Raw genomic sequence first — 144179 nt, 5'->3', positions numbered from 1 at the left:
GTAACAATCACTGGTGTCAGTATTGTAACTCGTTGGGGTCGTCGGAGGTACACTACATACAGATGAAGGGCTCCATCTGCTACTTTCTCCAAACTGTTCAAAGTAGTTTGAAAAACTTGCGAAATTTGACTTCGTACGTGCATTTCTGCATGTAGGGGCATGTTGTCAAGTACGGGGACGAATTATGAAAGAAAAGCCGTGTGTCCATTTTTATCCGAATGTCTTTCCTCTTTTTGTAACTCCAAACTTGCAGCCAATATACTTGTTTGGTCCTTGGTCGAAGAGACAATACATCTTTCCAGAACAGTTCGCTTGCCAGTAACTACATTAGGATTGTTACATGTTCGTTTGTTTCCACACCTTTCAGCTGGATCAGAATTACTAATTATTGCTGAGGAGTTGGGGGAGTTTGCAGCAAATTCGTTTTCATTGGGGCTTGTATTGTTGCTCATTGTAGTCTGTGCTGGTTCTTCAACATGATTTCCTTCGGTTCTAGGTGGAGCAATGTTAGACTATGTTGTCTGGTTACCTTTCACATGAGGTAAAAAGAATTGTAGTTGATCATAGTACACGTACTGTGACCGTATCGGCACAATTAATATTTATTTCAAATGATATGCTTGGTAAGGAAGCAGGCAGCAAGCTTTCTTTGTGTGGATGTTGGGAGAAACATCAGATTGTGCAATAGGACGCCCGCCAGAGCGGCGCCTTACACACCCAGTGGGTGGCTTAAAGAACCTCCGAACTAGGCATACGTCATAGAAGAAGCAGCAGAAGAACACTATTTTAGCGACTCCATATTGAAAACAAATGCCAGCGTACAGCGATGCCAAAGCGATCGGGCCAATTTCAATGTATTTTCGGCTTAAATAAGGCTTGGTTAGCAAAAATGCATCCGTCAGAGCAGTAGAAAGAATATTGGCAAAATTTAAACTCAGGAGTTATAGTAGAAGAGATTCTCCCAGGTAAAGACGCTTAAAAACAGCTTACGTAACCAACTTGGCGTATTGACGCGGCGGGTGAAGCCAGATGCCTTTGGGAATTCCCCATTTCCCCTCCGATCTTATTAATTAATTACTGCAGATCCGCCGAACATAATCAACTCCGCATGGCATAGCGTACTTGTGAATAACTGAGTCACACAATCTAGTGTATTGCTGACTTCAACAGGCCGGTTTATCCAGGAGAGGTCAAAATAAGGGTGGGGGCAAGGCCCGCCAGCCACCCCTATCCCCAGCTTTGCTATAAGTTGTTGCACTTCCTTGGGGAAGTCAGTAGTCGAGGACGAGCTTCCGAGGTGGAATCACGGTCGGTTCGCGGGCGGTAACTACCTCTTCTTTGTCTCAATAAATGACACAAAAAGCGGGAGCGAAGTTCTAAAAAAAAGTTTTTTTTGGGTGCAGTGATGGTAGGAAATGTAACTGTATGATAAAGATATTTGTGCGACATCCGATCGCGAAGTAAACTCTAATTACTTGTAATTATGTCGTAGGTTGTGACGGTGTAAAGTTGAGTACGCCGTGGGGATCAAACTCCGGACGGAGAATGCTCATCTTGAGGTTGATGTCTGTAGCAGTGAGGGAGCTCATTTTTCGAGGAGTATAATTCTGGGATTTGGGAAACTCAGTTTCAAAAGAAAGCAGAAGTCGTGTGACGAAATACTATAAAAATAAAACCATGTAAAATTGAGAACAGGATTTTCAGGATCAAATTATCACACCAAGTAACGGGGAGTGATAAGTGCAGGATCTGAGCGATCTATACAGAAAATTAGGAGAAGGACGGTTGATTTATATCACGGAAGTAGGAGGCGATAGACTTGGGAATGAGGAGATCGTGAATGTTTAACTCGCCTAATTTAAATGAAATAGACTAGCTGAGGTATTCATAATAATTAGCATCACGTAACTTGCATCGGTCATAGAACGATAGAGGGGAAGTTTGATGGTGTCGAGTGATCAACAAGTGTGCAAGATTGTGAAGATATAATTTCAGTGATCTGTTTACCAGGAAGATGGATTACTCCAGCAATGTCATCGAACTCCTAGAACTCAGGACTGCACGAGCTAGCGACATGGAGTGAGCACCGATGGCAGGCCCCCGGAGTTCCGGACAGGCCAAGATGCACCAAAACTGTTGAGTACCGAGCTATTTTCCTTCCAATGTTAGTATTTCCCCTTGTAGATAGAGTTAATATAAAGATAGGGTTAATGATGATGTAAATTGATAGGTTAAGTAACCCGGAGTGGTCGGAAGACCCCTTGTTCAATTTGATTAATTTAAGTAGATATGGGAAGGGAGTGAACCTGGAAAGATGTATAGAGTTTGGGACCCCTTTTAGCGCCTGCTTGTGCATGCTATATTAGACATTTTTGTTATGAGTGCTGAGACAGATTTGAGGGGGGAAATAAGTAGAAAATTGTGCAGGTTAATGCCGTAGATCTCATCTGCGTGACTACATAAGACGAGCAGGGATTAGCAGGTGACAGGATCATCTACATGTGCCTGTACAGAAATTAATGTGGAATAGTGACAGCACCAAATTCGTAAAAGTAGAGGCAGTAGTTTGTTTTGCATGCTAGTGTATAAGTTTGGCTGTAACTGAAGATGTACGAAAGTATGTGCAGAGGTTCAAATACCCCCACACACACATTGGTTAGGCTAATAAAGTAGATATTTATTAGTTGAGTGTGATCATTTCTGATTTTATTATTATTACTAGCTGATGTACCCGTGCTTCGCTACGGGATTCTCAGAAAGACTGACTTGGTGGTTTTCCTTAATCCAACATAGGTCATTACAAAAACGTCAGTAGGAATGTAGCGATTGAAAGCAATGTTATCATATAAAATACTCGATCAAATGAAACACCGCAAACTTTCTCACTTTCAACGAACAGTACTACGGTGCCGATCTACGAGTTCGAAGTTCCAGAACTGGAATAACCAGGTCGCAGACTGCCGTGAACACTCCTCTGTCATTATTCCGTTAAACATGCACACTACTCATTCCAATCAGTGCCTCCGAGTAGGGATTGAATAGCTCGAATACTATGATGAACCAATGTGTTACGAACCAGATATATCAGAAAATGTATGAACCAGAGGAATGGCATGCTACTTCCCGCCAATATACAGGCAGGCTGTTTCAGTCGGTACGACCAGGCGAGTTGGCCGTGTGGTTAGGGGCGCGCAGCTGTGAGATTGATATATATAGATTTATCTATACGACCACTAATGACATAAATAACTTATTTGAGAATTACATTTCAGGCCTTCCCCTAAACTACCATTTCACTCAGCGTGAATAAAATAATTTATAGCCTAGATTGTAGTGGATCATCACCCGACATTACATGACGATTTTCATTAAATTCTCTTCAGCCGTTTCCTCTTGATGCGTGCACATACATACATATAGACGGACAGACAGAAATTACGGGAGAGTAAAAAAATGCATTTCCTTGTTACTGTAGACATGACAGATACAGAAATACCATTCATTTCAAATTCTAAGCAATGTACATGCAAAACACTTATTTTATATATAGATTACATTTCAGGCCTTCCCCTAAACTACCATTTCACTCAATGTGAATAACATTATTGATAGCCTAGATTATAGCGACCTATTCCCCGACTTCGCACACCAATTTTTGTGAAGATACGACCACTAATACAATAAATATTTGACAATTAAATTTTAGGCCTACCCCTAAACTACCATTCTTCTCAGCGTGTATAGCCTGTATTGTAGCGACTTATTTCCAATGTTTGTCTACTGATTTTCATTAAGGCACGACCACTAATAACATAAATATTAGAGAATTAAATTTCAGGCTTCCCCTAAACTACCATTTCACTCAGCGTGATTAAAATAATTTATAGCCTAGATTGTAGCGGTTCATCACCCGACTTTACATTCCGATTTTCATTAAATTCTCTTCAACCGTTTTCTCGTGATGCGTGTACATACATACATACATACAGACAGACAGACAGACAGACAGACAGACAGACAGACAGACAGACAGACAGACAGACAGACAGACAGACAGACAGACAGATAGACAGACAGACAGACAGACAGAAATTACGGAAATGTAAAAAATGCATTTTCTTGTTATTGTGAACATGCCCGATACAAAAATACCATTCTTTTCAAATTCTGAGCAATGTACAGACAAAACTCTTATTTTATATATATAGATTATTATTATCATTATTTTCTTAATGTAATTTGATCGGTGATTTTATACATATATATTTCGAGCAACAGGTTAGAGTATTATTATTATTTATTATTATTATTATTATTATTATTATTATTATTATTATTATTATTATTATTATTATTATTATTATTATTATTTTTATTATTATTATTATTATCTTAATGGGAATTGATCGGTGATTTTATACCGATATATTTCGAGCAACAGGCTAGAGTACGACAGGTACACATTCTCGCCTCAGAAGGCAGAGAACAGGGAACATTGCCGTGGTCGGTGGTTGGCGGTATTGTGGTAAATGCACGACGAAGAGAATGTGCGATTGAACCCCAGACCTCCGGAGATATGAGAGAATTTGATGTGAGTTAACGGTTGAATTTGAGAAATGAGCAATGAATGGATTGCGCCAGTTTCAAATGAATTAAATTTTATAGACACAATGTCCTAGCGTACGCAGGTTGGTTGGTGTCTTTAGCTTCCAGACAGTGGAAAGAATGACCGCTGTAATTTACGAGCGAGGAGGAGGGGAGAGACTTGTGAGGGTAGGTCCCTGCACAAGCGAAGAAGTTGGTCGTGCTAACAGTTTGCCTTTCCTTTGAGAAATAATGACAGTAGAGTTCTGTAATTACCACATATGCCGTAAGCCATGAACCACGAAGCAATGTAGATGTTTCCGTTGTATGACAGTGTTCATATGATTAGGGTAAATTAGGGTTTGATTGCAGGATCTTTGATGGAGACGAACATAGTCTCCAGTTCGAACCTCGATTGCACATAGACAGGACGGCTGCTCGCACAAGTAACGGATTCTACGAGATGAAATACAGCCATTTATATTTTGTGTTGGTGTATAATATATGTTTCTTTTCAGGGTGTAATCTTGTTTTGTGTTAAGTACTGTTCTGCGCGAATTTAGATTTCGTGAAATTTCACTGATAGCTGTTGAAAGTGACGAGTTCGTTGTCAAGCCTGTGTTCGTTTAATTTTTATTTCATTTTCTTCTAATTTGTGGAGACGCGTAACCTTATTTTTCTTTTCCATGGTTTAAGTAAAGCATATGATTATTTCTCCAGGATACTTTTATTCATGTATAGATATTTGGTGGCGGTAGATGTAAGATAGACGACCACTCTGAGAGGTAACTGGGTTAGTGTAAGTAAAATTTAACTGAGTGATGTGGGATTCGGTCCCAGGGGATACTGGCATTTGGAGGAAAATGGTTCGTAATTGTAACTGTAAATAGGTAATATGTGTTATTTTTTGTTTTGTGTAACACTCAACAGTTTTAATGTTCAACGGGTGATAGACAACAAAAACCAGAGGTAGAAATGTAGTATGTCTACGAGTATGGTCATCCCTTGGGGATGTGTATTTTTTTGTATTATGTCAAATTAGGTATCCATCAGATTGTTGGTTCGGATGGAAGTTTTTCTTTCAGCTGAAATATCATTAGGGACTGTGGTCATCCACATAGATATTCTTGTGGAATGTGGATGAAGTTAGCTGATGGATGGTAGCACGGATTTTACCGTTGCTAAGTAATTGTATTCAGTTTGTCAAATTATATTAGTTTACCAAGGATGTCATATTGTTTGTATAGATTTCAACGAGCGCCTTAGTAAAATGATAAAAACTTATTTGTGCCTATTTCTACCGAAAAACAAGCATCCAAAAACCTCTTCCGTTCATTGTAGGCCTTTAAGATAGTTTAAGTTTGATAGTCTCTACATGCCGCGAACGGTCTTCGACCCTGAGGAGTCCGTGTTCAGACCTCAGTAACGGGAGAGTAGCATTGACCTTGCTGCGCTGTATGGCCGTTAACTTCTCATGTGAGTGGATTAACGATACAATCCCAATGAGGGGAAATCGGCACAGGTCGAAAAGGTCCCTTGACTATCGACTTCCGTGGAGCATGGTCCCATGTGTTCGTGACCCGAAAGGGTTGGTTTGTTGTCACATGGTCCCATGAGTCATGGGGGACGGTGGGAAAGGTCCCAGTACCGTTTTTTCTTTGATGCAGGTTGACCAGTGCCTGTGGCCATAACGGACCTGTGGTCTTTTACGAAGCAGTCCCTTATAGCCTTCCATTTTTTCATGAGGTCTTTAACTGAAAAAATAGGCCACGTATTTAAAATACAGCTTTGAACTTAGAAATATGGGGTGTATTAAAATGTTTTTCCCGCAGCAATGGAAATGAATACTAAAAGGAAAATTAGCATTACAAACACATTGTTTCTTAATAATATTCCTACATATTTAGAAATCATATAAACCTATGCTATTATATATAATTATTCAAAATGGCGGAGCATCACGGCCACTATTTTGCCGTTTTCCCGATAATTTCCAAACACACTAATATTTGTCTAAGATTCTTTGTTTGTTATGATTAGTAATGTCATAGCTAAAATATTTACTAGAATCAGTGAAGTCCATAAAGTATAAATATTTTTTCATTAAGTTATTTTCAAGTAGTTTTGTTCATTAATTTTCATTTGAAAATATTGATAAAGGGCTTGCTTAGGTGACAGGGCTTCACGTTTTTGGTCATAACTCCGAAAGTATTGAAGATATTAACAAAACATTTTCAGTGTCGCATGTTTGGTCGTTCAAATGTGATATGTGTAAAGAAGTGGAATCGAAGATAAGGCTTTTTTGCAGATGATGTTATTCTGTATAGAGCAATAAATAAGTTACAAGATTGTGAGCAACTGCAGGGTAACCTCGATAGTGTTGTGAGATGGACAGTAGGCAATGCTATGTTGATAAACGGGGATAAAAGTCAGGTTGTGAGTTTTACAAATAGGAAAAGTCCTCTCAGTTTTAATTACTGCGTTGATGGGGACGAAAGTTCCCTGTCGGGATCATTGTAAGTATCTAGGTGTTAACATAAGAAAAGATCTTCATTGGGGTAATCACATAAATATGATTGTAAATAAAGGGTACAGATATCTGATTTTGAGGGTATTTAGGGGTTGTAGTAAGGATGTAAAGGAGAGGGCATATAAGTCTCTGGTAAGACCCCAACTAGAGTATGATTCCAGTGTATAAGACCCTCACCAGGGTTACTTGATTCAAGAACTGGAAAAAATCCAAAGAGAAGCAGCTCGATTTGTTCTGGGTGATTTCCGACAAAAGAGTAGCGTTACAAAAATGTTGCAAAGTTTGGGCTGGGAAGACTTGGGAGAAAGGAGACAAGCTGCTCGACTAAGTGGTATGTTCCGAGCTTTCAGTGGAGAGATGGCTTGGGAGGACATCAGTAGACGATTAAGTTTGAGCCGTGTCTTTAAAAGTATTAAAGATCACAATATGAAGATAAAGTTGGAATTCAAGAGGACAAGTTGGGGCAAATATTCGTATATAGGAAGGGAAGTTAGGGATTGGAATAACTTACCAAATAAATTTCCAGTTTCTTTGCAATCATTTAAGAAAAGGCTAGGAAAACAGATAGGGAATCTGCTACCTGGGCGACTGCCCTAAATGCAGTTCAGTAGTGATTGTTGTTGTTCGTTGTTGTTGTTGTTGTTGTTGTTGTTGTTGTTGTCGTTGTGGTGCTCCCCCCCCTTAAGACACTTTCAAAGTGTTCTTTTTTTACAGGTATTTGGCTTCTGGAATGACTTTTGGAGATTTGGAGTATGAGTTTCAAATATCAAGCAAAACTATTCCAAAAATTATCAAAGAAACATGCATTGCTATGTGGACCGTTCTTCAACCACAAGAGATGCCATCCCCTACTAAGGAAATTTGGTTGCAGATAGCTGAAGATTTTCAGAAAATCACACAGTATCCTAACTGTATTGGAAGTGTTGATGGCTAACACATTAGAATTATTTGTCCGCCCAACTCAGGTTCAGAGTATGTCAACTTCAAGAAGTTTTTCTATTGTCTTAATGGCCGTATCAGATGCGAACTATTACTTTACCGCCATAGATGTTGGATCTTATGGACGTGAGGGTGATTCAAGTATATTCAAGGAGTCAAATTTGGGAGCAAGACTGAAGAACAATGATTTAGATTTTCAATCTAGTAAACCACTACCGGTACCAGACAACTGTACGAAAGGACCTAATATGCCCTATGTAATGCTCGGGGATGAGGCTTTTGGATTGTCTAAGCATATGATGCGGCCTTATCCAACAAAGGGTCTTACGCATGAAAAACTGGTCTATAATTACAGGCATTGCAGAGGACGGCGTGTGGTAGGATGTGCCTTTGGGATTCTCAGTAACAAATGGCGAGTACTGCATTCATCCATCTTAATACACCCGGAGTTCGTCAGTATTGTGGTGCAGGCCTGTTGTATTCTGCACAACTTCGTTCGACGAAGAGATGGGTACCTTTTCGAGGATACTCTAACATGTACTTTAGCAGACATTGATGAAGTATCTGTTGTAGGATGTTTATCGAAGGGGATTGATGTAAGAGAATCATTTTTCCAATATTTCAACGGTCCTAGAGCACTTCCGTAGCAGAATAAACGTTTATAAATATGAAAGATGCACGAATTTGTTGTGACTACAGTACAATCAATCAACAAGATGTAAAAGTGTAAATGTAAGAAATGTCAACTATGTAAACCTACCGTACGTAGACAATATATATTTGCTTAAGTATATGTCCTTATTTACTTCTTAATCATCGTAACAAAATATATTAACCCCTAATGTATTAATACATTATTTGTTAAAAGTATGGGTGATTTACATTTCGTTCGTGTTGCATCACATGAGCATATGTTGACCTAGACGCGTGAAGCCACATTTTTAAACCAGTTTACATTTAAACAAACACACATAACATAACAACATATAATAACAAAACTATAGTGTAGATTAAATATTACTCACCTCGTTCATCCTTAGCAGTAACATGAATATCATCCCAATCTTCAAACATATTCCTTCCTACGTCGGACCAGCATTTAGATTTAATTTCTCTATTTGAGTATTCTTTAGATTGAAAATCGTACAATGCAGGTCTAACCTCAATGTAGAACATGTTTACGAATACGGAACTGACATAAAGAATATACTACACTTCAGGCTGTTCCTATCGTGCGACAGAGGCGGGTGAACTGCTCACTTCCGCCACGTGGAGTATGCCTCGCTGTTCTACCGCTAGCGGGAATGACGCCTCTGCTGGCGTTAGACCCGCCTGCCCGCCCATGGACGCGTCCACCCGTGGCGTGCAAACCGCCCGTGTAGACAACTCCACAAATACCCCATAGTTCTGTGCCGCAAGCGGGTTTGTAGCGGGTGAACAGCGGCGTTTTACCTGCTCGTGGAGAATCAGCCTAAAGCAGGGTCAGCCAACTGGCTGGCGTGTGATGTAAGACAGCCCGTGTGACGTCGGAGAGCCCATGTGACGTAAGAGCGCAGAAGGTGGGGAGTCGCTGTCGTAGAGTGAGACGAAGAGACAGCCTCGTTTTGTAGTAAACACGTGCAGTGCCGTACGTAGTGGTGGTGTTAGTGGCACAGTACATAAGTATGGACGGACCGGACACATCACGGTGCGACAAGCTACCTACGCCTCCGATCTTTTTATCTTTATGGGAAGATCTAAATGTATTTGTTGAAAATGATAGGAATGCTACAGCTAAATATTTAGTTTGTAGAAAAGAGCTACAGTATGTAAATAATTTACAACGCCACTACAGTTTGTGTCACGCTACAGATTATGATCAGTATCAAGGCGAGGAAAGGGTACGTGTAATTACGGAAATAAGAGGTAAATTGAATAACCCTGTCGAGCATTCCATCAGTGAGTCAGCAGTTCGACTGAGTTATAAAATTTCACATTTAACTGCAAAGAAACTTAAACCGTTCACTGATGGTGAATTCGTAAAGGAATGTTTAATTCTAGCAGGTGAGGAGTTTTGCTCAAATACCATTGAAGAGTTCGAAGCCACCAGCTTGTCCGCGCACACAGTGTCGATTATTCAAGACCTATTTGATGATATCAACCTACAATTATTAGAACTGACAAGAAGCGTCCAGACATACTCCTTAGCAATAACTGCCGACAGCACAGATATTTCTGACACGGCCCAACTAGCCGTTTTCATACGAGGGGTTGACGAAAAATTTTGGAGGAACTACTGGATTTAGTGCCTATGAAGAATACCACGAAAGGCATCGACATTTTCAACTGCATTGTAAGTGGTGTTGAAAATGCTTCCGTGCCATGGAACAAACTAGTTTCAGTAGCAACAGATGGTGCACCTTCTATGGCAGGACGCAATTCTGGAGTAATTGGGCTCATAATACAAAAAATGAAGACTATCAATATAGCTCACACACTTGTTCCAATTCATTGTATCATAGATTTAGAAAATCTATGTGCGAAAAGCATTGAACTGAAAAATGTAATGACCGCAGTGGTTAGAATTACTAACCTCATAAGATCGAGGGCCTTACGTCATCGGCAATTCAAAGAATTCCTAGCAGAAAGTGACAGTGAACTTGTGATATGCCTTATCATTGGCTTAGTCGAGGCAAAGTACTCGATGCGGTTTTTTCAACTACGACAAGATGGAGCGACAAAATACGACAGTCCCCAACTACAAGATTGCAGGTGGATCTGTTACCTCGCATTTCTTGCAGATTTAACAGGTCATTTGAACATTCTGAATGTTTCTCTCTAGGGAAAGGGTTTAATAATTACAGAAAGGTTTGATACCGTGAAATCGTTCAAATTAAAATTGTGTCTGTAGGAGCGTCAGTTCATGAACAGAACTATTTCATATTTTCAAAAACTGCTTACAGTGTTTGAATGTGTTACGGCTGAGGTTATTGATAGGTATATCAAAATAATAAAAAACCTTTATTCGGAATTTGATTCTAGATTTAAGAATTGGGAGTGTCTGGAAACTGGTTTTCAACTTTTAACCACGCCATATTCAGTTTCAGTTAACGTTGATCCAGACTACAATTAGAGTTAATATATTTATAGTGTGACAGAGAACTAAGAGATTAATTTGTAAATAAGAAGGATTTGTGTGACTTTTAAAGACATTTTCCACAAAAAAGGTTTCCCCGATTGCATATGTTTGCAGCAAGAATGTTGAGTATTTTCGGTTCCACGTACGCCTGTGAACGACTCTTTACTATTTTCAAAACAACCAAACCAAAACAGAGAAGCCAGTTGTCAGATCACAATTTTTTTGCTAGGGGCTTTACGTCGCACCGACACAGATAGGTCTTATGGCGACGATGGGATAGGAAAGGCCTAGGAGTTGGAAGGAAGCGGCCGTGGCCTTAATTAAGGTACAGCCCCAGCATTTGCCTGGTGTGAAAATGGGAAACCACGGAAAGTCATTTTCAGGGCTGCCGATAGTGAGATCACAATTTGAAGTGTGCTTTTAAACTTACTGTTTCTCAAACATTAACTCCAAATATTGAAATCTAGTCAACGAAAACAGACAACAAAAGTCAAGGAAACCCACGAGTGGCAACTGAGTATCGATATCATGAAGTAAAACGTATGTTTTGAGTTTACAGATTACTCTTTGTACTATTTTTGTTGTAAAACCGTACTGTTTGTTACTATTAGAATTCTTTTTACAGTGGATGATATTGTAAAACAGCAATTTCTTGTTCAATATCAGTTCCGAAGATGCATCGAAAAAAAAAGTTTAGTTTGTTTATGTAGAAATAGTTGCTTTATAACTCTTATGCTACTTCATAACAAACAAAGTTACGTTACAATAACATATGTGGAGGTAAATGTCTATTACACATACCGCATTGTACTGCCTGAAGCCCTGGGGCCTCCCCCTACGAATGACGTTGTGTTTCCCCTCGCCCCTCTAGCCGTCACTTCTCACTTACAGTACTAAGTACTTCGTTTCGCTGCCCGAGCAGAGTGTGTGACGTGTTACCTGACATCACACGTACTCGCACTTGGCTGACACTGGCCTAAAGCACACCAGCGCGCTTGTGTCTCGGTAGCGTGTGGAACCACTTGGAACGTTTCAGCTCTCTTTCGTTCCACGCAGTATACACTGCGTACGTCAGTGGTTGCGGTTGGTGTGGCACTTGCAGGCTGCTTAGCGCGCCACATTTAAGTATGAATTTCCTTCATTCTAAAGCATTATTGTTAATAAAATCTCCTCCCCCCCTCTCCAGCTGCCGTACATGTTTGTCACTTGAGTTCCAGTCGTCACTTCGATGAACCCCACTAAAGAAAGATAATTACAGATGACGTAATTTAACGTTGTACTGTATATATGAATGTTAAGAGTTGGGAAATTCACAAATCATACACTTCACTAACTTAATTACCGGTCTGTTAGTAGCTAATTTAGAATTATTTTTGAAGTACACTCCTGCCAACAATTATAATATAAATATTGCTATTTACCGCCGACTATCCTGTTTAGAAAACCCATGCTTGATCACTGCAGTTCAGATTAAGGTAACAGTAATTTCATTGCAATGTCTTGCTCTTCTGTGGCTGTGGGCTTTGCGACGGATAATGACGTCTTTTATGAGGTTTCTTGGTAGGATTAAATCTTCTCTGATGTCCAAATTTAAATTTTTGTTGGTGAAACTGGAGGTAATGATGTTGCAGATTTGCGGGTCTGAATGTTTGACAATAAATTTAGCAGACGTGTGTCAATAATGTCGAAGTCTTCGTCAGATTCAGCCTCATTTAGGATGTGCATGAATTTATCCAGCCACATTTCCCGCCTCTTCGCTTTACTCTCACAGGACTTTGCTGCTCCAGGGCATCGTAGTTCTCGGATTATTGCAAGTTGTAGGATGTGCATGAATTTATCCAGCCACATTTCCCGCCTCTTCGCTTTACTCTCACAGGACTTTGCTGCTCCAGGGCATCGTAGTTCTCGGATTATTGCAAGTTGTTGATCTGTAGTGGATGCCTCGCGGATTATTAAATTATTGTCTGTAGATTCAGCTGCACTGGAAGACTCTCTACTTGATATTCTGCATATCGAATGTGTTTACCCATGTTGAACTCGATTGCTGAATCTGGACAGCTGCAAGTGAATGTGTGGAGGCGTGTCCCGCACTCTCTACAAAGCAATTCGCATTTGCACCGGCTTTCACTCATTCGCCTCATTTCGTAAAGTTCGTTGGAATGTATTAACTGCACTATCCGCACATTATTGTCATATATTGCATTTACAGGGTCGAGGTTGAAATAACGATTTGTAGCGTTGCCTAATGGCCGAAAGCTTTGAGATCACTTTACCTTTATTCAGATGAATAAGTCTATCGTACATTTTGTTCCTGAGGTTCAAATTTATATTTTTTGTTTGTGAAACTGGAGGTTTCATAACTTTCAACCAGGCATTGTATGTGTTGTCCTCATCATCATTTCATCCTCATCGCGACGCGCAGATCGCCTACGGTCGTCAAACAGAAAGACCTGCACCTGGCGAGCCGAACCCGTCTTGGGATATCCCGGCACTAAAAGCCATACGAAATTTTATTTACTGTTATAATGATTTTGTAAATTTAGGCTTTTTTCATGCTCTTTAATCTTTGAAAGATTTTTCCTTCAAGCTCGATCTACATGCCATGAGCAGAACAGTCGATGTTGACGTGGTTTCATAACTTTCAACCAGGCATTATGAAATACTTCTGCTATATCAGACACAATTACATTTGCTTGAAGTGGAGCATGGAGAGTACCCAAAACGACTGCTAGGAAGATCTCCTCCATTGGCAAATATGCACGAGCAAGGAGAGCCTTGAGGAAACTCATCTAACACAAGAAGAGTTGTCAGTTCAAATCCGTAAGAAGCCCATGTGTGCTGCCCATGTGAATACAGTTATTTCCATAATTGCGTAACATTTCAATCTGAGACAAAGTCTACCTCCCGCAGCTATGGATGGGCTTCCAAACTAATTCCCTGAGGTTTGTAGAACCGGACTATAGAATCTACTTCTTACATTTCCTTCACTAAAGAGTCCACACTCGTGCTGTCATTCGCTTATCTAACTGCCTCAGCTTTTAAGTTATAATCTCTCACTATGTGAAGATCTTTCTGCATCATGTTGAGATGAGTAATTCCGAAGCATCTCGCTTCGTGAAACACAGTCATATTTACATAATGGACAAAGTATTTTTGACTCAACTTTTGCGGAGACCTTTTCATGTGTGCTGAATTTTTTGTCGATTAAGAGAATCACGTCTTCCAGTGGACAAATCACACAAGTTGCACTTAAAACTGATTTTGGTTGCCACGATGTTTGGTACTGATGTGCCTCAGTAAGTTTTAATATACACTAAATGACTCACTGGTGAAATGACAATATCATTTCGTGTGGCTATTTCTAGCCGAGTGCAGCCATTGTAAGGCAGACCCTCCGATGAGGGTGGGCGGCATCTGCAATGTGTAGGTAACTGCTTGTTATTGTGGTGGAGGGTAGTGTTATGTGTGGTGTGTGAGTTGCAGAGATGTTGGGGACAGCACAAACACCCAGCCCCCGAGTCATTGGAATTAACCAATGAAGGTTAAAATTCCCGACCCGGCCGGGAATCGAACTCGGGACCCTCTGAACCGAAGGCCAGTACGCTGACCATTTAGCCAACGAGTCGGACAGAAATTACAATTATACCTATCCATAAATGAAAGATAAGTTACGTCTATCCACCCGTTCAGTAATAATATCTTCAACTCACTACGACACTCTTATAAATCATAGGAAAATTTTACAATGCCTAGAAAACGTGAACACTAACACATCAAAACAGAACAGATACATAACCGTGACCCTTCTCCCGCGCCTTACTTCCCAATGGCGCCTTACGATACCCAAGTATAGTCTAGTTCGTGAGGCGAAACAATGCGAGTGGCTCCACGTGCACCGTGACGTACCCAGTGTATAATTCGTGGAGCCGAAGATAGCCGAAACGTTCCGAACGGCTCCACACCCTGCGCTCCCGAGACACAAGTCACTAGTCCGAACCGACATCAGCAGACCTACGGTCTCACCACACGGAACGCTCAGCCACGAGCTCCTAATGCACCAGCACCACACAATCCGTCGGACAGCAGCAAAATGCAATACTTGCTCATCCCTGCCAGCCAATCACAAGGCAGGACCAAGCCATCCAATCAATACCAATTTGCCAGGTTCTCAGTACGGTTACTGGTTCCGTTCTTGTCACTGCGTGATCAGTATAACTATACCAGTCCTGACCATAACTTGCCGCTCCTCTTACTGAGTTTGACAATTCCAGTGTTTCAGTACCACCCAAGTACAACCTACTCAACACCGCCCACCCAGTCGGGACCACCCTGGTGAACTCAGTAGCCAGGACACCGACATCCAAGACTATCATACAATTTGCAAATCCTTACCACCACATCCATGGCTAACAACTACGAAAACCCCAATTCACCCTTCAATAAACCACTGCAAAGTCGTCCTCCTGCTTTCATTAGAATCAACCCAATAATCATCCCCACATCTTCACCCCAGAATAAGACGAACAACAACTACTACTACACGCACCACACGACCACCTCAAACTAAATATTTTGCTTCTTGTAAAGTGTGCAACCACATCAAATACGTACAAGAACTAACCTACCACTACACAGTAATATTCGCAATAGAACACGAAGACTCCGAGTACATTGCTCAAGCCTTAAATATGCATAACACTGAATACCGAATTTGTTCAGTTGACGCCAGTGTAGCAGAAGAAAGCACTTAAACCAAACCAAACATCGAACAGTCAGACACACGTACAAATTTTCCCCCCTCAGAAATCCGCAGATTCCCAAAATCCCTAATCGCAAAACTGTACAAACAACACCACTCTACGCCATGGTACACAGACAGATATCACACTACCACCCCGCCCATACAGCAATCTCCAATCACCACCCTCCCCACCCCAAGCCCCAACAACACAAACCGAACACAGGACCGAGACCTTACTAGTCTCGAAACCGGAAACACAAGCCAAGCATACAATGACTAGGAACAGGCGTAGAAAACCTGCTCCCAAGTCACAGGAACCACCAACACATTACAACCCCTCCCAAACAACTCGAACCCGCACACCTACCAGTCCCTCACTCATCACACAGTGCTACAACTGCCTAAAATTAAATCATTCTGCAGCAGGTTGCTCAGACCCCACCCGCTGCAACAGATGTGGTGGTCCTCACTGCCGCATTGACTGTAAGGTAACAAGGGATCAGGCGAGGTGTGCAAACTGCCAATGCAGCCATGCCGTCCCTAGGTGCCCGTTCCTTAAAAAGGCAATAAAAGCACACTACAGACGTGCACAGCACTTCAACAAGTACACGAAACCTCCCCCTTTACTAAGCCTCTATATCCCACCACTATCGAACCCAAGACCTCTCACCATCTCCCACACCCATCAGCCCAGCCAAGACACAACTACTCTTCTCCATATATTATTTTTTTAAATACTTTCTGCCCCAAACCTATCCCCTATCAACCCCCCCCCCCCAACCACCACCAACAAGCCAATAATACAGCCTGCCCTCCCCCCCCCCACACACACACCAAGTAAAACCATGTATGCCACGAACCAAGAACATAAGGTTCTCACTGCCTAACCATAACAGAAGCACTGGAACCTCAGGTACAGCCGAGGCAGAGCACCATGAAGCTGCTTAAATAGATGCTTATAAAAAATTACACCAGCTTTTAACTTATTAAAGATCACGTCCTGCACATTAAGTAACGCATATTTTTACAATGAAGCCAGTTGCCCATAACTTAAGCAACATTCGGCGTGGGCAGTATGCGGATTGGTCACCATCCAATACTACCACACTGTAACACTAGATAATTGTGTCAGCCATATCACTGGAGAATAACCGAAACCCTGGCAACAAGCACATATATAGAAGCACCAAATTTATTTTTTCACAAATACATTTATACATCACAAAATGAATAACTAAATCCGCCTCTGTGGTGTAATGGTTAGTATGATTAGCTGCCTCCCCCGGAGGTCCGGATTCGATTCCCAGTTCTGACACGAAATTTTAAAAGTCGTCCGAGGGCTGGAACGGGCTCCACTCAGCCTCGAGAGGTCATCTGAGTAGAGGGGGATTCGATTACCTCCTCAGCCATCCTCGAACATGTTTTCCGTGGTTTCTCATTTCCCCTCCAGGCAAATGCCGGGATGGTACCTAACTCAAGGCCACGACCGCTTCCTTCCCCCTACGTTGTCTATCCCTTCCGATCTTCCCATCCCTCAACAAGGTCCCTGTTCAGCATAGCAGGTGTGGCCGTCTGAGCGAGGTACTGGTCCTCCTCCCCAGTGGTATCTCCCGACCCAAAGACTCGTGCTCCAGGATACTGCCCTTCAGGGGGTAGATGTGGGATCCCTCGCTGAGTCCGAGGGAAAAGCCGACTCTACACGGTAAGCAGTTTAAGAAGGGAAGAAGAAAGAAAGATGAATAACTAAATTAATTTTCCAAATCATTTCACTGAAATATTTTATATCAAGGCCGACAGAGGGGTGCCAATGGGCGCACCGGTATCGGTACATCACATACCACCTATCTTTCCGGAGATATATGGTACAAACGGATAACCAGGGGGTGAGCCTCGCTGCTATCGAAGTCAGTCGGAACCCTTCATAATGCCGAGCGCAGTCATCGGTGAAACGTTGGGACCATCATATGCTCCTGCACCACGGCCTACAAGCCTGGAAAACACTGACATGATTCATAACAAATTCATTTCTATTATCCTATTTTCGGATATGCATGGGACATTTTCTGCTGACACCATAACAAGGAGCTTGGTTAGGTATCTCGATATTTCAACTGTAATAATTAATTTGAAAGCAGAGCTTCAATGTACAATTTTAGCTTCTTATCGTGAGACATTCTAAAAATTTTGAAGAAACGAAAAGTTCCAGTCTAGTAAGTCAATAATCCAAACGAAACCAAACCCCATGGTGCAATAACCTCGAAGGGCCATGGCCTACCAAGTGACCGCTGCTCATCCTGAAGGCTTGCCGATTATGAGGTGCCGTGTGGTCAGCACGACGAATCCTCTCGTCCGTTATTCTTGGATTTCTAGACTGGGTAGTAAGTCAACAACTGCCAAAATTGCCGTGTTCAAACCTTGCTCATTCTATGTGGTATCTTTAAGTACAGCAGGTAATATTTAGTTTCTTCGATAAAAATATAAGCTAATAATTGATACGAAACGATTACCAAAATGTAGTTACAATTTAACGGTGCCGTTATATTTATATTCAAAAATGTCACACTTTAAGAATTATCGGCTGTGATCGATTGTTTATGCTTAGTACTGTACTGCATTATTTATTTATTTATTTATTTATTTATTTATTTATTTATTTATTTACAACGATGAGAAAGGAAAGGTCTAGGAGAGGGAAGGAAGCGGGCGTGGCCTTAACTGAGGTACAGCCTGGTGTGAAAATGGGAAACAACGGAAAAACTATCTTCAGTGCTGCCGACAGTGGGTTTCGAACACACCATCTCCCAGATGCAAGCTCAGGGATGCCCGCCCCTTAAAAAAATGTAACTTCTCCAAACTTTGTGTGCAATATTTCAATTTGAAGCAAAGATTACCACATTTTGACGTTGAAAGATATACTTTAGTCCTCATAATTGTAAGAATCATCCAATTGTATACATGCAGAAATAATGAACTTACATTTTGTTGCGACGCAGATTGGTCCGCAGCTGTTTCGGTACCCAGTGAGTAGACTCCTCTGACACGTTGACTGCCGCCTCACCAACAAAGCGGACGATGATTCCTGGAACAGAGCATCTGTACGGGTAATGGAATTATCTATACGTTTCTTTGGCACACAATGTTATACAAACCATTTTGTAATATAGGATGCCAGTTGGCGAGAAGTTCCTGCCTAAAGTAATATTCCTGTTGTTACCTCATAGTTGGGTGGTTTAAACTTCCTGATCAGTGGCTCCACGTACAACTTCTATGTGTTAACATGCATTACTTTTTTATCTACCTTTCTCTGTATGTCAGTAATTAAATGGCATTGGATCTTATAGCAAGTGCACAGAACTTGCTACCACAGCATTTTCCAGCAGTGAAAAATAGAACCATTTAAAACGAATTCAATAATGGTAATCATGTGATTTTAAAACACCTGCCGCGGCTTACAGTCACCTTTTTCGATATCTTAACTTTCGGTAGCCTTCAGCAATTCTTAATAACAACATGAAAGAAAATGTATTCTTAGCTTAAAAATGAGGTTTCATCCGGCTAAGCAAAACAATTTCCCGTCAATTATTTTCACCTCCAGATCGACATCCTCTGGCGCTCTCTCTGCCTGTCTGTCTTCTTCATCTACCGCTTTTTCCCTAACTAGTCAGATCTTGGGTGCGAGCTGTGTCACAGATGTGGATCTGTCTTGGTTTTACAGCAGGATACCCTCCCTGACTCAAACCACTCTAAACGGATCTATTCACCATTGCTTGTTTCTGAAGTGGTTGTTAGCGAGGTGTGTTTACTGAATATGAAGGGGGATGTGTTAGGGCAAGCACAAACACCCAGTCCCCAAGCCGTAGGAAATAGTCATACACAGTTAAAATCTCCGGCTTGGGCGGGAAACGAACTACGGATCCTCTAAACCAAAGGCAAGTACACTGACCATTTATCTAAGTCTCTTTCTCCCTCACTCACCCTCTCCCCCCACTCTCTCTCTCCCTCTCCCTCTCTGTTTGATAAATATATTCCTGCACCAACACTTCACTGTCCTTTGAAATAGCATCCCACTCCAGAAAATCAAATTAAATCTATAATAATAAAAATAAGCGTTTGTGTGTCTGTGTGTGCGCGATGACCAACCAAATCTCCGGCACGCAGAGATCTGAATGTTTTAACGTCAGCGTATAATTAGATGAATCTTTGTACAGGTAATGATTGTCCTGCTTAAAATAATTATTTATATTTATTTTAATAGCTTTATTTATTTATTTATTTATTTATTTATTTATTTATTTATTTATTTATTTATTTATTTATTTATTTATTTATTTATTTATTTATTTATTTATTTATTTATTTATTTATTTATTTATTTATTTATTTATTAGGGAAACCGAGGATTTAGCTAAACAAGCAATAAAACTGGAATCGTATTTTCTTTCAACTAACTCAATCTGATATTTTATTGTTCTTTAGAGGAAACATACTACATACGATAGATATTAATAAATAGTAATACATATATTTCACTGTGCCATTTTAAGTTCATGGCAAAGGAAGCCCTTTTCGTTCAGTCTGTGATATCCAGAAGTGTTTGGCTGTGTGTATGTGTGTGATACATAGCCAAATCTACGGGACTGAGAGATATACAATTTTTTACATACGTGAGCATATCGTTTCGCCGATCATGCACGGCTATGTCAAAGAGCAATTCCTGCTCCAAGAAATGAAGCTGTCAACGTTATAAACAAGCAACGTTTACGAGAATTGATCTATAAATTTAAAAGTCTATCGACACGGCATGTAATACAGATGAGGCTGTCAACGACACGACAAGACTTTTGAACAAAGTGACGTCACCCGCAATACCCTCGAACACATTGGAGCGTATGTGGCAGCGAATATACTTCTCAGGAATATGAATCCTCTGCAATGAAACACGACTCTCAGTCAAGAAACTGATGCCAAATATTATTGAAGCCACCATCATGACTGGGCATGCCGCGGGCGAATTAGTATTAATTCCTCGGATTCAAATCATCCCTTCGGATATACCGTTTCAATTTAGAAGTCTGTAGTTCCCGTTCGTTTGAGTTTAGCTATGTGCAAGAGCAAGGCATACGGAGAATCGCTTAAAGTTTTATGTGTTCTCCCATGGTCAACTGTACTTAAGTTGCTCATGCCTTGGATACCGTTTCAATTTAGAGGTCTGTAGTTCCCGTTCGTTTGAGTTTAGCTATGTGCAAGAGCAAGGCATAAGGAGAATCGCTTAAGGTTTTATGTGTTCTCTCATGGTCAACTGGACGTAAGTTGCTCATGCGTTGCAAAGCAAACACACTATGCATCTTAGCTCCAAATGGAAGTACATTTAATATACTCGTAGTTCATCCGGAAGCTCTATAATTAAAAATGATTTTGTTTAGGCCTATATAATATGCTATTTTATATTGTTTTATAAGGCGTTATGAAAATTTTCCGTTTGAGAACGTTGTTGCAGCTGACATGCAACGTAGCGCGATTCCGATGCGGGTATATTAGCACGGACATGTTAGCAATGGTATTAGTGGGCCAGTCGTTTCGTGCCGATGTGCGTGCGTTAAATGCGGCCACGTGAGCTATGGCGGCGTTATTACCAAGTACGTCCTAACAGGACCAACGTGCTGTTATTCTGTTCTTAGCTGTCAAAAGACAAACACCGGTGCACATTCATCGGAGAATGAACACTGGGTATGTGGCAGCATGTCTGTTGAAAACCACCGTTGTGGAACGGTGTCTCAAGTTCCGTGCGGGTCGCGTTTCGGACGAGGATGTGCAGCACGCGGTTACGGATTTCTTCACGAAGGAGGAAGCGGTGTTTTACCACACGGGAATCTTCAATCTGGTGCGTCAATGGGATGAGTGCCTCAATGCTTTTTTCTGATTGGCTTCTAGATTCAGGACTGTACGGCCATCGAACGGAAATTTTTTGATTGCCCTTTATAACATAACTTTAAATATTCACCAACCCGGTACTTTATGCATTGGAAATAATATAATTAAAAATAAAATAACGTAATTCATGCAATTTACGTAAAAAAGGTGTGTGTTAATAGGTATAAGAGTTTATTGCTTATAAATGTGTGGATTAAATCATCTAATGGTGTGTACATGATAGTAATAAATAAATCGATAAATGTTAGTCTTGTTCCTAGGAACTGATTTCTTACGTCGAGTGTCGTAATTTAAAATCCTGTCCATGTAAGGTTAATTTAAAACAATGGAACCCGTTTCTTGGTATTAGCATACATGTCAGGGCGTGAAGAAATTCTTTTCAATTAGTCAAATTTACTATTTATTTTGTGTTTGGTTCTGTAATATCCAGAGTGTAAGCATTAGGTTTGTTCTTGTGATTTTTTAGAAGGAGATGATACATCTCTTGATACTGCTGAGGATAAACATGTTTCAGAAGTAGAGCAGTGTTGAAACAGTGTACAGAATTTAGGTTTCGTATATCTTCATATATCTTACTGTAAAGCCTGCGTACTTTCCAAACATTCATCAGGACCGCGTATCGGACGAAGATGCCACACGTAATTCTTATTCTTCACGACGTCGTTAATTCCCATTCATAAACGTATCCGTCACGATCCTTCCATAGGAGATAGAATATCCCTCTAACGGTATGCAGCCGATATCGAAAGTTTTAAAGACTGTTGGTACCGTGGACTCAGTGCCGGGCGTACACCACTACACCCACCAATAAAGGTAATGTAGAAGCCTTAATTTGCTCAGTTACAATTAAATTACTACTTCGCCTTTCCATTCAGTTAACATGTGATACAGGACCATATTAATTTCGACAGTTATGCAGGCATCCATTCGAAATAGTATTTTTTTTCAAAACGTAACAAGGAACTAAAGTGACCTATACAAAATAATTTAAGAACAATATAAATGTCAACAAATGATAATAAAACCTAGTTCGTGGTGTGTGTGTTGTCACGTCCTAGCTCGTGAAATATGAACAACGGCTTAGTTGCCTAATAAGTGGTCTCGGTAGACGGGATACGGGTTATTATTAAAAAGTAGTGGCTCGTCGAAAATATTCTGAGCCGTGCAGCTAGAATTAATCAATCCACCGAAGATCCCTAAACAGTTACAAGAGAAATTCTCACTGGAACTATGTGCAAGCAGGGTACGGTAACATCCTACTTCCCAGAAATGTGCCGAATTCAGCATGTATTAAGCAAATCTCAGACCTATGGGAGATGTGCACTCCTACTTCACTTTAACAGGCCAGGGACTCCTAAATAAATTAGCGAACGATGGAATTCAATTGGTCATATCAATGTTAATTGAGCTCATGGAAGAAGGAAAGTAGAACTATCCGTCAGCAAAGACTGTGTATCTGGATGTGTTAGGTGTTAATGATATTCGGTAAAATGGAGATAACGAGAGAGATTGGAGACTTTAAGTTTCTCTTAACAGATTTAAAAAGTAGAAGGGAAGAATGTAGGGTGGTAGTCTCAGTCAAGAAAACCGTATCGTGCAACATAATTTCTAATACGCAAGTAAATGTACGACTGATGTGGATAGATTTAGCGACTGGAGGAATAAGGACAAACGCTACAGTGGCAGTTAGCAACATCCAAACAAACCTCTTGTCCTATTTTTATTTACTTTATTATTTCTAATAAAAGAAAAATGGTTGCTCACCAAAGGTAGAATCTCCTTCATTTGAAATGTATTGATTATTCACTCATAACTATGGATTTTCAGAAACATATTTTTAACAAGCCAGTTTTCAGAGAGTGAAAATCAAATGCATAGCATCAATGTATCCAGCGTAGACTATTAGGTTTATTAGGATTATCAAATTATCATATTACTTTTAAGAAATACAATTTTCAGAAACTGGTAATTAAGCAGAAGGCACATATTTCAAAATAAGTTTTCAGTCGTGACAATTGTTAGATTTATCATAGCTTAGTAGTCATCAATGAACTTTTGTTTTCTTCTTGGATCAACTGATAGTTGAACACGTATGGTAAATAAGACGTGATCATATTGTATTCGAGAAGGCCTTTGACCAAGGACTAGACGATATATGGGAGAGTTTATTTTATGTTTTTAAATGCAATTCGCTGGGGTTTGAAGCGAGGGGTGCTAGCAAGCGTCACCCTAGCCGTTTCTGAGAGCAGGAAAAAGAAACAACGGAAAGAACCAGGCAATCCCCTAGGAAGGAGTAGCTAAATCCAGACAGCGAAGATACGGTATTACGTCTAATGAACGAACTCTCCAACCCCATCGCAAAACAATAGGACCAACAGTGATTTTGTTGATTGCATTTCAATTATTTAACTACTTCGACGTGCGACATGGGGTCAGAAGATCAGGATATTAATACCTGGATTTATAATTACTATTTACGTAATCTGTCTTATTACAAATGATGAGAATAGGTATTTATATGTTATGTAACTACAGAACTTTCTACGAAGACATCTGGTTAGCGTCCGACAGACACTTCAGACCGGGGATTCTTCTAAAGAAGAGAATGATTCTCTGCTCATAATTCAGTAATATACAATCGGATTCATTACGGACCAATCTCAAGTTACATCTAACCATGTTGGCCACCTGACCACTGTACTAGTTCATTCATAACACCCCGCGGATAGGGTTATCCAGATTTGTGGTGGAAGAATCGTTCAGAGTTACGCCAGTTTTTGAATCAGCCATCACTTACACACACACACACACACACTCAACTATTTTTATCTCGTGCTGGACAAGCGTGTGACGGATTTCGTGGAAAATTTTCATTTGTAAGATTAATTTATGTAGACATTGTGGGGGAAAAATCATTTATTTGAGTAGTCTAGAATCATATATAAGTACCGGTAAAGAAACTGTATTAGCGGTATTTGATTAACTTTATACACGAACTCAGAATATTATTATTATTATTATTATTATTATTATTATTATTATTATTATTATTATTATTATTATTATTATTATTCGAGACAAAGGGAAAGACATAATTTTGAGCAGTGGTCATTACAGTAAGAATATACGCAGGGGTAGACACTAAGATACGTATTTAGGGCTACATGAACTAGACATGAGTTCTTAAGTAGAATACCTATTTTTGATAACCTGATCTCGGGACATTGGATCGGGGTCACCCATGGCCGTAAATTGTGCGTTGGAAGGAGACGTTCCGGTTGAATATAACCATACGCGTTCTTTGTCGCAGCAATAAGACTGGATATTAGGTACCACAGAACTGTGGATGTACGTTCCAGAAGCGAGCGACGGGACCTGATCATCATGAATGTCTACCAGGAAACGATGACTAACTAAAGACCACCATCATGGACTTCCGGACATGAACGAAGGCATTCCGAGGGCAGAGGCTAAATACAACTATATTTTATAGAATGGCATGTAGGGTGATGAGTTTTCCTTTTAACATTTTTTCCAATATCGATGGCCTAGAATGAATACCTCGTATCTCACAAAGTTCTTCCTATCTATTATTTCACTTAAGACTGGTCACGCCTTCCAGCCACATCTGGGTATGCAGTCCATCAGAACAATGTTCATTGGGTTTATTTTCCTATGCTTACTAGTAAAGGAAAAAGAACATTATAAAACTTATACTCTAGGAGTTAGTAAATATGTCACACAAACATGCTTTCCTATAGTACGGTAAGGTAAGGTTCATTTTCCTTCACACACCAGCATACAATTCTATTATTATTATTATTATTATTATACTAAATGTGTCTATAACATAGAACACGGATGTAATTTAGTAGCGATCTGAATGGGTTGCATTTGTGTAAATATGAGTTGATTTTTAAGAACCTTTATCCTTTATTTCGGGTTTTCACCTTATACATTTTAGTTAAAATTTTAATTCATGATTTTGAGTGCCCGTAGTTTATCGGAGTTATTTAGCTGTTGTATAAAGGTATCCGCCAGGGTATTCACGCCGAGGGAACGGCTACTTCAATGAGTACTTCGTGACATTTCATTAGTACGTGTTATAATGTGTATTACATTTTTTTGAGAACATAGGAATACGACTTGCATTCGAAGTATTAGTATGCCATTCATGCGGATATGTTGAAAGTAGAGTAATCGTTTTGTGTCAGATTTTGTGACAGAGATTTGCAGTGAGATTCGAGCTACGACCTCCCATTAATAGCTAGGGCTCCATATTGCCGACGAACAATATTTTGTGCTATCCCATTTCTTCCCTTTAAATAATCATTGGCAGAGAAAGAATTAGACCGTCAGTGATGTTTGTGAAGCAAGAGGACTTCTGGTGTGCAATGAGAAAGCAATGCGACGTGTTGGGGCGTTTATTATTTAATTCAGTTGAATGACTTGATTGATTAATTTTGTGTTGAAATGAAGGCGAAAGGAAGGCAAATACGAGATTTAAAGGTATATTTGTAAGAATAGGAACGGGGGATCCCGAGTGACTCATTTAAGTCATGTGGTTGAGGAACGCCTCCCAGACAGCGACAGAGAGAGGTCGACGTTTGCCCATCTAGAAGGCATGAATGGTTGTGTGTGTGTGTGTGTGTGTGTGTGTGTGTGTGTGCGTGTGCGTGTGCGTGCGTGCGAACCGACGCATTATGGAGATGGTGTCCCATAATTGTTAAGCCGAAGAAGAGCTTTGGTAAGAAATGATTCGTTATAGAATTTAGATCATTTATTTCCTAGGCCTAATTTAATTGAAGCCAGGGTAACAAATGAGGTGATCGGGAGTCCTTCTTAAATACTCTTCATGGGATAGTCCATTGCCTCATCTTCAATCACTGGAGACTATAAGACGAATGCATAAAATCTACCAAATGGTTTTGCTACCTCCTTTGTAAGCATACGCTGTAATAAATATAATATAGCAATTGCTTTACTTACTGGTATTTACTTAGTAGCAAACATTTGCTTAATTTTACAGCAATGCTGAATTATATATGAATAAAACCTAGTATGTGCTAGTACTGTGCAAACATTAGCTTAAGATTTACCAAGATAATCTCAGTCAAATTAAAGCATGTTCTGTGAGGACTTAGTATTGCCTTTTGGTTGGTTTAATGAAGCAAATTGTGACTATCCGATGCAGGAAACTGTTAACTCCCAGACGTCATAGTGATTAACATGCATATGAACAATTGTACAGATTTAACAAAGAAAATATTGAATTAATTTCAAGTTCTTTCTTGGGAGAAAGTGACGAGACGCGTAGTGATGTGTTAACGAAAAATGAACGAATGCAGATATTATTTGTTTTGTTGGCGATACCGAATTCTAAGATGGGATAGGAGAATACACGGGAGTGCATCAAAGTACCATTAGTAGAACCATTGATTTCGTCAGCGAGAAAATTTTCCGAAAAGCACACCACTTGATAAAATTTTCGTCACGGCACAGAAAATCAATATAGCTAGAGACGAATGCCAGCAACATTTTAACTTTCCTTGTGTGATCGGTGCTCTTGACAGTACAGATGTACCAATTTTAAAGCCACAACTACACGGCAGTGAATACATAAACTGCAAAAAATATGCTTCTCTCAGTGAACAAGCAACCTGCAATTCAAACGAACCTTTTACAAGTGCTGATGTTAGCTGGCGTTGTTCTGTTCACAACAGTCGCATATTTAAGAATTCATGTGTGTATGGAGGATTATAAGAGCACGCAGGAGCTGAAATACTGTTGGATTATTCTTGTACCTTGGCTGCTAACTCCTTATCAAACCCTCAACATTGACAAGAAGAAAATTACAATTGCGTTCATGCTCAAAACAGAGTATTATTGAAATATATTTTGGTCAGGTGAAGAGATGTTTCCGTCTACTAGCAAAGAAAGTCAGAATCTCTTTACAGAAAATTTCACGCATTATCATCTGTTTCTTTGTGCTACATAACGTCTCTACTCATTTAAGGGATGAGGGCAGTTTTCATAATGTTTATACTGAAGAAAACGATGATGATGAAGCTGGTGATGAGGTTGAACAATAATATGGATATGATGACGAGGGAAAACGTGGTGCACAGAGGAGAAATGAAATCGCTAATATTTCGCTTCAACAAATTAACCATGAAAGTGAAGCATTGCTCTCTGGAAATGACAACAAAATTTTATAATTGTGTGGCTTGTATTTTTCATTTCACTTAGGACCTTACATTGTTATAAATTCATTTGTTATTCACTTCATCTTGTATGTTTCTGTATCTTTCGCTTCAGTTGAATACAAATACAAACACGTATCTCTCTGATATTATGTTCCACACTTTATTCAAACTGTATAGATGTGTGTTCACTTAAGCTCAAACAAATGCTATTTGTCTAGGGCGTCGACCCATGTCGATCTTTTGCCTCTCACTTAAGCTTAAGTTTGAAGCTATTTTCTCTTCTTCCATTTCCTGCTGTTGCATCCGAGCTAACTTAAACTGTCCCAATAACACCAATTTCTGAATTTCCGTGATCGAAAGTCTTCCTCATTCTCAGTCTCTGAAGCCATCTTTATTTTCTTCTTTTGTCTTAACAAGTTAAAAGATTTTAATAATTGGGTAATTCCACCTTTACAATAGTATGCAATTTTAATCCGTTTATTTTATTTAAAAGGGGTTGACATTACGTACTAACTATGAAATTCGTTTCTTGTTTTTGGTGTTGGTGGTGGTCTTTACTCTGTAACGGTATGCTGTCATCATTGATATGAGCTGCATGTCCCTCACTTAATCCTACAGCACATCCTCGTGAAATGATGACGAAATAAATTACTGACCTTGATCTACAGATTGATAAAATGAACACAACATGAATGATTCATAAAAGAAAGAAATAAGTTAGACCTATTGATTCTTGTTCTAATTACAACAGAGCTTGCGGAGTGATACGGAATTTCATCGATGAGTCTAGTAAAGTTTAATAACCAGGCCTGGTACACAAGTGAATGTTGGATTTTGTTGTCCTTCCATTAAATTTAGAACCTCCTCCTATTTCTTCAGCTGTATGTTCTTATTTCCTGTAGTGTTACGATCACTTCTTTTTCACTTCCGTCCTCATGTTATGGATCTTTTATTTTCAACTCTTCTGCTGTAAATTGCCGCCCAAGAGTCTTCTCACAGCTCTCACTTAACTGTTCAACAGCTTGTAATTTGGCTGTTTTCATCGAAGGAGTTTGCGATTAACTTAATAAGACTGGTAATTATTTGAAATAAAGTGATAATTCACATCAATTTCTACAACATTGTGTTTCTGATATTTCCGACATAGTAGAACACTGAATATGCATTGCAGGAAATTGAAACGAACGCTAGTAACACCGAATGAAAAATTTGTATGGTTACGGTGATCAACTCGTGGTTTCAGATGAACTTAACATGTTATCGGCAACCAGCACGCTTTCCGCGACTGGCAAATGCTAGAATACTCTAAGAGGTCAGCGAATGCTGGAAAAACTTGTAGCACTTTCTATTCAGCACAAAGAAAAGGTTATTCATATCAATTTAAGCAATTGCTTTAACTTGCCAGTATTTGCTGAAAGCATATGCTTTTACTTATTGCTTGCACTTGCAGTATGTTCTACATCTTTATGCATATGTCCCTATGTGTTCGAACCCCAGGGAGTGCCTTACAACCAGCTGTTTTAATTGTGTTTATATTCTGTAGTGTGTTTTATTCTATATGTTATCAGTGTGCATATCCGAGGACACTAGTTAGGCCTCGTGGTCATTTATTTTCTTTATTTCAGTATCTTGGGTTAATTCGTGACCTAAAGGATTTTGGTAAATGTATGCTGGTTATTTAGATATATCGTGGTGTATTCCAGACCGAAACAGGTGTAATTGTATAGGCCCACTCATATTTTCTTATTGTTTTGCCCACTGTTAAAAGGGATCACTTAATTAACTTGTCTCCGCACGCTAATGACAATGATAAGAACATTTCTTACAGTTGAATTCAACCGTATAATAAGCTGGATATATGTTGTATTCCGTCTTACCCTCGACAGCACAATTCACAAAAAGGAAACTTTTCTTTCGTAACTACCAGATCAAATATCGTTTTGCGTCATTATTTTATTCCTTATTACGTATGCATTTGCATTGATTTTATTTCGTTTTCCATCGTCACAAGAGAAAATAAACCTTTATTTGTAACAGATATTTGCTTTCCCAATCGTAGTAGTAAGCTGCTGCCCTTCTTCTGCACTTATAGGCCCATAAGTTTAGAATACAATCTATAACACGGACTGAGTGCGACCCTGAATAATGCCGGAGTATTTAAGGGGACAAGATGACGGGCACAATATGCATTGCTAGCAATAATACAGAAGCTATTCAAAGAGAGAAACTTTTGTTCATAAACTGTATTCATATAATGTTCTCAGTCTCAAAACAGCAACAAAGAGACACACACACACAGTATCAGATGAAGCAATTGAAAGCTGTGCGACTATTAATGAGAGTCCCGATTGAATTATCTATGTTTATGGTAGCCTGGCGTAAAAGTAAATATCGCTGATAGTCTAAATTAAGAACAATTAAAAAATTTGGTCCAAATTGAGAAATTAGTTTCAGAATAATGGCTCTATTTGTTCAATATGTGGTATTTTTTCAAAATTCCTCAGGTAAAACCATTTCACCACTGTTATCTGGTCTGAAACTTAACAACTAAGTCTAGAAAAGTCAAGGGAATATTTCGTTGCTTAATATTGTATGTAGGTTGACGTCTGTGCAAATGTTACTTTTAATCGTAATGCAAAGCCGGGGGCGAAAACGTTAAAAGGACAATGAAACGTGATTAATATTTATATAGAGGGCCATTAAGAATAGCGGCACATGGGAAGAAAATCTACCACCATAAGCCCCAAAGCTTGAAGTGTCTATTGGTACCGAAATCTCATTTTTGGAATTTTTGGGCAATTTTTTAGGATCTCCTGTGCACAAACTAGTAACGTGTATTCCGGCAATCATGTAACTCTCCTGCTATGAGTGTAAGCAGCAGAATTTAACCACAGTATCCCTTACCTCTCACTAGAGGCGCCTAAAGGGGGGACAAGAGGCTCTCAACTTTGAAGCGTAAGTTGGCCAGTACTGGCCCCCTAGCTGTGTCAGGGATTGCTTCCTCGCTTTCATTTTCGCATAAGGCCTTTCTTGGTCAATTCTTGTTTTCTTCCAACCCAGACGGTATTAGGAACAACCGGGCAGTTGTAAAGAATATTTTGAAAATCTCCCCAACTTAATTAGAAATCTTTCTTTTTATGTCGAGAACAACAGAGTTCATGGGGAAGAGGATAATTACGTTAGTGAAATTATGTTTAAGGAAGTGGAAAATATGGAAAATAAAATCCGTAATCATAAAGCACAAGGAATTGATGAAATTAGACTTACAACGGTGAAATATAGTGGAAAGGTTGAGATGAAATGGCTTCACAGAGTAAAAGAATAACATAAAATATTAGTAAGGTACCTTCAGACTGGACGTAAGCGGTAATTGCATTATCTATAAGCAAGAAAGCTAGAAGGATTGTAACAAATGCCAAGGTATTTAATCGATCATTATACCAGGCAAGGTATTCACTGGCCTTCTGGAATGGAGGGAGCGATCAATGATAGAGTAGGTCGGATGAAATTCAATGTAGTTTCAGACCACAGAACGGCTGTGAGGATCAGATTTTCACTATAAGCCAGGTAACTGAAGAATGCTACGGGAGGAAAAGATAATTATGTTAATGAATCGTAGATATAAGGTGTACAACGCATATGACAAAGTACTGAGGGAAAAGGTGTTGGTCGTACTGAAACTGAGGGATTGTAGGATTAAGGGCGGATTATTAAAATCAGTCGGAAGCATTTATGTTGACTAACGGACTACAATAAGAATTGATGCTACAATGACTTCTTGGTTCAAGGTACTTGCAGGGGCTTGACAGGGTTTCCATCTTTCACTTTTGTTGTTTGTGGATCGTCTACTGAAAGATATAAAGCGGCAGGGAAGGGATTCAATTTGGTGGAACTGTATTAATTACTTAATTAGTTAATTAATTAGTCGGGCCTATATCGACGACTTAGTCTTGATAGCAGACTGTATTGAAAGCCGGAAATCTAATAACTTGGAAATGAAATTGGGTGCAGCGGGTACAATACGAAAATTAGCCTTTCAAAGAGTAAAGTGATATAAGTAGAGAAGAAATTTAAGGAAACTGAATGTTAGGTTCGGAATACAAAACTGGAACACATAGATCATTTCAAGTATTTAGGATGTGTGTTTATCCAGGATGGTAAGGATTGGATAAAGGTGCAGCAAAGACATCAAGAGTGTTTGCAAGGAAGAAGTCAGCTCCCGGACGAAGCAATCTTTAAACGGCCTGTTTTCAGGCTCGGTGGACACAAGATATCATAATAATAATGTACATAATTTCGCTTACTCTTCAAATGTCGAGCTAATTACTATTTTTTGCGGGCTTCATGCTCTGCATTCGGTGACCGACAACGAACCTACTGGTTACCATGGCAACGTCTAAGGCTGCTTGCCAGAAAGGAAGTAACGTAAAGCAGTTTTCGACATTATTTCTGTAAACTGGTCGTTCTTCGTTGGGAAGAAGGCGATAGAAACGTCGAGCTACTATTCTGCTGGATATTTGTGGAATAACGTTGGGGGTTGCAATCGTCTTGGAATAGCACTAATGGAGGCTGTTTATATATCAACAGTACTGCGGACTGTAGGCCATTATTTCGCACCGTATGATGTTTAATGGCATTTGTTATAAATTTGACTGTATTTCACTTCTACTTCACTTCTCTCCGTTTATTTTTTTGCCTCTGCCTTGCCTATTTAGAATTAAGTAGTAACACCATTATTCATCTACTTATCTAAAAATCCCCACACCTAAAGATTTCCTCTTTCTTAAATCCTTAAAGCAAATCATTACAGTTTAGTGAGGGATATTATCTTTTTCAATACATCCACCTGGGATTTACACATTTCTCCTATCCGGCCGCCCTCAGTTAAGAATCCAATCTTCAATTAATGTCAACTTTTTTAATTGTATTACTTTCATCCTTAATTTCTCCGCATTCATGCGAGTGCTAATCACGCAAACTGGACTCCATTTCCTTTCAGTAAAAATTACAAGATGTTCATTTGTTTAAGATTTTGGCCCCTAAAAATATCGAAATTTTGAGGCAATATTTATGGCGGTGCAGACCTCCGTTTCCGGCTAATTGGTGGCTGAATGGTAAGTCGTATCACAAAACAAACAGCACAATCGTTTTCACATTTTGGAGAGATCTACAACTTTTTCCTATGACTTTTTGTCATATTTCTATCCCTTATACGTCAGATAGAGCTGAATTTCGAGATTTTAGACTACTTTTGTACGTTTTACAAACAAACAAACAAACAAACAAACAATCAAACACGGCACGCATACTAACATCACCAGTGGCCATACACAAATTTTCTGATTCCATCTGGTGCGTAAGTATCGGAAACACAAAGTAATTTGTGAAAACTGTACCCAACTTACACACTATTCAATGTTTCTAATACAGTCTAACTCATAAATATACGAGATACGAGAAAATATCATAGGAACTACCACGTTGAACACTAAACGTGGTGTCTCATGGCGCAATCTGTTTGCCGGTATTGCATACCCTTGGAAAGCAGTACATCTGTATATAAATGTCTGCATTTATAAAGGTGCCCATTCTCATGTGTATAAATACCCAAATTTGTACGGGGTCCTCTGTATGTAATTACCTTTGATTTTCCTATTTCTCAGATTTCTGTCAGTTTTAGGTCAACTAGAGACCGTATCAGTGTTTTTTTAGATTTCATGTCTGTTTGTCCGTCTGTTTGTCTGTCCGTCTTTCCACCATCACACCGAGCTCGATAGCTGCAGTCGCTTAAGTGCGGTCAGTATCCAGTATTCGGGAGATAGTAGGTTCGAACCCCACTGTCGGCAGCCCTGAAAATGGCTTTCCGTGGTTTCCCATTTTCACACCAGGCAAATGCTGGGGCTGTACCTTAATTAAGGCCACGGCCGCTTCCTTCCCACTCCTAGCCCTTTCCTATCCCATCGTCGCCATAAAACCTATCTGTGTCGGTGCGACTTAAAGCAACTAGTAAAAAAAGAATTCCACCATCACGGCGAAAAGGATGGATAAATATCGACCAGATTTCATATTTAGAGTATATTCATCCAGGAGCAGGTTTAGATATGCATGTCATTTTAAAATGACGGACCAGATTGGAGGGTTTGTAAGAAAATCAGACCTGTTTCTTTTTATGTCATCTTCTACTATTGATTTTCTTTAAAATCCGCAGACAGTATGTGAAACTTTTCTTTATTTTAAACAACTCTTTTAAGTACATAATTTCACTCATTCTCCAAATGACTGATATAATTAATATTTTCTGCGGGTTTGATAACCTTCAGCTAATGAGCGACAACGAATCTACCGGTTACCATGGGAACGCATCTGGTTGCTTGAAGGCAGGGAAGTAACATAAAGCCATTTTCGACATTATTCCTGTAAGCTCGTCGTTGTCCATTGGGAACAAGACGAAAGAAACATCAAGCGCTATTCTGCGGAATAATTGCGGAATATAGTTGGGGTTACAATAGTCTTCGAATAGCACTAAGGGAGGCTGTTCATATTTCAACAATACTGCGGACTGTAGGACATTATTTCGCGACGTAAGGTGTTTTATGGCATTTGATATAAATGTTACTGTATTTCTCTTCTAATTCCCTTCTCTCCTTTTATTTCTTGCCTCTGCCTTGCTTCTCTAGGCTTAAGTAATAAAATCACAAGTCATCTTCTAATCTAAGAATTCCTGCGCTTAAAATTTCCTCTGTCACCGCTTTCTTAAATCAGTTACTCATACCATTACAACTTGGTGAGGGACATATCATTTTTCCAAAACATCCACTTGGTATTTACAAATTTCTCCTATCCGTCTGTCACCAGTTATAACACTATCTTCAATTAATGTCAAATTTCTTGACTGTATTAATTTATCCGAATGTATGCGAGTGCTAATCCTGAAAACTAGACTCTCTTTCTTTGGAGAAAAATTGCAAGATGTTCAAGTGTGAATTTTTGGCCCCGAAGAATATCGAAATATGGGGGCAATTTTAAACTCATGTCGAGGAGGATTGAAACCTGGCACTTTCTTTGTACAGTCTTTAATCAGAAAGGACTTGGTTGGTGGACATTGTTCCCATCGCTGTCTCCATTCTGCTGTTAAACTGAATATTTCATGGGAGTGTAGATCAGTCCAGAGTGGATTCCGGGATTTTAACCTCATCACAGGTGGATCTCGAAAGGCACTGAACAAGAGTGAGTGACTGTGTGCTAAGGTCGTCTTGAGCAACTGTACTTTCGCTGCTTTTCTCCTCAGATCTGGAGGAGCAATGTTTGCTAAAACAGGCAGCCACTGAGTATCAGTGGACCTCACTGTACCAGTAACAACTAACATGGTTTCATTGATCTGTACGTCAATCTGACTCGAATGTACGATGTTTTCCCACATAGGAGCGTAGTACTCTCCAGCCGAGTATGGTAGAGAAAGTTAAGCACTGCGAAAAGTATTTGCATCTGCACCCGAGTTGCTGCCCGCTAGTTTATGCAGCATATTTACTGTTGAACTCAGCTTCTTTGACAGATTCAGGCAATAATGCTGTTTGAACGACAAGGATCGCTCCAGTGTGGTATCCAGATATTTTGGGAAGAATATGTGGGAGACTTCTGTTCCATTAAACACCACATGCAGCTTCCTATTAACTTCCATGTTATGCAAGTGATATGCTTTTACTTATTTTTACTAGGATTTGGATGGAGCCTCCATTTGTGGAAATAGTCACACATGGTAGCTAGGTCCTCTGTAAGTACATCCTCACAATGTGCCAAATCCATACTCTGAGTAATTAAAGCTAGATCGTCTGGAAACTGTATTTTATTTGAAATCGTTATTAGCAAGTCATGGATGTAAAAATTCAATAGAATGGGCGATTATACTGGCCACTGAGGTAAACCATTATTTAAAGATCTCCACCTGATTCTTTCACCGTTCAGAAATACAGAAACCTGGCGGTTGGATAACATGTTGTTGAGTAAGCATGCTAGCTTCGGACAAGGGATGACTAGAACAAATTTGAGCAACTGTCCCTCTCTCCAGATCGTGTCATAGGCTGATGTAAGGTCGACAAAAGCTGCAGCAGTCTTCAGTATTTTCTGGAATACAGATTCAATCTGTGTTGTCAGTGTTAACACCTGATAACAACTGTGATTCTTTCTGAAAACCCCTTGTTCAACTGGGATGACTCATTATATTGCTTCCTGAATACCGTTAAGTATCATTCTTTCGAGCATCTTGTAGATTACGCTAAGGAGTAAAATTGGTCGATAATGTGAAGCATCAATTCCTTCCTTTTCTGGTTTCAAGACTGCAATTACTTTGGCTTGTTTTAATAACTTAGGTACCGGCAATTTACCAGTTCGTAGAATTTCATTGAAGAAGTTGACTAGCCAATGTTTTGTTCAAGGTTCTATGGCCTTCAGAAAGTCAGGATAGATTTCATCCAGACCAGAAGCTTTATTTATCTTTATCTTGGATATAACCTTGTCCTGTTCTTTAGTACTGAAGTCACAGGAATACTCCGGATGGGATGCCAAATGTGATCTCGCGTTCTTAGTTGCTTCTTAACACTCGTTGCGTGTACCTTATCCATCTTCGCTCCAGAGATTTGTGTCAGTCTGGGGACAATGGTGTTTGGGTTCATTGGCAAACTTCTCAGCTTCGTGGTAGGGATATTACCAAGTTTTCTTATGAGGTTCCATACTTTATGACAGAGTGTATTAAGTCCATCTCTGCTGTAGTTCTGTGCCACTTCTCTCTCCTAGATTTATTTAGATCCCTTAGCAACTCGTCAGGTGTCGTTTTATTAGGAGACTTGTGATATTCGGTGTAGAGCTGATTACATTCTTCTGACCAACTTAATAGCATTAGATTTTATGGCGTTGACAAATCTACTGTAATTTTCAGGAACTGGTGGTATCCACTCTACAGTGTTATCGAGCCCTTTTGAAAATTTATCTCACTTTGCTAGACGAAAATTCCAACGAGGTTGTGGTACTGAAGACATGAAAGGGATCTCAGTGCCATAGTGAATAATAACTGGTTTGTGTTGACTGTGAGGAAAGTAAATGATGGCCTTTCGTTGTACCACGTGTTGATTCTCAGGAGTTGACTGAGACACTATGCGCAGGTCAGGAGAATAATCCTTTTGCCATCTACCAGAACGAAATGTGCCAAGATGTTTAGCAGTTGTAGGCAGTTTGCTTCAATCTAGCTATTTAGGTTGGACCCATTGCCATCTTCGAATTCGTATCCCCATGCTGGGCGGTGACTATTGAAATCGCCGATTTACAAGACAGGGTGGTCAAAAACTTTTAATGAAGGGCTGGAACAACTGACTCGCGGTGCATTACAGACAATCACAACAGTAATGTCAGAGATTTCCACTGTCAGGACAAAGACATCTATTGAGCTTTCTTCATAAACAAATTTAAATTCGGTTAACTTGGATCTTATGTAAGTTTCTGTCCCATAACATTCATCATTGATTGCCTCAGCAAAATTGTAACCACATATTGTTCCTCTTCTGAAGAGATCTTAACTGTCACTGGTGTGTGTTTCCTGTAGTGCTATCAAATCCACGTTGTTCTCCAGCATAAGGTGAGCCAGATACTGACTCTTTCGGGCCGGCATTAAGTTCCACGCCCCCAATAACTAACAGCGTCGTAACCACCACAGCCACCAGCACCATCTGCCCTATCTTCCATAAGTCACTATTATGCACTCTCTTCTCAGTTTTTTCCATTTCATTCTCCGTAACCTCCTTCCTATCGCTGCTCGGTATTGCTCCACACCAACCATTGTTCTGCACACTCCACTCAGCATAACCGCTTCGTTGGGTAGTTTGAGTTAGACTGAGGTCGTCACCATAGTCCAGACTGCTTACTACATTTCCACCTAACTGAATCCACCCCTGCCACTTTATATCTTTCATCAGATGGTCCATGTAAACTACGAACAACAGAGGTGAAAGATTACAGCCTTGTCTAACCACTGTAAGTACCCTGAACCAAGAACTCATTCTACCATCAATTCTCACTGCAGCCCAATTGTCAATGTAAATGCCTTTGATTGATTTTAATAATCTACCCTTAATTGCATAGCCCCCCGTACCCTGTCATACATTTTTCTAGATCTACGAAACATAAACACAACTGTCTATACCTATCGTAGCATTTTTCAATTACCTGGCGCATACTGGTCTGAAACCACACTGGTTTTCATCCAACTTCCTCTCAACTACTGATCGTACCCTTCCTTCCAAGATGCCAGTGAATACTTTGCCTGGTATATTAATCCATGAGGTACCTCGATAATTGTTGCAATACTTCCTATTCCCTAGCTTATAGATAGGTAGAATTACTGTTTTTGTCCAATCTGAAGGTACCTGACCAATTAATCAATCACTACTGATCTGCATTTAGGGCAGTCGCCCAGGTGGCAGATTCCCTATGTGTTGTTTTCCTAGCCTTGTCTTAAATGATTGCAAAGAAATTGGAAATTTATTGAACATCTCCCTTGGTAAGTTATTCCAATCCCTAACTCCCCTTCCTATAAACGAATATTTTCCCCAATTTGTCCTCTTGAATTCCAACTTTATCTTCATATTGTGATCTCTCCTACTTTTAAGGACACCATCCAAACTTATTCGTCTACTGATGTCCTCCCACGCCATCTCTCCACTGACAGCTCGGAATATACCACTTAGTCGAGCAGTTCGTCTTCTTTCTACCAAGTCTTCCCAGCCAAAACTTTGCAACATTTTTGTAACGCTACTCTTTTGTCGGAAATCGCCCAGAACAAATCGAGCTGCTTTTCTTTGGATTTTTTCCAGTTCCTGAATCAAGTAATCCTGGTAAGGGTCCCATACACTGGAACCATACTCAAGTTGAGGTCTCACCAGAGACAAATATGCTCTCTCCTTTACATCCTTACTACAATCCCTAAATACTCTCATAGCCATGTGCAGAGATCTGTACGCTTCATTTACAATCATATTTATGTGATTACCCCAATGAAGATATTTCCTTATATTTATACCTAGGTATTTACAATGATCCCCAAAGGGAACCTTCACCCCATCAACGCAGTAATTAAAAGTGAGAGGACTTTTCCTATTTGTGAAACTCACAACCTGACTTTTATCCCCATTAATCATCATACCATTGCCTACTGTCCATCTCACAACATTATCGAGGCCATTTTGCAGTTGCTCACAATCTTGTAACTTATTTATTTCTCTGTACAGAATAACATCATCTGCGAAAAGCCTTATCTCTGATTCCACATCTCTCCACATATCATTGATATATATATAAGAAAACATAAAGGTCCAATAATACTGCCTTGACACACTCCCTGTTAATCTTAATACTCTATGAAGCCGTTTCATCCCTGCCTTCCCAGTATACTTCACCATTTCAGGTCTAATTACGTCTATTCCTACTGCTTTATGACAATGGATTTTATTTACCATTCTTTCCACTTTATCAAGCGTAATTTCACCAACATCATTTTCTTCCTTCCCATGAGTTTGGTTGTTCGCGACAACAACAGGGAGATTTTGTTTTACATTGAGAAGATTTTCAAAGTAATCCCTCCACTTGTCCAGTGATTCCCATGGATCCTATACGAGTTCACCTGAATTACTCGAAACACTGTTCATTTCCTTTTTCCCTCCCTTCCTAAGGTTTTTTTACTGTCCAGAAAGGTTTCCCTACTGCTTGACCTAGCCTTTCCGTGACTTATTTTTGGATTCAACAAATATTTGTTTCGCTCTGTTTGTTTCCTCTACGCCCATGTTTGGAGCAATTTCTGATAAGTCTAGTTTTTACGTTTACAAGCTGCTCTCACTTCATCATTCCACCAAGATGTTCGTCTTTTCCCTTCTTTACACACAGTCGTTCCTAGGCATTCCCTTGCTGTTTCTACTGCAGCATCCTTGTATGCCACCCATTCTCTCTCTAAATCCTAAACCTGCTTACTGTCCACTGTTCGAAACTACTCACTAATCATATTCATGCACTTCTCTCTAATGTCCTCGTCCTGGAGATTCTCTACACTTATTCGCTTTTAGACACATTTCACTTTCTCTGCACGAGGCCTAGAGATACTTAGTTTACTACAGATCAGATAGTGGTCTGTTTCATCCAAAAATCTCCGATAAACCCGCACATCCGTAACAGATTTCCTGAATCGGAAGTCATTTAAGATTTAGTCTATTACAGATCTGGAACCCCTAGCCTCCCATGTGTAGCGGTGAATAGCCTTATGCTTGAAGAATGTATTCGTAAGTGCTAAACCCATACTAGCACAGAAGTCCAGTATACGCTTACCATATTCCCATTAGCTTCCAGGTCTTCCCCACATTTACCAATCACCCTGTCGTATTCTTCAGTTCTATTTCCAACTCTCGCATTGAAATCGCCCATTAGCACTATCCCATCCTTGCTGTTCACCCTGACTACGATGTCACGCAAAGCATTATAAAACTTGTCAAATTCATCCTCGTGTGCACCCTCACAATGTGATTACACTGAAACAATTCTCGTCCTAATTCCTCCAACTGCCAAATCTAGCCACAGCATTCGCTCATTTATGTGTCTAACAGAAACTATTTTGCGTGCAATAGTATTCCTGATAAATATTCCTACCCCATACTCTGCCATTCCCTTTTTAACACCCGTCAAGTACACTTTATAATCTCCTACCTCTTCTTTGTTATCTCCCCTTATCCGAATATCACTTGCTCCTAGTACATCCAGATGCATCCTCTTTGCTGTCTCTGCTAGTTCTACTTTTTTTCTTCCATAAGCCTCATGAATATTGATAGCTCCCCATCGAATTCCATTTGGTTCGCCAAGTTGTTACCAAGGAGGCCCTCGTCTGTCAAATGAGAGCGGGACCCCATTACTTCCATAAGTCCGAGGCTTGCTTAAAATGTTCTGAGCTCGGTAAATACATGAAGCAGGATGCTAAACTGCTTGCACGTAGTCCAAGTGAGTATCTTCCCCTAACGGGTTGGGGACCACTGGTGGATTGTATAGTTCTCGCCGCCTGAGCACAAGGAGGGCCACGACTCAGAATATGTCCCAGATTTCCACTCCCATTCCGTAGCAACTGGCATCCCGACACTCAAGACCACCCTACTAGGCCACTCAGCCGTTGCCCATGGTTCACGAACTAGGACGTGACTAGAGTAACCCACACCATGAACCACAGGATATCAATACATATATAATAACAGTTTTGTCTGTACATTGCTCAGAATTTAAAAAAAGAATGGTATTTCTGGATCAGTCATGTCCACAGTAACAAGGAAATACACGTTTTACTTTTCCGTAATTTATGTCTGTCTATCTGTCTGCATGTACGTACGCGGATCACGGGAAAACGGCTGAAGAGAATTTAACGAAAATCGGTATGTCGACAGCGTAGAATGAATACCTCGTATCTCACAAAGTTCTTCCTATCCAATTTTTTCCTTAAGACTCGCCACGCCTCCCAGCCACACATGGATATGCAGTCCATCAGAACAATGTACGTTGTGTTCTTTTTTCCTGTGCGGGTGTGTGAAGGAAAATGAACCTTACCTTACCGTACTATAGGAAAGCATGTTTGTGTGACATATTTAGTAACTCCTAGAGTATAAGTTTTATAAGGTTCTTTTTCCTTTAGTAGTAAGCATAGGAAAATAAACCCAACGAACATTGTTCTGATGGACTGCATACCCAGATGTGTCTGGAAGGCGTGACCAGTCTTAAGTGAAATAATAGATAGGAAGAACTTTGTGAGATACGAGGTTTTCATTCTAGGCCATCGATGTGAAGTCGAAGAATGAGCAACTATAACCTAGGCGATAAATCATTTTATTCATTCTGAGTGAAATGGTAGTATAGGGGAGGGCCTATAATGTATTTCTCATGTATTTATGTTATTAGTGGTCCTATAGATAAATACTATGTAACTTAAGTTATATACCATTATATTTCCGATCATTTGTGTATTATGTATTATACATTTTTATTGTACCGGCTATGATAACAGGAGATATTCATGTATTTGTATTTTTGTTCTTCAGTCCATTTCAACGCCGTGCCACGAGAAAATGGGTAAACCGAATTTAATGAGAATCTGTATATAGAGTCGGGGAATAAGAAATTAGTGTAAGCTATAAACAATTTTATTCACCATGGATGAAATGGTAGTTTAAGGGATGGCGCCTAAAATTTAATTTTTAAATACCTATGCTATTGGTCCTATCGAAAGATACTACATAACCAAAGTTAGAGAGAGTACAATCATCTGCTTGTTGCTGTGTAGCAGCGTCTTCGTGGAAGAATCAGCCGGTGTACCATCGTTGCCCAGGGAACGCCCTAATGCCTTATCTAGCACTCTTCGGAGTGGCTCCTTCCATGTTCCCCTGTAATGGGTTACAACCGTTTAATAGCATGGAAGCATTACTGGGCTATGTGTACAGATTTGGATGTAAAAGTGGTAGCTGTGACTATGTCTAGAAACAGTTCTGATGATATTTTGCACGTGTATGACAACAATACAACTCCACTAAACAATGGAAATAAACTGATAAGAAGACTAAATGCTAGATATAAGGAGGTTTACAATGGTACGCGGGAAAATATGTGTCGATGAATCGATTATCATGTTCAAAGGCAGGAGCTCCTTATAGCAGTATAATCTTATGGAGCCCGTGAAACGCGTTTACAAGCTGTGGGCCTTAGCGTACCAAGAGGAATACTTTCTTTCATTCATATTTTATTAACGCAAGGGGGGACAAAATACAGAATTTTCTGAGTACGTCTTGGGAGAATGTGTTGTTCTGGAGTTAACAAAGCCATTTTGAGGACAGGGAATGGTTGTATTTTGTGGAAACTTTTTGTCCATCGCACGATTAATGGAGAAACTGAGGGCAAAAGAAAGTTTTGCCTGTGGGACAATTCGCCATACTAGACGTGGGTTTCCGGACAACCTGGTGGATGACAAGAAGATGACTCGTGGGGATTGTGATTATCGCTTCTCAAATTTGGGTTTAGGGGTTTATAAATGGAAAGATAATAAAGGAGTCCACCTCATCTCTAATTAAGATGGAACTGAAACCACCACTGTACAAAGAACAACAAAATATGGCGCAAAAACAACCGTAGAGTGTCAAGAGGCTGTGTCAGACTAGAACAAGTTCGTGGGAGGTATTGATCTTGCACATCGTCTTTGTGTGATGTATCCAGTGGACCGAAAGTCTAGGAAATGGTGGCATAGGAATATTTGGGGTGTTCTGGATATTATATTTGTTGATGCCTACGTGTTTTGTAATTACCCTAATGGCTAAATTACCATTCTAGAGTTCAGACGCTCTGTTGCGCAAGAGTTAATGACAAGAAAGGGAGCACCACGAAGATAGAAAAGGAATTTTGAAGAAGCAGTGACATGCACGTCAGATATAAAATGCAGAAAAACACCTTTCTCTGTTGCACGCGATGTCCGCACGAGCATCAGAGGCATCCACTACCCATTGTAGTGTTTGAGCCTTTTTTCCAAAATCTGTACAGATATTCAAGAAGAGAATAAACACCAGCAGGGAAAATAAATGAAATGTTAGAGGTCATTCGACCAGTGCAGGATATTGTAAATAAAAATGTGTGTGATTAAATTAATTCCATCCCCTGGTCTATGGAGATTGGGCAGCCCAAGTAGGGCTGTCGGGGTGAAGTACAGTGGGGTCTTCGAGGGCCCTGGGACCGCTACGATAGTTGTGAAGGCCCTTCAGGAACTCTGAAAAGTGGTGGCAAAAGAGGCTCTGTTTAAGACGCAGCAAGTCGTTATGCTACTTAGGTTCCGAAATGGGTAAAATATAAATATGTAAATAAATACAATGTTAATTTTAATCTTATACCAGTTGTATAATATTATTAGAAGTAATTTCACATACTGTATATGAGTTGACTATGTATGTAAGTATAGGAGATATTATAAGTAGGATTTTTTAAACAATATAAATTTATTAAGGATGATGTGTGTGTTTATAGAAAAAATAATTAGCGTAAATTGCATAATATTGTATTCTGGGAAAATTTTGCTCGTCTCATGTTAATTTAAAATTTAGTGCTTGACAACAATGTATTTTAGTGTACCATTTGCCACTGAGGTAGACACCTCATTTGCAAATAAAGAGATACTACTACTACATTTTTGTGCCTGGTAGGGGACGATGTGAAGCTTGTAGCTTCCGAAAAATTCAATCGAGACCCCATTCCAAAAATTCGCATTGTAATGCATTCCTGTGCCTCAGTGAGAAGAAGAATTGCTTCCTGTATCACCACGACATGTTAGTCTGAGATCAGATGCAAGGACTTCAGCAAGTTCAGCAACAGTGACATTCATATAGAAAACGTGTTTTTCTCACATAAACCATTCGATTTGGGTGTCTCGTCATATTTATTCGTACAAAATATTGGTTTAATAGTACTAAAGCGCTCTTTTTATTAAAACTTAAATGTGTCTATTATGAGATTATTTCAACTAAGTTTACACCCCGAAATCTGAATCGAGATTCCCGACGGGACTCTAAAGACCGACACCAAGAAATGCAATTTGAGTTCAACCCAAAATGTTGAAAAGGAGTACATACCTTAGTTGGACACCGCTTGTTAAGGATACTGTAGTAAATTACAGCAAAAAATTGTTCTTAAATAGTTGGGCTAGAAAGGGATATAGTGTGATACAGTTATAAGAAAGATAGAATCATCAGATTCGGCAGGCACACTGACACCATCAGTGGACAACCGCTAGACAAATTTTATGATTCCATCAGGCACGTAAGCATCTGAATGAAATAGCAATGTCTGAAAACTGTATCAAAATTTCACCCTATTCAAAGTTTCTAACTCACTCCGACCCATAATCATACGAGATATGTGAAAATGTCATAGGAACAACCATGTAGAACACCTAACTTTGTGAATGATGGCGCAATCCGTTTGTCGATATGACGTACCGTTGAAAATCAGTACATCTCGACATGAAGGTCTGCACTTATAAACGTGCCCATGATTGTCTGCTATATAAATAAAGTTGGAGGGGTTCCGCTGTCTGTAATTTATTTTCATTGGCCATTTTTTCAGATTTATATGCGTTTTACCTCAAATCGAGACCGTATCAGTTGTCATTAGCTTTCGTATCTGTCTGTCCATCCTTCAACCTTCACGGCGAAACGGCTGGATAGATCTCGACTAAATTTCATATTTAGAGTATAATCATCCAGGAGCATGTTTAGATATACATGTAATTTAAAAATCACTGAACAGACTAGAATTGTATTAGAAAATAGGATCAGATTTTTCAATTTTTACTTATACTATTTAATTTCTGTATAATCCGTAAAGCATTTTTAAACTTCTCTTCATTTTAAACAACTCTTATTACGTCCATAATGTTGCTTACTCTCCAAATGACGCAGAAAATTACTATTTTCTACGGGTCTCATGCTCTGCAGTAAGTGATCGACAACGAACCTCCCGGTTACCATGTGACACGCCTCTGGCTGCTTTTACAGCAGAGAAGTAACCCAGTGCCATTTTTGTCACTATTCCTGTAAATCCGTGGCTGTTCGTTGGGTGAAAGGCATGAGAGGCGTCAAGTTGTCATTCTGCGGGATATTTGCCGAATAACGTTTGGGGTTAAAATCGTCTTCGAATAGCACCAAAGGAGGCTGTTCATATTTCAACAGTACTGCGGACTGTAGGCCATTACATTGCACCGTAAGGTTTTTTTATAGCATTTGCTATAAATGTTACTGTATTTCTCTTCTACTTTCGTTCTGTCCTCCTATTTCTTGCCCCTGCCTTGCCTCTTAGGCGTAAGTAGTAAGACAATAAGTTATCTTCTTATCTAAGAATTTCTGTACCAACATTTTTCCTCTATTACCGCTTTCTTAAATCCGTAACTCATATCATAACAATTTGGAGAGGGACATTTCATTTTCCCAATACATCCACTTAGTATTTATATTTGTCTTAACCGGCCGTCCTCAGTTAATGTCCTATCTTCAAGTAATGTCAACTTTCTTTACTGTGCTAATTTATCCGTATGTATTCGAGTGCTAATCCTGAAAACTGGACTTACTTTGAAGAAAAACTCTAAGGTGTAGAATCGTGTAACACTTTGGTCCCGGAATATATCAAAATATTTGGTCAATTTTTAATGACGGTGAAGACCGTCGAAGTAATTGGCGTTATATAAAAAACAGACAGCACAATCGTTGCTCAATTTGGAGAAATCTACATCTTTGTCCTATGATTTTTTGTCGTATCTCGATCCCTTAAATTTCAATTGTAATCAAATCTGTCCAACTTTATCCTACATGGCGTTAGGAAGAGGAGCCTGTCTTTATAATGAAAAGTCCTAATCTCGATTGTGAATGGCAGTCGGCATGTGAACCTGCCGTTGTAGTACAAACTCCCGTACTCGATTGTGAATTGCAATAGGAAACACGGCCTGCCATTATCATCAAAATTCCCCAACGCTCACCGTACGTCCGAAACAACGTATGCCGTCCTCCCCGTGGTATTTCTCGGATAACGCTAAGAGAAATGCAATTTAATATTATGTTTTTCACTGCACGTACAGTACTTTATGTCGAAATACGTATACAACATTGAATACCGTAGAGAAGCACGGGTACATTTACTGGCTTTAATATATGAATGTAATCTTCGGACTTACCTTGCACTGTAAGACACGAATCCAAGTCGACCCTCACGTGTCCTGTTATGTTATCACCGGAGAAGAACACCTGATTTGGGTCATCCAGAAGGACGTCGAAACGACGAATCTGATCAGGAATGGTGTCAACGCTCGAGAACTGCGGAAAGAGGAAACCATATATTCAAGTCAAATGTCAAAGTGATGTGGAGTATCAATTTCTATCACCTAAACCCCTTGAACTGTCTCATATACCCTGATACTCACATGAGAACCACTACAACATGCCTCAATAGTGAAAAGTCGTCAGTGTCTTCTGTTATTTTCAAAATTCTAGTAATAAATTCTAGGGATTTAGGTAACAGAAATTAGTAGAATTCTAAAATATTATGCCGGCCCCGCGGTGTAGGGGTAGCGTGCCTACCTCTTACCCGGAGGCCCCGGCCAGGTCAAGTATTTTTACCTGCATCTGAAGGCTGGTTCGAGGTCCACTCAACCTACGTGATTACAATTGATGAGATATCTGACTGTGAGATAGCAGCCCCAGTCTAGAAAGGAAAGAATAACGGCCGAGAGGATCCGTCGTGCTGACCACACGACACCTCGTAATCTGTAGGCCTTCGGGCTGAGCAGCGGTCGCTTAGTAGGCCATGGCCCTTCGGGGATGTTGCACCGTGCGGGTTTAAATTATTATAAATATTGTGAGATCTGATTTTTTTTTTTTTTTTTGCAAGTTGCTTTACGTCGCACCAACACAGACAGGCCTTATGGCGACGATGGGATAGAAAGGAGCTAGGAGTGGGAAGGAAGCGGCCGTGGCCTTAATTAGGTACAGCCCCAGCATTTGCCTGGTGTGAAAATGGAAAACCACGGAAAGCTATCTTCAGGGCTGCCGACAGTGGGATTCGAACCCACTATCTCCCGAATACTGGATACTGGCCGCAATTAAGAGATCTGATATTAAGAGTTTAAGATTACATTCTGATGAGAATTGGTGCAAGTCAACGAGTAAGGAGTCATGTCGTTCCCTACATCTTGTTTGGACTCAAGAGAGAAGTAAGTATGTGAAAGCAAGGGGATCAGATAAGACTATGGAAACCAGCCGCGACGTTTCGGAAGAACACTGGATTCTAGCCACTTGATTGGCTGATCAAAAGCCAAGTACAGTCGAATATTCCATATGACGGAATATTATAGAAATTTTCAGAGGAATCCAGAATCTTGGGTGTAGACGTGAGGGCTATATTGGCCACAGTGTTGCCAACGTAGCGGATTTTCCGCTAAATTTGGCGGAATTAGAAGACTGTCGGCAGAGAAATATATCATTTATCGGACAGCGGATTTTTTGGCGGAATTCTAAATTTATTATAACGGAATTTAGTGTTTTATCAATCTTACGTTTTTGAAAAATTTGTACTCTAGTCTGTCGCCGAGCTATTCCGTTTTTCTTATCAGGAGGTAGTAATCACATGAGGAATACGCGTTATTTGGATTTAATGTTATGAGATCATGGTATCATAAATTTGTAATGAGTGGGGGAAAGGGTACTTATCACTTGTTTGACGAATGACGACAGATAATGAAACTGTGAAAGGGTAGCATTTATATTTATGTTATGAAGGAAGACCGTTTAATGAAATGGCCTGTTTTGTATGTGGCCCTTGAGGTAGGAGATTCACCTAGTTTGCACCCGGCACTAAAACGCCTGCAAATTTTAGCTCGCCGGCTTTCAGGCAGGGGTTAATCCCAGTGAAACTCACAGATCAGGTGAGTGCAGACATTTACTTTTGTTATTATTGTTATTGCTCATTTTTTGTTGTTCATTATTTGAGATTGGATTTCTTGGCGGAATTTTAGCGGATTTTTAGTAGTATTTAGCGGATCTTGAAAATATAAGTTGACAACACTGATTGGCCATGCGCCACTAGTAATTATACCATCAATTACTCCTGAGGTATTGTTATCTAAAAGATATCAGTATTTGAATGTTCTAGAAACATACTCTTATCATACGATAACCCAAACTAACGGCACCATCACCGTCGCCTTTCTGTTGCTAGAGGAATGCCTGTCAGTCTATGGAAGGATTGTGTAACAATAATAATAAAATCTATTCCCCTCGAAGTTGAGGCTTGAAGAAGGCCAGAGTACAATAGACCTTATCGCGACTTCACCGCACTACTTCAGTCAGATAAAGCTCCCCTTTACATACAGAAGCAGCTCAACTTCTTCATCCACAGGTATTTGGATCTTCCTCACCAGAAAACGTTTCCAAATCTCTAGGGGAAACAACCGTTTCATAAGAGTTCCAAAAACCTCCTTAGTCTCTGTCACAACACTCCTATAACATAACCCTGTTGGATCAGGTGTTTGGGTCTTGGTCTTTCGTTCTATTTGTCCAAACATCCAGCTCAAGCAACCATTGTTCTCGAGCTACGTTGTCATATGCAATAATTTTGGTATAGGTTACCAGGCTCAGATCTTCTCACCGCACGGTCCAGAAATCAATCTGAATGATTTTGAACCACTGGTGTACAATATGGGGTTAGAAGTTGCGAACTTTACCTGAAATAAGTGTTTGTCACAGCCAGATCGTGAGCTCACAAAAACGAATATTTGACATCTTCCCTTACAATCCATGCGTGCCCATCATTGCTCCGTATGTATAGATGTATGTGTAAGCGAACGCGGCTATTCAGATCACATCCTCGGTGAACTTATCTGTGTAAATCGTCCATACACGAGCGCCAAAATTCTGCCTTGACAGCACCACTGCATCCAGCCTGTGGGGCGTAATATGAGACAATGTGAACAATTACATATTCGGATCTCTGTGCTCTTTAAACATGCTACCGTATAAGCTGTCCCTGTGGATCAGTGGTAGAGTGTCGGCCTCCGGATCCCAAGATATTGGGTTCAAACCCCACAGAGGCAGTCGGATTTTTGAAGGGCGGAAAGAAGTCCATTCGTCACTCCATGTCGTACGATGTCGGCATGTAAAAGACCTCTGGTGACATATTTGATGTTTACCCGACAAAATTAATTAAATTTCAGCCATAGACGCCCAACAGACTATCGGTTTACTTGATCTGCCATCTAATAGGCCTAGAGTAAAACGGAACGTCGAAATTGACGAGCAGACAGCCAGTTGGCGTCAGTCAACTTGAAATGTCTGCACACGGTAGTTGAGGCCACACGATTATTATTATTATTATTATTATTATTATTATTATTATTATTATTATTATTATTATTATTATTACTATTATTATTATTACTAGCTGATGTACCCGTGCTTCGCTACGGGATTCTCAGAAAGACTGACTTGGTGGTTTTCCTTAATCCAACATAGGTCATTACAAAAACGTCAGTAGGAATGTAGCGATTGAAAGCAATGTTATCATATAAAATACTCGATCAAATGAAACACCGCAAACTTTCTCACTTTCAACGAACTGTACTACGGTGCCGATCTAAGAGTCCGAAGTTCCAGAACTGGAATAACCAGGTCGCAGACTGCCGTGAACACTCCTCTGTCATTATTCCGTTAAACATGCACACTACTCATTCCAATCAGTGCCTCCGAGTAGGGATTGAATAGCTCGAATACTATGATGAACCAATGTGTTACGAACCAGATATATCAGAAAATGTATGAACCAGAGGAATGGCATGCTACTTCCCGCCAATATACAGGCAGGCTGTTTCAGTCGGTACGACCAGGCGAGTTGGCCGTGTGGTTAGGGGCGCGCAGCTGTGAGATTGATATATATATATAGATTTATCTATACGACCACTAATGACATAAATAACTTATTTGAGAATTACATTTCAGGCCTTCCCCTAAACTACCATTTCACTCAGCGTGAATAAAATAATGTATAGCCTAGATTGTAGTGGATCATCACCAGACATTACATGACGATTTGCATTAAATTCTCTTCAGCCGTTTCCTCTTGATGCGTGTACATACATACATATAGACGGACAGACAGAAATTACGGGAAAGTAAAAAAATGCATTTCCTTGTTACTGTAGACATGAGAGATACAGAAATACCATTCATTTCAAATTCTGAGCAATGTACAGGCAAAACACTTATTTTATATATAGATTACATTTCAGGCCTTCCCCTAAACTACCATTTCACTCAGTGTGAATTACATTATTGATAGCCTAGATTATAGTGACCTATTCCCAGACGTTGCATACCAATTTTCGAGAAGATACGACCACTAATACAATAAATGTTTGACAATTAAATTTTAGGCCTTCCCCTAAACTACCATTTTTCTCAGCGTGTATAGCCTATATTGTAGCGACTTATTTCCAATGTTTGTCTACTGATTTTCATTAAGGCACGACCACTAATAACATAAATATTTGAGAATTAAATTTCAGGCCTTCCCCATAACTATCATTTCATTCAGCGTGATCAAAATAATTTATAGCCTAGAGTGTAGCGGTTAATCACCCGACTTTACATTCCGATTTTCATTAAATTCTCTTCAGCCGTTTTCTTGTGATGCGTGTACAGACAGACAGACAGACAGAAATTACGGAAAAGTAAATAATGCATTTTCTTGCTACTGTGAACATGACCGATACAGAAATACCATTATTTTCAAATTATAAGCAATGTACAGACAAAACTCTTCTTTTATATACAGGATGAAGCGAAATTCGCGTACTCAGGCGTCGCAGCGCGACTGTTCACATGCCAGCAATAAAAAAATGTCTGTCACAAAAGTTCGTCCTTCGAGTATATCCGGCAGAAAAAGGGCGTTGAAGAGTGGCAATCTGGCAACACTGTAACCACATGTAGGGTAACTACCTCTGTCAGCACGTATTCTTTGTGCTGTACAGTTGGTGCAGTGGTTACAGTTTTGGGTTAGCATTCAGGAGGTCGAGGGGTCGATCCTGGGTTGAAGCGTATTTTTTTTATTTCATAAATGTAGTCCAGGTGGTATGGTATCTGGCAACTTAATCGTCAACAGCCATTGCAGCGGGTCCTCTAGAAACCCTTTGCACTTACATACTACGATCCTACAAATGGGCGAACAATCGTTTCCCTTGGTCAGCTTTGAAAGACGTCCTTTCCACGTCGTGGGCGTGAATTTATTCGCACAAATTCATATACCAAAAGCGAAACCTCTTTTCTTTCTACCGTCCTCCAACGATCTCATAGATTAGTAGCAACTGTTATTCTTGCCTCGTTCAAGTCCATTGTATTTCGTAAGGGCCTACGTTACCAGTAAGCCTAGCAAGGTATTTGTTGTGTTCAGCGTTACAAAATGTTGTAAATGTAGGATACATGAGACCTAAGTATGTTATGTCCGATGGAAATTAGTAAACAAAAAATCGCGCCTTAACCCAGGATCGAACGCTCTACCACCTGCATGCCAACCCAAACCCCTATCCAATTCACCAACTGCTCAGCACGAATATATGATGCTGACAGAGGTACTTACCGTACATGTGGTTACAGTGTTGCCAGATTGCCACTATTCAACGTCCTTTCTCTGCCTGATATACTCGCAGGACGAACTTTTGTGAAAGACATTTTTTATTGCTGGCATGTAGGGAGTCGCACTGCGACGCCCGAGTGCGCGAATTTCGCTTCACTCTGTATATAGATTACATTTCAGGCCTTCCCCTAAACTACCATTTCACTCAGTGTGAATAACATTATTGATAGCCTAGATTATAGCGACCTATTCCCCGACTTTGCATACTAATTTTCGTGAAGATAAGACCACTAATACAATAAATATTTGACAATTAAATTTTAGGCCTTCCCCTAAACTACCATTATTCTTAGCGTGTATAGCCTATATTGTGGCGACTTATTTCCCATCTTTGTCTACCGATTTTCATTAAGACACGACCACTAATAACATAAATATTTGAGAATTAAATTTCAGGCCTTCCCTAAACTACTATTTCGCTCAGCGCGATTAAAATAATTTATAGCCTAGATAGTAGCCGACTGTACATTCCGATTTTCATTAAATTCTCTTCAGCCGTTTTCTCGTGATGCGTGTACAGACAGACAGACAGACAGACAGACAGACAGACAGACAGACAGACAGACAGAAATTACGGAAAAGTAAAAAATGCATTTTCTTGTTACTGTGAACATGAACGATACAGAAACGCCATTCTTTTCAAATTCTGAGCAATGTACAAACTCTTATTTTATATATAGATTACATTTCAGGCCTTCCCCTAAACTACCATTTCACTCAATGTGAATAACATTATTGATAGCCTAGATTAAAGCGACCTATTCCCCGACTTCGCACACCAATTTTTGTGAAGATACGACCACTAATACAATAAATATTTGACAATTAAATTTTAGGCCTACCCCTAAACTACCATTTTTCTCAGCGTGTATAGCCTATATTGTAGCGACTTATTTCACATGTTTGTCTACCGATTTTCATTAAGACACGACCACTAATAACATAAATATTTGAGAATTAAATTTCAGGCTTCCCCTAAACTACCATTTCACTCAGCGTGATTAAAATAATTTATAGCCTAGATTGTAGCGGTTCATACCCCGACTTTACATTCCGATTTTTATTAAATTCTCTTCAACCGTTTTCTCGTGATGCGTGTACATACATACAGACAGACAGATAGACAGACAGACAGAAATTACGGAAATGTAAAAAATGCATTTTCTTGTTATTGTGAACATGACCGATACAAAAATACCATTCTTTTCAAATTCTGAGCAATGTACAGACAAAACTCTTATTTTATATTGCACCGTACGGGGTACATTATTCGTATTGTGCCTTTTCCCTCACTGCCTCAAATACTCCGGCTAATACTCTAATATAAAATGTTGGATGGACAAATAAATATAATCATCTCCTAAAAATTAAGGACGACGCGCAGATAAGAATAAAATAATTACATCAGCTTAGGTCTGCGACCAAATCATATTACCATCATCTGTATCTGCAAAAAAAAATCATTTGTATCTTCCATCCCATCCAACATGTGCATTGATTTATCTACATCGATACTGGCTTATCTCGGTGAATAACACATGAGAACCATATTTTATCATCAAATCATATATTCGTTCGCTGCACAATACCTTTCAGGGATACTCATTTCAATTAACCTTTTTATATATCGTGGACTCAACTGAGTAATGCACAGCCTTTTCCCCAAATCCGTCCGCAAAATCAATTCCAATTAACTGTAGTCAACAATAAAATAGATCTTTGACTTTATCTATTGATTATTTATAATTACTCCATCTAATACCTCTTCCAATGATGAATTGAATAAATAACAAGAATTCCAGTTGAAATCCTTATCTCCTATTTTATTGAAAAAAAATTCGTTGTACTTGGAGTGAAGTATAATTACAATTACATATTCTGTTACACTCTTAGGAATTCCAATTCCAAATTGAGATACAATTCAATAATTTTCTTATCATATATAAAAAAAAATTGTTGACATTAACATTACAATCTCGTTTCAATATTTTTGAAATACTAATAATTCATCGAAATGTTATTAAAACCTTGTAAAATATCCCCTAAATATTGTCGAGATGTCGTTGGAATGGTCGAAACACCTTGGAATATCGGTGAAAATCATGTTTCAATATTGCTTAATAATTATTGAAAGGTCACTGAAGTGACTGAAATTCCATGAAATATCGGCGGAATAATGTTTCAATATAGCTTAATAATTATTGAAAGGTCACTGAAGTGACTGAAATTCCAAGAAATATCGGCGGAATAATGTTTCAATATAGCTTAATAATTATTGAAAGGTCACTGAAGTGACTGAAATTCCATGAAATATCGGCGGAATAATGTCTCGATATTGCTTAATAATTATTGAAAGGTCACTGAAGTGACTGAAATTCCATGAAATATCGGCGGAATAATGTCTCAATATTGCGTAATAATTATTGAAAGGTCACTGAAGTGACTGAAATTCCATGAAATATCGGCGGAATAATGTTTCAATATTGCTTAATTATTATTGAAAGGTCACTGAAGTGACTGAAATTCCAAGAAATATCGGCGGAATAATGTTTCAATATTGCGTAATAATTATTGAAAGGTCACTGAAGTGACTGAAATTCCATGAAATATCGGCGGAATAATGTTTCAATATTGCTTAATAATTATTGAAAGGTCACTGAAGTGACTGAAATTCCAAGAAATATCGGCGGAATAATGTTTCAATATTGCGTAATAATTATTGAAAAGGTCACTGAAGTGACTGAAATTCCATGAAATATCGGCGGAATAATGTCTCAATATTGCTTAATAATTATTGAAAGGTCACTGAAGTGACTGAAATTCCAAGAAATATCGGCGGAATAATGTTTCAATATTGCGTAATAATTATTGAAAGGTCACTGAAGTGACTGAAATTCCAAGAAATATCGGCGGAATAATGTTTCAATATAGCTTAATAATTATTGAAAGGTCACTGAAGTGACTGAAATTCCATGAAATATCGGCGGAATAATGTCGAAATATCAAGAATATTAATTATCACTCAAATATCAACTAGACATCATTATAATAACGTTAGAGTTTCTTTGTATATCCTAAAAAAAAAAAATCATAAATTTATGATCTTTGCTTTCTTTGTTTTCTCAAGTCTTCATTGTGTAATAACGAAAACAACATAAGTAAGTTCCATAAATATGGTTCAAGAATCACCATACAGCTATATATATATGTATATATATCGACTCAAAATAAAACCGAAAATGAAATATTCTTTATACTAGGTAAACTAATTCGGTCATAAAACCATCTGAAAAATAAATAAATAGGATTAGCCTACCATAACATACGTATGCAAACAAGCTAATCAAACATCTAGGAATGCAATACTTCCATTCGTAAATAAACATCTTTCTGCAAAATTAAAACAGAAAATGGTATCGGAAATTTGCCTGTCCATAAGCAGTAGTCATTTTAGTCATGAAGACGTTTCCTCCCTCCAAACCTGCGTTCGACAGAACTTCAACTTAGGCTTAGTTTATTATGTGAGATTCAATTGAAAAAATAAATAAATATATGTTGACTTTCAGTCGCGAATGCCTTGTTTTAGGATATAATTTTTGATGACCATATACCATAAGTAGCCTGTAAATTCATTTACCTCTTAGAATCGTATGCATGTGCCACATAACCCAACTTCGTATACTGCTACGTAATTCACACGACGAAAATATCAACTGTAACGTAACATTAGCATTATGTCGCTTAAATATTACCAACTGCTCCAATCTATTCGTATTTCTCTAAATACTCATTCTGCCAATAATAATTCCTTATTACTTATACACTTCCCTATCTCCATTCTTTAGCTTATAATCTCTAAAGATTATCGGTCATAACAACGATTCCACCTAACAAAATCATTCGTTGCTCTAACTGTAGTGCAGTATACGTATAATCCATTCACATATTCTCATCATCTATCATGGGTTTACGGCATTCCGTAACACAAGCAATCACATATTCTCAGCAAAACAATGCGAGTATTAATACTTACTTACTTTTAGTGTCAAATTATCGTCAAATGAAATTCTATTAATTTAGAAGACGGTCTAATACCATTCTGCATTGGACTGGAGTTGAATTACCCAGTGAAAGGCATAAGTCTTCAGAATTACATCGATAACGTCGGTTTTCAAAGCTTCACATAAAATAAACAAGCACTCCTACTCGTTGATTATAGATTTGAAACGTCAAAGACTACCTAACTCCGTATCTTAAATAAACTATAAGGATTCCTTTTTAATGACCCTACTCATAGAATTTTATCTTGAAGAATTAAACATTAACCATATTGCAATCATGTATTAAATTAAATATTTACTATCGTTCATTCAAATATACGTAACTTTAACTACGAGAATTTAAATATAAGGAACTTGACTTATCTTGCTTTCGTTATTCGACTGGGATGGTCTTCATTCTGGATCTCTGCCTCCCGACTCGACTTGCGGTTCACGTCATCATTGGTTACTGGTGACTGGCCTCGGGTGTGGGTGATGTCGGCTGGCACGGGCTCCCACCGGATTGCGATCCCATTCTTGTGGTTTAGCTAGCCATCGTATCTCCGTCGATTACGTGCGGTAAAAAAACATAATAAAAGATAGCATTAGGGAATAAATAATTTCGAATATATATATTTTAGCTATCTAGTAGGTTATTCGTGAAGATGCAATATTTAGCCCAAATACTTTCGGTATTTCTAGTTTGTCGCTAGCTTAAAGAATAAGCTGCCGATCTCTAATTCTTCTTTAAAATTTCGGCTATGAGTTCGTGTTGGCAAATCTTATGGGCGATTCACTTCTTTCACGCCCGATGCTTTCACTTCGTACTTTATGGCTTATTCACCGCCGTAGTTATATTATTCGCAGATTTCTTCTGTAAATTCAACCTCTTCTTTTCTTGAATATCAGTTCTTGCTGACAATCTCGTTCTGATGATCAATACCAATTTTTTTTTTAAAGTGTCGTCTTTTTTTTACTCGGGACAACAATCTGATTCTCTTATCACGGCCATTTGGATTGCTAAGGTCCGATCGTCGCAATATTAACTCATGGCCTACTTGATTAGTTATATCTGCATTTTCTCTTCCATTATGTAACCTCCGTCATTTTTATCGCGATGCATGGCAAGTATTAGGGATGCAACTCCCGATCATGACGCAAATCGGGCAATGAAATGGTACATTTTACTTCCCCGTCAAAAGGTAAATAAATGTACTGCTTGCAGTATATTTATTTCGTTTCTACTTCTGTATAAAAAATGGAGCTTTCATTGACCCTTTTGTTTCAGATCGTCCCACATAAACTTAATAACGTGTTTTCTTTAATATTTAGATCCTATTCCTGGTCTTCTTCATAATACAATTTTAGACTAGATGCGTTATATACATTCCTGTAGGTTCCAGTTATGTTCTCGACTACATATGCGTTGTTGCCTAACGCTTTCCTTATTACGTATGGACCATCATACAAATGAACAAATTTCGCGAATATTCGTTCTGATACATTGGAATTAGGTGCTTTTCGAATCAATACTTTGTCATTAGTCTTAAAGGGTAGATGGAACTTTTTATTTTGGACCCTTTTTAACCGTTTATTTGCTTGCTCTACGAGTTTGGCTGTCACCATCTGATTGATCTCGACGCTACTGGGGTTGGGTTCATCATTTTCCCCTATAACTTTATCCCAAGGTCTTTGTGGTTGTTCATTCAAGTGTATCATACGGGGTATCTGATTAGTTGACTCATGGATAGTATTATTCATGCATTCCTCGATTATATTTATAACGTTGATCCATCTCCAATGGCTTTCTGAACAATATATTCTACAATATTTTGCTATTTCCCGCATACATCGCTCTACGGGGTTCGCTGATGGGTGTCTGACCGAACAGAGTATATGTTTAATTTCCAGGTTCTCCATCATCTCTTCAAACTCTACTGACGTAAATTGGGTTCCCCTGTCAGTTAATATTTTTTTCGGCTTCCCCATTCGAGGTATTATGTCTCTACTTATTGCTTTAAGCACCTGCTTAGATGTTGCTCTTTGGATTGGTTGTAATACTGTGAATTTTGAAAATACGTCCATGGTAACGATTATATATTTATGTCCTCTAACAGCTGTTGGCAACTTTCCATATATGTCCATTGCAAAAATTTCTCTCGGTGCTGTTGGTATTATAGCTATCGGTTGATGCTTGGTTAGGAATGAATTGTATTTTGTTCTTTGACAGATATCACATGTTTTAATCACGTCCTTGATGTTTTTCGTGATTCCTTTCCATGTGAACCTCTCCAGTATTGTTTTCGTTACCTTTTCTATTCCCCCATGTCCGATTATTCTGTGAGTATGCCAGATTAGTCCTTTTTGTAATGATGCTGGTACTACTATTCTCAATTTATTGAAATCCTTGTTAATACGTTTCATTAGCATTCCGTTTTTTAATACAAATGGATTGCTTTCATCTTGTAAATCCCCGTTTTCTGAGTTATCGTGCTCAATTCTCCTGATCTCCAATATTAGGTTCTCGTCTGCTCTTTGCAATAGTGCGATATCCCCTAGTTTTCCCAGAAATTCTTCATCCTGTTGTACCAATTCAATATGTTGAACAAGTTGTTCTTTCTCTACCGGGTTTCTACTAAGTGCATCCGCAAGAATGTTGTCTTTTCCACTACAATGTTCGATTTTAATGTTAAACTGTTGCGTAAATAACATCCATCGTGTAATTCTTTCACTCGACATGGCTGCTTTTAACCCAAACTGTAAGGCTTTGTGATCTGTTCGGATCTTTACTGGGAAACCGTATACTATCTTCTTCCACTGCTGTAGGGCATATATAATAGCTAGTAATTCCTGTTCAGTCGTCGTGTAATTGATTTCATGGTTACGTAATTTTCTACTGGCAAATGCTAAATAGGTTCGACTCTTTGGATCCTCAGTCGTTTCCTGATATAAGTAAGCACCAATTCCTATACTGGAAGCATCAGTCTGTATTATAAATTCCTTAGTGTAATCAGGATATCCCAGCTTTATGCTATTAGCTAATAATTTCTTCATTGCGAGGAACGCTTCTTCGGTCTTTTCGTTCCACTTCCATTTGTTGTTTGCCTTTAACAACTCTTGCAAAGGTGCTGCCGTTTCCGTATACCCTTTGCAATGGTTGGCAAAAAATTGTGTCATTCCCAAGAATTGCCTGACTTGTTTGATCCGCATTGGGCGTGGGAATTCGCATATCGCTTGAATTTTTATTGGGTTCGGTTTTACCCCATCTCCATCAATGACATGTCCAACGAATAAAATTTGTTCCTGACAAAATTTTGATTTTTCCGAATTGATTTTAAACCCTGTGTTTTCTAAATTCTCTAATAACCGATCGAGTTTATTACAATGATCATCAAATGTTTCACTTGCCAATACCAGATCATCTACGTAACACGTCACGTATTCTTTTACCTCAGGTAACAAATTTCTATCCAGGGCTCTTATCAACACAGCGCAGCTGTTTTTTAGTCCAAAGGGCAATCTGCAGTACGCGTAAGTTTGATTGTTGAACATAAAACCGGTTAGTAGTCTGGACTTCTCTTCTAGCAATATATGATGAAATGACGAAGTAAAATCTAGGCTTGTGAAATATTTCATATTTCTAAATCTCCTTATTATTTCCTTGATCTTTGGGACTTGATCATATTCTGGGATTAGTTTTTCATTTAATCTCCTAGCATCTAGGCACATTCTTAGCTTTCCATTACTTTTTTTAACGATAACGATCGGATTCAGATATGGTGTTGTTGTTTTAACGATTATTCCGTCATCCATCATTTCTTGAATAATTTTCTTTACTTCTTGAAAATACTTTTCGGGAACATCGTATAATTTTCCTTTGAACGGTGTCCAATCGTTGACAATTATTTTATATTTAAAATTCGGTATTTGACCAGGTTTGTCTTTAAATATCTCTGAGTGCTTCTCTATGATTGCGTATAACTTCAGCTTCTCTTTGGCCTCTAGGTTGGTTTCAGCAATTTTTTTCCATAAACTTGGTTCTTCTTTTTCTTCATCGACCGCTAAAATCTTTTCCAAACTTTGTATTATTTCTTCTCCGCTCTCGGCTTCAGTCAGTCTCCCGCTTGATTCATATTCATCCATTAGCCCCTGTACTTCCAATCCTTCGAATTTCATAAGTTCTATGTCTTGAATCACGTTATTCAATTTAATTCTCTCTTTAATTATCTTTCCATCATCCTCAGTGATAGGAAACCTTATTTCTTGCTTTCTTAGGTCTATAGTCATTTTTGTAGTTGTCATAAAGTCAATCCCAAGGATCACATTGTATCTTATTTTATTCATCACTATGAATGGTTGTTCGAATATTAGTTCGCCGATCCTGATTTTCAAATATGTTTGTATTTTGCATTCAATTGATTTATCGGGTATTATTCCCCGTATCTTTGTCTGGGCAATTGGTATTATGGGTACCTTCTCCTTTCGACTGATTTCGTCGAATAATACTTTCGATATGACGCTAATACTTGCCCCAGAGTCGATTAAACAGTGTGTCTTCAATCCATTCACTCGTATCACAATAATAGGCAAACGTGCTTTATTTTCTTTACTTCTTTCCACTGGTTCATCCACTAACTCGTCTGGGTCTACGTCCCACGATTCGATTTGTAATATGTACCAACTTCCAATTTTGTTATTTGTTTCATTCCAAGTACAACTTATTTCATTTGCTAATTCAACATCGGCGTTTTTTTTTTACTCCCGACGTCCAATTCGTATGTCTGGGAATCTGGGTTTAGTTTATGTTCGTCTTTCTTCTTCCTTTTAAATTCTTGGAGCTCCAAACTTTCGGCTCCTTCTAAATCCCCATTAATGTTCTGGTTATTAATTGCATCCTCCCATTTCTTCCTTTCCTGGGTTTCTCTCCTTGAATTTTGATTATATTGCCTGTTTCTGTTTTCTCTATTATAGTGATTATTTATTTGTGTTCCTCGATATGTTGTATTTCGTCTAAAACTGCCTCGATTTCTGCCGTCTCTGTACTGAATGGATGGTCGATGATAAGGCACAAATTTTTCATGTATTTGCCTTTCATTCCCATTACCATTCTGTTTACACTTACATCGGCTTTGTTCTCTTAATCCCCCTTCGTCATCACTATATTCCCTTTTCTTGGGATTCTTATCGGTATCTCTTCGCTCAGGAAACGATCTTTTCTGATTGTTTTCCCAGTTCAGCACATTTATCTCCTCCTGGTTACTTGTATTTCTATTTATTTTTGGCGCTGTATGACTAGATGTCATATCGAGTTGCCTCAATATGTTCTCCATCTCCACTGCTGATTTTACATTTGCCGCCGCCAGCAATCTTTGAGTTTCCGGAGGGAATTGTTTCTGAATAGTTCTTATCGCTTCCAACTCACTGGGCGCTGAATCTAGGTCTTGGAACCTATGGAATTGGTACGAAAAATAATCGCTGTACCTAGTCTGCCCTATTGATGAATATTTTCTAGAATACAGTTCCAGCCTAAGGTTTTGTTGGATTTCTGGGTTCCAAAATCTTTTTAAGAAAGCAATCTTAAATTCCTCATAATCGTGAAATGTATATTTAAATGCTTGATACCATACGTTCGGATTGGCATCCAGATGTTTCTCAATTACTCTGAGCTTCTTCTCGTCGGGAATTCTATTCTCCCGGAAGTACTCTTCCATTTCTCTTAAAAATCTCTTCGGAGACATTGCTGCAGAGTTATTGAAATGCTTAGGTCTGTCATCGTAAGTTTTGATGATATTGATTATCGCTGGGCTTCCATTCCCATTATTTCCAATCATCACGTCCTTGCTACTTCGTTCTGTTTCTCCACTTATCGTGGGTGTCCCTTCTCTTTCGTTGATCTGTATATCCACCATCCTTTGCTCGTTTAATTGTTTTGATACCTCTGCTTTCGTTATCTGTATTTCCCCTCTGATGTTCTGAATCTCTTTCTTCATTTCGTCTATTCCTTGCTCTGTTCTAAGCATTCTCTCTTCTGCTTCGTTTTTATTCTTTCTCATTTCATCATTTATCATCTCCATTTTGCTTCCAATCTGGTCATGTGCTAGAGTGAATTTATCCTCCACAGTTTTGTTTGTGGACATTACATTTTCATTTATCTTCTTTAACTCCTCATTATATTGACTCCATTTTTCCTGAGAATCTATACTTATCGATTCCATATTCTCGGTCAATTTCTTGATCTCGTCTTCTTTCAATCCTTGGATACAATTCTTACTTTCCGTTAGTTCGCTTCTAATTTTATTTATTTCACCGTAGATCTCTCTGTTCTTGTCTTCCATTTTCTCCATCATTTCTGTTTGCAGATCATCTAATCTGGCTTTCATCTTGGAAACTTCTTCTTCAATTTTTCCAATTCCTGTCTTTATCATTTCCTCTTGTCTCTTCTCCATTTTTCTTATCTCTTCCATCTGGTTTCGATGCCTTTCTTCTTGCTTCTGCTGATATTCTTCTTGCTTCTGCTGATATTCTTCTTGCTTCTGCTGATATTCTTCTTGCTTCTGCTGATATTCTTCTTGCTTCTGCTGATGTCTTCCTAATATCTCTTCTAACTGCTTCTTCTGTCTTTCTTCTTGCCTCTCCTCTTGTTTCATCATCATTTCTCGTAACATTTCTATCATTCCTTTTTGTTCTTCTTTCGTCTTCTCTAGATCCTCGGTTATCTTATTTATCTTCTCCTCCTTTTCTTTCAATCTCTCCTTCTGTTCTTCTTTAGCCTTTTCAAACTCCTCGATTATTCTGTTTATCTCCTCATCCTTTTCCTTTTGGTATTCCTCAACTTGTGACCTCAATTGATTAATAGTCGCCATTTTATGTCTATTATTGCTCAACCTCGCTAAAGACTCTATTTTGCTAATTGTTTATAGTTTACAACCAATAAAATATATCAGTATTTCAATTCAGTATGAGATCAACAATCCGGTCCTCCCCACATAACCAACCATTCCATCGCCCCAGTTATTTATGAGACTTGAGAAAACAAAGAAATCATTCTTGATATTTCGGGACTTATTAACTTATTTGCTATCTCTACCTTAATAGAAAACAAAAATCATACAGCGATCTAACTTAACATTATTAACTATCTTAACTAACTATTTATCTGAAATATTCCTGCTACATATTCATTATCATTATCATCCACTTCTTCTTCAACTCCCATTCTCGATCATATGACTCTTTGCTTAGTTCTCCATTCCTTCTTCTCTAGGTTTCCTTCATAATTATCGACTCTCAATCATTTGCTTCCTATCAGTTCTGCTTCATATCTGGGTAAATCTTTCTCACATCCACCATTTTCTATTTAACTCTTCATGTTACATCTCCTCAGTTTTACTTCGTTCCTGGGTGTCAATTATTGCAATTATTCTTCTCTAACGACGAGCGTTAATTAATGTCGCAGCTATTTTCCAGAGACTGCTCGGCATTGTCAAATAATGTGCTAACAGTTAACTAATAACTTGGTTTAGCATCCACAGCCTTGCTTTAACAATGAGAGCAAATTAATGCTCATTATTCATCTCATCATCGGACTGGGTGTCCTCACTTTACTTCCATGTTAATGCTGTGCCCCTGGGTATCCTCAGTTTCTGCTCCACGAATGGGCGCCAATTTATGCACCGTACGGGGTACATTATTCGTATTGTGCCTTTTCCCTCACTGCCTCAAATACTCCGGCTAATACTCTAATATAAAATGTTGGATGGACAAATAAATATAATCATCTCCTAAAAATTAAGGACGACGCGCAGATAAGAATAAAATAATTACATCAGCTTAGGTCTGCGACCAAATCATATTACCATCATCTGTATCTGCAAAAAAAAATCATTTGTATCTTCCATCCCATCCAACATGTGCATTGATTTATCTACATCGATACTGGCTTATCTCGGTGAATAACACATGAGAACCATATTTTATCATCAAATCATATATTCGTTCGCTGCACAATACCTTTCAGGGATACTCATTTCAATTAACCTTTTTATATATCGTGGACTCAACTGAGTAATGCACAGCCTTTTCCCCAAATCCGTCCGCAAAATCAATTCCAATTAACTGTAGTCAACAATAAAATAGATCTTTGACTTTATCTATTGATTATTTATAATTACTCCATCTAATACCTCTTCCAATGATGAATTGAATAAATAACAAGAATTCCAGTTGAAATCCTTATCTCCTATTTTATTGAAAAAAAATTCGTTGTACTTGGAGTGAAGTATAATTACAATTACATATTCTGTTACACTCTTAGGAATTCCAATTCCAAATTGAGATACAATTCAATAATTTTCTTATCATATATAAAAAAAAATTGTTGACATTAACATTACAATCTCGTTTCAATATTTTTGAAATACTAATAATTCATCGAAATGTTATTAAAACCTTGTAAAATATCCCCTAAATATTGTCGAGATGTCGTTGGAATGGTCGAAACACCTTGGAATATCGGTGAAAATCATGTTTCAATATTGCTTAATAATTATTGAAAGGTCACTGAAGTGACTGAAATTCCATGAAATATCGGCGGAATAATGTTTCAATATAGCTTAATAATTATTGAAAGGTCACTGAAGTGACTGAAATTCCAAGAAATATCGGCGGAATAATGTTTCAATATAGCTTAATAATTATTGAAAGGTCACTGAAGTGACTGAAATTCCATGAAATATCGGCGGAATAATGTCTCGATATTGCTTAATAATTATTGAAAGGTCACTGAAGTGACTGAAATTCCATGAAATATCGGCGGAATAATGTCTCAATATTGCGTAATAATTATTGAAAGGTCACTGAAGTGACTGAAATTCCATGAAATATCGGCGGAATAATGTTTCAATATTGCTTAATTATTATTGAAAGGTCACTGAAGTGACTGAAATTCCAAGAAATATCGGCGGAATAATGTTTCAATATTGCGTAATAATTATTGAAAGGTCACTGAAGTGACTGAAATTCCATGAAATATCGGCGGAATAATGTTTCAATATTGCTTAATAATTATTGAAAGGTCACTGAAGTGACTGAAATTCCAAGAAATATCGGCGGAATAATGTTTCAATATTGCGTAATAATTATTGAAAAGGTCACTGAAGTGACTGAAATTCCATGAAATATCGGCGGAATAATGTCTCAATATTGCTTAATAATTATTGAAAGGTCACTGAAGTGACTGAAATTCCAAGAAATATCGGCGGAATAATGTTTCAATATTGCGTAATAATTATTGAAAGGTCACTGAAGTGACTGAAATTCCAAGAAATATCGGCGGAATAATGTTTCAATATAGCTTAATAATTATTGAAAGGTCACTGAAGTGACTGAAATTCCATGAAATATCGGCGGAATAATGTCGAAATATCAAGAATATTAATTATCACTCAAATATCAACTAGACATCATTATAATAACGTTAGAGTTTCTTTGTATATCCTAAAAAAAAAAAATCATAAATTTATGATCTTTGCTTTCTTTGTTTTCTCAAGTCTTCATTGTGTAATAACGAAAACAACATAAGTAAGTTCCATAAATATGGTTCAAGAATCACCATACAGCTATATATATATGTATATATATCGACTCAAAATAAAACCGAAAATGAAATATTCTTTATACTAGGTAAACTAATTCGGTCATAAAACCATCTGAAAAATAAATAAATAGGATTAGCCTACCATAACATACGTATGCAAACAAGCTAATCAAACATCTAGGAATGCAATACTTCCATTCGTAAATAAACATCTTTCTGCAAAATTAAAACAGAAAATGGTATCGGAAATTTGCCTGTCCATAAGCAGTAGTCATTTTAGTCATGAAGACGTTTCCTCCCTCCAAACCTGCGTTCGACAGAACTTCAACTTAGGCTTAGTTTATTATGTGAGATTCAATTGAAAAAATAAATAAATATATGTTGACTTTCAGTCGCGAATGCCTTGTTTTAGGATATAATTTTTGATGACCATATACCATAAGTAGCCTGTAAATTCATTTACCTCTTAGAATCGTATGCATGTGCCACATAACCCAACTTCGTATACTGCTACGTAATTCACACGACGAAAATATCAACTGTAACGTAACATTAGCATTATGTCGCTTAAATATTACCAACTGCTCCAATCTATTCGTATTTCTCTAAATACTCATTCTGCCAATAATAATTCCTTATTACTTATACACTTCCCTATCTCCATTCTTTAGCTTATAATCTCTAAAGATTATCGGTCATAACAACGATTCCACCTAACAAAATCATTCGTTGCTCTAACTGTAGTGCAGTATACGTATAATCCATTCACATATTCTCATCATCTATCATGGGTTTACGGCATTCCGTAACACAAGCAATCACATATTCTCAGCAAAACAATGCGAGTATTAATACTTACTTACTTTTAGTGTCAAATTATCGTCAAATGAAATTCTATTAATTTAGAAGACGGTCTAATACCATTCTGCATTGGACTGGAGTTGAATTACCCAGTGAAAGGCATAAGTCTTCAGAATTACATCGATAACGTCGGTTTTCAAAGCTTCACATAAAATAAACAAGCACTCCTACTCGTTGATTATAGATTTGAAACGTCAAAGACTACCTAACTCCGTATCTTAAATAAACTATAAGGATTCCTTTTTAATGACCCTACTCATAGAATTTTATCTTGAAGAATTAAACATTAACCATATTGCAATCATGTATTAAATTAAATATTTACTATCGTTCATTCAAATATACGTAACTTTAACTACGAGAATTTAAATATAAGGAACTTGACTTATCTTGCTTTCGTTATTCGACTGGGATGGTCTTCATTCTGGATCTCTGCCTCCCGACTCGACTTGCGGTTCACGTCATCATTGGTTACTGGTGACTGGCCTCGGGTGTGGGTGATGTCGGCTGGCACGGGCTCCCACCGGATTGCGATCCCATTCTTGTGGTTTAGCTAGCCATCGTATCTCCGTCGATTACGTGCGGTAAAAAAACATAATAAAAGATAGCATTAGGGAATAAATAATTTCGAATATATATATTTTAGCTATCTAGTAGGTTATTCGTGAAGATGCAATATTTAGCCCAAATACTTTCGGTATTTCTAGTTTGTCGCTAGCTTAAAGAATAAGCTGCCGATCTCTAATTCTTCTTTAAAATTTCGGCTATGAGTTCGTGTTGGCAAATCTTATGGGCGATTCACTTCTTTCACGCCCGATGCTTTCACTTCGTACTTTATGGCTTATTCACCGCCGTAGTTATATTATTCGCAGATTTCTTCTGTAAATTCAACCTCTTCTTTTCTTGAATATCAGTTCTTGCTGACAATCTCGTTCTGATGATCAATACCAATTTTTTTTTTAAAGTGTCGTCTTTTTTTTACTCGGGACAACAATCTGATTCTCTTATCACGGCCATTTGGATTGCTAAGGTCCGATCGTCGCAATATTAACTCATGGCCTACTTGATTAGTTATATCTGCATTTTCTCTTCCATTATGTAACCTCCGTCATTTTTATCGCGATGCATGGCAAGTATTAGGGATGCAACTCCCGATCATGACGCAAATCGGGCAATGAAATGGTACATTTTACTTCCCCGTCAAAAGGTAAATAAATGTACTGCTTGCAGTATATTTATTTCGTTTCTACTTCTGTATAAAAAATGGAGCTTTCATTGACCCTTTTGTTTCAGATCGTCCCACATAAACTTAATAACGTGTTTTCTTTAATATTTAGATCCTATTCCTGGTCTTCTTCATAATACAATTTTAGACTAGATGCGTTATATACATTCCTGTAGGTTCCAGTTATGTTCTCGACTACATATGCGTTGTTGCCTAACGCTTTCCTTATTACGTATGGACCATCATACAAATGAACAAATTTCGCGAATATTCGTTCTGATACATTGGAATTAGGTGCTTTTCGAATCAATACTTTGTCATTAGTCTTAAAGGGTAGATGGAACTTTTTATTTTGGACCCTTTTTAACCGTTTATTTGCTTGCTCTACGAGTTTGGCTGTCACCATCTGATTGATCTCGACGCTACTGGGGTTGGGTTCATCATTTTCCCCTATAACTTTATCCCAAGGTCTTTGTGGTTGTTCATTCAAGTGTATCATACGGGGTATCTGATTAGTTGACTCATGGATAGTATTATTCATGCATTCCTCGATTATATTTATAACGTTGATCCATCTCCAATGGCTTTCTGAACAATATATTCTACAATATTTTGCTATTTCCCGCATACATCGCTCTACGGGGTTCGCTGATGGGTGTCTGACCGAACAGAGTATATGTTTAATTTCCAGGTTCTCCATCATCTCTTCAAACTCTACTGACGTAAATTGGGTTCCCCTGTCAGTTAATATTTTTTTCGGCTTCCCCATTCGAGGTATTATGTCTCTACTTATTGCTTTAAGCACCTGCTTAGATGTTGCTCTTTGGATTGGTTGTAATACTGTGAATTTTGAAAATACGTCCATGGTAACGATTATATATTTATGTCCTCTAACAGCTGTTGGCAACTTTCCATATATGTCCATTGCAAAAATTTCTCTCGGTGCTGTTGGTATTATAGCTATCGGTTGATGCTTGGTTAGGAATGAATTGTATTTTGTTCTTTGACAGATATCACATGTTTTAATCACGTCCTTGATGTTTTTCGTGATTCCTTTCCATGTGAACCTCTCCAGTATTGTTTTCGTTACCTTTTCTATTCCCCCATGTCCGATTATTCTGTGAGTATGCCAGATTAGTCCTTTTTGTAATGATGCTGGTACTACTATTCTCAATTTATTGAAATCCTTGTTAATACGTTTCATTAGCATTCCGTTTTTTAATACAAATGGATTGCTTTCATCTTGTAAATCCCCGTTTTCTGAGTTATCGTGCTCAATTCTCCTGATCTCCAATATTAGGTTCTCGTCTGCTCTTTGCAATAGTGCGATATCCCCTAGTTTTCCCAGAAATTCTTCATCCTGTTGTACCAATTCAATATGTTGAACAAGTTGTTCTTTCTCTACCGGGTTTCTACTAAGTGCATCCGCAAGAATGTTGTCTTTTCCACTACAATGTTCGATTTTAATGTTAAACTGTTGCGTAAATAACATCCATCGTGTAATTCTTTCACTCGACATGGCTGCTTTTAACCCAAACTGTAAGGCTTTGTGATCTGTTCGGATCTTTACTGGGAAACCGTATACTATCTTCTTCCACTGCTGTAGGGCATATATAATAGCTAGTAATTCCTGTTCAGTCGTCGTGTAATTGATTTCATGGTTACGTAATTTTCTACTGGCAAATGCTAAATAGGTTCGACTCTTTGGATCCTCAGTCGTTTCCTGATATAAGTAAGCACCAATTCCTATACTGGAAGCATCAGTCTGTATTATAAATTCCTTAGTGTAATCAGGATATCCCAGCTTTATGCTATTAGCTAATAATTTCTTCATTGCGAGGAACGCTTCTTCGGTCTTTTCGTTCCACTTCCATTTGTTGTTTGCCTTTAACAACTCTTGCAAAGGTGCTGCCGTTTCCGTATACCCTTTGCAATGGTTGGCAAAAAATTGTGTCATTCCCAAGAATTGCCTGACTTGTTTGATCCGCATTGGGCGTGGGAATTCGCATATCGCTTGAATTTTTATTGGGTTCGGTTTTACCCCATCTCCATCAATGACATGTCCAACGAATAAAATTTGTTCCTGACAAAATTTTGATTTTTCCGAATTGATTTTAAACCCTGTGTTTTCTAAATTCTCTAATAACCGATCGAGTTTATTACAATGATCATCAAATGTTTCACTTGCCAATACCAGATCATCTACGTAACACGTCACGTATTCTTTTACCTCAGGTAACAAATTTCTATCCAGGGCTCTTATCAACACAGCGCAGCTGTTTTTTAGTCCAAAGGGCAATCTGCAGTACGCGTAAGTTTGATTGTTGAACATAAAACCGGTTAGTAGTCTGGACTTCTCTTCTAGCAATATATGATGAAATGACGAAGTAAAATCTAGGCTTGTGAAATATTTCATATTTCTAAATCTCCTTATTATTTCCTTGATCTTTGGGACTTGATCATATTCTGGGATTAGTTTTTCATTTAATCTCCTAGCATCTAGGCACATTCTTAGCTTTCCATTACTTTTTTTAACGATAACGATCGGATTCAGATATGGTGTTGTTGTTTTAACGATTATTCCGTCATCCATCATTTCTTGAATAATTTTCTTTACTTCTTGAAAATACTTTTCGGGAACATCGTATAATTTTCCTTTGAACGGTGTCCAATCGTTGACAATTATTTTATATTTAAAATTCGGTATTTGACCAGGTTTGTCTTTAAATATCTCTGAGTGCTTCTCTATGATTGCGTATAACTTCAGCTTCTCTTTGGCCTCTAGGTTGGTTTCAGCAATTTTTTTCCATAAACTTGGTTCTTCTTTTTCTTCATCGACCGCTAAAATCTTTTCCAAACTTTGTATTATTTCTTCTCCGCTCTCGGCTTCAGTCAGTCTCCCGCTTGATTCATATTCATCCATTAGCCCCTGTACTTCCAATCCTTCGAATTTCATAAGTTCTATGTCTTGAATCACGTTATTCAATTTAATTCTCTCTTTAATTATCTTTCCATCATCCTCAGTGATAGGAAACCTTATTTCTTGCTTTCTTAGGTCTATAGTCATTTTTGTAGTTGTCATAAAGTCAATCCCAAGGATCACATTGTATCTTATTTTATTCATCACTATGAATGGTTGTTCGAATATTAGTTCGCCGATCCTGATTTTCAAATATGTTTGTATTTTGCATTCAATTGATTTATCGGGTATTATTCCCCGTATCTTTGTCTGGGCAATTGGTATTATGGGTACCTTCTCCTTTCGACTGATTTCGTCGAATAATACTTTCGATATGACGCTAATACTTGCCCCAGAGTCGATTAAACAGTGTGTCTTCAATCCATTCACTCGTATCACAATAATAGGCAAACGTGCTTTATTTTCTTTACTTCTTTCCACTGGTTCATCCACTAACTCGTCTGGGTCTACGTCCCACGATTCGATTTGTAATATGTACCAACTTCCAATTTTGTTATTTGTTTCATTCCAAGTACAACTTATTTCATTTGCTAATTCAACATCGGCGTTTTTTTTTTACTCCCGACGTCCAATTCGTATGTCTGGGAATCTGGGTTTAGTTTATGTTCGTCTTTCTTCTTCCTTTTAAATTCTTGGAGCTCCAAACTTTCGGCTCCTTCTAAATCCCCATTAATGTTCTGGTTATTAATTGCATCCTCCCATTTCTTCCTTTCCTGGGTTTCTCTCCTTGAATTTTGATTATATTGCCTGTTTCTGTTTTCTCTATTATAGTGATTATTTATTTGTGTTCCTCGATATGTTGTATTTCGTCTAAAACTGCCTCGATTTCTGCCGTCTCTGTACTGAATGGATGGTCGATGATAAGGCACAAATTTTTCATGTATTTGCCTTTCATTCCCATTACCATTCTGTTTACACTTACATCGGCTTTGTTCTCTTAATCCCCCTTCGTCATCACTATATTCCCTTTTCTTGGGATTCTTATCGGTATCTCTTCGCTCAGGAAACGATCTTTTCTGATTGTTTTCCCAGTTCAGCACATTTATCTCCTCCTGGTTACTTGTATTTCTATTTATTTTTGGCGCTGTATGACTAGATGTCATATCGAGTTGCCTCAATATGTTCTCCATCTCCACTGCTGATTTTACATTTGCCGCCGCCAGCAATCTTTGAGTTTCCGGAGGGAATTGTTTCTGAATAGTTCTTATCGCTTCCAACTCACTGGGCGCTGAATCTAGGTCTTGGAACCTATGGAATTGGTACGAAAAATAATCGCTGTACCTAGTCTGCCCTATTGATGAATATTTTCTAGAATACAGTTCCAGCCTAAGGTTTTGTTGGATTTCTGGGTTCCAAAATCTTTTTAAGAAAGCAATCTTAAATTCCTCATAATCGTGAAATGTATATTTAAATGCTTGATACCATACGTTCGGATTGGCATCCAGATGTTTCTCAATTACTCTGAGCTTCTTCTCGTCGGGAATTCTATTCTCCCGGAAGTACTCTTCCATTTCTCTTAAAAATCTCTTCGGAGACATTGCTGCAGAGTTATTGAAATGCTTAGGTCTGTCATCGTAAGTTTTGATGATATTGATTATCGCTGGGCTTCCATTCCCATTATTTCCAATCATCACGTCCTTGCTACTTCGTTCTGTTTCTCCACTTATCGTGGGTGTCCCTTCTCTTTCGTTGATCTGTATATCCACCATCCTTTGCTCGTTTAATTGTTTTGATACCTCTGCTTTCGTTATCTGTATTTCCCCTCTGATGTTCTGAATCTCTTTCTTCATTTCGTCTATTCCTTGCTCTGTTCTAAGCATTCTCTCTTCTGCTTCGTTTTTATTCTTTCTCATTTCATCATTTATCATCTCCATTTTGCTTCCAATCTGGTCATGTGCTAGAGTGAATTTATCCTCCACAGTTTTGTTTGTGGACATTACATTTTCATTTATCTTCTTTAACTCCTCATTATATTGACTCCATTTTTCCTGAGAATCTATACTTATCGATTCCATATTCTCGGTCAATTTCTTGATCTCGTCTTCTTTCAATCCTTGGATACAATTCTTACTTTCCGTTAGTTCGCTTCTAATTTTATTTATTTCACCGTAGATCTCTCTGTTCTTGTCTTCCATTTTCTCCATCATTTCTGTTTGCAGATCATCTAATCTGGCTTTCATCTTGGAAACTTCTTCTTCAATTTTTCCAATTCCTGTCTTTATCATTTCCTCTTGTCTCTTCTCCATTTTTCTTATCTCTTCCATCTGGTTTCGATGCCTTTCTTCTTGCTTCTGCTGATATTCTTCTTGCTTCTGCTGATATTCTTCTTGCTTCTGCTGATATTCTTCTTGCTTCTGCTGATATTCTTCTTGCTTCTGCTGATGTCTTCCTAATATCTCTTCTAACTGCTTCTTCTGTCTTTCTTCTTGCCTCTCCTCTTGTTTCATCATCATTTCTCGTAACATTTCTATCATTCCTTTTTGTTCTTCTTTCGTCTTCTCTAGATCCTCGGTTATCTTATTTATCTTCTCCTCCTTTTCTTTCAATCTCTCCTTCTGTTCTTCTTTAGCCTTTTCAAACTCCTCGATTATTCTGTTTATCTCCTCATCCTTTTCCTTTTGGTATTCCTCAACTTGTGACCTCAATTGATTAATAGTCGCCATTTTATGTCTATTATTGCTCAACCTCGCTAAAGACTCTATTTTGCTAATTGTTTATAGTTTACAACCAATAAAATATATCAGTATTTCAATTCAGTATGAGATCAACAATCCGGTCCTCCCCACATAACCAACCATTCCATCGCCCCAGTTATTTATGAGACTTGAGAAAACAAAGAAATCATTCTTGATATTTCGGGACTTATTAACTTATTTGCTATCTCTACCTTAATAGAAAACAAAAATCATACAGCGATCTAACTTAACATTATTAACTATCTTAACTAACTATTTATCTGAAATATTCCTGCTACATATTCATTATCATTATCATCCACTTCTTCTTCAACTCCCATTCTCGATCATATGACTCTTTGCTTAGTTCTCCATTCCTTCTTCTCTAGGTTTCCTTCATAATTATCGACTCTCAATCATTTGCTTCCTATCAGTTCTGCTTCATATCTGGGTAAATCTTTCTCACATCCACCATTTTCTATTTAACTCTTCATGTTACATCTCCTCAGTTTTACTTCGTTCCTGGGTGTCAATTATTGCAATTATTCTTCTCTAACGACGAGCGTTAATTAATGTCGCAGCTATTTTCCAGAGACTGCTCGGCATTGTCAAATAATGTGCTAACAGTTAACTAATAACTTGGTTTAGCATCCACAGCCTTGCTTTAACAATGAGAGCAAATTAATGCTCATTATTCATCTCATCATCGGACTGGGTGTCCTCACTTTACTTCCATGTTAATGCTGTGCCCCTGGGTATCCTCAGTTTCTGCTCCACGAATGGGCGCCAATTTATGCACCGTACGGGGTACATTATTCGTATTGTGCCTTTTCCCTCACTGCCTCAAATACTCCGGCTAATACTCTAATATAAAATGTTGGATGGACAAATAAATATAATCATCTCCTAAAAATTAAGGACGACGCGCAGATAAGAATAAAATAATTACATCAGCTTAGGTCTGCGACCAAATCATATTACCATCATCTGTATCTGCAAAAAAAAATCATTTGTATCTTCCATCCCATCCAACATGTGCATTGATTTATCTACATCGATACTGGCTTATCTCGGTGAATAACACATGAGAACCATATTTTATCATCAAATCATATATTCGTTCGCTGCACAATACCTTTCAGGGATACTCATTTCAATTAACCTTTTTATATATCGTGGACTCAACTGAGTAATGCACAGCCTTTTCCCCAAATCCGTCCGCAAAATCAATTCCAATTAACTGTAGTCAACAATAAAATAGATCTTTGACTTTATCTATTGATTATTTATAATTACTCCATCTAATACCTCTTCCAATGATGAATTGAATAAATAACAAGAATTCCAGTTGAAATCCTTATCTCCTATTTTATTGAAAAAAAATTCGTTGTACTTGGAGTGAAGTATAATTACAATTACATATTCTGTTACACTCTTAGGAATTCCAATTCCAAATTGAGATACAATTCAATAATTTTCTTATCATATATAAAAAAAAATTGTTGACATTAACATTACAATCTCGTTTCAATATTTTTGAAATACTAATAATTCATCGAAATGTTATTAAAACCTTGTAAAATATCCCCTAAATATTGTCGAGATGTCGTTGGAATGGTCGAAACACCTTGGAATATCGGTGAAAATCATGTTTCAATATTGCTTAATAATTATTGAAAGGTCACTGAAGTGACTGAAATTCCATGAAATATCGGCGGAATAATGTTTCAATATAGCTTAATAATTATTGAAAGGTCACTGAAGTGACTGAAATTCCAAGAAATATCGGCGGAATAATGTTTCAATATAGCTTAATAATTATTGAAAGGTCACTGAAGTGACTGAAATTCCATGAAATATCGGCGGAATAATGTCTCGATATTGCTTAATAATTATTGAAAGGTCACTGAAGTGACTGAAATTCCATGAAATATCGGCGGAATAATGTCTCAATATTGCGTAATAATTATTGAAAGGTCACTGAAGTGACTGAAATTCCATGAAATATCGGCGGAATAATGTTTCAATATTGCTTAATTATTATTGAAAGGTCACTGAAGTGACTGAAATTCCAAGAAATATCGGCGGAATAATGTTTCAATATTGCGTAATAATTATTGAAAGGTCACTGAAGTGACTGAAATTCCATGAAATATCGGCGGAATAATGTTTCAATATTGCTTAATAATTATTGAAAGGTCACTGAAGTGACTGAAATTCCAAGAAATATCGGCGGAATAATGTTTCAATATTGCGTAATAATTATTGAAAAGGTCACTGAAGTGACTGAAATTCCATGAAATATCGGCGGAATAATGTCTCAATATTGCTTAATAATTATTGAAAGGTCACTGAAGTGACTGAAATTCCAAGAAATATCGGCGGAATAATGTTTCAATATTGCGTAATAATTATTGAAAGGTCACTGAAGTGACTGAAATTCCAAGAAATATCGGCGGAATAATGTTTCAATATAGCTTAATAATTATTGAAAGGTCACTGAAGTGACTGAAATTCCATGAAATATCGGCGGAATAATGTCGAAATATCAAGAATATTAATTAAGTATCACTCAAATATCAACTAGACATCATTATAATAACGTTAGAGTTTCTTTGTATATCCTAAAAAAAAAAAAAATCATAAATTTATGATCTTTGCTTTCTTTGTTTTCTCAAGTCTTCATTGTGTAATAACGAAAACAACATAAGTAAGTTCCATAAATATGGTTCAAGAATCACCATACAGCTATATATATATGTATATATATCGACTCAAAATAAAACCGAAAATGAAATATTCTTTATACTAGGTAAACTAATTCGGTCATAAAACCATCTGAAAAATAAATAAATAGGATTAGCCTACCATAACATACGTATGCAAACAAGCTAATCAAACATCTAGGAATGCAATACTTCCATTCGTAAATAAACATCTTTCTGCAAAATTAAAACAGAAAATGGTATCGGAAATTTGCCTGTCCATAAGCAGTAGTCATTTTAGTCATGAAGACGTTTCCTCCCTCCAAACCTGCGTTCGACAGAACTTCAACTTAGGCTTAGTTTATTATGTGAGATTCAATTGAAAAAATAAATAAATATATGTTGACTTTCAGTCGCGAATGCCTTGTTTTAGGATATAATTTTTGATGACCATATACCATAAGTAGCCTGTAAATTCATTTACCTCTTAGAATCGTATGCATGTGCCACATAACCCAACTTCGTATACTGCTACGTAATTCACACGACGAAAATATCAACTGTAACGTAACATTAGCATTATGTCGCTTAAATATTACCAACTGCTCCAATCTATTCGTATTTCTCTAAATACTCATTCTGCCAATAATAATTCCTTATTACTTATACACTTCCCTATCTCCATTCTTTAGCTTATAATCTCTAAAGATTATCGGTCATAACAACGATTCCACCTAACAAAATCATTCGTTGCTCTAACTGTAGTGCAGTATACGTATAATCCATTCACATATTCTCATCATCTATCATGGGTTTACGGCATTCCGTAACACAAGCAATCACATATTCTCAGCAAAACAATGCGAGTATTAATACTTACTTACTTTTAGTGTCAAATTATCGTCAAATGAAATTCTATTAATTTAGAAGACGGTCTAATACCATTCTGCATTGGACTGGAGTTGAATTACCCAGTGAAAGGCATAAGTCTTCAGAATTACATCGATAACGTCGGTTTTCAAAGCTTCACATAAAATAAACAAGCACTCCTACTCGTTGATTATAGATTTGAAACGTCAAAGACTACCTAACTCCGTATCTTAAATAAACTATAAGGATTCCTTTTTAATGACCCTACTCATAGAATTTTATCTTGAAGAATTAAACATTAACCATATTGCAATCATGTATTAAATTAAATATTTACTATCGTTCATTCAAATATACGTAACTTTAACTACGAGAATTTAAATATAAGGAACTTGACTTATCTTGCTTTCGTTATTCGACTGGGATGGTCTTCATTCTGGATCTCTGCCTCCCGACTCGACTTGCGGTTCACGTCATCATTGGTTACTGGTGACTGGCCTCGGGTGTGGGTGATGTCGGCTGGCACGGGCTCCCACCGGATTGCGATCCCATTCTTGTGGTTTAGCTAGCCATCGTATCTCCGTCGATTACGTGCGGTAAAAAAACATAATAAAAGATAGCATTAGGGAATAAATAATTTCGAATATATATATTTTAGCTATCTAGTAGGTTATTCGTGAAGATGCAATATTTAGCCCAAATACTTTCGGTATTTCTAGTTTGTCGCTAGCTTAAAGAATAAGCTGCCGATCTCTAATTCTTCTTTAAAATTTCGGCTATGAGTTCGTGTTGGCAAATCTTATGGGCGATTCACTTCTTTCACGCCCGATGCTTTCACTTCGTACTTTATGGCTTATTCACCGCCGTAGTTATATTATTCGCAGATTTCTTCTGTAAATTCAACCTCTTCTTTTCTTGAATATCAGTTCTTGCTGACAATCTCGTTCTGATGATCAATACCAAATTTTTTTTTTAAAGTGTCGTCTTTTTTTTACTCGGGACAACAATCTGATTCTCTTATCACGGCCATTTGGATTGCTAAGGTCCGATCGTCGCAATATTAACTCATGGCCTACTTGATTAGTTATATCTGCATTTTCTCTTCCATTATGTAACCTCCGTCATTTTTATCGCGATGCATGGCAAGTATTAGGGATGCAACTCCCGATCATGACGCAAATCGGGCAATGAAATGGTACAATATATATAGATTATTATGCCATTTTCTTGATGGATACAGTACTTTTGCATCCATCTCTTGGCACAGGTCAGAGTAAAGTGTAGCTTCCACCGAAGTCCCAGTCATCATCCATGGCTGTGACAATGTGGAAGGTGCTGGGGTATGGGCAGTGCTGAGTAATGACATTCAGAGCATGACTAGTGCATCTGAATGTTATGAAAGGTGCTGCTCATAGGGTCAGTCGTGCTGCAATAGTATTTTCTGACCCAGTGAGGAAAGCAATGGCAAACTACCTCACTCCTCATATTGCCTAGTACGCCTCATTTTGGTGCTGCCATTGGTTTTTGGGGTTTCCTTATAACCGCATAACCTTTGGTGGTGCTATTTGAGGATCCAACCAGCCTCTGGGCTGATGACCTAACAGACAGATTATGCCATATATCTCTATTCCTTCGCTGATAAATCCTTTCAGTAATCTAATGAAATAATCATGTCTTATCGTGCTTTAAAGCAACTTCTGTTCCATTAGTTTGTATTTATTACTGAATTAGTTTCTCCAGGTACGAGATCAGTCACCTTCACAGCATTGATCACACATCGTGAGAGTCTGCATCATCCTAACTCATAATATCCTATCGAGTTCAGTTAAAATGTAAATGACTCTACCGTGAGACATATATTCGTTACGGAATATGCTTCCGAGCGATTTCTAGAGGAGCTGTCTACATTCTATACCTTCAAAATGTAAAGACATCCTCAAACAAAGTATAGGTACCTAGTTCTCTTATACCGACGAAACTCCAGTGAAATGAACGTTATCAATATTTAGAATCATTTTTCTGAAGTATACTTTCATCCATGAAATACTGTACTGTAAATAGTATTCAAATTGGTGACAATTTATTTAGAGGTTGAATTAGTATTTATCTATGCTCGTTTAACCTAATTATACAGGGATTTTAAGATTCTCCTCCACCAACATATCACTAAGCAGATGTCAGTTAATTGATTCTCTACTTAGTACGAAGCGCAACACAGTGCTTTACAATTAGATTCAGGCCGTGAGACTTAAGCGGATTAGCAACTCCCTTGAGATTTGTCTCATTATGTGAAGATCTTCATCTTCTAGCTAGAAACTTTTGTAGATCTAATGAAGGAATTACGTTGAAAGTGGAAATCTAACACTTGGTGTGCCATGTTACAAGCATGCAAGTATACAGAATCCAGTTCACATATTATCCTAAGACGCACAGGGCTGAGAATGAAGATCTCAGGTGAAAAGAGATGTACATCATGATTTTACTGCTATATACCGCATCATATTTATCCCAAGTAAAATATTTTGTGTAAGTTACTAGCTATAGTACCCATGATTGACAGGACAAGCATGTGCAAAGTTATCTAACTCGCCATCTACTTTCCGCCAATATTCAGGCATGCTGTGTTACTCTGGACGCAGCGCTAATCTCATCTATCGGAGATGAGTGGCAGAAGAAGAGAAAAATCACAGCACAACAGTGGTCACTGTGATGATCATTTTATGAGCTTTCGATATTGTAGGCTCTCACAATGAATTTTCTTCAGATTCTGTGATATCAGAGCCCTTCATTCACGACTCCCTCTTGTCTTATTCTTCAAGCGATCGTTCCTTTGCGATATTTTTCTCATTTTTATAATCTTATTCACACTTTTCCTTGTCGATATGGACCAATGACCACGCGATTTTACACTTTATGACAACCATGATAAAAACCATCGCCAGTTAACAGAGCGTTAATATGAACTGAGTAACAAAAGTCTAAATTCATGAATTCTGTCATCATTGTCGGTATGCTAAAGCTGTATAAGACTTAAATGATTGGAACGTATATCTTCTAAAATTTTTGATATACTCTCTCATAGGACCAATGGCATACGTGTAGGTAATTAAAAAATTAAATTGCAGGCACCTTCCCCTAAACTACCATTTCATATAGCGCAAATAACATTATTTATAGCCCATACTATAGTACCTTATACTCAGATTTTGCATACCTAGTTTAATTCAAATTTGTTCTCCCATTCTCTCGTGGTTCGGCGTGCACATGGACTTAGCAACAATAAATGAAATTCATGAATATCCCTATTAAAATAGCCGGTACGGTAAAAATGTGTAAAATATAAATTATCGGAAATTATATATATATAGCTTTAAGCATGTCGTATGTATCGATAGGAACACTAATAATACAAATATTTCAAAATTAAATTTTAGGTCATCCCCTAAACTACCATTTCACTCGGCGTGAATGGAACTATTTACAGCCTAGATTGTAGAGCCTTATTCTTTGACTTTGAATACCGATTTTCGTTCAATTCTCTGCGGCCATTTTCTCGTGAGGTGCGTACGTACGTTCACACATACATACATACATACATACATACATACATACATACACACAGATAGACAGACAGGCAGACATGATGGAATATTAAAACGTTCCCTTCCTTGCTACTACGGATATCAGGGTTGCAGTGGTAACAAAATAGGTTTTAGACTTACTCGTGAAATAACAATGATGAATGATCGTGTAACAGATTACTCAGAAGGGCATTTCACCAATTGCAACAGGGAAACAATTGCATTAAATTAGTTGTATTTAAATGTCTCTCTCTTTTTTTCTTTTCCTTTTTTTTTTTTTTTTTGTAATCTGCTTTACGTCGCACCGACCCAGAAAGGTCTTATGGCGACGGTTTAATAGGAAGGAAGCGGGCGTCGCCTTAATGAAGGTACAGTCCCAGCATTTTCCTGGTGTGAAAATGGGATAAAACAGAAAACCATCTTCAGGGCTGTCGACATTGGGGTTCAAACCCACTATCTCCCGAATGCAAGCTCACAGCTGCACGACCCTAACCGCACGGCCACCTGCTCGGTTTAAGTGTCTCAATATACCACTGCGTATATTAAATATAGCAAAACATTACAATTATTTTGCTGTGTTACCGTAACTCAAGGTTGATCAGTTATCAGTTGCAGATGGTTTCCATATTGAGACATATTTGCACTGTCAGTTAGTTATGATTTGTTAAATAATAATAAATTAAAGTTTCTTGTGACTATTCCTTGTAAGGCTGACCGTCCAATGAGAGTGGGCAGCATCTGCCCTGTAAGGGAACTGAATACTTTTGAAGTGGAGGCTAGTGTTGTGCGTGGTGTGTGAGTTGTAGGAATGTTGAGGACAGTACAAACACCCAGTTCTGGAGACAGGGGAAATAACCATTTAAAGTTAAATATCTCCGACCCGGCGGGAATCGAACCCGGGGCCCCCTGAATCGTAGGCGACTACGCGGACAATTGAGCCAAGGAGCCGGCAAAAGCTAACTCGTATCCTCATCCCGAGGCACTCTCTCAATGGAGGTGAGCTGCATGTACCATTTCAACCACATATCAGGACTCCTGCCTTTCTTAAATTTCTGGAGTACCAGGAATCGAAACCGGGCGCGATAGGACGGTAGCTAATAACACTAATCATCACGCTATAAAGGCGGACAATATAACGATTATACAATAATAACAATACATCAATGAAGGTATCTTTCATATTCACATAAAAGTTCAATACTAAATTAACTGACCTATAATATAGTTCTACCTAGCATAAAGTAACATATACTAGCATAAAAGCGGCACAATATTATTTTGTCATGATAATACTTTAAATGAAAAATTCCTTACACACGACAATAAAAAGGAAACACTCACAGTCAAAAGACCTTGCAGATAGCCTTGTATCTTTCATTTTCTTGAAGCTGTTGCTGTCTGATTCTTGAGTTATCAGCCTACGTATGTTTCAGTGACCATTCTTGTACATAAGGTCTTGGATCCCATAGAACTCGTGACTCGAATAAGTTTATGGATAAATCAAACTGGGCACATTTTCAATCACAAGACGGTTCCTGGATGCTGTCATGATGGCAGTCATAGTGCTAAACCCCTTTCACAGTCATTGCTAGTTATTGGCGATGTTGATATTGCCAGTCTCACTTTATTCAAATTGTCTTTCGCACATTTACCATTACTTTTAATGAAATCATTCAAGTCTTCACGAACCATGTCGAATGGCAAGCAGAACCTTTCACAGAGTTGTGCAAATTTGTTCTCCGCCGTAAGCCATGAAATATCTATACCTTCTGACCATGTAGAAGGTTCCATTACTTGATTTGTTCAATCAGTGCTTTGAACTCTAATGTATTAGCAGCATCACTTTAATTTAACACTACTGTAATTCCCAAACACAAACTCGTGTGTACAAATAAAAGACCGAGACCGTTATACATTGAAAGCTCTGTGATTCTGATAATCTGATGCCATTAGGAGATGTCCATACAGAGCTTTGTAACACTTTACGGTTGCCTAAGTAGCTCTGTGATATGAAACTACCACAGACAGAATTTACTTTTGCTATTTGCGGTCCTAGATCGTTTGTGCGCAGTTGATTAGGTAACTGTGCTACAATTAATAGAATTTATCCATGAATATCTCAAATTCATTTGCTCCAGACACGGAATGTTCGGTTTTACCAACACTTAGTTCTATTCTATGACACAGACTACGCCACTTGGTAATAGTAGTAAACTTCAGAATCAGTCATTTCAGCGCACCAGAGTTTTACCCATCATAGAACTCACACCATTTTTACATACACCAGTCATTTTTGTTGTTGTTGCTAAAAGTCATATGAGAGGCCACTAAAATATAGTTAATTAAAAAAGGATATTCAGTATATACTCAGAAGAAGCAGACTCCAAATATTGTATAGCAGTTTTAAATAATATATTGCTTCGTCATCAGTGAAATATTCACGGATATATATTAATAACTTTTATAATATTGTTGTCGATTCATCCATAATTACCGACAATTTATAATCAGCTGCACCAGGCTCAGTGGCTCAGACGATTGAGGCACTGGCCTTCAGACCCCAAAGTGCCTGGTTCGAATCTGGTTCAGTCCGGTGGTGTTTGAAGGTGCTCAAATGCGCCAGCCTCGTATCGGTAGACTTAGTGGAACGTAAAATAACTCCTGCGTGACCAAACTCCGGCATCCCGGCGTTTCCTAAAACAGTAAAAGTAGTCGGTGGGATGTAAATTATATATTATTATTATTATTATTATTATTATTATTATTATTATTATTATTATTATTATTATTATTATTATTAGAATCATCTGCAACAATTTCTTTGAATACTATTAATTATACTGAAAGATGATGTAGGACTCTGGAAGTCTATACCCTTTTCCAGCTTCGTGTAGGTCTATTAAATCAGGGTATTTGTTATATGAAATGAAATGTTTCGCTATACTGTGTGTGGTACGAAAATCCTTATTGGTATCTGCATGCTCTTTACTGAGTTGTTGGCGTATAAGATGTAATTGCTGCTCCTTTGCAAGGTTAACGTTATCTGAGATATGTGCCTTGTCTTATTATGATTAAAATATTTTCTTCCCCTTCCTTCCTTCTATAATACGCAACCTCAGTGTTTCCCATTCTTTTGAAATATAGAGGTCTAATTCTATTTTAACACCCAAACTAATTTAAAGCCCCTTTGAAGAACCATACGATAAATGTTCTGTTCGTCAATAACTAGCGAAGCATATGCATTCAAGGAGATTTTTGTTTGTCGAGAAGTCCATAATTTTGGATATGAAGGAAAACTTTCGCTTACAGATACGGCACAGGTAGAACTACAACTGGCATTTGATCTTAAATAACCACACGGCCATCATCTCCAACTTCTATTTTGTGAGCTGATTCTCTGGGTTTTTACAGTCCATCCGTTTGTTAAAATAACTGAATAAGGTCTTCTTCGTCTTCGTGAAATAGACATTCGCTGTTTATTAAAGTTAACTTTTATGTATTTTATAAACTTGAACAAGACAAAACTTCCAGAAACAAAAACCGACTCAAGCGGGATAAAGGGATAAAATGAAAAGAAAAAAGGAAGAAACGATAACTTACTACTGAAAATGGCTAGTCACTTGTTCTGTTAATTTGAGAATTAAAAGTTCTGCCCCATTTAGAAATTTGAAGTAAGTAATAATCAATATCACACATTCCAGAAAGTGATGAAGCAGTTTAAGTAAAAATACAGTTGGCAGTAGTTATATGATGCAGGAGTTCTTCACTAGTGGCCTTTGAAATACTGTGGGAGATTTAAAATATTAAAATATTATAAAACAAATAAACTCCAACCAATTTGAAGGAAGAAGGGTTTCTGCGTTTCCCCTTTCCATACAGATTTCAGACTCCTTTCCGGTGCGTTCGGACACCACTGCATCCTTTGTGAATACGACTGACACAGGAATACATTTTTTTAAATTATGAGCAATGTGCAGACAAAACTCGTATTTCATATTTATATATACTTTCCATAAAGAGAAAATGGAATGCTCCTTTTTCAAAGAATGTTGTAAAAATGAAGGCTGAGAGTGTAATGCTACAATGCTGGCGAAAACCGATAGTGCTGGAGCAGTGGGACAGTGAGTGTAGGGCAAGCAGCTAGTAGAACAATAGTAGCGGCGAAATGTTGAGGATCCTTAGAAGGAGCTGGAAGGTGACAGAGATGATCTAAAAATGGTAACTATAAAGATTTTACACAGGCCCAGGTATATATCCTAACTTCGGGAGAACGGAATCGGTCTTCAGTCAGTCACGTGTGAATTACGAGACGATCGTGAGCAGTGACGAGTTATTAGTGAGAGCATCAGTAGAGAGTGCAGTAAGTACGGCGAGATGTGTAAAAAATGCTGCACTGTGAAGATCAAGAGATCGATAACATCCGGGAGTAAAAACTGTATCGAATTGAAAACTCAAACATGAGTGAACTTGAAAATAACTGTACTTAGTAGTTGCAGTACAGCCTAAGCCACTGACGAGCGCGGACGTGTGGAGTGGAGAGTCCCGGTAGAGAGAGACGGGAGCGCAGGAGTAGAGTGCAGGTAAGAAGTGAAGAGTTTATAGGTAATGATTGATGTAGAGCAATACAGTGCGATTATAGGAAGATGGCAGCGAAGAAAGAAGAAGTGAAACCAGAAGTGTGTATAATGGAAATAGGAATTAAAGGAGAGTTGATGCTGACAGCGGCGGTGATTATAGTACTGCTTTGGATTCGGGGAGTTGAACTGAACCTCGGCCCGACTTCCAGTGGAAACATGAGCTGGGAAGACGTGGAAGCAATCAGAAGGGTAGTAAAAGAGGTGGTTGAAACAGTCTGCCCTTTCGAGCAACTCAAAAACATGATACAAGAGCAAACAAGGGAGTTCGACAAAATGAAGAAATGGTTCCAAGAAAGGGCAGACGACACAGCATCCCAAGTGAGAAAAAATGCCGAAGAAGGTGCAGCATTAAGGGAGAAAAGAGGACGATTAGAAGAGGAGACGCTGATACACAAAGCAGAAGTGGAAGCCTGTATTAAAATTCGCAGGAAGAAATGCCTATTTATATATGGTGTGCCGGAAGAGAACAGTGAGGACAAAGTGCTCACAATTTATAAAATGGTTGACTTAATTCAGGGGAAAATGAAAATCAATTTTAGCGAAGTTTACATACACGATGTGCAGAGAATAGGGAAAGTTAGAGATAACAGGCCCATTTAAGTTCAACTGCTTTCCACGTTAATGGCCGATATTGTGATTGGAAATGCAGCCAACATCCAGAGAGGAAAAAGTATGGATCAAGAGCTACGTGGGAAGTGAAGGGATCAGGAATGCATAAATACTCAAGAAACATATGATACGAGCTAGACACCAAGGATTGAGAGCAATTATCAGGGGACAGGAACTAGTAGTGACAAACGGAAGCTGGAGTACAATTTGGACCATGAATAAATTGATGGACTTAGAAGAGAAGATAAAACAAGAGAAAGTAACGGAGAGGAGTATAGTGATTAATGGGGAAGATAGGCAAGTTATAGACAGTAATATTGGAGAAGACGGTGAAGGCAGTAAAGAAAATACCAAGAGAAGTAGTAAGCTGAGCGAAGAAAGGCAAGTGACAGTGTGATCATAAACAGAGATAAGAAAGGAGTAGCGGACAATGGGACGAGAATAGGAAGGTCTATGGATACAGATATTGACACAGTTAGAGACAAGGAAAGCCAGCAGAGTGGATTCAGTGAAGAAACGGAGGCACAGAGAAAAAAGAAATGGTCAGAGGCAACCATGAAGAGATAAGAGCTGTATATGAGCGGAGGGAGGAGCAGAAGCTTAAGGAACATGTGGGGAATGAGAAGGAACGATGAGGGTATTGTAACAAGAAGCAAAAACACTAATAAAGTTAGAAGGAAGTAATAGAATAAGTGCAGAAATCAGGGTGGCAACATAAGGAGTGAGAGTGGTGTCATTATATTAGCTTGGTACGAGGAGGTGATCTAGTGTGTGTGTATCAACTGTAAGTGAGCTAAGGATTAGGAAGTCATTTAATTGTTATTTAATGTGGAGATTGGGAGTGTTGTAATTGGATTGGTACAGTAAATGTGCTATCAGGTATATGTGGTGGTAGGGTGGAGAAAAGTGTGAAGGTATTATGGTACTTAAGTGATAGTAGTTGTAATGGAAATAAGAGTATGCCATTTGAGTGAATGTATAGTGAAATTGCTGGTGAAATGTATTTTGGAGGTACGTTCAAGTTCTTAAGTTTGGAGATACATTGATTTCTGAGTAATTAAGAGAATTCTAGTGTGGGGGATTATATAAATAAGTTATAACTGGTTTGGAGTGTATGGTAAATGGAATGTAATGGTGATGGTAGGTGTTTGTAGAGTGAACTTAATGGTGAAGTGAGTCTCGGTGGTATGTTAATAGTTAAGTTGGTATCTAAGGGTATATGTAAGTGAGGTAAGAGCGAGGAAGTCATATAATTGTAATTTAATGTGATCTTTGGGAGTGGTGTAATTGGTTTGTTACGGTAAGTGTGCTATTAGGTAGATGTGGTGGTATGATGGAGAAAAGAGTGAAGGTATTATGGTATTTAAGAGAAAATATTTAGGAGTTCGGAGTTATATTGCGGTTGGTGTTTGGATGGTGAAATTATTGGTGAAATGTGATTCGGAGTTGTGCTTGAGGATAGGTAATAAAGTGGTATATTTATTGAAAGTGTTTGGGAGCAGTGTAATTAGATTGTTATTCAGAAGGGGTAGATTTGGTGATATGTGAGAGCGATTGTAGTAAGTGGTGGTATGTGTATATTTGAATTGCCATGGCTTGTTAAGAGGTAATTGTATGTGTAATGTCTAGTGTCTTGAATGTGTATTAATTGTTAGTAAGCTAAGAGTGAAGAAGTCATTTAATGGTGATATAATGTAGAGTTGGGAGTGGTGCAATTGGACTGTTACGGTAAGTGTGGTATTAGATAGATGTGGGTGGAGAAAAGTGTAGAGGTAAATGTATGTGAAATGTCGAGTATCCTGTTTTGATAGTATAATGAGATATGATACGAGGAACTAATTGTGTGTATTAACTGTAAGTGAGCTAAGAGTGAGGAAGTCATTTAATTGTTATTTAAGGTGGAGTTTGGGAGTGGTGTAATCGGTAAGTGTTATTAGGTATACGTGGTGCTAGGGTGGAGAAAAGTTTGAAGGTATTATGGCATTTAAGTGAATGATAGGTATATGTTTGTTTATTGGATTCAATGGTGGTATGCTTATGGCTAAAGAGAGGAGGTGAATGAGGTCGTGTTGATGGCACATGGTGGTAGATGTTGTAGAGTGAACGCAATGGTGAAGTGTATCTTGGATATATGTTTATAGTTAAGTTGGTATATGGTGATATATGTCTGTATCGTAAATTTAATCTTTAGTGTGGGATTGATTTTGAATAATGTTATTTCGCAGAGTATTTAGTTGAAGGGTTGGAAACATTGGATAACTTTTTTACTGCGCAGTTGAGTATGAAGTGGAGCTCTATGTCTGTATAGTAAATTTAATCTTTAGTGAGGGGGTTGATACTGAGTAATGGTCTTTCACAGATCATTTAGTTGAAGAGCTGTAAACTTTGGATTGCTTTCTTATTCCACAATTGAGTATGAAGTTGGAGCTCTAAGTAGTACAGTGCTTGTGTTGTAAAATAGATAAGACAGCTCAGCAGATTGAGTAAGTGTAGTGAAGACATTAATTTAAATGTTGGAGTACTGCCCTGCGCAACAGAAAAGTCAGCGCACTCAGCGGAAAACTTGATCTTGCCAGGGTTCGCTAGGAGTGGCATTGTGTTGCCAGACTGGCTTACTCAGGCAAGCAAATCTGGGGCATTTTATATGTTGCGTAACCCTGAGAGACGCGCAACTTTTCCAAATCATCTGGTTATCAGCATCAGTTGCTCATTGCCATTTTAATTTTGCCTTTATCAGTGGCGCATTTCATTTTACTTTGCCTTCTTGTATTTAATTTTTCCATTCTATTTTACCATTTTAATTTTGCCTGTTTGTCATTTGTTCATCCCATATGCCGTTTGCCGCAATGCCATGGCCATTGGACCCCCGAGAAGGAGTTGTTCAAGGGCCAAATGTCAGTATCAGTTGTTCATTCCATTGTAGTTTTTTCTGGCTTATAGGCTGGACATTACTATTTTTCTCATTCAAAAGATCAAATGGGAATTTGTTACTGTAGGTCTGGAGGAAAATAATAAAGAATAAAATACTACGTAGTTGAATAAATTTATCTGATAGTAACATATGCTGCTTGTTTGTACGGTAATTTTAGTTTTTTTAGTTTTTTTTTTTTTTTTTGCTATTTGCTTTACGTCGCACCGACACAGATAGATCTTATGGCGACGATGGGATAAGAAAGGCCTAGGAATTGGAAGGAAACAGCCGTGGCCTTAATTAAGGTACAGCTCCAGAATTTGCCTGGTGTGAACATGGGAAACCACGGAAAACCATAAGCGACCACAATGTGAATAACATGAAGTCAAAAGAAAACTCGGCGTATATTAATTACTGTCATTAGTGTCAAAACTCCATAAAATAAATACAATAATTTCTCAACGACGGATACTAATTAATTACAAAAGGCACATTCAAACAGCGTTATCACTAAAGTTATCCATATACCCAACAGAGTTGCAAATTTTCATTCATATTAATTCCATAACTTGACTTGACCACTTTTTTCAATATTAACACTGACTTGTTCCTTCTTTCCCTGTGAATGCAATCATAAATTTTCTGTTTATGAATGACTAGTCTCATGTTCTCTCTATGGTTTAATGCATATAAATTATATCACTCGGGCTATTGTTTAAACGTTTAAATGCTTTTAAGTCCATTTACCTACTTACACCTCCTCTTCCCCTGAAGTCTTCATAACAATCGTGTAACTTCGAAGATGAATTCATTCCATATTTCTTTCTCTGAAGGAAGCATTGGCATCATCAAAAACTGAATCTACTAGACATGTAAGAAAGGTGGTCAAACCTCAGACACTACATCACATTTTCACACTTGCTGTAATTTATTAACCTAAAATCACACTAGATATCAAAATTGATATAATGATTAGTACCATTACATGCATTTCGTTGTGTTTGACGACGTAGTGGAATATTTTAGGCATACTGTTCACCAAATCTATTCAGTTTGTTTGCAGGTGGCTGACTCTCAATAGCTTTCTGCGAAGCCGGTCACGTTTAAAGCTTATACTTGTTCCTCTCACCTTCTACCGATGTTTTATTTACAACTACAATTTTCGGAGGAGTATATTGTCTGGAAAAGAGGAGCAATACTGTACCTACTTTTAAAATGTTCCTTATGTGTTCTGGAAAGGTACCCCCACAATAGTACTTGACAGGGGTGTACTGAGCAAGTTTTCTCACTATGTGACTCAAGAGAGTGATAAAAGTAAGATTATTTACATGACTTCTAAGTAATTCCTTAAGGAAGGATAACTATGTATTGAAAACAAATTGTGCTGCTGACAATTTTGAACAAAATTAAATCAATTTATATGGTAAAGATTCAGTTAGATATTTAATTTAATCTGTTCCCATTAAGTCGTTTCTCAGCATTATCCTAGAGCGTGGAACATTTTAAAACTGTTACATTCCTCGGAGAAGTACAGGATGACATCATATTTTACACAGCGAGTTTTGGTTCTACTCTTGACAAATTATAAATAGGCCGGGCACCTGATAGCCAATCACTGCAACAGAAAAGATTGAAACACCATTTGCGAGACCCACACAATGAATGCAGTGTGGAATGAGGCGGTAAAAGAAACTGGTTAGCCTGTCAGAACTTTTTGAGGTCAATCTGCAAGACCGTACGGGTCAAGTGAGAAAGGGTATACGATGCCTCCTTAACAGACATTTACACCCAAGTGTCAACATCCCTTGTAAAACTTCAGATTTCGTGGTTTACAACTTGCTCTTATAATTTTTGTCCTAATCGAAAAGTTCTGAGCCAGAAATCCGGAAGGCTGTTCGGTTAATTATCTCGGTATATCGTTTACATGCATCTGGGGGATCGCCAATTTTTACTTGCCTTTCCATGCATCTATTCTGAGAACTATGGTAAATAAATTATATCAATACTGACAGTAATTGATACGATAGTCGTCTGGTAAGTCATGGCTACTGCTTTATACTTTCCGATACAGGAGCTATTGTTAAAGGCCTATCGATATATAGTATAAGTAAATAGAAATCATTGTTTTACTACGCACACAAATTCTGTGCATCTGCATGTCCAACTATAACATTCGGAACAGTGCCTAACTTCAGTTCAGTGCATTGCTGTAACGGCTACTGACACTTCTGTGTGGGCGGGCACGGGACGTCCTCTCTTTCCGAACAAATAGCTGTGCAGTTTTGGTCATGTAGCTACTAGCAAGCATTTGGAAGGTAGTGAGTTCTAACGGCGCTGTCGACAGCCTTGAGATGGTGTTCCGTGGCGTCGCATCTTTGCACCAGGCCAATACTGGAGCTATACCTTAATTAAGGTCACGACCACTTCCACCCCACTCCTAGTCCTTTCCTATTCCATCGCCGACATAAGATGCCATATGCCGTTGTGAAATAAAGCAGATTGTAAAAAAAGGCCTCTATGCGACAATTCCACATTTGCTAAACGGCTATATTTGAAGGCGTCAAAAGTTCGATATTGCAAGGCACTATCACACATCGCTTCTCTTACCCTGCATGAAACTAAGGTGCAGTTTTTACGTATTGTCACTGTCCGTCTTAACTTAGATCATCTTGGATCACGGCCAGTAAAATACAATAAGTATCGAGTGCGTTTCGTAACACTGACGGTATTTGTTGGTGACATTCAGTAGAGTGTGGACGATTTGCAGTGTACATACAGGACTTAAATATTTTCAAATGTCTGGAAGATAAAGTGCGGTAGCGACATATGCTATGACATTTATCAGATTAATCTTCTTAGTGGCCCTTAGGAACAAACTAATGTTTGTGTAAAAGTTAATAGTTTACCGGGCGAGTTGGCCGTGCTGTCAGGAGCGCGCAGCTGTGAGCTCGCATCCGGGAGATAGTGGGTTCGAACCCCACTGTCGGCGGCCCTGAGTATGGTTTTCCATGGTTTACCATTTTCACACCAGGCAAATGCTGGGGATGTACGTTAATTATGTCCACGGCCGTTTTCTTCCCATTCCCAGGCCTTTCTTCTCCCATCGTCAACATAAGACCAATCTGTGTCGGTGCGACGTAAAGCAACTAGCAAAATTAACGGTTTATCAGGGATACTTAACTGAAGAACTGTGCTACGTACCACTTCCCGTCTTCAGTTTAATAATTTAATAATTTCACCGTAGACTTAACTACCATTTAGAAACTAAGAAATCAGCGCCTTGTTTAAGCATTCCTCTGGTGAGATAAGATCAGCTTTTTAGTGAGATAATTGATATTTTGAAATATTTAAACGCTAAATACCAATAGTTCTGTGCCAGTATTATACGTTTTTTTCAAGGAGTTCAAAATTAATTCATAATGCTCCATTTAAAAAGGTTCTGAGAATCGTTTCTCAGTAATACTGTATAAGTGTTACATTTTTGTTTGTTTTACAATTGGCTTTACGTCGCACCGACACAGATAGGTCTTACGGCGACGACGGGTTAGGAAAGGACTGGGAGTGGTAAGGAAATGACCATGGCCTTGAATAAGTTACAGCCTAGTGTGAAAATGGGAAATCACTCTAAACCATCTTTAGGACTGTCGACAATGTGTTGGAACTATACATTAGTTGATGTGTAACATAGCAACATAAAGGTTTTGAGAAATGTTTTTCTGTACTGCCTATTCTTCAGACAGAGTAATCCCCACAATCATTTTATAAATTATATTCTACCCATTATTCTAGATTTCACGTTTTTAGTGACCAATATTTATTTATTCTTCGCATAAATATTTTCTTACCTGTTCATATTATCTCTGACGACCTGATTCGTTCTACTGACATTTATGAATAGATCTGCAATAATTATACCATCCCGTATAAATACAACAATGGTTTCAACTCGGTGAGCACTGACTGCTTACTCCAACGGATCACTTATGTCTCTAAATAAAGACAAATAAGTCTGGGGAAACACATGAATATAACACTTTATCCTGGTCCATTCGATTCAGTAAGTCATGAAATTTTCCAGCTTCATGATTATAAAGCCGAAACTATTTTATGCACGAAATGATGAAGTCTTCCGATGGAGCTCACAATATGTTTATTCTTTTTATTCTTATGACGGTAATTCCATTCTTTTCCACACTGTTTACCGCAATATTTCATACGCATGTGAGTTTACATCACACAGAGTAAGTTTCGTATCAATAATTTCCTTTTTAGGAGATGCAAGTAAACCACTCGTACTGCTAACTTCAAACAATGTAAAAAAATATATTTTAACTCATTCATAAATATAGATAGAGCAGTTTATTTCTAGTTTTATAGCTATATGTCGTAACATATGCAAGCTATGACTAGAATATGTGAGCTAAATTCCGTTATACTGAATTTCATTGAATTACACATTAACATATCATTTAATTTTTCACTATACGAGGAGGAATCCCCATCTTAACCCCAACATATCCTTCATGCATTTTATCTGAAGTCATCCTTTGGTCAATTCATGTCTCTTCAAACAAACCGTAAGGAACTCATTTTCTTTACTTTTTACAGTACCGAGTAAGTGGCTACGCAGTTTCTGTCACGTAGCTATCAGTTCCCATTCCGGAGACACTGTCAGCAGCCCTGAAGATAGATTTCCGTGGTTTCCCATTTTCACACCAGACAAATGCTGGGGCTGTACCTTAATGAAGGCCATAGTCGTTCTCTTCCTACTCCTAGCCTTTTTTATCCCATCGTCGGTGTGACGTAAAGCAAGTTATATTTTAAAACAATGTTACCAATCGAGATGGATGAGCGGTTAGGATCGCGTAGCGGTGAGCTTGCGTTCGGGAAATGGTGGCATCGAATCCCATCCCCGCTAGCTCTGAATATGATTTTCCGTTGTTTCCTATTTCCACAGCAGGCGAATTCTGCGGCTGTACTTTCGTTGGCCACGGCCACCACCTTCCAATCCCCAGCTCTATCATATTTCTTCGTCACCGATAACATTCGATGTGTTAGTGCAACGTTAAACCACTAGCAAAATACTCGTATCTTCATTTGTAACAAAATCATCAACCTATCTTATAAGTTATTGTAATCTGCTTCCACGTGAGCCTACTACAAAAAGAGCTGACATTCGCTTCTCTTGTCTTACACTCATTAAGAAACATTTGCTTTACTTCTGTAAATGGTAAATGGAAATGGCGTATGGCTTTTAGTACCGACAGTGTCCGAGGACATGTTCGGCTCGCCAGATTCAGGTATTTTGATTTGACTCCCGTAGGCGACCTGCGCGTCGTGATGAGGATGGAATGATGATGAAGATGACACATACCCCCCAAGCCCCCATACCTGCGAAATTAAGCGGGAATCGAATCCGGGACTCCTGTAACCAAAGACCAGCACGCTAACTATTTAGTCATGGAGCCGGACTCTCTAAATGGTGCCAGTATGTTACTAACCTGAATGTTTCTGTGCTGACTGGTAAACCGAACCTAAAGTTGTCTGCAAACAGAACATCATATTCTAGGTACCCTACTCATAAACTGAACGTCAGACACAAATGGTAGCTATCATTTTATTTGAAGTTATAGCACCAATAAGTAAGTATTGAAGTCCTGTTCTAAACTGTCTAGTAAAATTTCATGATGTATAGAAAGAAAATCCTTACATTCGATATTATCCGCATGATCACTTCGCCTCAGAAAGGACTGCCAACAAGGAAGGTTACTCGATGAGCGTGAGTGAACAGAAATGATGTGGTTCGCACTAATATTAGTTTTTGAACACTATGTAGTGTTGATGAATTTCACAACACAACCCATCCAAGTGATAAAGCTGGAGCTGATGATGGCTAATTCTGACTATTGCCTCGAAGAAATTCCCAGATGTATAACGGAGGACTCGATTTGGCGTTAGTGGTGGCTACAGGACCTGGTGTCTCCAATCAAACTGCTAGAGACGCTTTCATGATGCCCATCTTCATACCCAACGGACTTGTCGCGGTCAAATCTCTTACATCTCGACATCATGCTCTCATTATTGATGGACCGGAAGTCATGCTCAATGAACTCCCCAGAAACGGCCTTAGGAAATGCCTTAAGGGAACGCAGTAATACCATATGTATGAGCTAATTCGCATGACTTAGGCATCAATATAGTGACTGATTTACGTTCATAATTATCATGTACAACAGGCCTCCCCTATATTTAGGGAAGTTTTATCTCCTTTTTTGACTGATGCTACCTGTTGCGATACGCTTGAACTCTGTTCAGATAGCATTTCCTGTGTTTAAGATCCTTTAGCCTGCCCATAGGCCCCGCTTCATTAACTGGTATGGCCACCTAGAAAATAATCTTTAAACTCTTAGCGAGAATTGTAAGATTTAGGCGTTGGCACCTTCACAAAATCAGTGGTCAACTCACTGTCACTGAAACTGCCCTGATCACACCTGTTCACGGTTATACTGATCATCGTTTGCCGGAGTACAGACTTCTCTAATGTCGGGCGGCTAGCCCCTGGGCCGTTTCTAAGGTAGCCTTCGAGAGTCGGAAATATAATGTACAAATTTAAATCTACTGGCCGACGGGTATCCTTAGTGATCATTTAACATAAAATTTAGTACAATAATCGTCACTATCCCCCTGTGGGTGGGAGCGGTAGAATAACACCCGCGGTATCCTCTGCCTGTCGTAAGAGGCGACTAGAAGGGGCGCTACGGGCTTTGAACTTTGGAGCGTGGTTTGGTGACTACGAGACCCTTAAATGCTTCCACTTACTTGCGCCATGTTCATCATCTTCATCTCTCCTATCCGGCCACTCTTGGTCAACTCTTGTTTTTTTCTGACCCCGATGCTATTAGGTTTGCCAGGGCTATGGAGTCTTTCATTTTCACGCCCATCGTGGCCCTTGTCTTCCCTTGTCTTCCTTTGGCCGAAATCTACAATTCTCTAAGTTTCGGATCTCTTCCATTTTTTCCCTCTGATTAGTGTTATATAGAGGATGGTTGCCTAGTCGTACTTCCTCTTAAAACAATAATCACCACCACCTAACCGTCACCATTCCTAGTTTAATAATGTAGAATAGGTATTCTCCAGTTAAATTATTTATTCTAGAATAGTGCTTTTTCGAATTCAAATCTTTCCTCCTAGAATAAATGCAGGTGCGTTTCAAGGCTATAACCTCCTAAAGGAAGCACGAGTGTGGATCCTCGTTCACCTTATTCATACCTTCTTCATTCCAACTAGTAATTTCCAAAATTTGAATTAATTGAACAACTTTCAGGTGAAGTTCTGCTCTTCCCTTTCTAGTTGCAGTTTATTATCGGCTTAACCTCTGTACCACTAAGTCATTTTGCCCCATTAAGTCTTTTTTTACGTAATGTTTGAGGATCATAATTTATGAGTTCGGTAATCTATTTTCGATTGCCGTGCGTTTCCTAAATTTACAGTCGATTCTATTTAGTAATCTAATTATTTCATCGCCTGTTGACAGTATGAGCTCTGCTCCTATTTAACTTATCGGATTTGTGCTGTAGTTGGATTTTCCCTTACTAATAAGGTAACCAGTGTTGATACGTGTTTAACCTCTATCTGAAGCATCAAGTTGGACCCTGTTCTTTGATTATAAAGCCGAAATATGAAATGTTCCATACTACTTATAGTGATATAAGAGCAATGTCTATCTGCGTTGTTATCTAGGATGACTGATCACGTACTATTATATTTCAATTATAAAAACCCAAGCAAATGGGGAGGAAAAAATGATGGTGAAATTACGTTTGAGAAAGTGGAAAGGATGGTAAATAAATTTCATTGTAATAAAGCAGCAGGATAGATGAAATTAGACATGAAATGGTGAAGTATAGTGGGAAGGCAGGGATGAAATTGCTTCATAGAATAGAAAGATTAGCACGGAGTGTTGGTAAGATACCTTCAGATGGGACAAAAGCAGTAATTGCACCTATCTATAAGCAAGGGAACAGGAGGGATTGCAACAACTATCGAGGTATCCCATTGACTAGTATACCGGGCAATGTATTCACTGGCATCTTGGAAGGAACGGTGCGATCAGTGGTTGAGAGGAAGTTGGATGAAAACCAGTGATGTTTCAGACCACAGAGGGGCCGTCAGGATCAGATTTTCAGTATGCGCCAGGTAATTAAAAATAATACGAGAGGAATAGACAGTTGTATTTATGTTTCGTAGATCTAGAGAAAGCATATGACAGGATACCGAGGGAAAATATGTTCGCTATACTGGGGGACTATGGAATTAAGGGTAGCTTATTAACATCAATCAAAGGCATTTATGTTGACAATTGGGCTGCAGTGTGAATTGATGGTAGAATGAGTTCTTGGTTCAGGGAACTTACAGGGGTTAGACAAGGCTGTAATCTTTCACCTTTACTGTTCGTAGTTTACGTGGATCATTTGCAGAAAGTTATAAAATGGCAGGGAGGGATTCAGTTAGGTGGAAATATAGTAAGCAGTTTGGCCTATGCTGACGACTTGGTCATAATGGCAGAATGGAACGAAAGCCTGTGGTATAATATCTTGGAACTTAAAAACAGATGAAATGAGTATGGTATGAAAATTACTTTCGAAGACTAAATTGATGTCAGTAGGTAAGGAATTCAACAAAATTAATTGTCAGATTGGTGATACAACGTTGGAATAGGTAGATAAATTTAAGTATTTAGGATGTGTGTTCTCCCAGGATGGTAATATAATAAGTGAGATTGAATCAAGGTGTAGTAAAGCTAATACAGTGAGCTTGCAGTTGCGATCAACAGTGTTCTGTAAGAAGGAAGTCAGCTCCCGGACGAAACCATCTTTACATCGGTCTGTTTTCAGACCAACTTTGCTTTACGGGAGCGAAAGCTGGGTGGACTCAGGTTATCTTATTCATAAGTTAGAAGTAACAGACATGAAAGTAGCTAGAATGATTGCTGGTACAAACAGGTGGGAACAAACGCAGGAGGGTACTAGGAACGAGGCGATAAATGCTAAGAATGAATTCAATGGATGAAGTTGTACGCATAAACCGCCTTCGGTGGTGGAGTCTTGTGGAACGAATGGAGGAGTATTGGTTACCTAGGAGAATAATGGACTCTGTTATGGAGAGTAAGAGGAGTAGAGAGAGACCAAGACGACGATGTTTTGACTCAGTTTCTAACGATATAGAAGTAAATGAGGCCACAGCACTAGTTGTAAATCGAGGATTGTGGCGACGTTTATTAAATTCACAGAGGCTTGCAGACTGAACGCTAAGAGGCATTACAGTCTATAATGATAATGTATGTATGAATGTCATTTTGTTGAAAACCAAAACAAAAAAATGACTAAGCCTTAAAATATACTATTTGTACTGCCTTGATGCGAATTTGTCCATTTCCTTCGTCCAGCCCTATGGCCCTGTAGCTTCATATACCGCCCTCCGTGGAATATAAAATAATAATAATAATAATAATAATAATAATAATAATAATAATAATATTAATAATAATAATAATAATAATAATAATAATAATAATAATAATAATAATAATAATAATAATAATAATAATAATAATAATAATTGTCTTACGGTGACGATGGGATATAAAAGATCTAGGAGTGGGAAGGAAGTGGCCGTGGCCTTAATAAAGGTACAGCCCCAGCATTTTCCAGGTATGGAAATGGGAAATCCCTGCGCTGCTGACAGTGGGGTTCGAACCCACTATTTTCCGAATGCAACTTGATAAATAAGTGACCCAAACCACGCGGCCACTTGCTCGGTAATAATAAACGAAGTTAAGAAGAAAAACAAAGAAGAAGTCGAACGGCACTGGAACCAACTTGGGAAAACAGTGGGAAAAAATCCCTAAAGGAGGCGTTAAAATTCTACTGGGCGACGTCAATGCGCAATTGGGCAGAGAAAGCAAGTTCAAAGGAACAAAAGGACATTACCCCGGGCATAAGTTCACTAACAAGAATGGTCAGAGACTGGTGGAGCTGTGTTATCAGCACAATATGAAGATGCTGTCGAAACACTTCTAGAAGGATATCAGGAAAATTAAGACCTGGCGTTCACCGGTAACGTCCTTAAGAGAATGACCATGTAGCAATAACGCACAAAAACCAAAGAGAAATTATGAACGTTCAAGTGAGAAAGGGGGCAAACATCGACTCCGATCACTACCTCACGAGAATCAAAATCAAACTGACACCGAAGAGAATAGAGAAGACTTCACGGATACCAAAGGTCGATATCACAAAACTACAGTCATCAGGAATGAAAGAGGAATGGGAAGGGGAGACAGCAACGACCTGGGGAGAATTCAAAGAGAAGATAATTAAGAAGAAAATTCCTGTAACCGAAACAAAAAGACACCCATGGTGGAATGACATACGTGAAGAAGCAATTGAGAATAGAAAAGCAGCATGCAACAATTGGAACAGCGACAAAACGGAAACCAAATTATCAATATGCTTAAAGACAAAGAAGCAATCGACAAGAGACATCAGAAAGGTCCAAAGAGAATATCTAAAAGACCAGTTGGGAGGGGCAGAAGAGAACTTTCGTAACCACGATAAGAGAGAGTTCTACAGGATGTTCAAATACAGAATCAAAGGATATCAATCATTAAACCTTTGCTTCAGAAAAGAGAATGGAGAACTAGCACTGAACAACAAGTAAAACTGAGAAACACCAAAACATTTCGAATACCTCCTGAATTGTCCCTAACCCGCAGAGAAATTCCCGAGGATTCAACAGATCAACAGAAATGAGAAGACAGAAGCACCAGATAAATTAGAGATCAAGGCACAAATCATAAAAATGAAGAACGATAGACCTTCAGGTGAAAATGGAATCGTAGCCGAAGTATTAACGGAATTCGGACCTGAAACAGTCAGTGAAATCACGAAAATAATAAAAGATATTTGGAAAACTGAAACACTGTCTGAAGACTGGAAGAGTAAAGTCATACACCCTCTTCATAAGAAAGGAGACAGAACGAATGTAGATAACTACAGAGGAGTACCGCTATTAGCATCTGCATACAAGATTTTATGACAGTGCTTGCTATATAGAGTACAGTCGCAACTGGAACACACGATAGGAGAATACCAAGCAGGATTCAGACCTGGAAGATCTTCCGCTGAACAGATTCTCAGTCTGAAAACAATTCTGAGATTTCATGCAATGAGGAGCAAAGAGATCGTTTGTACTCTCGTAGACTTTAAGAAGGCTTACGATTCTGTAGACAGACAATCGCTGATACAAGAACAAGAGAGGAGAGGCCTTGACGAGAAGACGACAAATCTTATCACAGAGACACTAACGGACACTAAATCCATAATCAAATTCATGGAGGAACTATGACATTCATTTGGAATTAGAACGGGAGTAAGACAAGTTGATGGTCTATCACCTATTTTTTCAACATAATACTGGATAAAGTGATCAGCGAATGGAAAAGGGAACTGAAGTTACATGGACTTCACAAACCCATCAGGTTAGGAGGAAATAACAAGGGAATAAATATCAGTTGTCTACCATTTGTCGATCTTTTAGCAATACTTGCAGATAACATAGAAACAGCACCAAAACAAATCGAAATTCTGAAGGAGGTTGCTGGGAAAGTGGGACTACAGATATCTTTCGAGAAAACGCAATACCTGTCGAGCCTGAAAGACGCACCGGAGGAAATTACCACATAATACTGGAATATCAAGAGGGTTCACACATTCGAGTACCTCGGAGAGATGATACAGGCCAATGGGATGGATAAATCAGCTTATGAGCAGAGAAGACAAAAGATTACCAGAGCATTCTGGAAGACTGGGAAAATCTACAATAAATCATGTCTATCACGTAACATCAAAGCGAGACATTATAACACGGTCATCAAACCTGAAACCCTGTACGCATCTGAAACATTGGTCTTGAATCGAAAAAGTGAAAACATCAAGAAGCTATAGAGAAGTCAGAAAAATTATAAGACCCTAAAAGACATATGAAGGATACCAGTTGCGAAGTAGACAGGAGATTGAGCACATATCCAACATAGTACACGACATGATGAAACGTTGACTGAAATTCTATGGTCACATAAAGAGAATGCCGGACAGCCGACTGACTAAACAGATCTTGGAATACACCGAAAGCATGAAGACAATGAAGTGGATCGCCGAAGTTAGAGAAGACGTGAAGGATGCTCGGACATACATGACAGACGGATATTCAGACAAAAAGTACATAAGTGAAAAGTGGGCCGAGAGGTCAAGGAATTGAAGACTTAACAACTTGGTCTGAAGAAAGGAAGAAAGTACACAGTGAGAAGATGAAAGAAGTGTGGCGCCTTAGGAAATCTCACATCAAGTAGACGCTTTACGTGGTTCATTAGTGGCCTATGCGAATAAATGAATGAATAATAACAATAATAATAATAAGGCACGTGGAGTAAGCAGTCATTACTTTGAGTGAAACTATTGATGTATTTATGGACGATGTTGTAAATGTTGCAGATATATATTTCTAAAAGGGCAGTGGAAAGTATCAGATCGTCAAAGTTCACAGCTACGTCACCCAAACAGTTTGGGAAGCTCCTTTGTTTATCTTATTCTTATTTTATTCCAGTACCTCGTTTTCCGATTCAGATGTTGGCTATCATTAAGCGATTTCTGGCTTGTAGGTGACTTTGCAGAAGAGTTTTGTTGAAGACACTTCGTACCAATATTTCTGGTTCCCTAATCAGGATATCTGTAAGCGTCTTCGAGCTATCTTCCCTAATATTTCAATTTCAATTACGAGCTTGTGTCATCCCTCTTCTTGTGAGATATATACATCAGCAGAACGAAATTAAAAACCACTTCTCACACAAGAAACCAACACACGATGATTATTAACTGCGTCAGTCGATTGCAAAAAAGTACGCTGAAATTTATGTCCTCGTTATTAAGAATGTACTATAATAATCGTCAGTATATGCCACTTCATCATCGATTCCAGGTGCCTGGAGATGACCCACTGTACTTGTGAAAACAACACTGCATTTATTGCCATTCCATAAGCATTCCTGGTGAATTATATAGTAGTATGGTACCCAGTACATGCAGTTCTCCTAGTTTGTATCTGCATAGCGTTCTTCCGTCTAGTCTTACCTCTCTCTCTTCGTTGCGGAACAGAGACTGTGCTCCCTTTGAAGTCTCTTACCTAGCTGTCACTCTCCTCAGATTGCTGAGCGTGTTCACCGTCTCGCATTATGCACATGACTGGCCATTTCCATCCTTACGTTCTCTCTCAGTTGGCTAAGGTGGCCGTGAGCTGCTTCTTGGTTGCCTGGTTTCTGTGGAGCTGGGACGTTATTTGAAGCTTACTACAGGAGAGTGTTGCTACTATCACAGCAATCTTATCACCCTCTTATTGTTTCTCTTCTTCCTATGATTATAGTTCGGAGAGGCTGATATTGCATTAAACTTCACATTGAAGCAATTTAATGTCACTAAAATTTGCATGATTTTCCTTGATATAAACACATTATAGAAAATATAAAATCAGCAACTTCCACTCGCGCCACCATTATGACCTAAAATTTGTCCATATTTCAGCATAAAAATTAGTATATTCCCCGAAATCTTATCAATTCAAGCTGCTTTTCCAGCTTTCAAACTTTGTAACTTATTGTAAATGTTGTTATTATCATAGTTAAATTTTAGACATTATCCTTATAACCAACAGTCTTTACATACTGCTGATTGAATACTTCTGCTTTCTGAAGATCCTCGCACACACACTCCCCTTGTTAATTAATGATTCCTGGAATGTCTTCCTTGAAACCTGTTTTTGTCGTGAAGTACCTGTACATACCCTTCCATTTTTCACTAAAATGTGTGCTACTCTCAATTATGCTTGCTCTCATGTTATCCTTAGCTGACTTCTTCGTTGGATTCAGCTTCCTATTGAGTTCCTTTAAATTCTCCTTACTTCCACAACCATTTCCAACTCTATTTCTTTCCTACCTGCACCACTTTCTTAGTCTTTTTACTTCTCTGTTATAATATGGTGGTTATTTACCATTCCTTACCCCCCTTAGAGGTACATACTTTTTTATTACATTTCTCAACAATTGCTTTATATCCATCCACAGTCTGCTTATATTTTTATTTACAATTTTCCACCGATCGTAATTACTTATTTTAAATGTCCTTCATGCCCCTCTTATCAGCCATATGGTACTGCATAACAGTCCTATATTTACGCCTTCCTTTCTATCACATTTATTTTTAACTACGACAAAAACAGTTTCGTGATCACTAATACAACCAGTCTTAGGACTGAGGACTGAACAATACCATCTATTACTTCAGTTTCACTATAGAGCTCGTACATAATATTATTCCCTCTAGTTGGTTCCATCATTTTCTGATTCAGCTGTCCTTCCCATATTAACTTATTTGACATTTGTTGGTGTTGCTTTCTGTCGTTCGCATTACCTTCCCAATTGATATTTGGTGAGTTGAGATCACCCGCTAGAATCACGTTCTTGTCCACATCGTTTCACACATAGGTGATTATCTTATCAACTAATTCCTAATCAGTGTCTGTGCCACACTTTTCAAGTCTGTACACTCCAAAAACCTCAAGTTGCCTATTGTATTTATAGATGAGCCAATACCTAGAATTTCATATTGTCGTCCTTAACTTTTTCGTAGCTTACAAGTTCTTCTTTCACCAGAATCAATACTCCCACTCCTACCATTCCAATGCTAAGTCTCCAGGTCCGTGAGAAAATTTCTGTATCCAGAACATCAATTCTCAGCCATGGATCATCTCCTATTACAATATCTGGAAAGTACATATCTAATAAAGCCGGCCCCGTGATGTAGGGGTAGCGTGCCTGCCTCTTATCCGGAGGCCTCAGGTTTGATTCACGGTCAGGCCATGCAGTTTTACCTGGATCTGAGGGCTGGTTCGAGGTCCACTGAGCCTACATTATTACAATTGAGGAGCTATCTGACGGTGGGGTGGCGGCTCAGATCTAGGAAGCCAAGAATAACGGCCGAGAGGATTCGCCTTGTTGACCAAACGGCACCTAATGATCTGTAGGTCTTCGGGCTGAGGAGAGGTCGCTTGGTAGACCATAAACCTTCGGGGCTGTTGTGCCATGGGGTTTGAATTTATATATCTACTAGCAGAAGTACCCGTTCTTCGTACGGGTTATCACAAACTGGCTTTAGTTACTCATACTATCGGTGTGACTGACTTCATTAGACATTTATATCACTGGTGTATTTACTTAAGTACGTAGAAATTATTTGTCATGTTTGAAATTATAGTGTATCTTCTTCACCTTTTCTTCATGGGGGCCTCTAAATATCAGTTCGTAATTAGCGTCAACCTCTAAGAACTTTTGCTACCATGTTTTTCCTTCATTCGCACCTAGATATACCTGCTCCCTTCACAAAGCTGCAGGTTTAGTGTAAGTACACTTCCGCTAGATAGTACCACAAATATAAATATTATTGAATGTATTTGTTTGATCCGACATCTCGTAACTATTACAAATGATCAAGGAAATATTCGATGCATAAAAGAAACTACTATAATTATCGAGAATTATAATTTTCAGGGCCTGTCGTTCATGTTGCACATCATATAATGAGTATGATGATGATGCTTGGTGTTTTAAGGGGCCTAACATCGAAGGTCATCGGCCCATAATGAGTATGAGTATAAATGCTGACAATTGTGTACAGTATATAGGTTGTTATCATGGTTACAATGATCGTAAAAGTGGACTAAAATATCGGCACTAATAACATCAGTGATCCTACTACTCCCTGATTTGATAGAAAATAATTTAGACTATAGGTAACAGACTCCGCAAAGTATTGAAACCTAAGCCAGTATGTAAAAACGGAGGCCCGTTGGCAACCGCTGGTCACTGTACTACGGAGATCGCCGATGCTATTATTTTTATACTTCACTCCCTTTCCATCCCCGCCTAAAGAAGTGCTATGCGCGTCTTACACAACAGTTTATTTTTTCCAGATTGTAAGTCATATGTGTATCAATTTTGGTTGGCAGCTATGCCCATACGTACATGCATAATCAAGCTGCTGTAGAATCCTGGAGCTGACGTTGCCATGGTTACAGCAGTTCGTTTCTTTATCCGATTCCTAGAGCAGGGGTAGTGTGGTTCCAATATCTCCATAACGGTTGGTTTTGGGCCTTAAAACATGGTTTTCACGACTGAAGTGTTTACAGACTTTTGTTCTTTGCGTCAAGGGGCTTAAAATGGGCTTTGTCTCGTCCTGGTACGAAAACTTTGATTCAGCCTATATTAGCCTATTATTTTAATATTTTTATATCTCTCCCCGTTGCCCCCCTCCCCCTCGAATTGTTTGGAAAATAAAATACAGCTCATGTTACTCACTGGCAATGTAGCTTTCTATAGGTGAAGTAATTTTTAAAGTCGGTTCAGTAGTTTTTGAGTCTATCCATTACTAACAAATATGCAAGTTTTTCCTCTTTATTATATTAGTATAGAAGTATAGATTACATCCCTACACATACGGTTGCCGTCAGGATGGGTATCCAGCCGTAAAAAAGTGTCAAATCCACATGTGTAACACAGTTCGCACCCGCAACCCCACAGGTGTGGGTAAAGCGATAGAAGAAGAAGATACTCATTTTAAAAATTCACCCGTTTTATTCTTTTCACGCCCTTAAGTGGGTTTTCCAAAAAGAGTGTGTTCATTTTTAAAGGAGATTCCAAATACCAATTTTAAGGTCTGTAACATCTTCATTTTTTGAGATGTGTGTATCCTCATATAAATAATTCAACTCCTTTCTCACTTCATTTCACACACCCTCCCCCCTTAAATGGATTTTCTGAAAACGAATATTTGTGTTCTTTTACTTTTAATGAGGATTCCAAGTATCAATGTTCATGTCTGTAACATGTTAGGCTTTTGTGATTTATTGTAGATAATTTTTCTGCTGTAGAATCCTGAAGCTGACGTTGCTATGGTTACGGCTGTTCATTACTTATCCTATTCCTAGAACAGGGGTAGTGTGGTGCCAATATCTCCGTAATGGTTGGTTTTAGGGGTTTAAAACATGGTTTTCGGGCCCGCAGGGCTTACCGAGTTCTTTCTTTGCGTCAAGAGGATTAAATTGAGCTTTGTCTCGTTCTTATACGACAAATTCGATATTTTGCCTATATTAGCCTATTACTTTTATATCTCCCCCCTCCCCCCGTTTGAATTGTTAGAAAATAAAATACAGCCCATGTTACTCTCTGGCAATGTAGCTTTCTATAGGTGAAGTAATTTTTAAAATCGGTTCAGTAGTTTTTGAGTCTATCCGTTACAAACAAACATACAAGTGTTTCCTCTTTATAATATTATTCTTCTTGAGGCGCCTTCTCCTAGCGAAGGTTAGCGTTCCACATAGCCAGCTCTGGACGTGATGGAAACTACTTAATTCTATTCCTTTTTTTTTATAATTCTTAAGTTCAACTCTAACATTTTTATGTCATGCATATTTAACTTCAAGATCTCTGTACCCTTATCATCACTACCTACTCACCCCATTTCCCTGAATGTACCTCCTATAACTCTTTTAAACAAAATTCCTAACTTATAACCGCTGTTCAACTGAAGGCCACGTGAGTGCAGATCCCTATCTTCTACCCGCCCATTAGGATCTAGAAATCTCACTCCCAGTTTTCCACATAACCACTTCGTATTGTCATTTTTCCCCAATCACCTTCTAGTCAGAATCTCCCGGATACAATATTTCACTGATAAAATTCTTCGCGCCCTTATTCTCCACTCGTGCTGCATTACGTTGGTGGTACCAACGTGAAACACTACTACCTCATCCTTTCCTTCAACCTTCTTTTCTGCTTTCCTCAAAATCTGCCTTAACCTAATTCCTGGATAACACTCTAACCTGGTTCCCTTTCCTACACAAACTTTACCCAAATTGATAACAATGGAATCTCCCATGACTAGAGTATCAAATCTACCCACAGCACTTGATCCACTTCCCTTCTTGTTTCCCCTATCTTTAGTGACGGCTGCAGGACCCATTCCTCTCTCCCATTACTCTGTTCCACCTTTCTTTTCCTACCATCTGCTCTACATTTCCCTTTCCTCCTATTTCCACACCGCTCAGCAAGAGTTCGCTGTTCCTCATTTCCCCTCTGTTTTCTACCTGCAGTGACCTGCACCGAAAACTGTCCTTAATTCTGCTCCTGAATAGAGTTCTTAGCCAGCAATTTCTCCCCTTTAAACATTGGAAGACCTTTCTTCTAAAACTTCCCCCTTTCTTTCTCGTCCATCCTGTATACCGACCGTATTCCGTACATTGTTGGAATGAGGCCTATCCCTCCTTCCCTCTGAGAGAATTCTAATTATCTACCTCAAACTCTCCAACTACTCCCTCATACTCTTCATTGCCTGGCCACACCCACAGTTCCTACACCTGCATTCCTTAGACATTCTTTACGGAATAATAAAAAAGGCAGAGATAAAATAACTTATTCTGTGCAAAAATATAAATAGAAAGAAATATTGTCTAGGATAGTACACAAAGACCACACGACAATACTAACAATATACTAAATACTCTACAATACTACTTGGTCATATCATATATTTACATTTTTAACCCTGCAAGCCCTAACAGAATGAAAACCGCCGTCAATTACTGAGTACCGAAAGTAATGCACAAGAATTACACAATTCTAAACTGAAGCTAAGCCTATCCTAATTACAACAAGAGAATTCAAACAAGGTCTAAGTTTCTGGAGTGATATTTCTCCTACTACACAAATATTTCACAATAATAAAATAGGCACGCTAATTTCTAATAAAATAACTACACTGCAACAACTTTGAGATGCGTTCTCACGTATTCTAATTGCAATAGGTTATTGCACTCGGTTGGTGCACTTGGCCATAAACGTGTATTATTATTATTATTATTATTATTATTATTATTATTATTATTATTATTATTATTATTATTATTATTATTATCTTCTCCCAAAATCTCTTGATATTGTCGCAGTGGCTCTTTTTGCGATCTTATGACCAAGTTTTCTTGGTGGTAGTACTTAGAAGATGTTTAAAGCAGTGATTGTCGTCTAATTTTCTGACCTTAGATCTATCTAACACAAAGCCAAGACTTATTTTTTTAACTTACATTTCCCAAGTCCTAACCACATTTTCCGACACAGGATCAAACATTAAAGGGGACAACCCATCTCCCTGTCGGACTCCTGTTTTAACATCAAATGATTCAGACAGTTCCCGTAAGAATTTAACCTTGGATGTGGTGTTTGTTAGTTGTTTTCCTGTCTACTTTGAATTCTCCCAGTACACGGAAAAGTGTCGGTCTATCCTTAGAAACATATGCCTTTTTGAAGTCCGCAAATTAATCACAGTTTGCCTGCTTTTACGAATTTGTAGGATTGTCTTGAAGTTAAGAATCTGTTCTGTGCACGACGTGCCTTTCCTGAACCTTGCCCGATATTCTCCAATAAAATGATCTGTTTGCATTTCTCAGTCTCTTGAGTAGGAGTTTTGAAAGAATTTTGTATGCGACTACTAAAACGGAAATCCCTTTGTAGTTATTTATGTCAGCTTTATCCCCTTTCTTAGGTAATGTGTGAATTATTGCACACTCCGAGCCTTCGGGAATTGTTTCACTGGTCCAGATATCCTTCAGAATTGTATGGATTTTTTGAGTGAAATTTCTGCCACCAAGCTTCTACATTTTGGCAATCATACCATCTTCCCCTGGAGCTTTGTTGTTTCTTAATTCATGTATTATTTGTTCAACCTCTTCTACTGATGGAGGCTCTGAATCTGGATTTGGTTCCGATGTTTCAAAAGTGAGTTGGTCAGTAGGAGGTTCGCAACTTAGAAGGTCACATCCGGTCGTTTAAAACACTCTAAGTGTGTGCTCTATAACTGAAAAATTTACTAGTATTGCTTTTCTTGAAATCAATCTCGATTTCTGCCAGTCTGATCTGACCATAGTGACATACTTGGAATCTTATAATCTTTGATGTCTCCTTCTGGATGTTAATGAAGGCATGTCACTTCTCTGTGGATTTCTGCGAATTCCAGTCTTGTCATGCTTCCATGCACAGTTCTGACGCTTTAACACAGGTATCATTCCAACACTTATGTTTACGTTTCCTCGGTGGCATGTTAGTGCACTTGGCTGCTTTTAGAAGCTCCATCTTTAAGCTCTGACCAACTAATAGCATTTTTCTCTGAGATATTGGCCAAGAAAGACCTTAAGTTTACTTCAGAATCTCCGGGTCGATTAGAGATAGGTGGTGATCAGACGCGACGATACTATTCTTGACCTTTACATTCATGATCTCCTTCTAGTTCCACTTTGTAATAGCCACACGGTCTATCTGAAATTCTCCTAAATGGATGTTCGGGGAACTCCAGGTTGTTTTCTTCTGCGGACGTGCTAGAGAATGAGTTAACATTAGTTTCAGATCAAAAATCTCACAGAATTTGATTAATCTTTCTCCATTTTTATATGTAATTTTATGGGCAGGGTGGAGTCCTACGGTGGCTTTGTACTTCTTCTCTTTGCCTATTTGTGCATTGAAATCTCTTATAAAATCTTTGACACGATGTTTAGGAATTTGGACTAGTTTCTTCTAGAACTTCCCAGAATTCTTCGACCTTTTCTGGGGCTTTTTTTTTGTAATTATTTGTAGGTGGATGGGCATTTTTTAGTGAATAGGCTTTGTTTCCTGATTTGATTGCTAGCCTTGAAACTTTTTCAGAGGGAGATTTGAAACTCATAACTGAATATATGATATTCTTGCTTACTGCAAACCTGGTTCTAAATTGCAGTGGTGTTTTAAGGGCTGGAATTGCTGGTTTACATTTTGATATTCTGTAGATACTTGATTCGAAGCGATTTTCATCCGTATACCTGGTTTCTAGAAGAGCTAAACCTTGGATATTTAGTCTGTCCAACATGTCTGTTAATTGCTTCAATTTGTCAATTTTGAGATGTGTATTGATGTTTATGGTGCCAAGAAAATGTTTGCGTTTGGGACGAAGAGATGTGGGAATCTCCGATACATTCCCGCATGATGTTCTCAGTCTCCCAGAATCCGATGGCCTAGAAAACCTAGTGCAATCACTAGGGCCTGGGGTAGTCTCTTTTTCATTATTTTTTCTTTATTATTATTATTATTATTATTATTATTATTATTATTATTATTATTATTATTATTATTATTATTATTATTATTATTATTATTATTATTATTATTATTATTCTCTATATACATGTAAAATCCTAACGACCGTGTGTCTGTACATTGACTATTTTGGCGAAATTTCCGTACAGTTACCCGTTTCAGGTGTAAAAATGACCATTTGCATATTTTTTATCTTTGGTTTGCTGTATGTTTGTTTGTCAATTTGTTTGTCTGAGTTCTTATAACTTGTAAACTACTGGATATATTTTTCTATCAAACATGATACGTATTTAGGATCCACTGTTGGTTTCTCCGAAACCCAAACCAAGATTTTGCACTCCCACAGAATATGCACATGCAGAATTAATGGAAATCTACCTTCCTAAATGTAAATCAATTTCTAAAACATTTTCATGTGCATCATTTTGATTGGGGGATTAATAAGGGAGATATCATTAGCGGATTTAACTCAAAAGCGGGTGCGTGTAAAGCGTATTTTTTATAACTTGAAAACTACTGAAGATATTTCAACCAAACAATATATTTAGCATCCACCTGTCCAATAGTAGGTTTTAAGGTCCACACTGTTTCAAATTACCGGAAAGGACTGGGATTTTAAAGGGAACACAAACAGTGATTTTACTCTCCCACAATATATACAAGACCAACCTGGCGAAATTAATCAACCTCGATGGAAATCCATTTCTCAAACATTTTTCTCATGTGAATTTTTAGACAGGAGTATTAATAAGGGAGATATCATAAACGGTCGGTTGTGCAGGCTAAGTCCAGAACGCAAGAGGTGTTGTACGTGGAGCAGATTCCTTATATTTCTATATAAATAAAATCGTAACGCCTGTGTGTCTGAACATTGACTATTCTTGCGACATGTTTGTGCAGCTATCAGTTTAAGGGATAATAATGACCATCTGCATACTTTGTAGCTTTAGTTTCCTGAAAGTTCTAATTTTTACCCCCTCCCTCGAAATTAAGATTGCGGCACAATCTGCCAGACGAACTGGAAAATTGAAATTTGGCAAAATTATACGTTTTAACATGTAAGCGACGAAAAGCTTCCAAGATCTTTAAATTTTTCACTTTTGATCCCCAAATAATGTGAAAATATGCAGGCAATTTTAATTATTGTTTTACAACTTGCTTTACGTCGCACCGCCACAGAGCTGCTTACAGTGGGGTTCGAACCCACTCTCTCCCGAAAACTGGATACTGGCCGCACTTAAGCGACTGCAGCTATCGAGCTCGGTCAATTTTAATGACAGTGCAGACCTTCGTTCGAAGTATTTTGTGACAAAACGGTAAGTCCTACCACAAAACGGATGGCGCAATCCCCGTTCAATTGGGAGTTATCTACAACTTTGGTCCTATGACTTTTTGCCTATCTCTATACCTTATAGCCAACGGCCGTAGCCGTGTTGAAACACCGGATCCCGTGAGATTTCCGAAGTTAAGCAACACTGGGCGTGGTCAGGAGTTGGATGGGTTACCACGCGCTGTTGTGAGGGGTAAGGGAATGGAGGAGCTGAAAGGAACTGACCACCCTACCGTACGTAAACTCCGGCTCAGGAACACCTCTGCGGAGGTTCGGACCTGCCTTCGGGCAGAATAACCCTTATACGTTAGATTTGACTCTATTTCTCGATTTTAGGTTAGTTTTGCAAATTTTACACACATAATTAATACTTTAATCACTTATAGCAAAGATAGTATTATCAAATTCTTCATGGACATTGGTACACCCGGTAGCCATGGGAGCCAAATGCTATGTTTGTAGTTCTCACATAATATTGTCCCAAAAAAATGCAAATCTTACCCAAATTTCATACTAATCAACGTTTCTAACTCAATCTGACCCATGAATATATGAGATACAAGAAAATATCATAGGACCAGCCATTTAGTCCGCTAAATACGGTGTCTTATAGCACAATCCCTTGGTCGATATGACGTACCGTTTAGCAGCAGTTAATCTGTAACTGAATGTCTGCAATATTGTAAACATGCATATACTTTCACATGTCGATCTATATATATTCATTGATGTTGAATTGTAGCGATCGAGAAAGGTGTGTCTGCTATTGTAATCAGTACTCCCCGCATCGAATTTGAGTGGCAGTAGGAATGGGGTCCTTCTCCAACTCCTGTGTAAGTGGCATTAGTAAGGAAGGCCTACCATTGTAATGAATGATCCCCTTCACGATTTGACTTGCAGGAGGCAAGGGAGCATTCAATTTTCTCAAAACTCCCTTACCTGATTGTGTTTGGCTGTAGGCAAGTGTGCCCGCCATTATAAACAAATTTGCATCTTAAATGGGACTGGCATTAGCATAGTGGCCTATATTAATGGAAACTCACCAACTCGGTGTGACTAGTAGTAAGCTGTCTGAAAGTTATAATAGCGGCACAACTCAATTTTGAATGGCAGTAGGGAAGTTGCCTGCCATTATAATAAAAGCTTGTCAACTGCAGTCTGTCTGGAAGTAGGAAAGGAGGCCGCCATTGTAATGAAAACTCCCCTAATCTATTGTGACCGCAAAGTAGGCAATGGGGCGTGCCATTATATTATAAACTTCCCAACTCGATTGTGAATGGAAACTCACACTTTTGCAGTGGAAACAACGCATGGAGACCTGCCCAGGTTGTTTCTCGGACAACGCTAAGAAACATGCAATTTTAAAGAATCTTATTCACTGTATGTGCAGTAATTTACTTCAATATCCGCACACAATGTAAAATACCGTAGCGAAGCACGCGTACATTTATTATTATTATTATTATTATTATTATTATTATTATTATTATTATTATTATTATTATTATTATTATTATTATTATTATTATTATTATTATTATTATTATTATTATTATTGTTACCGTGGTTTGGTGGATTAGTAGAGGTGAAAGAAGGTGCGGGGGTGAACGGGCCTCAAACTACGAAATTAAAGTTAAGATAAAATTTAACAAGGTTATATTTTCTCAGCAAAATCAAGAAATAACAATAATGGCAGGTACAGAGTAGCAAGGTAACAAATTACAATTACAGTATTTACAGGATTTGGGCTTCGAGCCCCGACCCCACAATTCTTGAGCAATTAGCCCAGTTTTACCCCAATACAAGTTTCAATAGAGGGGCAGAAAACCCCATTCATGCCCAGGAGCACTTGCTCCAAATTACACAGAAAAGCCTCCTCGAGGCATACAACACTCAATTTTCAAGAAAGAGCCCACTCGCTCTCAAAATTCAAGCCTATAAAAGGCCACGCCAAACTCCACCTTCAAGTTGTCCTCTAAGGACATAAACACAGGGGTAAAATACCCAACCTACTGAGGCCTATTAAGTGAGAAAAGGTTAATTACATGGCCTCTAAAATACCAATTTGAGAGGAGGCGATCTGCACTCCTAATACATTTTGTTTAAAACCTAATCTGGCTCTAGGCCGCTAATGCAAGGGCTAATCCCATACTAAAGAGGTGACTATAGAAAGAAACAATTTACATTACGTTAAGAAAGAATCGGTTGTGAAAAATAAGTTCACCTCAAAACAATATGAGTGGGAGCTTGAGAGGGTTAAGTACTCTCTATCCCAATATGTAGCTTAAAAGAGAATAGATACTAAGAGTCTTTACATTTTAGGGAAAAGTTACATGGTGGAAAAGCTTCGGACCCGCCCCGAGAGTTAAACTGCTGAGCTATCAAGAAAAGAAGTTATTGAACGGCCATTACCTTGTTGTTGAACTGTTGCCCGAAGAAAGAGGCGCTTCCCGCCCCCTGCTATGTACTTTACACACTGAAAGATGGTACTGAAGTGGCGCGGAGACCCGAAAATCAGCAGTTTATATACTCTCGCGGAAAGTTCGAGGCGTTTCAGGAATGAGAACACCCTCCCACAAGAATTTTATTGGCTAACCAAGAAAACCCCTACACAAGATGAAGAAGAAACACATTATTGGTGGAAAATTATTTCGAGAAATTCGGGATTGGTAAATTCAAAACAAGGGGAAAGAAAGGGTTAATATTACCATGACTGAAAGAAATTTAACAAAGAACAAACTTATGAATTCAAAATTTCTCCAAAAAACAGTTCTTTCACTTCGCACCAGGGTGCATAATTATATTTCTTCAGTAGTGCCATCTGGAAGAGAATGTCCACACTTCTTACTACAGGCAAAACAAAAATACATCGAAAACGACCCAGTTCAAAAACTTCAAAATTTCCAAGTAGTGACATCTTCTGAGAAACTTGAAAATAACACCTTAGATAAAGTTCAGACTTCCTCCAGTAGAGGAGTTTCAACAGGCGCAAGGTTTGAATTAGCGGCGTGGAGGTGTACCGCTCGGTACAGACCTTCCCCCCCCCAAAACTCCCTCCAGGGGTGACACATGAAATTTGTTTGAAAACAAGGTCCAAGTTATGATGTTGATATGGAGATTAATTGCAGAAGCATTTATAAAAATTTTACTAAATTTGGTTTGATCCAGTTTCAAAATTCTTGTAGTAACTGTTGAAGTAATGTCTTTATGTTTGTAGAAGTTGAATTCAGAAGGAAAATTTTAGTTTTTTAAGGTTGATGAAAAATTTACTAAGTCCACCAGATATTGCAGGAAATCCAACAAAAAGGTAGTAATGTTGAACTGGAATGTCCATATAGCTGGATATGTACTTTAAACGTTGATCAGTTTGACGGCCAGACCAGCCGCCGCTGCTTGAGTTCAGAGGAGGCCGCTCGGACCCCTCAAGTACCCTGAGATACCGCTCGCCCGCACTATGAGAGGAGTAGTGGAGTAGAAGCACGCCGCGCCCGCGGCGAACATGCAGGTCGCGGGCCAGTTACAGGTTGTGCGCCGCACATCAGCCTTGGTCGGGAGGAGGACTCCGGCTCGCCGTACACAGGTTGGCCTCACTGGGGAAGGGCGGGGCCGTACCCTGCCTCAGGAGCGGTACGGCGCCGCGCTGCTGCGGGGGCACTGAAACATTAAAGCTCGGCGGCAGAATTTTGTTAGACCATCATCTTTTTTGAGGGCACAGGCTTTGTGGAGAGGTTGAGGGGCCAGCGGCGTGCAGATATTCATGGCATTTATAAGCCACTGTGTGTTGTGGAGCAGGAGACGGGAGCGGTTAATGGCCGTGGCAAGGACAGGATGGCAGTTTAACTGTGCGGGGAAGGATTACAATAAATAATTACACACAAAGGAAACAGATTCCAAGGGCAGAAGGCCTTAAACGTGAAACCACTCAAACAAAATATAACCTTCATATTTCTTTCAAAATTATATGAAGCAAGTTAACACAGAATTTATACCGGTTTCACCTGTGACAGGTGAACCCTAAATACCCTCTCGGTGGCTGGATTACTTAATAACAACGTAACCGGCGTAAGGAAATCTATAATGATACACGGCCCCTGAAATCTGGGGGCAAGCTTGCCCGCGGGAACAAAATTCTTGACCATCACCTGGTCACCTACCTTCAAATGGGTGGGTCTCCGTCCACGATCATATCTTTCCCTAACCTTTTCATGAGACACCTTAAGGTTGGCTTTAGCCTTCTTCCAAAGATCTTTAATGTTATCCGGATCTATTGTCTCAGGTAGAATGTCACTCAGAGACCAGAGGTTAGAGAGCGGCGTGTTGGGAACGAACTTCAACATCAAAGAAGCTGGAGAAACTTATGAGATTCATGGACCGCCGAGTTCAAAGCAAAAGCTAACCATTGCAGGGACGTGTCCCACCTGGAATGATCTTCATGATGATAGGCAATAAGCGCGGACCTGAGATTACGATTAACCCGTTCAGCCAGAGATGGTTGAGGGTAATAAGCAGAAGTTGTCACGTGAGAGATGGACAGGTCAAAGCAGAATTTACGAAATAAATTGGATGTGAAAGCCTTAGCATTATCAGATACAATATATTGACACGGACCAAAAGAAGCAAAAATTGAATTTAGGCAAGTAATGGTGGACTGAGCGGTAGCCAGCTTAGTCGGAAACAACCAGGAAAATCTTGTAAAACCATCTACGCATACAAAGATGAACTTGTTGGCATTTCCCTTTGACTGGGGGAAGGGTCCTACATAATCAATATACAGGCGTTCCATGGGGCGCGACGCTTGATGAGAAGACAAAAGGCCTACCTTGGTGGACATGGTAGGTTTACTAAGCAAACAGGGTTTGCAAGCCTTCACTAGTTCACGGATTTCACCGTCCATACCCTTCCAGATGAACCTTTCACGAATCTTTTCACGGGTTTTAAAGATTCAAAGATGCCCCCCCCCAATGGGGTCTCATGATAGTACTTGAAGATCATAGGTACAAGAACAGCTGGAACAACGACTTTCATCATCTTATCATGCCTCGAAGGGCAACATAAAACACCATTCCTCAGTACATAAGGGACGACATGTTCCCCAGAAGAAAGGGTTTCTATTATCGGAGCCAGCGTCGGATCTTCACGTTGGTATTTCTCGATATCCCTAAAGAGCATGGGAGCATCAGTTAAGATGGCATTAACATCAAATAGTATGGGATCGGTAGGTGATGAACTGTCGACCGGTTCATGGGTCTCAACGTCGTTGGAAAACATACGGCTGAGTCCATCAGCAACAACATTTTCGGTACCTCTGATATGCCTGACATCGAATTGGAAGGCAGAAATACGGATGGCCCAACGGGCTATACGACCAGTACGACGCGGCCTACCTAAGACCCAGCTTAAGGCTTGATTATCTGTCTCCAGGTCGAATTTAACATGTTCCAGATAGAGACGGAACTTTTCTAAGGCAAATAAGACTGCCAACCCTTCGAGCTCATAGTTAGAATACTTGGTTTCTTGAGCCGATAGAGTCCTAGATGCATAGGCGATGGGTCGCCTCCCTAGTTCAGTCTCTTGAAGAAGGACTGCAGCTACCGCCGACGACGACGCGTCGGTTTGGACGATGAATTTCTTTGAGAAATCAGGCATAGCAAGGACAGGGGCATTACAGAGAGCTAATTTAAGATCTTCAAAAGCGGCTTGTTGAGAAGGTCCCCACTCGAATTTGATGCCTTTCCTACGAAGAAGGTTCAAGGGCGCCGCTCTATTAGCGAAGTTAGGAATAAACTTCCTGAAGAAATTCACCATTCCAATGAACCTGGCGGTACCTTTGATGTCCTTAGGAGGTTTAAAATCACGGATGGCCTGTGTTCTAGAATGATCGACTGCAACACCATCAGGTGAGACAATATGCCCTAGGAATGACATAGAGGGCTTAGCAAAGGCTACCTTGGATAACTTGACAGTTAACCCAGCCTTGTGAAGGCGATTGAGAACTTCTCGCAGATGATCTAGGTGTTCTTCAAAGGTCTCCGAAAATACGACGACATCATCCAGGTAGTGATACAAGTACTCAAATTTGATGTCGGAGAAGATACTAACTAGCAATCTAGTGAGTACAGCTGCTCCCGTGGGGAGCCCGAAAGGCACGCGGTTGTATTCATACAAATTCCAATCCGTGGCAAACGCTGTAAGATGTTTAGACTCTTCTGCTAGGGGAATTTGATTATAGGCCTGATTCAAGTCCAAGATAGTAAAGAACTTGGCCTTACGAAACCATGAAAAGCAAGAATGAAGGTCAGGAAGGGGCACAGATTGTAACACCACCTTCCGATTGAGAGCCCTATAATCAATGACAGGCCTGAAGCCACCTTGGGGTTTCGGGACCAGAAAAATAGGTGAGTAATACGCCGACTTAGAGGGCCGAATAATACCATCCTTCAACATCTGATCGATGATTTCTTTCAGAGCCTTCATTTTAGGTGGAGACAGCCTATATGGTGGAAAACGGACAGGAATCGAATCCGTGACCTCAATTTTGTATTCGATCAGGTCAGTAACACCAAGAGTATCAGAGAACACCTCTGGAAACGACTGACACAACTTACGAATACTATCAGCCTGCTCCTCAGGTAGATGTCTAAGGTCTAACAACATCTCATCCTGGGTAGGCGAAATAGATGAACATGATGCAGAATTACATTTCAATAATGGGATTTTACAATTGGAAGCAAATTTGAATGTGCACGACTTACTCTGAAGATCGAGCACAAGACCAGTGTGAGAAATGAAGTCAGCTCCCAATATGATGGGGCAAGACAAGTGCTTAGCCACAAACAATTTGATTTTCCATGTAAATTTAAAAATACGAATTTTGACAAGTAAAGAACCTAGAATTTCTAATGGAGATGAATTAGCCGAATCATATTGGATCGCAGACAAACAATAGTCAGGAAGCTTACAAACAGATTTCAATTTTGCATACCATTCAGCCGAAATAATAGAACAAACACTGCCTGAATCTAATAGAGCTGTTATAGGCTCATTATTTAACTCAATTTTGAGGAAAGGTACGGGTGCGGGGCTATCCGCCGCAATCCTGAGACATGCTTTGGGGCATTCAAAAGATGAAGTTGAAGACTGAACTTTCCCTGAATTTTCGACCTGTTTACCAGGGGCTGAGCCTCGGAAAGATGGATTAGTCGACTCAGCCGAAGCCACTAGTCACTTTTTATTATTGGCATTGGTGGAATTTGCACCAGACGTTGAGCAGGAGGGGGTGCTATTTGAATTTGGGCAATTCTTGGCGATATGTGAGAAAGCCCCACATTTAAAACAGCCTTGTGATGAACCAGCTCCATTATTTGCCCTACTAGATTTGATCAATGGACACTTGTTCCGAAGATGGTCAGGCGACCCGCAAGCGTAACATTTACGAAGTGTGACTGGTCGGCGAGGTGGAGGCCGAGGATTACTAAAAGAAGGAGGGGGTTCTTTCGCTACACGCAAGGAATCGGCGTATCTAACTCCTTCCGCTGAGACGGCCAATGCTTCAAGTTCAGAGAAGGTTTGCGGGCACGCCGCAAAACACAAATATGACCTATAGGATGGTGAAATGCCTTCCACAATAGCTTGTACAATCTGAACCTCAGGAAAATGAAGAGCAAACACCCTAGTATAGAACTTAATATCTTGGATGAAGTCTGCCAAGTTTTCATCCAAGCGCTGTACACGATAATAGTACTTCTGAATAAGTGAGGACCTTGCCCTAGCCGGGATGAAGTTAGCTAGCAAATGGGCGTGGAAGTCTTCAATAGATGATTGCTCGGCAATGGCTCTTACTATTTTGTCTGAGAGAATACCAATTGCATAGGGATAGATGATTTGCAAAATCTGACATGGAGAAAGAGAAAAAACAAGGGCATGGTCCTGGAACTCAACTAAAAACCTTAAAAAAGAACCAACTTCACTGGTGGTATTAACAGAAAACTTAGAGATACCTCTGAGCAACATTGCTAATGGATGAGGCAAGCTGCTGAACCCAGGTGACATAGTAGGCAAAAGTTTAAGTGGCAAAGACGTTAATTCAGAACGTACATTATTCAACGAGGTTCGGCGTTCAGACTCGTTGTGCAATGGGGCAGATGTTGTTTGAGCTGCAACGGTTTTCCTATTGACGTCTCCCTTAGGAGGCTCTTCCTCACTACCTACATTCACCGTGACGGGTTGATCGATTTTGGGAGGAACTTCCCCAGTTAACAATTGGGTCACCTTACTAGATAATTCAGAAAGATTTTCAAGAACCATACTAGCTTCCTTCCTCTGAACGTCATTCAACTTTAGAGACAACAGATCGTTAACTCTTTTTGAAAAATGAAATAGCCTGGCTTGCACACGCTTAATTTGATTAGGAGAAGGATCAATTTCTTCAAAAAAACTAACTACAGATGCTAGCTCAGTAGTATTGTCAGTGATCGTGGAAAGAGAGTCATCAATTTCTTTCTCTCCCAAAGTGGGGATGGAAATGGGCAAATCAAGGGAATCTCTAAGCTTATTTGTATCTACCGCAACCGTGCCTCTAGATTGCACATTTCTAATAATCAATTCATAGATCAACTCCTCCTTGCGCAAATAGTTATGATGGAGAACATCGCGAGGGCCGGGCATGATGACAGAACAATTTTGAAAAAGGAAAAAGAAAAAATTCCAGCAAGTGAGAAAATAGTTAGAGTTGTAATCAAAGCAATGTTTAGCCGTCAAAAGGGGCTAAATTGAGACCCATTCAACCACGCTCTGCTACCACTTGTTACCGTGGTATGGTGGATTAGCAGAGGTGAAAGAAGGTGCGGGGGTGAACGGGCCTCAAAATACGAAATTAAAGTTAAGATAAAATTTAACAAGGTTATATTTTCTCAGCAAAATCAAGAAATAACAATAATGGCAGGTACAGAGTAGCAAGGTAACAAATTACAATTACAGTATTTACAGGATTTGGGCTTCGAGCCCCGACCCCACAATTCTTGAGCAATTAGCCCAGTTTTACCCCAATACAAGTTTCAACAGAGGGGCAGAAAACCCCATTCATGCCCAGGAGCACTTGCTCCAAATTACACAGAAAAGCCTCCTCGAGGCATACAACACTCAATTTTCAAGAAAGAGCCCACTCGCTCTCAAGATTCAAGCCTATAAAAGGCCACGCCAAACTCCACCTTCAAGTTGTCCTCTAAGGACATAAACACAGGGGTAAAATACCCAACCTACTGAGGCCTATTAAGTGAGAAAAGGTTAATTACATGGCCTCTAAAATACCAATTTGAGAGGAGGCGATCTGCACTCCTAATACATTTTGTTTAAAACCTAATCTGGCTCTAGGCCGCTAATGCAAGGGCTAATCCCATACTAAAGAGGTGACTTTAGAAAGAAACAATTTACATTACGTTAAGGAAGAATCGGTTGTGAAAAATAAGTTCACCTCAAAACAATATGAGTGGGAGCTTGAGAGGGTTAAGCACTCTCTATCCCAATATGTAGCTTAAAAGAGAATAGATACTAAGAGTCTTTACATTTTAGGGAAAAGTTACATGGTGGAAAAGCTTCGGACCCGCCCCGAGAGTTAAACTGCTGAGCTATCAAGAAAAGAAGTTATTGAACGGCCATTACCTTGTTGTTGAACTGTTGCCCGAAGAAAGAGGCGCTTCCCGCCCCCTGCTATGTACTTTACACACTGAAAGATGGTACTGAAGTGGCGCGGAGACCCGAAAATCAGCAGTTTATATACTCTCGCGGAAAGTTCGAGGCGTTTCAGGAATGAGAACACCCTCCCACAAGAATTTTATTGGCTAACCAAGAAAACCCCTACACAAGATGAAGAAGAAACATATTATTGGTGGAAAATTAATTCGAGAAATTCGGGATTGGTAAATTCAAAACAAGGGGAAAGAAAGGGTTAATATTACCATGACTGAAAGAAATTTAACAAAGAACAAACTTATGAATTCAAAATTTCTCCAAAAAACAGTTCTTTCACTTCGCACCAGGGTGCATAATTATATTTCTTCAGTAGTGCCATCTGGAAGAGAATGTCCACACTTCTTACTACAGGCAAAACAAAAATACATCGAAAACTACCCAGTTCAGAAACTTCAAAATTTCCAAGTAGTGACATCTTCTGAGAAACTTGAAAATTAACACCTTAGATAAAGTTCAGACTTCCTCCAGTAGGGGAGTTTCAACAGGCGCAAGGTTTGAATTAGCGGAGTGGAGGTGTACCGCCCGGTACAATTATTATTATTATTATTATTATTATTATTATTATTATTATTATTATTATTATTATTATTATTATTATTTTACCCTACTATGCTCTTATAGAAATGAAAACTGCCGTTTAGTTAAATGCTGAAATATGTAAACGTTAACCGTACACAAGGATACACACGAATATAGCAAGCAAGATACTGTCTAATATAATATCTACACTACAATTCTCAACTGCACTTAGGCATGTCCTAATTATAACAGGTTAACTAAAACAATAGAAATGGAGTTAAAACAGTCCCACAGAAACTGTATGCCTCCACACAACTGAAATTAAGGGAATATGTTGTGACTATGTCACTAAGGAACGTATTACCCCTGCGAAGACGTGTGCAGTGGGACAATACTTACACAATGTAGCTTCAAAAAATAAGATAAGAGGAGCTTACAGTGTAAAATCTGTAAGGGAAGATATAAGATGCACAGTCATATACATTACTATTCAACATAGTCATAATTATTTTTCAAGCACTTGTTCTAACGGTAAACCAAGGCAGCGATGCCGACATGAAAGAAATTTGCGTCCAGTCCTGAACACACAACATAAAGGCATGCTGAAAGACTGCATCATTTTTGAATCGCGTGCCATCCTTGTGCTTTTTCAACGGCCAGAGAATCTGTAAATCACTGGGTGCCAGGTTGGGGCTGTAGGGAGGATATTCCAGTACCTCTTACCCGAGTTCCCTTAATAATTCTCCGTTTACGCGTGCTGTTGGCTCCGTGTAGTCCAGCGTTATCGAGCGGCAACATGACGCATGTTGAGAGAGTCGAAGTCGATTTCTGCGAATTGTTATCTGCAAACGCTCCAGTGGCCACAGCAACTGGCAGTAAGTATTAACTGGATTTGCCCTGGTGAGGAAATCAACATTCTGGTCCACATTAGCATCTAACCAATTGCTGTAATGCACTGGTTTCCTTTAATTAAAGAATACTGATGCTGAAAAGTTTGGTAATTTCTCTCTCGATTAAATGTTTAATCACATATACTGTATTTAGGAATTTGGTACCTTTATAGGTAATGGTATTGGAGAATTACTTTGACATCAAGGAGTCATCAGCGCGGGGGTGGTCCAAAAAGCGATAATGGTATCACTCCCCTTATCACATGACTCACCGCTCAACAGGCAGTACTGTATAGTGCCTGCTGGCTCAAACCCATTCATTACCTGGTAATATCTCATTACAAATATATAGCTTCATATACTAAACGTGATAATGATAATCTAAAGTCGTACAAAGACTTGAATTTGTAGAATAGTAGCGAAACAAGAACATTTTCATATGTTTCCTTTAGGAAACCCTGTAGGAAACTCTAAAGACAAACAAGAACATTTTCATATGTTTTCTTTAGAAACTCCTAAAGACTAATTTAATTCACTTCCCCAAAATTCGGGAGGTGATTGTAGGAGGGTACGCAATTTTATAATGACCTACGCTTTAATGATATGAATGGTTATGTGACTAATTTGATGGAAATATGTTGTAATTAATTTCAGCTGTGATTTCATCGCATATACCGGTATTCATTTTATCGTTTTCAGATCTACTAATACGAAATCCTGACGAATCTTGAGGACTGCAATCAAGAATTCACAAATGTCATAACTAACACCTGTTCTCCGGAATCTCACCTCCACCGTGAGTGGAGAATCAGGTTATGAGAACACAGAGGGAGACAGTGCTGTGGATAACTGCCATCAATGGAAATGAACGTAAAGAACTTGAATTTGAAGGGTAGGACAACCTCATTCAACAAGCAGCTTCATCAAATACTACTATTACGACTAATACTCCGGACGATATGACGTCACATGGAAAAACTTCTAGCAGTGGAAGATAAATCCACCACCATCACGCAAATAGGAACATGTTGAACAACCTGCGTATTTCGAGCAGGAGAAGACAAGACAGGAAATTCTGAGGAAATTTAAACAGAAACAACCTCATGTAGAGCTTTTTGAACTGGTTTTTGGGATGTTGAACTGATAGTTACTCTTATCGTTGAATCGAAATGATATTGAACGTTCTATGTGACCATAGTTTTGATGTTGCTTAATTAAATTACGTTACGTTAACAAAATTTATTTTAAGTGGATTCAGCCTACCAGTTCAGAGACTCCTAAGCTGGGATTCAGGGGAATTGCAGGTTCCATTTCCAAAAACACGTTCGAGGAACTGCTTCGTTATTTGTACATTTGCGGCAACAATGCCCTGAAACCTATTAACAATATCACAAAGGTACACAATATAAGGTATATTCGTTACTACCGCAAGATATTTTCTGGTTCCCTGACTCCTTTAAATTAAATGCAACAACGAAAAATTAACTAAAGTATGGTTATGAAAATAATTCTATCAGTTATTTAAATTTAAAATTTCAGCTAACAAATAGAGTCTATTGTGTGGCGCACACCACTTTTTCGTGAGGTATGGTACATATTGGAAATTCTCTCGAATGAGCTCCAATTTTAGAGATTTCAACATTTTAGTTGTCAAACACGAGTTATAAAACTTCACATAAAACAACATTCAGAGAAGCATTTACGTAGGATAGTGGTCAAGGCGCTGGAATATATAAAAAGAAAATTCTTACAGTGTATCCCCTATAATGCTTACCTGAGCATTGACGAATCTATGAATCGATACTTTGGAAGCCATGGAACGAAGCAGCACATCCAGAACAAACCGATGAGGTTTGGTTTCAATTCATGGCCCATGTTATCGAGGCGGTATCTAGTTCAGGCTGAGCCGTGTCAGGGAGCCAGCAGAGTCAATACGAACTCTGAGCCTTGGATTGAATGCTCAGTAGTTATAGCATGAGTAGTAAACTGCCTCAAGATTCCACTTGCAGTGTCTTAATTGATAGACCGAGCGAGTGGATGCACAGTTTGGATCATGTAGCTGTCAGCTTACATTAGGAAGACAGTGGATTCGAATCTCACTGTCGGTAGTCATGAAGATGGTTTTGCGTGATTTCCCATTTTCCACCAGGAAAATGCTGGGGATGTACATTAATCAAGGCCACGGTCGATTCCTTCCAACTCCTACCCCTTCCCTGCCCCATCGTCGCCATACTACCTTCCGTGCTGGTGCTACGCAAAGTAATTATTTGTTTTTACTGATAATCACTTTACCACTCTATTTTACCACTCTATTACTGTTATCCAAGTTAGATAACGGTGGTGACGATTGTACTGGTGCAATACGCTGTATTAGTATCGAAATGGCCCCGCCTGAAAGATCCACCAACGGTGAAAACCCTTCCTGTAGGGAGTTACCACAAGGCTAGAGATGTTGAATTGGGGATAAAATATGTGAGATTCACTTATCATAATGTTGTAACACCGAAATCAAAGAAAGTACGAGTATTTCACTCATTTCTGTGCATAGACGTTGGAGATCTAAAAGGAAAAAGAGAATATATTTACAACCCAGCTGTTGCTACGATAAGGGGGCGTGAACAGACTCACTCAAAATATATCCCACCATTATAACGAAGATATAATATTGGCAGTGAACCGCACCGGACCCACCCCGAGTTTGGACACCCCGCAAAAAGGTGAAAGAAAAACTAAATGGGAAAGTGAAGAAGGGCAAAGTATTGTAACCACGAGGAAAGAAAGTTAATGTGATACAAAGGTACAATACTAATGAGCAAAATGTATATCAGTAACAGCTACTCTCAGACATACTTGGAATATAAGGGAGACGTACACTTGATGCCGATATGAAGAACATCAACATCATAAATCATTGATACATTGGCTCCTTGGTTCTTTGAATTTAATAAAGCATCGATGAGAATTTCAATCGGAGTGCAAGCCCTAAGTAGAATATTGGATGATATCTTTGTTGGCACAATTTCTCTTACGTGTTCAATATTTTAGACGATCTGGTCAACTACTGTACTTCTCCGACGTCCATATCTCCCATCTTCGAGAAGTGTTTTGTGGTTGAGTCATTAGCAAATCCTGACCGCGTTAAGGTTATCTGAGATTTTCCCACTCTTAAAAATGTCCGAAGTATAAGTAGATTCCTAGGGATGGTAGGTGTCTACGGCTGTTTCCTCATGAACGTTTCTGACCTGCCAGCCCCTTCGAACATGTTCAAGAGGAATAACTGTTGTTTTGTGTGAGGTCCAACTCAGCAAGCTGCTCTGAATCGCCTGAAGTCCGCTTTGTATAAGGTTCACATTCTCCACAGCCCAGACTTCTCAAAGGAATTAATTTTTCAATATGATGCCAGTGACATTGATGTCTCTGCGCTTTAAACTAGCGCGTAGAGGATGATAATCTGACGTCTATTGCCTATTTCAGAAAGATTTTCAATGGGGTTGAATTAAGGAACTCCATTTTAAAGAAAGAATTCTTATCTGTGGTCCTAGGAATGGAAAAAATTCACACATACATTGAAGACCATCATTTCTGGGTTCACGCAGATAATGAAGCGCTTTCTTGAATGTCTGTTACTCTAAATAAATTAGGACGTACTGCGAGATAGATTTCACGTATACCTGCGTACAAATTTACCGTAGTTCATATGCATTGGAAATAAAATATCGTGCCGGATTCCTTGTCTCACATATTTGAAGCTCAGACTCTCGCATCTGAAATTGCCGATGCGGTGTCCCTAAATTGTGGCAATATCACACTACTTCAACATTGCCATTGGTCCTTTACCAGCCTACAAGAGCATCAGAGGAAAGACGCAGTCTGCTTATAATTTATAAGAATGTTTCCGAAAGGCCTGATGAATTGCCCGGATTCTTAATCAAGAATTATATTTTGATTCACTGTGGAACTCGTAATAAGACTTCTAAGATTTCCGCTCCTGTATCTTTAAGGCCCATGCTGATGCATTATTTTCGCGTATCTGTCCTCGGAGCCTATCTAGGACAATTCAAAACCGTGCACAAAGCATCCCAACACTATTTCTGTCCCAAAATGAAGGATGACATCCATAATTACGTTCGCAGCTTTGACCTGTGTCAAAAATGTAAGATAGCGCAGAATACGTTGGTAGTTTGCATTCTAGGGACCTTCGGACCGTTATAAAACGTTATAAATAAGTGAATCACGTCATTTTCTCTGCTATTGATGGATTTTCGAAATTTGTGTGGTTATTTCTTGTTATTATTATCACCTCAGAATATCTATTGTGTACTTATCCAGTACATTTTTTGTATTTTTGGTCCGCCTAAATATTTGGTCTCAGACAAAGCTATGACCATTGCTTCCTTAAAGGTCCGTGATCTTTTTCCTGGGGTATTAATCATGTGCTGTTGGCTCCATATTATTCACAACCGTCGCACGATGAGAGGTACCTCAGGATTTTGAAATCTTGTCTCAGCGCTTACTACAACACGAGCCCGCAGGACTTCGATACAAACCTGCCATAGTTCACCATTGCGTTTAATCCTACCATGCATGAATCAAGTAAGTGCACGCTGGCAGATTTATTCCTTAGAAGAAACATTAGTGATCAACTGGAACATCGAGTGTCTGTCGCAGCCCACAAGAGGTTGACGTCAAATCAAAATGGAAGAAGACAGTAGAAAATCTAAAGAAAGTCCACAAACTTGTAGCAGCGGCATTCAATTTAAGATTGGAGATTGCTTTGTTATCAAGCAATTACAAATCAGTTCCACTGTTCAATATATGCGCCAGAAAGTTCTCCATTGTTGGTCTACCCATAAGCGCATAATCGAGTTTCTCACATCCGTCACTGTGAAGCTTCAAGTAATTGCCTCTGCTAAGACAACTAGAGCTAATTTCTCTCTCTAAACAATTTATCACCACCGAGAGTAGAAGCTGGTGTTCGATTATCCTCCTCGATTGATTTTGTTTTGTTTAGAGCCTTTTCTCCTTTTTATTTTAATTGAAGTCACGCATAATATGATTTATAATAAAATTGAGTCTGCTCAGTGTCTAAAACGACTTAATGGGACCAAATAATAATACCGACTCGAACTAACGAGAAAATAATCAGGATTCAATCTGAAGCTATTTCCCATGAAACCACGTATTCAGCGAATTTCATGTGAAATGCGTGTTGATACGGACAACCAATCTTATGATATTTGTCTCTCACCGGCAAGAACCATTTTTATCTTTAGTGTGTATTATTATTATTATTATTATTATTATTATTATTATTATTATTATTATTATTATTATTATTATTATTATTATTATTCACTTCGGCAGCCCTGAAAATGGTTTTCCGTGGTTTCCTATTTTCACACCATTTCACACCAGCCAAATGCTGGGGCTGTTCCTTAATTAAGGCCACGGCCACTTCCTTCACACTCCTAGCCCTTTTCTGTCCCATCGTCGCCATAAGACCTATCTATGTCGGTGCGACGTAAAGCAACTAGCATATATATATATTATTATTATTATTATTATTATTACTATCGCCTGATCACCGACGAAAATATACGTGTCAAGGGAGAAATTTGAAAAGTCCTTGTGTGGTTATTGTTTTTTATTTGATTACATTAATAACTTAATTACTCTGTCTCGCTAGATAGCGATAGGACCTTTCTTGTATCCTATGGCCATTTTTCTCCAAGCTTCATAACATGAGGGATTAATATTCCTCTGGCTTTGTGAAGTATCATTCGTATTTGTGTCTCATACCTGGTTTGGAAACCTACGAGAAAGGTTATCTTTTCTAAATTTCTTTCCAATTTGGAGGTCCCGTTCCACTTATATGACTATGCTGCTTTCTGGCATAAAGGCAAGAGAAAAGGTATGTGGTGTCAATGTAACAAAATTGATACACTGCAATGTGTTGTACAATATAAATATTTAACTGAGTCCTCGTAATCAAAACGTTACTTACATTATCCATGAAGATATCGTTTATACATTGGGCGATAACTACACTTTTCTTGGACTTTCTTTGGTTTTTGGTGGCTCATCGCATTGATTGCTTGCTTCCGAACAGTACCCTGCGTGCGCGGGATGAAAGTCTCTGTTGCATCTGTTATACTTCGCATTGTTTGAAGTGTTTTACATTTTTCTCTCTTATTTATCTTAGCATTTTACTATATTTCATTCTAGACGTTGAGCTGTTTTATGACGTCAGGCACCCAACTATATGGAACAATTATATACTTTCCACAAGAGTATTCCGTATTAAGAGCTTTGAGAAGTGTCCTGTACTGCAAGCTTGTGAATAAGCCTCGTGTATCTATATTCAGGAGACAGGTGTGATTGAAATTTTGTTCAGCTTTGCGTACATTTTCTGGGAATTTTCCCTGATTTACGTTAGTTGAATGACTGTTATTATACAATTGACCTTATTCCTTTATTATTCCTTGTTATTTCATTTCGTGGCCGTGGTTAATTATTTTATAAATTTCATGCTCAAGCTCACAGTCTCAAGTCGACATAGCAAAATTATATGAAATTTGTTATGCCCTGATATTTTAACCTGTAATTTCCATTCTGCCTTCCTGTTACTTTAATAAATACAGTATGTGTTGTTTCCCATACCCTGTCTTTGTGATCGTTGCAGAGAGTATTTTTCCCGTTCAATAAGGATAGACAGCGACCAAACTATCCAAGCTCTGTGTTTGTGCTCTAGATAAGACTTCCCTGCGTGTAAATACAGTAAATTGCCTCTACCAGTGAATGTACAATAATATCCCCAGCTAGTAAACATAGGTTAGGAAGGGAGTGGGTGACTGAAGAGAGAGAGAGAGAGAGAGTAGTAGTCAGTAGACAGAGAGCTACGGTCGTCTTGACAGACATTTCAACTTGTGAATCAATATATTTATTTATATTACAAGTTCCATATCCTAATTGTATTATGTTCATTTGCCGCCTGACTGTTAGCTCTTATCATTTTAATCACAGTACGGAAGAAGGAAAGCTGCTTCAAGACCGAACTTAGATCACAAAATAATGTGACATGCAGTAGGTGTGTCATATGTGGCTTCTCTGAAGGTCAGATAGCGTGTCATATAATTATATTTTAACTGTATTTTGTTTGCTAGGGTTAATTTCTACCACGTCGGAAGTCATTTGTGACTACACGCAAGCTTTAAAAAGAGGTTATCACACCCTCAGTTCAAGGCAAAATCACGTTGTCTCTTGATCTTATGAACAAACCAAACCTAACTCCACGGCGCAATAGCCCGGAAGGGCCTCGGCTTACCAAGCGACCGCTGCTCAGCCCGAAGGTCTACAGATTACGAGGTGTCTTGTGGTCAGCAGGACGAATCCTCTCGACCATTATTCTTGGCTTTCTAGACCAGGGCCGCTATCTCACCGTCAGATAGCTCCTCAAATGTAATCACGTAGGCTAAGTGGACCTCGATCCAGCCCTCAGATCCAGGTAAAAATCCCTGACCTTGCCGAGAATCGAACCCGAGGCCTCCGTGTAATCGGCCGGCACGCTACCCCTACACCGCAGGGCCGGCTTGATCTTAAAAACAACGTCATTTTTGTGTGCCAGATTCGATCTGTGACGGGAGTAGTACAGTAAAATGCCCCTAACAGTGGATGTACAATGAAATTTAAATTGATAATATCTCTTCAGCTAGTAAACACAGCAGAGTGTTACAAGAATTGAAATTATTAACCCATATCTGCCCAAATTATTTTTCTGTGGAATATTGCGATATATTTCGTAAGTACAGTTGTTTGTAACCTAAATTAAAGGCTTATGATGATTTTAGGTTTCATTAACATATTTTCGCGGAGATTTACCGTGTCGACATATGTCGACAGTGAGCATGAACGGGTAGGGTAAGAGACATGCACAAAAAAGGAACTTGTTTTAGCATTTTAAGCTTATATGAATGTAATAATTAATCAGTTAGTGAATATTAGTCACATAAGTGTCGAATAAGCAGAAAATATTTTAAAAAACATGATTCAAAACATAAATGAAGAACAGTTTCGTCTCAATTTAGAATGCATACTGTTTCAAAACAAAAGGACAATATTCGTATGTTTATAGTACTTGTTATACACACAATACCTAATTTTGAGCAAGTATGATCACTCTGAAAATAGCAAAAAAGGAAAACTACGAGTAGAATTTCATAACAGTTTAGTCTGCGTTTTGAGGTTACACTCTGCTTCTCTTCATCCAGTCTGGTTTAGCGTGAGTGAAATGACTCGAAGCAAAGGACGTGGCGGCCAACGTCACATTTTTGCACTGTTTCCTGGAAGCTTTACCACAGTGAGCGCACCGCACTTTCTTCCCTCTTGTTTCGAGGTAGTGGGATACCCCATCGGAAAGCACTTCTGGCAACACGCGTGAAGATACTTTCGTACTCGGTCTTCATGCGTTAGGACGCGTAGCGGCACGAGATAGGATATATGTCCTAACGATGTACCGTGTGAAGCCGAGAAGGTCTAAATTTTCCTCTATGCCCTTTGGGGTCAAACGGTAAAGTTGCGATGCATTGTCCATGGAGACGTTCAGAAGGAACGCAATTAGAGGCCAGTACCATTTCTTATTTTTGACGCTGATGCGGTAACAAAACATTTTGATCCAATCGATCGACGCTCCCCATTTGCATATTATGCAGAATACATGCTGGCTGAATTACTCTTCTGTACTTCATTTCAGCATTACCATTGTACCATTTTCACTTATTTTTGTACAAACAAGTCCAGCACCAGCCCGGAGTTGATTACCAGAGAGTCTGTTTATATCCCCACAAGACTCATCATCGCTATCCCCGTCACTATGGAAAGCATTTTCAGGTTGTTCTATGTATGTATTAACATCTAGGATGTTTTGTGATTCCTCTAGGATGATTACGATCTGCTCGACGGTCACTCTGAGAAGAATAAATGAAAATTGTATATCAGTACGGAGGCAGTCCCATTCGCGCCCACTGTCGACATATGTCGACGTGGAAATTTATTGCTCTGCTAGACAAAAGCAACTATGAATCAGCCATAAATGAATTCAAAATATGTTATAGGCATGTTTCGTGATTACGTTTAACACAACAGTCCGATCTTACTTTCAACTGTAACAACATTATAAGAATATATTACTCACCGCGACGGAAGCGTCATCCTCTTGAGTGTATACGGAATGATATTTCATACGCAGCCACGCGATAAGGCGCGAAAACGAGTGATTCTTGTTTTCGTGCTGTGCAATAAGTATCAAACAATGAACTGTAAACAATGCACCTCAAAATTATTATTCAGGTTTACCGATATAAGTTCGACAATATTCAGATATTAACGTCGACAAATGTCGACAGTGGGCACATATGGGTTAATATAAAAGTGCGAGGAGAGATTGGGTACAATACATATCACATAAGGATACGTACTTAAAGGACGTCTGCTGTATATTAACTGATATACACTATAATCTTACGTTAAATGGAAAGTGAATTTCGATTACTCCAGTGATAATTTTCTGACCCAGGAATGTTTATTCTAGTATCAATGATCGTACGTAAAATAAAATCGCTGGTAGGTGTCTGTCTAGGTTTGTTGGACTAGACTCACGAAACACCGAGTGGATTTGATGCGGTTTTCATCGCTGTGCAGAGCATTTATCGGAGAAGCATCAAGTGCATGCACATTGATCTGCAAACAAACGAGAACTTATCAATGGAGGTTTTCGTGAATGAAATAAAAATAAAAGATCATTCGAGCAATTTCTTAGCTTCCGTTATATAAACCATTGGCGATAGACCCCAATTATGCGTGAAATAATTGAGTTTGAAAGGCTCTTCGAAACCGTTCGCGACGGTATATAGCAGGGGTGGCCACTAACCTTACTTCTGAGAGCCGCAAATTTAGGAGACAAAAATTGGGATCATGTTTAGAAAATGGTGTATAAAATGAAGACACTTTTATCATTTTATAACAAATGAAGGAGCATTTATTTTCTACACTACACAGAACATTATTTTTCAGGTTCACATCAAGGAAGGAGATTTTACTTTGGAGAAGTGATTTTTCTGAGCGTTCATTTTTGCTGTTAGATTTCTGAAATCTTGCTGATAATTGGTAAGCGGAGTTCGCACAATTTCACTTAAATGTTCATCAGTTCGTTCAGATCGATATCTAGATTTAATTAATTTAATCGTTGAATACAGTTATTCACACACATAAGTAGTCCCAAAGATTGAGATTAGTCTTTTGGCACACTGTTTTGTTAGTGTGTATTTTTCTTCTGGAACATTATTCCAAAATTTTATGGTAGAAGTGCCACTTTGTTTGAGTCCTTTTAATCCTTCGTCGTCTTGCAGTTCTTGTAGCTCCAACTCTACAGCTGCTGTATCCTTTGTTATTGGCGATGAAACAGGACATCCATCGCTCACAACATCAACAGAGAAAGAATTTTCCAGGAATGATCTCAAATCATTAAATCTGCCATTGATTTCTTCAGCAAGGCAAGACATATTACTCATGTAATCTTCAGTTTCCACCTGAACCTCAGGAAGGCTTTCAGTAATTTTCTTCAAACATTTGAAGTGAGAAAATGTTGTAGTGTAAAGGTTTTTCCCAAAAAACTTCAACTTGCTATGAAAGCCAAATACAGTCTGGGCCAATTCAGAAATATCTTTACTGAAACAGCACACAACAGCACACAGAAAAGTATTGACATTCGCTACTGCCTATACGTGAACGCGACTGGCTTCACCTCACGACATTGGCTCACTGACACACTCTCCTGCTCAAAGCACTATCAAATGGAAGGCGCCGGAACTATCTTCACCTCCCATGTCTTACCACTGACCTACAGCGCTAATAACGTTAAGCCGCACATCACTGCTACTGACTGACGCCAGCCGCAAGATGTCGTTAGATTCCATTTATTATACCATTTAATTTAACTCTAAGGTTGGTGTCAAGAGCCGCACAAGACTGACTCAAGAGCCGCATGCGGCTCGCGAGCCTCGTTGTGGCCAGCCCTGGTATATAGCTATCTGTAATAGGAATCCCCCGAAAGCGTTTACATATTACAGTTTGCAGTAAAGAATACCCCTTTGTTGAATTTACCACTAGTAATTCTGGGGTGGCTAAAAGTGGAGTTTAGTGAATCCTATAAAGTAATTTTAGCTTTATTTAATATTTATAATTAGCGTATTTTCATGCATTGATATTAAGGGCATATATTGGAAGAACAGTGTTTCATGAGAAAAGAGCGCGTCTTAGTCGAATGATGAACTCAGGGCATTTTATAAACTTAAAAGGAAGACGTATTAAAAATGAATCTAAACCAGAACTGATACATGGGGCTTTAGTTTCTAAAAGGAAAAATTTGATCTAATTACTGTATTGCTTTTAAACAAATCAATGAGAATTTTGTAATTAACTTGTAAGAACTGGATCTGTCAGGAAGAAAATATTTCAGGACTGTAACAACGGGCCATAAACTGGAAAGGAAGATGGGCATGAACAGATATTATAATAAAGTAAGTAAACTCATTGTGGATCCTAGGGTACCACCAAATACGTGGAAGGATTATTTTGAAAAAAAATGTAATTGCAAAATGGACTATGTTGATTGAAGTCAATTGTAACAGAGTTCGGTAAGAGTAAATCAAGTATGGAAATGCAATTACATTGTATGATATCGAGAACTATGCAAAAATTAACTACGAAATATACAATTAATATTTTACTTTTCATGTTACGAACATCTCACTTATGGTACGAATACCAACGAAATTCTAATAATGTACATGCAAGGTAATTTACAGTATACTGATCTATATTAGATAATAACAAATGGTCATTGTGTAATTATTCCAAATGGCAAAGTACTTTTTTTTTGCTAGGGGCTTTACGTCGCACCGACACAGATAGGTCTTATGGCGTGGCAAAGTACTGAGTAGAATAAAAAATTCGTGCTGAGCACTATGTATGTACATAATTCTGGTCGCATCAGTTTTGAGTAAATCCATTCCATTGATTTCTCAGTAGTTTTACGTGTCTCACATAAATATCTTAAAATGACTTATAAGTACCCTTTACAGTACAATTCTAAACTTACAGTACATGAACTCTATTACCACAATAACTACAACGTCGTCGATCGTGTTCTGTCTGAAGCTCAATATACTGTATTCTACCTGATGGAACAAGCTGTAATAGGTAGCAAGCCACTGTATGTATTCAACTTAGGTTAATGTGACTTGACTTCGATAGAAGAAGCTCAATTTTCGCCATTTTATAATCCGACGTACCGTAAGATAAACGTAAGTTATTAGAAAGTAATAAACATTCAAATACGCGAAGGAATAATGTAATAATCTCCTTATTATGTTATCAGTATCATCTATAAAGTACTGTTTCGTAATATTTAAAAGTATGTACTCAGGTCATGTCCAGTAATATGAGAGTTCATTTTGGGAAAAAATCCTCTTAACAGGCAAATTAGTTTCCTAACACAAAAATACAGATTTCATATCTGAATCAGCCCCTGTTTAATTGATTCAGGTACTACCTAGACGTATGGATATGGAGAATTTGATTTTCATGTACCACTTTGTTCCTTAGTGATCAGATATTACCTTCTACTTTTGTATGAACGAGATAGAAGATGATATTCACGTATTACACTCAGCATGATGGGATGAATGAATTATTCTGTTTTTAAAACAACTTTGTACGTGTATTTTAAAGTCGAATGGAGCGAACACTGTAACATCTGATTTCCTCTGGTAGAGTGACATTCCGAAATTTTAATTAAAGGGAATAAATTACAAATAAATCAAACCATTAGAAACCTCCTTTCCTGGTACAATATTTAGGAATTTATGAATAGTTGTCTCATATGGTTCCATCAAAAGATGAAACAGGGTAGATCATTTAACTGACTGATGTTGTCATATGTATCCGTGGCATGTTATAGAGATTCCAAAATCTACTACCTAACTTCTAAATATGGCTGTGATAATTTACAGTTGAATTTATTGTGGGAAGAGTTAATGAGCAAAGCAAAGAAAATTCTGAAGTCCAAGAGCTATGAGGTCAAGGACTTGGCAAGGTACAGCCCTTTCTGGCGTATAGTCTATCAACTTGGCATCACAGTGGAGAATGTGAGTAAGCGGCAGCGGACTCAGAACCGGGCTGATAATCTAATTGGCCGTCATTTTGGTGGTAATTACTATTTTGAGAGGAAGTTGCACAACTGTATACCATCCCGTCCTAACACTAATCAGATGAAAAATGAAGGAAATATGACACTTCGGAAAATAAAGTTGTTGGCAAATGAAAGAAAATAGCTACAAAGGGCATGGAAACGAAAGACACTCGAGGTCTCACGAACCTAATACCATCGCGATCACAATTGAACAACAGTTGACAAAGGGAGGTGATCATAAGTAAGTGGAAGCCTTGTCAGACTCAGCTAGAGGTCCAGTTATCACGAACCAGCACTCTCCCAATTTGAGAGTCCTAGCGGTTACCCCCATTTAGTTGTCTCTTAAAAGAGGCAGAATACAAATGAGATAGTATGTATTGTACAGACCCCATCCACAGAGCGACTTCATTCCATCTCCTATCCGTCAAGACTTCCTTCCATTGAGACAACAATCAAACAAACTCACCCGATCTTTCTCCGGAAATCTATCTCTGCCTTGTTTTTAGATGCTGATCCCATCCACCACTTATCATCCGTATTCCGCTCAACTCAGAAAATACTTTTAGTACCGCTCCACACAAAGATACGAAGTTCGCTGCAAGAGGATTGCAAGAATTTATATCTTCCAAAATTTAAATTGTGCGTAAAGAGAAACATTACTTAATGTATCTGCGAGTGAGTGAGAGAATGAGTGAACGAATAGGTGACTGGAAACAAATTAATAATCTAGTTGTTAACTAAGAGAATGAAGGAGCGACGAGAAATACTGTTTAGAGAGAGACATGGAAAATCCGCAACGGACAGCTGCCCTTTAACTAGGGGTTCCGTACAGTAACATCATCAAAGTGATAGTAATGAATTATAACGTAGTTTAAATGTTCATACAGCAGGCATATTTATGGGGAAAAAGGAGCTTATATATTTTCAATTCCGAAATACTCGTTGGCTGAATGGTCAGCGTACTGGCCTTCGATTCAGAGGGTCCCGGGTTCGATTACCGGGAGAGTCGGGGATTTTAACTTTTATTGGTTAATTCTAGTGGCCCGGGGGCTGGGTGTTTGTGCTGTCCCCAACATCCCTGCAACTCACACACCACGCATAACACTATCCTCCACTACAATAACACGCAGTTACCTACACATGGCAGATGACGCCCACCCTCATCGGAGGATCTGCCTGACAAGGGTTGCACTCGGCTAGAAATAGCCACACGAAATTATTATTATTAATTTCGAAATTCCCCTGTTGTCCAGCTATCCCCGAAGAGCAATACTTTTTGTTTGTATTTACCTTATAGATGGTGATTTGCTATTGACAATGAATTAAGAAATGCATAACACATTATATTTATTTATTTATTTATTTATTTATTTATTTATTTATTTATTTATTTATTTATTTATTTATTTATTTATTTATTTATTTATTTATTTATTACTATCTGTAGTGTCAGACTCTTCTCGGGTACCTTTTTATGTTTCTTTTAGAATTTGTAATACCCCTTTGAAGTGATTTTTTGTAGATTTCTGTATTGTGACGTTTAATGATAAATTATGAAACCTTTCGTATCTTTAAAAATATTGTTATCTGAATTTTACGTTTTAATGTGAGATGATTTAATTTCGCGTTAATATAAAGCAAGATGACCGTAATTTTCAAAACAAAATATGAAATCTCTATTGTGAGGCTTCCTCGTTGTCAGTCCCGTGAGTATTAAAGCGACGTAGCCTACAACTGAAACTACAAACTAGATTATTTTCAGAAATATTAGAAATGATTCGGTTCGCGTTTTGTTGTATATCTACAAATACCATCAAACAGAAATGCACCATGTTCAAATGCAGCCCTATTTACGAACATAAATATTTGTGCCCAAACCTTTGTTCATGAATATAAAATGAGTTTATATTCGTTCCTCTTCTCTCAACATACATACAGTGGGCGATACAAACCATTTCATTCTTTGTTCAAAGAATAAAATAACAGGCCACCTTCGTTGTTAAGCATAAAACACATTGTAAATAAACTAGCATGCTCTGTATGGTTTGTTTTGTAGTATTGATGTAAGCACTGTACGGAAAGTAGTAATAACGAATTCGCCATGCAAGTGTAGCACTGTACACGGTGCACTGAATATTCGTAATGATAACACCTCCATGTGGCCATATCCATGCCATTGCCACATAGCTGGTTTACACGCAAATACAGTACATCACATAAATCATGGAGGAAATGCATGTGGACTACACACCATTTAACCCTGCATTAGTCACAAATGGCATCTGAGATACGCCGCACTAGATTATTTTCGTTAAAGGAAGGAAACCACCACCACCACCACCACCACCACTACTACTGTTGGTTCCACTGCTGTGTAAAGGGCATTTTCATTGATGCCATTTATGCTGCCTGCGTGTCAATTTCGAAGTTCCCTTTTACTCTGTCAGAAGGTGGTGAAGTGAATTTTTCTTGGGCGATCTATGGCTGAGAGTTGAACTCCGAATATGTTACCAGGGATCTTGTACGTGTCGGCATTCCACGGCATTTAGTGCCGAATCAACTTTTTCCATCCTTCAAAGACCAACTAACTCTTCCGGGTTTGAACCCACGATCTAGGGATCCGGGAGCCGACACTCTACTCTGATGCATAGAAGAAACTGCTACTGTGCTGAGCTACCATATATGTTTCAATCAACATTAACAGTACATTAAAACGACAGCCGACATTTTGAGTCTAATTCTAGCGGTGTTAAGTTATATTAAGTGATTGTGGCGTCTGAGGGAAGCCACACGATCGTGATCATTACAATGTCATTTACCATCTTAAGGAATGTTTTTTACTGTAAATGGCCACTGTTCGGACAAAAGGTCATTTCTCACTACGCTCTTTCCCTCATTATTTTCATTAAGACCGGTCACGCCTTCCAGCCACATATGCATTTGCAGACCATAAGAACAATTTACGTCGTCTTCATTTTCGTATGTTGACGTGTAAAAGAAAATGAACTTTAAGTACATTATATTGCAGGAGTGCGTAAATAAGTCATGAAAACATACATTTCTGGAGTGCAGTACGGTAAGGTTCATTTTCCTTTACACATAAGCACAGGAAACTGAACACAACGAATATTGTTCTGATGGACTGCGTATCCATATGTGGCACGGAGGCGTGACCAGTCTTAGGAAAAATAACGAATAGGAATAGCATTGGGAGTTATGGCCTTTTGCAAGAACTGCAACGAAATAATTAGATTATTGCGTACAGTGAATATGTTCTGTTGCATATCATTTTTTCTTATCTACAAAGGAGTCCACAAAAATGTACACAATCTTTGATAGTCAATATTAATGGAACAAAATACATAATTAGCCCACAAATATAACTTTTGTAGAATTAGTGAATGCACAAAGTATGGGTTCGTTTGTAAATAAGCTTTGCTTAGACGAAATAATGGGCTATTACCAAGTCTAGAAGGTTTTCGTTAGGAAGATCGCTGGAGTGAGGTACGATTGGGAATGTTTGTATATCATTATAAAGTAATTAAAGGTTATCTATTTTTCACAATGAAGACAGTGAATAGCTAGATATAAGTAATGGAGAGTGCTCGTGAGTTTGGGAAGGGTAGCGTTATTTGTGTATACAGTCCAGTTAGTGAAATTAGGGAATTTTCGATAGTGTGGGAACTGCATGTTTTTCTGTAATGCATGTAATTTGTAGCAATGTATAGTTGAAGGAACCATTACGTTTACAGAGGTAATTTTGCATGTTTTTTAACAATAACGTGACTGTGATTCGTATACCAAATCGGCGTTCTCCTAGCTGTCATGAAAGGCACCTGAAAACCCTGTCTAAAAGTCGTTATCTAAGGATCGTAACCCTTCCTAGCATTATTAACTGGATCTAATACTTTACTTGACATTTCGGTGACAACATAAAATAAATGAAATAAGCTGTTGGGATACGGAACATATTCTTACATTACCCAGGGTTTCTTGTGTTGTTTACCTTGTGTAAAGTAAATGCACAGAGTTTTGAAGTTATCTAGTTCAAATTAAATAATATGGAATTAATTGATGTCATACAAAGTAAGAGATAAAAGTTGTAAGGAATTCCTCTATGATATTGTCGACTTGCACTCTGCGTGACTTGAACCATGGAATACGTGTATGCGAATGGTTAGTTTAAATAAGTGAATTAGGCCGACACGGAAGCGTAATTGAGTTATGTATTGTATGCTAGTAAATAGAATGAGACTTCGAATTGAATTTGATATGTTTCCCTGATGTTTTGTAAAGGATCCAATGTCTGTGATTTCTTTAGAAGCCTGAGTGCTCATTTGTAGACGAGGACGTTTAAAACGAAAGAGAATCTCAGCTGACCCAGGAGTGGAGCCTGTCGTCTGGTGACCGCACCGATGAAATTATGAGGGCTAGAAGAGAGTGCTTGCCGTAGGCCTAGGGCTAATGTCATCCTTCTTTGCTAACCGTTTACCAGTTGCAAGAATATGTTTCGTGTCCGAAGAACAGGGAAACAACTTTTTTAAATAATATTCTATGTCAGGTATCGCCGATATGTCAAGTAAAGGACTAGATCTAATTAATAATGCTAGGAAAGGTTAAGATCTTCAGATAACGACTTTTAGACAGGGTTTTCAGGTGCTTTTCATGACAGTACCCCAAACCGCACGACTATTATTATTATTATTATTATTATTATTATTATTATTATTATTATTATTATTATTATTATTATTATTGTTGTTGTTGTTGTTGTTGTAGCAGGGATACACATTCTCCGGCTACTTAAACTGCGCGCCTTCTCTATGGCCATCTATGTCAGTGAACACTAACTTTCAAAAACTTTCTTCTTCAACGGTTAGATCGCTCTGCCATGTATTTCTAGCAGCATCTAATGGCTAGACACAAATTATGAAAATGAAAACCTACAACCTGTTTTCCAGTCAGTGAACGGGTCAGGGATACAATGAAGCCCCTATCTTGCAGCAAGGATAGGAATTGTACCGGCTGCCGAGGCCTGTCTCACTCCTCTGGGGCAATGATTAATGAATGACAGATGGAATGAAATGATATTGGACAGTGTTGCTGGAACGAAAGATGACAGGCAAAACCGGAGTACCCTGAAAAAAACCTGTTCTGGCTCCGCTTTATCTCACATGGAGTGACTGAGATTTCCTCCTCGATTGTAATCTGCCTATCACATGGTTGTAACTATATTCTCTAGCCAATCAAACCCGGCCAGGTGTATGGAAATTTTGCCTATCAGCATATTTTAATTTAGTCTGGATCTTTCCCCTACGGAACTATTTAAGGAGAGCACTTTAGGGACGTCTTATCTGAAATGCTCCAGTTCTTGGGAGAGCGACTTGAGAGGACTAGGGGCATAGCGCGGCCCGCATGAAGAAGATCCAGCGCTATAAGATAATGGCAGAATTTACTTAAAAATGTGATTATGCCAGCGAGTAGTTCGAGGGGGAGGGTTTCAGCATTTTTATTAATATCTAACATGTAATATTTTCTTTTTTGGGCTGAAATGTAGGACCTTCTACGAAATCTTTGGACTCATATTCCCTACTAGGAAAACATTTAATGTAAGGGAGCACGAGTGGCGATCCTTCAACTTTTGAGCTGCGTGACTAAAGTTTTCAACCTCTATATTTTGGAAATAATCTCTCGGTTTTTAAACCCCCTTCATTGGTCACCCTTTTATGGCATATTTAGGCCTTAACTCCAAGTAGGTTCTCGTCCCTTCCAGAATGTTCGTTAAGGAATGCTGGTTGTTTCGCCTCCTTGCCTTTTGTTGACGGCAACGTACTGTACATAAGATAGGCATTACAGGTCAAGGAACCATTTTAAGTCCATGGCGTGGGGACAGGTCAAGCCATGCCTATCAACTACTCGTACATGACAGAGCTTTTGAACAACTTGGAGTCACCTATAGTACCCTCGAACATCTAGGAGCTGAAGATCGTGGCACCGATTATGTTTCTCAGGAATGTGAATCCTCCTTCCTTTCGCAATGGAACATGACTTTCAGTCAAGAAAGTGATGCCGAATATTATTGAAGACACCATCATGACCGGACTTGCCGCAGGCATCAAATCATCACTTTGGATATACTGTTTCAATTTAGACGTCTGAGGTTCCCCGTTTCTTGGAGTTTGGCTATATGCATCAACAAGGCACAAGTAAAAACACTTAATAATAATAAGAATTTCGTATGGCTATTTCCAGCCAAGTGCAGCCCTTTTAAGGCAGACCCTTCGATGAGGGTGGGCGGCATCTGCCATATGTAGATAACTGTGTGTTTACCGAGCTCGATAGCTGCAGTCGCTTAAGTGCGGCCAGTGTCCAGTATTCGGGAGATAGTAGGTTCGAACCCCACTGTCGGCAGCCCTGAAAATGGTTTTCCGTGGTTTCCCATTTTCACACCAGGCAAATGCTGGGGCTGTACCTTAATTAAGGCCACGACCGCTTCCTTCTCACTTCTAGCCCTTTCCTGTCCCATCGTCGCCATAAGACCTGTGTCGGTGCGACGTAAAGCAACTAACAAAAAAAATGTGTGTTATTGTGGTAGAGGATAATGTTATGTGTGGTGTGTGAGTTGCAGAGATGTAGGGAACAGCACAAGCACCCAGCCCACGGCCCACTGGAATTAACCAATGAAAATTAAAATCACCGACCTGGAAGGGAATTGAACCCGGGACCCTCTGAACCGAAGGCTAGTACGCTGATCATTCAGCCAACGAGTCGGATGGGACAAGCCCTTAAAGTTGTAGGACTCAGTCATCGTAAACGGTGCTTCTCACATGGTCAACTGTACGTGGGTTATCCAAGAGTTGGAAAGGCGAACGTCCACCCCTGTAATGTAATGGTTAGCGAGATTAGCTGCCACCCCCGGCGGTCCGGGTTCGATTCCCGGCTCTGCCATGAAATTCGAAAAGTGGTACGAGGGCTGGAACCTGGTCCACTCAGCCTCAGGAGGTCAACTGAGTACAGGTAGGTGTGTGTTGATATATATCGGCCTAATTCTCCTTTGCTTTTAAAAAATGGTTTAAAAACATCTAACGGCTGAATGAATAAACGCAAGCGAAGCTGCGGGTACATGCTAGTTAATATTATAATTTTATTATTATTGCGAGGGGCGTACTGTATTGCTTTGCACTTTATTTTTTGTACGTCCGGGTACGGTTCACATTTCACTTTTGAAGGTGGTGACGTGTAACTAGTGTCTTGTTCCACCGTTTGGTAGCAGTACACGCACAGGTGCCAACGAATGTACTCGTCATAGCCATTTAATAAAAACACTGTCAGCATAGGAGCAGACGAAATGGAAACCAACCGTCAGGGACAGCGCTATACACCTAGTGAATTGTTTCTCCGTCTGATTGAGGCACTATGGTTCTTTTCCTGTCTACACCAAAAACGTCATTCATGTACATTTCCTCTGGACATCAACTTGAGTTTCTATGACCAAGTGGTACCTCGTGTTCAATCAACCAAATTTCTAGGACTTTGCATAGATGAGTCGCTAACTTGGGAGAATCACATCACAATGCTGTGTGATAGAATAACTCCTGCTATTGGTGTACTCAGCCGATTAAAATACAAAGTTTCTCGTGGACTGTTGAAGAGTATTTATCATGCACTAATTGAAAGCCACCTGAATTATATGATTCATATCTGGGCATGTTGCAGTAAAGAACAATTTGAAAAGATCAGTATCTTACAGAAAAGAGCACTGAAAATACTCTTCAACTTACCCACCTTAACACCAACCATACAGGTCTACCAGTATTGTAATGTGCTGTCACTAGATGGTCTTCGTAAAAAAGCTTCAGCTATTATGTTGTATAAATTGAAAAATGGACAAACTCATTCGAACACACTTTGCAACTTGAATTCTGACATACATTCATACAGTACAAGAGGATCTACTAAAATTCACTGTAAATCATTGAAGTCTACTAAGTATGGCACTAATTCTTTATGGCATTTTTCTGTAAAGTTTTTCAATAGCCTTCCTGAGCATATTCGAGAAGCCGCTAACTTACCCATCTTTAAAACCAAGCTTGTTAATTTTCTAAAAGTAAAAATGCCAAGCCTATAGAGTACTGATTTAGTATACTATATCACTGCTG

The sequence above is a fragment of the Anabrus simplex genome, chromosome 1 (assembly GCF_040414725.1).
Source record: "Anabrus simplex isolate iqAnaSimp1 chromosome 1, ASM4041472v1, whole genome shotgun sequence".
NCBI classification, from domain to species: Eukaryota; Metazoa; Arthropoda; class Insecta; order Orthoptera; family Tettigoniidae; genus Anabrus; species Anabrus simplex.
The sequence above is the reverse complement of the archived record's forward strand: the minus strand, read 5'-3'. Positions refer to the sequence as shown.